A 144,179-nucleotide genomic window follows, 5' to 3' on the forward strand; every position below is an offset into this window, starting at 1 on the left:
GGGCATGTACTCAGAGATTGCGTGGACGAACTGGCAAGTGTCTTCACTGAGATTTTCAACCCTTTCCCTGACCTTGTCTTGTAATACCTACAGGTTTCAAGCAGACCACCATAGTCCTTGTGTCCAAGAAAGCAACGGTAACCTGTGGGAACTACGGCCTCGTAACACTCACACCATGAAATGGTTTGAAAGGTTGGTCATGGCTCACATCAACACCATCATCCCAGAAAACATAGACCCACTCCAATTTGCATACTGCCCTAACTGATCAACAGATGACACAATCTGAAGAGCACTCCACACTGCCCTTTCCCACCTGGACAAAAGGAACACCTCTATGTGAGAATGCTACTCATTGACTACAGCTCAGTGTTGAACACCATAGTGCCCACAAAGCTCATCACTAAGCTAAGTACCCTGGGACTAAACACCTCCCTCTGCAACTGGATCCTGGACTTGCTCACGAGCTGCCCCCAGGTGATCAGGGTAGACAGCAACACATCTGCCACGCTGATCCTCAATACGGGGGCCCCTCAGCGGTGCGTGCTTAGTCCCCTCCTGTACTCCCTGTTCACCCACAATTGCTTGGCCAAGCACGACTACAACACCATCATTAAGTTTGCTGACGACACAACAGTGGTAGGCCTGATCACCAACAACGATGAGACAGCCTATAGGGAGGAGGTCAGAGACCAGGCGGTGTGGTGCAAGGACAGTAACCTCTCCCTCAACATGAACAAGAAAAATGAGATGATCATGGACTACAGGAAAAGGAGGGCCGAACGTGCCCCCATTCACATCGACGAGTTTCAAGTTCCTTGGTTTCCACATCACCAACAAACTATCATGGTCCAAACACACCAAGAAAGTCGTGAAGAGGGCAACGCCTTTTTCTCCTCAGGAGGCTGAAAATATTTGGCATGGGTCCACAGATCCTCAAAGAGTTCTACAGCACCTTTGAGAGCATCCTGACCTGTCTTTCCGGAATGGCAACTGCTCGGCATCCAACCGTGAGGCACTACAGGGGGTAGTGCTTACAGCCCAGTACATCAGTGGAGGCAAGCTTCTTGCTATCCAAGACCTATATGAGGAAGGCCCCCAAAATTGTAAAAGACTCCAGTCGCCCAAGTCATATACTGTCCTTTCTGCTACCACACGGCAAGCTGTACCGGAGCGCCAAGTCTAAGTACAAAAGGCCCCTTAACAGCTTCTACACCCAAGCCATAAGACTTCTGAACAATTAATCAAATGGCCGCCCAGACTATTTGCATTGACACCCCCCCGCCCGCCCCCTTGGTTTTTACACTGCTGCCACTCACTGTTTATTATCTATGCATAGTCACCTTACCCCTACCTACATGTACAAATTACCTCGACTAATCTGTACCCCCCACACATTGACTCAGTACCGATACCCCCTGTATATAGCCTCATTATTGTTATTTTATTGTATTACTTTTAGTAAATATTTTCTTAACTCTATTTTCTTAAAACTGCATTGTTGGTTAAGGGCTTGTAAGTAAGCATTTCGTATTCGGCGCATGTGACAAATAAAATTTGATTTGAAATAGGATTCCAAACATGTAAATAACAAGTATTGCATATCCAGCAAGTTAGCTAGCTAAGTTTACTTGCAAACAGTGAGGAGAAACAATACTATAACAATTTACTGTCTAAATCTCTAAAATTAGAGGTATAAAATATTTGCTAGATAGACATCACTGTAGGTAGATACTGTCTGACTACCTATCTAGGCTCATTTGTATGGTCTGGTCACTGTGCAAAGGTTGATGGTTATGCCCTATTTAATTATATTAGGCTGACCACCAGTTCTCTTAGATACAGATTGTTACACCAGATAGTGTTATTTAACCAAAGATTTTTGGTATCCATTCCCAGGAGTTACAGGATAGTTACTGTTTGGTGTACCACAGAGAATTTTCAACCAACCTTAGCAATGCAGTCTTCGTCCTCGATTTTGGGAAACAGGAGTCTCATAAAATGTCCGTGTCCAGTTGCAGGGGCTCAGTTTAAATTTAGAAATGTATTAAAATATATATTTCTTTGCGCAATCATCGTGTCTATTTCAAGTCTGTGTCATCATGACATGCAGCACTTTGGGGTGGACACCCACCTGTCTCAAACAATGAGAGAAGGAAAAATCTGTAACTAGTTCCCTATAATTGTGTGTCTCTACCCCAGAGACCCACTCGGATACTGAACTAGCTAACATTCTTGTTGAATACCCAGTTGTCCTGAATTAGCGTTAAGTAGTGTACACTTTCCTGTATTTTAGAATTTGACAAATAAACAAACATATCTGAATGTCTAGTATCTGTTTGATGCTATAGAGCCCTGTACAGCTGATATAAATATCTTCTGTGTATCCATAAGGGCAGACACATTTCTACAATTGATACAAAAGATCCATATTTATTTCATGGTGGTTCTAAATCCAACCCTGTTCCTGGAGAGCTACCGTCCTGTAGGTTTTCATTCCAACCCTAATCTAGCACACCTGATTCTAATAAATAGCTGTTTGATAAACTAAACCAGGTTAATTACAACTGGGGTAGAAGCGAAAACCTACAAGAGGTTAGCTCCTCTTGCCCTGGAAATCCATGGTTGTGGTGTTAGCAGTTTACTATTTTTGTGTCAGGGTCTTAGGGCAACATGTGTTTGTTGGTAAAGGTATCAACCGAAAGGGACAGGCTGGTGTATTGTTTAGGGACAACAAGGGGACATTGGGATCTGCTATTCTTTTTTTATGAGGGGGCTAAAGAAGGTGTGAAAGGTCTTAGGAAGGCAACTCTTACACAGTTTGATTTGTTGTGTGTAGGATATTGAGGAGAAATGGCACTTCAATTGCTCTCATACAAAACAATACATTTACTGTCTAAGCACAACCCTGCACAACCAAAGAACTGTCTGTAAACCTCCCCCAGCCCATTGACTTTGACAGATCATTTTTGTCAATAGTACCCCTTTGCAGGGTAATTTTGTAGACATGTCTTTGTACTGTGTTTTGAGAATCTGCAGAGAAGAATGAGGTGGTAGTGTCATTAGTTGTAGTCTTGAGTGTATACCTTTTAGTGTCCCTTGCTGGTTTCTATCCCACAATCGTGTTGTGCTCCATAGCCGCAAGGTGTGTCCTCTCCCTCATGCTTGTGTACTCAAAATGCTCCCGCTTTGGGGTATTTTTCAGCAGGGCACTGTCTAATGACTCCAGATATCCAGAGTTGTACAAAAATAAAAGATAAGACTAAATTAATTACATGTTCTGGATGTTCTGGAAGGTACTCTGTGGTCCTCGGGCTTCCGCTAACCACCTGTAACTCCATAACACAAACCATACCCAATTGAGGTTTATACCATGCTTACTGTAAATGTAGCTATCTTTGCCGTCAACTTGGATTTTACCTTCACCAGAGCTAGGGGTTGGAAGAGCATGTTGGTGTAATCAGATTCTGTACCACGTACAACAAAATACAATTTAACCACTAATTGTATTGATCTCTATTACACCTGGTTATCTAAGCATACCTAATTTGGATATTTCGATATTGTCAGCTTGCTGTTAGCTAACTAGCATCACTAAATTGGGAGCAAGATTGCTAGCCAGCTGAGACTGGCTGAGAAACACCTACCCAACCATAGACGACTGATACACATTCATTATCGCTACCAACAGACAAACAGCTATATCGGCAATTATATTTTAGTAACAGAGTGTTTTCCAGACAAGGGTAGAATAGATGGCTATACCAAAAGATAGCTATACGAGCTGATGGCTTTCAGAGTTCAATACAGGACTGTAACGTTATCTAGCTGGCTAACTTTCCCAGATAGTTCAACTAGGCTAGCAAGCTAACTAACCTTAGGTTACCTTTAATTGACTATATTCTGTTTTGCTGTGAAGGAAGAAAATGGTATCGCATCACTTCTCAGCTGTTGTTGAAATGGATTTCACATAAATTTAGCCTGAAAATCCCTCTGATAAACTTTGGTCACCATATCATTCTTAATATCCTGGAAGGATATTGACCTCATCCCGTCAGTAGAGGATGCCTGGTTGCTTTTTAAAAGTGCTCTCCTCACTATCTTAAATAAGCATGCCCCATTCAAGATATACCCCTTGGTTCACCCCAGACTTGACTGCCCTTGACCAGCACAAAAATATCCTGCATTAGCATCAAATAGCCCCCGCAATATGCAACTTTTCAGGGAAGCCAGGAACCAATATACACAGTCAGTTAGGAAAACTAAGGCTAGCTTTTTAAAACAGAAATGTGCATCCTGTAGCACTAATTCCAAAAAGGTTCAGGGACACTGTAAAGTCCATGGAGAGAAGGAGCACCTCCTCCCAGCTGCCCAATGCACTGAGGCTAGGAAACACTGTCACCAACAATAAATCTACGATAATCGATCATTTCAAAAAGCATTTTTCTACGGCTGGCCATGCTTTCCATCTAGCGACCCATACCCCAGCCAACAGCTCTGCACCAATGCAGCAACTTGCCCAAGCCCCCCCTGCTCCTTCACCCAAATTCAGACAGCTGATGTTCTAAAAGAGCTACAAAATCTGGATCCCTACAAATCATCTGGGCTAGACAATCTGGACCCTCTCTTTCTTTCCCGATTGGTATAATGGCTACCTCTGTATTTTACACGAGAATCACTCTGAGAGCATCAGGTGACCACTTGCGCAATGTAGCCGCTTACGGGTATTCTTCAACATAAATGCGTAAAACTATGTCACAATGCTGTAGACACCTTGCGGAATATGGAGAAAAAGTAATCTGGTTGATAGCCTATTCACTGCTCAATAGGGACGTATTGGAACGCAGTGGTTTCAAAACATGAGGCACTTCCGGATTAGATTTTTCTCAGGATGTCGCCTGCAATATCAGTTCTGTTATACTCACAGACAATACATTGGCTAACCGGGCTATCTGCATTGTGTCCTGCCACCCACCACCCCCTCTTTTGCGCTACTGCTACTCTCTGTTCATCATATATGCACACTTTAACCATATCTACATGTACATACCTCCTCAATCAGCCTGACTAACTGGTGTCTGTATGTAGTCTCGCTACTTTTATAGGCTCGCTACTGTATACTTTTTACTGTTGTAAAAAGACAGGCTATATATATACTGTTGTTTTATTTTTGTACTTACCTATTGTTCACCTAGCACCCTTTTTGCACTATTGGTTAGAGCCTGTAAGTAAGCATTTCACTGTAAGGTCTACCTGTTACCTGTTGTATTTGGCGCACTCTGACTCCAACGAAGTGGCCATTAACTGTCAGGCTACTGTTGACCCCCCCATCTGGTGCTTTATCAAGACAAAGTTGCAGCTGTTCTTCATTCACACAGGTGCTGGGTGGGTGAAGTGGGCTCACATGCACTGCTGTTGCCACAGCTCCCACAGGCTGTTATGCCATCAGAGCAGACCGATGTCGATGTTCTGCCACACGACCTACTGATGAGTAAGCAGCGTGATGACAACGTGATCAGCAAAGTCATCTTCTTTGTGGAGAGTGGGAGAAGACCATCCCGGAGAGAGCGTGCCCATGAGAGTGTTGAGGTTTTGTGTCTTCTCAGAAGTTGGGACAAGTTGACCATGAAGATGGGTGTACTGTATCGTGTTTTGAAGAATGTGGTTACAAAGAGGAAAATGTATCTGTATGTGGTTCCAGCCTCCATGAAAGCAATGGTGTTGAAGGGTGTCCATGATGAAGCTGGCCACCAGGGCCAACAGAGAACAGTCTACCTGACAAGACAGAGGTTCTTCTGGCATGGCCTGGAGAGGGAGGTAAAAGCTTATGTGAAGTGCTGCAGGAGATGCGTGGTGAGCAAGACTCCTGAGCCGGAAGCAAGAGCTCCTCTTGAGAGCATAATAACAACTGAGCCTCTTGAACTAGTGTGCATAGACTTCTGGTCTGCAGAAGATTCTTCAAACAAGTCCTTGGATGTGCTCGTTGTTACTGACCACTTTAACAAATTGGCTCATGCCTTCTTGTGTCCGAACCAGTCTGCTAAGTCAGTAGCTCATCAGTTGTGGAACAACTATGTCTGTGTCTACGGGATGCCTCGCCGTATACACTCAGACCAGGGAGCCAACTTTGAGAGCGCTTTAATAGCCGAACTGTTGAGTGTTGCAGGCGTTCAGAAGTCTCACACCACGTCGTACCATCCGATGGGGAACGGGTCCTGCGAAAGGATGAATAGGACTTTGGGAAACATGATCCGGGCCCTGCCAACGAGAGCAAAGCACAGATGGCCTCAGGCGCTGAAGTCCCTTACGTTTGCATACAATTGTACAATCCACGAGACCACAGGCTTTGCCCCTTTCCTGCTAATGTTTGGGAGGACGCCAAGACTGCCTGTTGACATAGTCTTTGGCTCTGTCATAGAGAACCCAGAAGTTGTCGACTATGACCAGTTTGTTCAGTCTTTTAGGAGAGATCTGAAAGAAGCCATGAATGCAGCACAGGCATCTGCAGCGAAGCAGCTGAAGAGGCATGCTGACCTTTATGACAGAAGAGTCAGAGGAGCACCAGTGGAGATTGGGGATCTAGTATTGCTGGCTAACAAGGGGGAGAGGGGAAAGCGGAAGCTCGCTGACCGTTGGGAGGATACTGTCTACCTTGTCACTGGATTGAATGCTGACAGTCACACTTTTAACATTCAGAACAGCTCCACTGGACGGGAGAAGACGGTACATCGCAACCTGATAATGCCAGTCAACTTTCTTCCTCTTCCCCATGCTGCTGTTGAGGAGGGAACAGACATGTCTGGATTAACAGAGTCTGAGGACATGAATGACAGCCTTGTGGTCTCAGCTGCCATGGACACTGCAGTGGATGATGGTGCTGAGTACAGAACCAGAGTGTGGGTGTCAGAGTTGTCTTCTGAAGGAACAGGTGACACAAGCCTGGAGGGTGATGTGCGATCCTTGGATGCTCAGGATATTCCACCTTTGGATTCTGTGGATGATATATTGCAGCTGGAAGATCTGCCTCGATCAGAGAGTCTTCAAGAATCTGACCGAGACTGTAACAGTGTAGTGAGTGAGCTAATTGACCAGTCTGCTTACGATATCCGTACTGACCTACCAAAGGCGGACCATTCCTTACCTGATCAGTTACGTTCTGACTGTGTTGACGGACACACTACTGCAACAGTACACAACACTGTTACCCCTTATGCAGTTGAAGGTAGTCGGGGTCGTATTAGGTCAAGGGCAGGAAGGCTATTTAAACCAGTGTCAAGACTGATTGAGATTATGAATCAGCAGAAAGTTAGCTCTTGAAGGTTAAATATGTGAATAGAGGGTCAATGGTATTGACATCTTTTATTTGTTTTGCTTTTACATCATTGTGACCATGATTAGAGGTTGCAGGATGGTAATGTGACATATGATAAAGTCTCTTATGGTGGTTTATTTTATTACTTGGATGTTTTAAAGTCACTGAGTGTACTTAACATGTGACAGGCATGTTTACCTATGAGGGCTAAGGGGATTGATCAACCGCTTTTCACTCTAATTTTCAAGGAGAATAGTCTAATGACTGGAATATTTAGTGACTGATTTAAAGCAGGGTCTGCATCCTTGATATACACAGCTTTACCTTTTAGTTTTCTCTATTAGGTAGTATCTATATATTTTTTTTCTCTGGATTATTCTGTACATATGTCGAGTGTCTCTGTATCTGGTATGTTTGCACAGTGTCGTTTTGTATTTTTCTTGGCAAGTGGAATTCAGTAGGGGGGAGTGTAACAGGGTTATATTGGTGATTCCCCTTGCCACTTTATTGTTAAGCCAATGGGATTTTGGTTTGAGTTTGTCTTGCCTTCACCTACTCAACATGGCATCTTATTGGCTGGTTTGCGTAGCTTGCTTACGAGGGGGGATGTTCCAGTTAGAATCGTCCCAGTGAACAAGCACCAAACCAGCGGTAAGTTGTTGGTTGCAAAGCATTGTACATCAAAAGTGATTTTTATACTCTCAAGTGATGATTTAAATGTACAATTTATATAAAATTGTTTGTAAATGTTATTCGAACATCACACATAAGATGCAGCGGTTTTTGGAGAATATTTGTTGTGCATTTTGTTGTAAAGAATTCCCGCCAGTACTAGCCGGCAACTTACTGTGTCTGGTGGGGGGGTTCATATATTTTGTACAGTGCGTGAGTGCAGAGTTGGATGGTGAGCCGTGCATTGCATGACGTGCAATTTTGTGCTGTTCCTATCAGAATAAATCTACATGACTGGTGCTACATGTTGGAGTTCTGTGTCGATGACTGATTGTACACAACGCAAGAAGAGTACTGTTACACTGACCTGCTGCTTCCTGTGCACGAGCTGAACGCCTGCTGCTGACGTCACTCACAATGCACTTTCGCAGCCAGGCATGTGTGTTGTGACTGAGTGTGTGACCGAGAAAATCGTTTTTGTCATTTAGAGGGGAAATGCGTGCATTTTAGCGTTTGTGTCACTTTTCAAAAGTTGCTAAAAGTTCAAAATACATTTTTAAAAGTTGCTAAAAACGTTGCCAGGGTAGTCTGAAAAGTTTCTAAATCTAGCAACAAAATTGCTAAATTGGCATCACTGCTGAGAAGTCCTCACTGAGCTCTGTTCTCACTTGTATACGCACGCAAACACGCACAGAAAATGAAAGGACAAACATCATAGAAGTGTATATATAGTACCCAAATGTTCCTTAACGGCAACAAGGCCATTATGGTAAAATATTAATCTCAAGTAAATCTCACAATTGATTTTATATGTTTATTTCATACACAGAGGTATAATATAAATATAGATATATTGTGCTATTTATTTCAAAACTGGCAAGACATCATTTGTATTGAACAGTTCAGGTCGACCTTGACTGGTTAATGCAGTTTTAACAGACACAAAACAGTCAAGATTGGGGGCAATTACATTTTCAGTCAGTCCTTTTACTGAACACATCAAAGTGAAAAGTCCCTATCGTTTTCCATTGGGATATTTGAATTTGTGAATTTAATTTCAATTAATCTCCTGGACAGACCGGAAGTTAAATGGAATTGACCCCAACCATACATACAGTGGCCCCATAAATATGATACTGAAAAAAGAAAACACATCTGCACCAATGCAGAAATTGCATAATAGTCCATATCCAACATAATTATTGTTATTCAAACAAACAAAATAACAAACCGGACAGTTTCACAGTGTATGAATGAACAGAGAGTCATGGTGTGTTAATGTTATTATTTTTCACATGCTCTTGGGTGGGCTCCTTCAGTGAGAGTCAGAAAGTAAAGTATTGGGCGAACAAGCTCCTTTTGTTCCTCCGATTCGTTTGGTTCCATGGTTGCCTTGTCAGTCTCAGGAAGGCTGCATAAGAAGGTTGAAATGACAGCAGTTACACAATGCCAAACACAACAACAAAAGGTTTCAAAGAGCCAACACAGAGTTTAATGAACACACTCAACATACAGTACATTCCAGAATGCAAATGCAGCTACATAAAGAGGCTGCATATAGTCTTCATAACACTAAAAGTGCATTGCCTCAAACCCTTTAGCTCTCTTGATCCAAAAATCAGTTACTTCACCTTTCCACAATATTGTCCTTACATATTTTCAAAATGTAGTTTCTTATTTCTCAGTGATGGTGCAAATCAAAGCCAGACAGCATTCCCTCTTAACAATAGCTATTACAGTAGTGAGTGAATTCTAAATATGACGTGTGGCACTGCCTTTTCTTTGTGTCTGACATTTATTTCTATAAAAAATAAAAACATTTTAACAACCCAATATTCCCATCATGGACATTTTATTATTTGTTTCATTCTGTGTTGTTACAGGATTCAACCCACATAATGCATAGTACATTTAATAAAAATAATAATTGACCTCAAAAGGCACAAATCGCTCAGCACTAATTGAAGCTTTGGTTATGTACAGTGCCTTCAGAAAGTATTGAAACCCCTTGACTTTCTCCATATTTTAGTGTGTTACTGATTTAAAAAATGCATATAAAAAAAACAATACACACAATACACCAAAGTCAAAACATTTTTTTTTTTACTTTGCAACGTTACTGAAATTAAAATTCAGAAATATCTCATTTATATAAATATTCACACCTAGAATCACCTTTGGCAGCGATCACAGCTGTGAGTCTTTCTGGGTTAGTCTCTAGAGCTTTGCACAACTGGATTGTACAATTTTTTTATTTTTATTCTTCAAGCTCTGTCTAGTTGGTTGTTGCTAGACAGCCATTTTAAAGTCAAAACCGTAACTAGGCAACTCGGGAACATTCAATGCCATCTTGGTAAGCAATGCCATCCTTGTGTTTTAGATAATATTTCTGCTGAAAGATGAATTTGTCTCCCAGTGTCTGGTGGAAAGCAGACAACCTGGTTTTTCGCTAGAATTTTGCCTGCGCTAAGCTCTATTCAGTTTATTTTTATAAAAAAACTCCCTAGTTCTTGCCGATGACAAGTATACCCATAACATGATGCAGCCACCACCGTGCTTGAAAATATGGACAACGACCCAACACATCTTTGGACACTGTGTTAACTAACCTCCAGACGAGCTTCAATGCCATACAACTCTCCTTCCGTGGCCTCCAACTGCTCTTAAATGTAAGTAAAACTAAATGCATGCACTTCAACCGATCGCTGCCCACACCTGCCCACCCGTCCAGCATCACTACTCTGGACGGTTCTGACTTAGAATATGTGGACAACTACAGATACCTAGGTGTCTGGTTAGACTGTAAACTCTCCTTCCAGACTCACATTAAGCATCTCTAATCCAAAATTAAATCCAGAATCAGCTTCCTATTTCACAACAAAGCATTCTTCACTCATGCTGCCTAACATAACCTCGTAAAACGGACTATCCTACCGATCCTGGACTTCAGGGATGTCATTTACAAAATAGCCTCCAACACTCTACTCAGCAAATTGGATGCAGTCTACCACAGTGCCATCCATTTTGTCACCAAAGCCCCATATACTACCCACCACTGCGACCTGTATGCTCTCGTTGGCTGGTCCTCGCTTCATATTCGTCGCCAAACCCACTGGCTCCAGGTCATCTATAAGTCTGTGCTAGGTAAAGCCCCTCCTTATCTCAGCTCACTGGTCACCATAGCATCACCCACCCATAGCACGAGCTCCAGCAGGTATATTTCACTGGTCACCCCCAAAGCCAATTCCTCCTTTGGCCGCCTTTCCTTCCACTTCTCTACTGCCAATGACTGGAACGAACTGCATCACTGAAGCTGGAGACTCATATCTCCCTCACTAACTATAAACACTAGCTGTCAGAGCAGCTCACAGATCACTGCACCTGTACATAGCCCATCTGTAAATAGCCCATCCAACTACCTCATCCCCATATTTTTGCACATTCATCTTCTGCACATCTATCAGTCCAGTGTTTAATTGCTATATTGTATTTATTTCGCCATTATGGCCTATTTTATTGCCTTACCTCCCTTATCCTACCTCATTTGCACACACTGTATATATACTTTTCTATTGTATTACTTTTATTATTGTATTACTTTTATTATTGTATTATTGACTGTATGTTTGTTTATTCCATGTGTTGTTGTTTGTGACGTACTGCTTTGCTTCATCTTGGCCAGGTCGCAGTTGTAAATGAGAACTTCGTCTCAACTAGCCTACCTGGTTAAATAAAGGTGAAATATATATATTTTAAAAACACCTCCAGGCTGTAAGGGCTATGTAAGGGCTATTTGACCAATAAGGAGAGTGATGGAGTGCTAAATCAGATGACCTGGCCTCAATAATCTTCAACCCAATTGAGATGGTTTGGGATGAGTTGGACTGCAGATGAAGGAAAGGCCGCCAACAAGTGCTCAGCATATGTGGGAACTCCTTCAAAACGGATGGAAAAGCATTTGGTCGGTGCGCATATATATATATATATATATATATATATATATATATATATATATATATATACAGTGCCTTCGGAAAGTATTCAGATCCCTTGACTTTTTCCACATTTTGTTACGTTAGTCTTATTCTAAAATGGATTAAATAAATAAAAATCCTCAGCAATCTTGGCAATCTACACGCAAAACCCAATAAATACAAAGCGAAAAAAGGTTTTTAGAAATAAAAAACAGATTTATTTACACAAGTATTCAGAGACTCTAAATTGAGCTCAGGTACATCCTGTTTTCATTGATCATCCTGTTTCTAAAACTTTATTGGAGTCCAGCTGTGGTAAATTTGATTAATTGGACATGATTTGGAAAGGCACAAACCTGTCTATATAAGGTCCCACATTTGACAGGCCATGTCAGAGCAAAAACCAAGCCATGAGGTCGAAGGAATTGTCCGTAGAGCTCCTAGACAGGATTGTGTCGAGACACAAAAAATGTCTGCAGCATTGAAGTCAAAGAACGCAGTGGCCTCCATCATTCTTAAATGGAAGAAGTTTGGAACCACCAATACTCTTCCTAGAGCTGGCCGCCCAGCCGAACTGAGTAATCAGGGGAGAAGGGTCTTGGTCAGGGAGGTGACCAAGAACCCGATGGTCACTCTGACAGAGGTCATGAGTTCCTCTGTGGAGATGGGAGAAACTTTCAGAAGGACAACCATCTCTGCAGCACTCCACCAATCAGACCTTTATGGTACTTGGAGTTTGCAATCAGCCAACTTGGAGATTACCAAAGGCACCTAAAGACTCTAACCATGAGAAACAAGATTATCAGGTCTAATGACCAAAATTAAACTATTTTGACCTGGCACCATCTCTACCGTGAAGCATGGTGGTGGCAGTATCAAGCTGGTGGGGATGTTTTTCAGCAGCAGGGACTGGGAGACCAGTCAGGATTGAGGGAAAGATGAACGGAGCAAAGTACAGAGAGATCCCTGATTAAAACCTGATCCAGAGCGCTCAAGACCCAGACTGGGGTGACGGTTCACCTTCCAACAGGACAACGACCCTAAGCACACAGCCAAGACTATGCAGGAGAGGTTTCGGGACAACTCTGTCTACGTCATTGAGTGGCCCAGCCAGAGCCCGGATCCAACCTGACAGAGCTTGAAAGGATCTGCAAAGAAGAATGGGAGAAACCCAAATACAGGTGTGCCAAGCTTGTAGCATAATATCAAAGAAAACTCGAGGCTATAATTGTTGCCAAAGGTGCTTCAACAAAGTACTTAGTACTTAATAGTGAAGACATCAAGACTATGAAATAACACATTTGGAATAATGTAGAAACCAAAAAAGTGTTAAACGAATCAAAATATATTTTAGATTTTAGATTCTTCAAATTAGGCAGGCACCCTTTGCCTTGATGACAGCTTTGCACACTCTTGGCATTCTCTCAACCAGCTTCATGAGGTAGTCACCTGGTGTCACAGTCGTCATAAAGAGGAGACCAAGGCACAGCGTCGTAAGCGTACATTCTTCTTTAAGTAAAGAAAGAACACTGAACAAACTATCAAAACGAACCATGAAGCTAAGATGCGTAGTGCAAACAGGCAACTAAACATAGACCAAGAACCCACAAAATACTCAAGGAATATGGCTACCTAAATATGGTCCCCAATCAGAGACAACGATAAACAGCTGCCTCTGATTGGGAACCAATTCAGGCCACCATAGACCTATATATACCTAGACTTACAAAACCCCCTCGATATACAAAAACCCCTAGACAATACAAAAAACTAACATACCCACCCTAGTCACACCCTGACCTGACCAAAATAATAAAGAAAACAAAGATAACTAAGGTCAGGGCGTGACACCCGGAATGTAATTTCAATTAACAGGTGTGCCTTGTTAAGTTAATTTGTGGAATTTCTTAATGCGTTTGAGACAATCAGTTGTGTTGTGACAAGGTAGAGATGGTATACAGAAGATATCCCTATTTGGTAAAAGACCAAGTCCATATTATGGCAGGAACTTCTCAAATAAGCAAAGAGAAACGATAGTCCATAATTACTTTAAGACATGAAGGTCAGTCAATTCGCAAAAATTCAATAACTTTGAATGTTTCTTCAAGTGCAGTCGCAAAAACCATCAAGTGCTATGATGAAACTGGCTCTCATGAGGACCACCACAGGGAAGGAAGTCCCAGAGTTACCTCTGCTGCAGAGGATAAATTCATTAGAGTTACCAGACTCAAGCCCAAATTTGACTAGAAGACACGAGGTGGGAACGAAGAATCCCATCTATGACAACCGTTGGTACAGCTGAAGTATCTACCTAACAAACACTTCACTACCAGAGAAGCTCAACAACTAAGAGCGAAATTCTGACCTCTGGTGGACAACCAGAGCCTTACACCCATCCAGCCCTTCCTCATAGAAGGACTGATTGGTTTCAACAGAGAGACGACAAAGAAAGACATCTCCGCGTAAATATATATATTGCATTTCTTATCCGAATGAGCGGTGGTTCATGTGCGAAGTATTACTATTCCATTGAGCGTCGGTTCCAAATGTATCCAAGTGTTCTCGCTTTGTCTCTCCCTCTCTTTACCTACCCCTCCCTCTCCATATGTGTAACAAGCCGTCATATCTTGTCAGTCCACTTCGGACCTGTTTCATTGTATTACGTTTCTAATCAATAATCTATACCTGTGTGTGTTTATGTATTCTGTGTTATTATTTAGTTAGTTAGTAAATAAATAATTAAGCCAATTTGTGTATTGCTGATTCATCAATCAATCAAATTTATTCATAAAGCCCTTTTTACATCAGCCGATGTCACAAAGTGCTATATAGAAACCCAGCCTAAAACCCCAAACAGCAAGCAATGCGGCAAGGAAAAATTCCCAAGAAAGGCAGGAACCTAGGAAGACACCTGGGGAGGAACCAGGCTCTGAGGTGTGGCCAGTCCTTCTCTGGCTGTGCCTGGGTGGAGATTATAACATTACATGGCCAAGATGTTCAAACGTTCATAGATTACCAATAAGGTTAGAGTTCTTGCAGATATAAAGGAGTATGTGAAGTTCAAAATGAGACTGATATGAGGTCATAATAATTAATACGTGACTGTTATCGAGATATATATCTATATCTCTTCCAAGAGTTTAATTCGGGAGACGGTAACTCATTAAACAACTTTTCCCGTGCTGCCCCAAATTCCAAATGAGTTAGTTGTTACATGATTTGTTTAATCGAGTAACAATTAAACAGTTAATTGATTTGATAAATAACAGTCACATTAGCGATAGTCATGTCACGTGACATTAAAACTTGAAACAGCCAAGCCTCCTAACTCCTGATTGGTCAGTTCAGTGGAGCCAGATCCTTATCATTCCTTCTGGCTGTTGGAGAGGTCGGAGGAGTAGTTGAGTGAGCTGGGGCCTTTTATGGCAAAATGAAAATAAAGACTTTTCATTTTGGAGAGAATACTGGACACTAGGGGACACCTAGGCCTTGTTATGGATACAATTCTATAAAGATAGATTGGTATAAGATATCTGCTCCATTTTCAGAGCACATGTTGACAAGATGTTGGGGAATCACTTGGGGGAATTATTGACCCACCTCAGTGTACAGGTCAATAAATATACTAGTTGTTTTGTTATGTTTCAGTCTTCTGTGATGTATATAAAGTGTAATATTGTGATGCAAACTCAAAATCCAATACATTTTAACTCTCTTTAATATCTGATATGGTATAGGTGTCTTCTTTAATTAAGCCGGCTCTGTGTGACCCTGATTTAGCCCTCTGCAGTAAAAGGTTAATGGAAGGATGTTCCTTGTTACAATTGTTGTTACCAGGTACTAGCCTTTTTATCAACCCTGGCATTACATGTGGATTCAATGGTAGTGGCAGCTTGTGGTTACATATAACAAGGTCATATTTTGGTTTGATTTATTGACATGGTAATTCACAGGTGACTTTGAAATGTGTAATCACATTAGTTACCTAGTGGAACAGGATGTAATAATATCAGTAGTTACACATGTGGGATAACATTAAGCAAGTGAATGTGTAAGTACACAATCATAGTTCCAATTGTGCAATAACTGATTCCGCAACAACCCCATTACCATGTAGTTACATAGTAAAATCGATGTAACTACTATGTTGTTTACACAGTTATTACTGTGTTACTTACATAGTAATAGTGGCAACTTAATGTAAAGTGTTACCAAATATGGTGGTGTGTCTGATGTGATGGGGCTGTTTTGCTTCCACTGGTTCTGGGACCATGTTAAGGTCAATGGCATCATGAACTTTACCCAGTACCAGGACATTTAAAAAATATATTTTTTTACATTGGATAAAAGTAGAGACTTAGAGCTAGAAAACTGTATATAATACACTACAATTGAGGAACAATGGGAAAGTAATTTTTCATTGAAAGTCGATAAACTTGTAACTCCACTTTTGAGAAAATGGCACTTAAATGTTTCGGTGCATCTACTGGAGACCTCTTCTTTGTCTACACCCATTCAGCATTGTTCACACCCTCTTAAGCCTTAGCCCCACACATCTCTTTAAGGATTCATATGTGAGGCCATGTGCTAAACAGAGTGAGTACGTAGTGTACTAAACAACCAAAGATTTCAAGACTAAAGGCTGATTCATACTACATCTATCGACATGTCTATACTGTTGTAAAATATAGCTTACGGTTGTGTGACGAAATAAAAGCAGATCATTCTACCGGAAAATGTTAGAACTTGGACACTGTCTCATTGGCCAAACGTTATATCTTAATTTGACTTTGGTGCAGGTCATGTTGTTCATTACATTACACTATATCAATTAAAATCTAAGTTATATGTCACATGCACAAAATTACACAAGGTGTAAACGGTACAGTGAAATGGTTACTTGTATAGTGGAGTCTTTTGTTTAGACATGTAGTTAGCTGGCACAACAATTACCCATAATTCCAAATCATAACGTTACTACCCTGCATGAATCTACAGGTAGCTAACACTAACCAAGTAGGTTCAATGTTAGCTAGCTAGCTAACATTAGGCTATAACTAGCAGTGCAAATGGCTCTGAGATACGAACCATATTACTACACGGATCATACATGCAATGTCAGCTAGCGAGCCAGCCAGCCAGCTAACATTAGCTAGGTCGCTAACAGTACGCTTTAAGTTGCAAAGAAAACAACTTTGACAAAATTACAAATGTATATCAGAAAATGGAGCTAGCTAGACTCTCCTACCCGTACACATGGATGAACACTTCTCCCTCTCTGTCACATATTCCATGAATGCCCTTAGTTTGAAGATATCATCTGGATTTGGAATCAAACGCCTGAATTTTCTCCATCTCCTTAGCTATCATACTCATACGGTTTCCACCGGGCATTCCACTGATTTCAAAACTCGGTCCTCTAAAAAGTGGAGCACCTTTGCAACACTTTTGCAGTTCTTCGTGATATCTTTCAAAAAAAGCTGTGTTAGAAAGGATTGCCTACACATACTGAGCAGCTCATGTTATAGACAGAAGCGTGATACATGGCAGACCAATCCGAACTGATCTCTCGGTGTCCAGCCCAACCATTATCTCAGCCAATCATAGCTACGGAAGGTTCCCCCTTCTTTTTCCGTGGCTAAACCAAATTTAACAATTTCATTCATATTTACAGATGGCAGTTTGTTATTAAGGCACAATAAACTTCACCTGTTCCAGAAGGCATTTCTGCCAAAACAATATATATATATATATATATATATATATATATATATATATATATATATATATAGATATATAGATATATATACACACACACTGCTCAAAAAAATAAAGGGAACACTAAAATAACACATCCTAGATCTGAATGAATGAAATATTCTTATTAAATACTTTTTTCTTTACATAGTTGTATGTGCTGACAACAAAATCACACAAAAATGATCAATGGAAATCAAATTTATCAACCCATAGAGGTCTGGATTTGGAGTCACACTCAAAATTAAAGTGGAAAACCACACTACAGGCTGATCCAACTTTGATGTAATGTCCTTAAAACAAGTCAAAATGAGGCTCAGTAGTGTGTGTGGCCTCCACATGCCTGTATGACCTCCCTACAACGCCTGGGCATGCTCCTGATGAGGTGATGGATGGTCTCCTGAGGGATCTCTCCTCCCAGACGTGGACTAAAGCATCTGCCAACTCCTGGACAGTCTGTGGTGCAACGTGGCGTTGGAGGATGGAGCGAGACATGATGTCCCAGATGTGCTCAATTGGATTCAGGTCTGGGGAACGGGCGGACCAGTCCATAGCATCAATGCCTTCCTCTTGCAGGAACTGCTGACACACTCCAGCCACATGAGGTCTAGCATTGTCTTGCATTAGGAGGAACCCAGGGCCAACCGCACCATCATATGGTCTCACAAGGAGTCTGAGGATCTCATCTCGGTACCTAATGGCAGTCAGACTACCTCTGGCGAGCACATGGAGGGCTGTGCGGCCCCCCAAAGAAATGCCACCCCACACCATGACTGACTGACCCACTGCCAAACCGGTCATGCTGGAGGATGTTGCAGGCAGCAGAACGTTCTCCACGGTGTCTCCAGACTGTCACATGTGCTCAGTGTGAACCTGCTTTCATCTGTGAAGAGCACAGGGCGCCAGTGGCGAATTTGCCAATCTTGGTGTTCTCTGGCAAATGAAAAACGTCCTGCACGGTGTTGGGCTGTAAGCAAAACCCCCACCTGTGGACGTCGGGCCCTCATACCACCCTCATGGAGTCTGTTTCTGACCTTTTGAGCAGACACATGCACATTTGTGGCCTGCTGGAGGTCATTTTGCATGGCTCTGGCAGTGCTCCTCCTGCTCCTCCTTGCACAAAGGCGGAGGTAGCGGTCCTGCTGCTGGGTTGTTGCCCTCCTACGGCCTCCTCCACGTCTCCTGATGTACTGGCCTGTCTCCTGGTAGCGCCACCATGCTCTGGACACTACGCTGACAGACACAGCAAACCTTCTTGCCACAGCTCGCATTGATGTGCCATCCTGGATGAGCTGCCATACCTGAGACACTTGTGTGGGTTGTAGACTCAGTCTCATGCTACCACTAGAGTGAAAGCACCGCCAGCATTCAAAAGTGACCAAAACATCAGCCAGGAAGCATAGGAACTGAGAAGTGGTCTGTGGTCCCCACCTATAGAACCACTCCTTTATTGGGGGTGTCTTGCTAATTGCCTATAATTTCCACCTGTTGTCTATTCCATTTGCACAACAGCATGTGAAATTTATTGTCAATCAGTGTTGCTTCCTAAGTGGACAGTTTGATTTCACAGAAGTGTGATGACTTGGAGTTACATTGTGTTGTTTAAGTGTTCCCTTTATTTTTTGAGCAGTGTATATATATATATATATATATATATATATATATATATATATATATATATATATATATATATATATATATATATATATATATATATGATCAAATTACTCTTGTGAAGTAGTGACGGGAACCATCTGCTTAGGTTCCTGGAACAAGTTATAAAAAAAGATCAGTGCCGTTATCCTTGCAAGTGGAGGGTGCCGGATTACTGAAAAGGGGCGCCAATAATTTGGACCCCTATCTTTTTGAGAGAACAAAAATAAAAATTCTCTAAGCAATTGTATTAGTATAAAATAATATAATCTAACCCCCTTTTTTTATATACATACAATATAGGTATTTTTTGTTCATTTTTATCAAGGGTGCCAATAATTTTGGATATGACTGTATATTATGTACCTATGTACGTTATATTAAATATCAACCTTAAAGCAAAAAACGTATCCATACCAGATTCAATCAATATATTGTTGATCAGAATATAGGTGATTCTAATTGAATTAGTATAAACTGAGCAGGTGTTCAATGGATAACTAACCTTGATGAGAGGGTTAATGACTCCAACATTAGGACTGGTGTTAAACACTTTGTTGAAGCCAGTCTCTCTGTTGACCAGCTCCAGCTGATAGAACTTCTTGTCATCCTACAAAAAAAACAGGAAAGACTGGTCAGTTCATGTCTGTAACAGAAGGAACACTTTGGAAACAAGTGTTTAAATTACTGCTTTGAAGTAGGGAACCAATGGACATCTTGTTGTATTATTTCATACCCAAATAAATCAAATTCAACATGTGAGTCAGAGGACTGACATGGATAGAATGGGACCACACTAAGGTCCCAATTTAAGTCAATAAAATAAATGCCAACTGTAGGTTCACTTAAAATATTTCTGCTGTATTTTATGGTAAAGCTGTTCCTCTGGCACAGGATGTATTGGATCTTTACAGGAATCCATGCCATACCTATCATTCAAATACAGTGTTAACATTCTGAGTTAACCCTCAGGGAGGATTTCCTTTATCTGCAACTGATTGAATTGAGTTAGGGCCCTTAAGTGTTTGCATCAGTACAATGTGTTGTATCATTCACAGGGAATAAAACCTTGAAGTTGGAATGTTGGTAAAATCGTTAGAAGTTGTAAGATGGTAAAATAAAGTCCACTAAAAGGAGGAAATCTTAAGGTAAAAAAAAAGTATTTAGTCAGCCACCAATTGTGCAAGTACTCCCACTTAAAAAGATGAGAGAGGCCTGTAATTTTCATCATAGGTACACTTCAACTATGACAGACAAAATGAGAAGAAAAAAAATCCAGAAAATCACATTGTAGGATTTTTTATGAATTTATTTGCAAATGATGGTGGAAAATAAGTATTTGGTCACCTACAAAAAAGCAAGATTTCTGGCTCTCACAGACCTGTAACTTCTTCTTTAAGAGGCTCCTCTGTCCTCCACTCATTACCTGTATTAATGGCACCTGTTTGAACTTGTTATCAGTATAAAAGACACCTGTCCACAACCTCAAACAGTCACACTCCAAACTCCACTATGGCCAAGACCAAAGAGCTGTCAAAGGACACCAGAAACTAAATTGTAGACCTGCACCAGGCTGGGAAGGCTGAATCTGCAAAAGGTAAGCAGTTTGGTTTGAAGAAATCAACTGTGGGAGCAATTATTAGGAAATGGAAGACATACAAGACCACTGATAATCTCCCTCGATCTGGGGCTCCACGCAAGATCTCACCCCGTGGGGTCAAAATGATCACAAGAACGGTGAGCAAAAATCCCAGAACCACACGGGGGGACCTAGTGAATGACCTGCAGAGAGCTGGGACCAAAGTAACAAAGCCTACCATCAGTAACACACTACGCCGCCAGGGACTCAAATCCTGCAGTGCCAGACGTGTCCAGACATGTCCAGGCCCGTCTGAAGTTTGCTAGAGAGCATTTGGATGATCCAGAAGAAGATTGGGAGAATGTCATATGGTCAGATGAAACCAAAATATAACTTTTTGGTAAAAACTCAACTCGTCGTGTTTGGAGGACAAAGAATGCTGAGTTGCATCCAAAGAACACCATACCTACTGTGAAACATGGGGGTGGAAACATCATGCTTTGGGTCTGTTTTTCTGCAAAGGGACCAGGACAACTGATCCATGTAAAGGAAAGAATGAATGGGGCCATGTATCGTGAGATTTTGAGTGAAAACCTCCTTCCATCAGCAAGGGCATTGAAGATGGGTCTATCAGCATGATCCTAAACACACCGCCTGGGCAATGAAGGAGTGGCTTCGTAAGAAGCATTTCAAGGTCCTGGAGTGGCCTAGCCAGTCTCCAGATCTCAACCCCATAGAAACTCTTTGGAGGGAGTTGAAAGTCCATGTTGCCCAGCAACAGCCCCAAAACATCACTGCTCTAGAGGAGATCTGCATGGAGGAATGGGCCAAAATACCAGCAACAGTGTGTGAAAACCTTGTGAAGACTTACAGAAAACGTTTGACCTCTGTCATTGCCAACAAAGGGTATATAACAAAGTATTGAGATAAACTTTTGTTATTGACCAAATACTTATTTTCCACCATAACTTGCAAATAAATTCATAAAAAATCCTACATTGTGATTTTTCTCATTTTGTCTGTCATAGTTGAAGTGTACCTATGATGAAAATTACAGGCCTCTCATCTTTTTAAGTGGGAGAACTTGCACAATTGGTGGCTGACTAAATACTTTTTTGCCCCACTGTATATATAAACTTAAATAGAGTTTAATGATTTCAGTGTTCTTTTTTGTTTATTTTATTCCCTTATGACCATAGCAGGTGCAACCACTTAAAACAATACCCTCTGATTTGTAGCTAGATGGTAGATATTCAAATTCTAAAACTTTAGTCAAGAAATCCTATAGTCACATCTTGGCCACAAATTCTGAGTGGGTATTTTTCTATCTGTTTGATGTGTACTTGAAGCACGGAATTCAGACATTACATACATTGAAATAAATCACAAGGGTTAATAAAAATCAATGAATCATGGCATACAATCAAAGAATGTCAGTGCTTGTTCATGGTTTGAAGGTCTCATTGAGTGTCAGTGAGAGGGCATTTGTTTAGATAGTGATGGAGCTAGCTGGGGGGTTCATGTTGGAGCCTCTTAGGCTTTTGTGCTATCCGTAGTTGGTTCCCAAAATGATTCTGGTAGGTTCAGAAACTACAGCTGCAGTCCAATTCTCTCCCTTTCTCAATGAAGTGTGCACCCATTCACTCTCCCTCATGGATTCAATAGCATTGGATAGGTGTGTACATGGGCTTGATACAGTTGAAGTCAGAAGTTCACATATACCTTAGCCAAATCACAATTTTCACAATTCCTGACATTTAATCTGAGTAAAAATTCCCCGTCTTAGGTCAGTTAGCATCACAACTTTATTTGAAGAATGTGAAATGTCAGAATAAGAGTAGAGTGAATTAATTTCAGCTTTTTTTTCTCTCATCATATTTCCAGTGGGACAGAAGTTTACATACACTCAATTCGTATTTGGTAGCATTGTCATTAAATTGTTGAACTTCGGTCAAACATTTCAGGTAGCCTTCCACAAGCTTCCCACAATAAGTTGGGTAAATTTTGGCCCATACCTCCTGACAGAGCTGGTGTAACTGAGTCATGTTTCGAGGCCTCCTTGCTCACACATGCTTTTTCAGTTCTGCCCACAAATTTTCTATAGGATTGAGGTCAGGGCTTTGTGATGGCCACTCCAATACCTTGACTGTGTTGTCCTTAAGCCATTTTGCCACATCTTTGGAAGTATGCTTGGGGTCATTGTCCATTTGGAAGATCCATTTGCGACCAAGCTTTAACTTCCTGACTGATGTCTTGAGATGTTGCTTCAATACAACCACACAATTTTCCTACCTCATGAAGCCAACTATTTTGTGAAGTGCACCAGTCCCTCCTGCAGCAAAGCACCCCCACAACATGTTGCTGCCACCCCCGTGCTTCACGGTTGGGATGGTGTTCTTCGGCTTGCAAGACTCTCCCATTTTCCTCCAAACATAACGATGGTCATTATGGCCAAACAGTTCTATTTTTCTTATATCAGACCAGAGGACATTCCTCCAAAAAGTACGACCTTTGACCGATGTGCAGTTGCAAACTGTAGTCTGGCTTTTTCATGGCAGTTTTGGAGCAGTGGCCTCTTCCTTGCTAAGCATCCTTTCAGGTTATGTCGATATAGGACTCGTTTTACTGTGGATATAGATACTTTTGTACCTGTTTCTTCCAGAATCTTCACAAGGTCCTTTGCTGTTGTTCTGGGATTGATTTGCACATTTCGCACCAAAGTATGTCCATCTCTAGGAGACAGAACGCATCTCCTTCCTGAGCGGTATGACAGCTGTGTGTTCCATCATGTTTATACTTGCTTACTATTGTTTGTACAGATGAACGTGGTACCTTCAGGCGTTTAAAAATTGCTCCCAGGGATGAAACAGACTTGTGGAGGTCTTTTTTTCTGAGGTCTTTTTTTCTGATTTCTTTTGATTTTCCCATGATGTCAAGCAAAGAGGCACTGAGTTCGAAGGTAGGCCTTGAAATACATCCACAGGTACACCTCCAATTGACTCAAATGATGTCAATTAGCCTATCAGAAGCTTCTTAAGCCATGACATCATTTTCTGGAATTTTCCAAGCTGTTTAAAGGCACAGTCAACTTAGTGTATGTAAACTTCTGACCCACTGGAATTGTGATCCAGTGAATTATAAGTTAAATAATCTGTCTGTAAACACTTGTTGGATAAATTACTTGTGTCATGCACAAAGTAGATGTCCTAATTTACTTGCAAAAACTATAGTTTGTTTAACAAGAAATTTGTGGAGTGGTTGAAAAACTAGTTTTAATGACTCCAACCTAAGTGTATGTAAACATCTGACTTCAACTGTATGTCTTTCTTACACCATGCTTTAAATCCATGCGGGGGAGTGAACGAGGGTGAGAACTGCCAAGTAAAGATTTATAAAGATTCTGTCATATATGATTTCAGGACCATTCATGACAACGGACATTTGTTTTTCCAGACCATGTGATCTAACCAGGGACCTAGTTATTGTTATAGTTGACTATTTAAGCAATAAGGCATGAGGGGGTGTGGTATATGGCCAATATACCACGGCTAGGGGCTGTTCTTAATCACGACGCAACGCAGATTGCCTGGATACAGGCCTTAACAGTGGTATATTGGCCATATACCACACACCCCAAGGTGCCTTATTGCAATTATAAACTGGTTATCAACATAAGTAAAGCAGTAAAAATCTGTTTTGTCATACCCGTGGTATACGGTCTGACTTACCACGGCTGTCAGCCAATCAAATCAGCATTTAGGGTTCGAACCACCATGTTTATGAAACAGTATATACAACTTAGGGCCTATCAGGACGTATTTCATTGTGGACAATTAGGTCATATTTGGTTGAGATCTTGATCAATGAGATATCCACCCACTCAAGTAAACAGGGAAAAGTTTGTGCTTAATCCTATTCTTTAACTTCAATTTTTGGTTGAGTTAGAGATGAGAATCCAACACATTATTTGTTGACCTGTCGTCAAGTTAGTATTCACTGTATTGCAAAAGTTATACTGAATTGTTTGGTTGTCAACAAACCACATATCAACATTTGAAGGAGATGTACTGTATCTACTGATTGGATAGTTCAATCTATGCCACCCACGTGGTCCTATTATTTAACCTTCGAGTTTTGGTTGAGTTGGAGACATGAATCCAACATGTACATTTTTAACTGCTATTTAGGCCGGGACTCAATCTGATAGGCATTATAGCGCCCTTGACATTTAAAGGTAATTTCCATTGCATTTACTGTGAATGAGATCTCCATGAATGTCAGGGAAAATGCCTTTAAAATCCGAATTGTCGACTGTACAACACGCTGTGCTATAAATTAAATTGTGGCCTTACTGTATTGCAAAAGTGATATCGAATTGTTTTTGGTTATCAACAAAACCAAATATTAACATTTGAAGGAGATGTATCTACAACTTGGACAGTTTCATCTGTGCAACTGGTTTAGTGCTATTCTTTATCCGTTTCCAACTTCTAGGAATATTTTAATCCACTTAACCCCAATATTTCACCATCATTGTAAAGCCCTAGTTCTTTGTTGCTTTGGGAAAGTAAATTCTGAAGATTTTTACTTAATTTAATGTGATTCTTAATTGTCACTCAAGTTTAGATGTAATCCGTAGTAAGGGGAATCAGTGCCACTGGCCCGCCATAGTTGTTTTTGTTGCCGAGCTGAGGAGCATCACCCAGCATGGTAAAATTAATTGCAGTCCATATCTTCTCTTCTATCGCGGGGGATTCAATGATGTCCGTTGTAATATCGCAAACGGACGTGGCAATTTCACCATTAAGGGGAAGGGGATACCGAGTCAGTTCCATAACTGTATCCATTCAACTGAAATGTGTCTTCTGCATTTAACTCAACCCCTCTGAATTAGAGAAGTGCGGGGGGCTGCCTTAATCAACGTCCAGGTTATCGGTGTCTGGGGAGCAGTTTTTGTGGGGGTTAACTGCCTTGCTCAAGGGCAGAATGGCACGTTTTTCCACCTTGCCGGCTCAGGGATTCTAATAAGCAACCTTTTGGTTACTGTCACAGCGCTCTAACCGCTGGGATTCCAGCTTTAAGGTCAACCCTGTAACATGAACTCTCATATTCCTTTAAAAAAAATGTTTTTGTCGAAACAAACATTGATCATCTAATAGCTAAATCAAGATGTAAAAGCAGTTGAGCTGGTTCTAATCTTTTTGCCATTTTCTGGTGTTTTGTGGTGGAAAACTGGGCCCATCTAACACAACACGTGGGACAGAATGTTAAAATTAAGTGAAATTGTTATATTTTACAAAATTAAAGGACCCAAAAGTTACTCGTGGAATAACACAATAATGTAAAAATAATGTCCAGGGAACATACTTCCACAACAGCGCCCAACCAAATGGTAATTACTTTATGTTCCGTGAAGGTTTCTTGTTAGTTGACCAACCACCACCCATTCCCTGATAATTACTTTTCTACTGAATTCTACTGTGTCAGGGGCAAAAATGGAATTGGGTAATGGCATACAACTATAATAGGATTAATTGGATGGTAGAAATGTCAATGTATCCCCTCATCAAATGTATTTAAAGTCACCAGTGAATTTGCTGTTTATTTTCTTCCCAATGTTCAAGTGAAACCTACGCCCTTGAGTTGACCACCCACCACCAGTTTCTTGACAAGGGCCTCTCGCTCTGTCACCATGTCCTTGAGCTCAGCAATGACCTGTAGGTCCTCATGACGACTCTCTCTGTTCCGAAACTTATCTTCTGTCCCCTCCAATCTAGACCAGGGTGACACATCAAAACATAAAATATGCATTAGGTAACCATAAAAGTATCAAATTGCCAAGTAGACACCACACAGTACCTTGTATGCCATCTAGATGGCGCACACATTGAAAATGATCTAAATCAAATCAAATGTATTGATATAGTCCTTCTTACATCAGCTGATATCTCAAAGTGCTGTACAGAAACCCAGCCTAAAACCTCAAACAGCAAGCAATGCAGGTGTAGAAGCACTCAGGTGTGCAGGTGTAGAAGCATCTAAATTAGGTCACCATAGATGGCATTAAGTATGTAAGCAGAACAATGGGGGAGGATCTGTGTATCAACATTTCAACAGTGGCATAACATTCTAGCACACGTCATCGGATAAAAATAACATTTGAGGTGAGATCCCTGGCTTTTGATTGCTCTCTCACACACACACACACACACCGTGCCCTTACAGTATCTGGAGGGCAGAGATCTTGTCCTTCAGTAGCTCCTGGGCTTTGTTGAAGTCTGAGAGCATGATCTGAGTCTCTCTATGGTGAACAGCACTCAGCTCCCCCAGCTCTCTCTCATGTCTCTTTGTCAGGTCCTGTTCATGAGCCCTGAGGCACAGAGAGAGAGATACAGAGGTCAGTCACATATCCCCTTTGGCTGAATGTAAACTAAGTTTGCAGCCAAACTATGTTAAAATGAGTCTCTGTACACACAGTCAATAATGAGTAAATCATTAAAGCAAGCTAAAAATAACAATAATGCATTTATATAACAGGCTCCTGTGAGATTTTTACCTCTCTTCCCATATCTAATCATGGAATTTATCCAAACACAACACTACCTTTCCCCAAATCCAAACTGCAATACAGTCTCTGCATAACTGGTTGTGGATGTTGTAGAATTCAAGTGGAATAAAAGAGGGATGTGTATGTCAGTCACCTCCAAAAGATACACCTGCCATGTCCTGAGAAATGGGACTTTATTTATATCTTGACAGTCTCTGTAGGACACGCCATACTGTAGGATGGCCACAATCACGTCAATCATTCTAGCCACAGAGCATAGCATTATGCCAGAGATAGAGATCTTCAGTTATATCCGGGTACATACAGTGCATTCGGAAAGTATTCAATCCCTTTCCTTTTTCCACATTTTGTTACGTTACTAAAACAGGTTTTTAGAATGTTTAAAAACAATGTAACTGTATTGCCTAATGTGAAAACTGTGTAATCTACTGCAATTTACAGTACTGTAGCATAATTAAAGGAGGACTTTTAAGCCTTGAGACAATTGAGACATGGATTGTGTATGTGTGCCATTCAGAGGCTGAATGGGCAAGACAACACATTGAAGTGCCTTTGAACGGGGTATGGTAGTAGGTGCCAGGTGCACCGGTTTGAGTGTGTCTGAAGAACTGCAACACTGCTGGGTTTTTCACGCTCAACAGTTTCCCGTGTGTATCAACAATGGTCCACCACCCAAAGGACATCTAGCCAACTTGACACAACGGTAGGAAGCATTGGAGTCACCATGGGCCAGCATCCCTGTGGAATGCTTTCGACACCTTGTAGAGTCCATGTCTTACAAATTGAGACTGTTCTGAGTGCAAAAGGGGTGCAACTCAATATTAGGAAGGTGTTCCTAATGTTTTGTACACTGCGTGTGTGTTAACTAAGCACTAGAGAATTTTGGTTCAGTAGTTATCAGATTTGAGCAGTTTGATAAAGTCATAGTTAACAGTATTGTTGACAAATGACAAGAAAATCATATCAAAAGTAAAGTGAATATTGCATTTTGAAAAAAGCAGATTCAAATTGAAATAGTGATTTGGTACAGTGAACAAGTTACTTTGTGAATTTGTTTTTTTGTACTCACTCAATTGAAAATGTGCTTAGAATTGTGAATTATGAGCCGTTTTGATTATCTGTTTAGATTTGTGTGCTTAGAGTTTTAAAAATATACCACTTAAGCACCAAAGTGATTGGGGAAAAAAACTGTAAATCACAACCTGTTTAGATTTTAGTGCTTAGAGTTTTAAAAATATACCACTTAAGCACCAAAGTGATTGGGGAAAAAAACTGTAAATCACAACCTGTTTAGATTTTAGTGCTTAGAGTTTTAAAAATATACCACTTAAGCACCAAAGTGATTGGGGAAAAAAACTGTAAATCACACCTCATATGATAATGTGGGCTCTTGAAAAATATAATACTATTTTTCATGTCAATCTAGCATTTCTAAGACCATGAGGGTCCACATATAACTGAGAGATTTGGAAGACCTGGGTACTCCCTCGCTCCCTTAGGGGTCACTATAAATAGACGCCAGTTAATGGGTCCCAGTACCTGATCTGCTGGTTGGCCTCGCTGCGGACTCGGAGAACCTCTTTGCCCTTGAGCTCCAGCTCTCTGGTGAGGGTGCTGATGGTCTCATTGAGGGAGTGGATCTCGTGGTCCAGGTCTGTGATACGGAGGGTTCTGCAGGACACCTCCTGCTGCAGGTCTGATATACTACCCAGCAGGTCCTCCTCCTGGTTCGAAGTCATACAAGATAATGAAGACAATCATAATTGCTGAGGTGACAATTCCAATCTAATTCAGTCAATTCAGAACTAGAATTTAAATTCCAATTCAAGAATGAAAAAGCACACATTTTCAGGTACTTTTTTAGGATCCCAACTCTAGGGATAGCTATCAAAGCGAATTAATCCTATTGGTACAGAGCTTAGTACGCCTGCTCTAAAAACATAGGGGGGCTGGTTTGATTCCATCCATAAATAGTTCCACAACTTTGCTACAGCCAATTCAATAGTAATTGCCAGTGTGTAAATTTAGGGTTACACCAAGAAACAAACTTGTTTCCCCTCTTTCCCTCATTGATGTGAGTTTGTGACACCCAGGTATTATTCAAAACAATATGGATACAACAATACTTCAACATTTCTAAAGCGGTTTACAGACTGTGTGTCCAAATATAGAAATATTTGATTTGGGACCCTATATCTAATTAGTTTAATTTGTAAGAGATATTGTAGAAGCTGCTTGGAAGAGGCACGGGTAGATGTCAGCCCTAAGGTGCAGTCTACATTTTTAAGTGGGTCATGTTAAAAGATGTAGCACTGCAATTAACTGAAATGAGTTGTCATTGTATTTCTGAGAAATAAAAAGAGAGCAAGGGAAGGAAAGAGAGAGAGACAGGGAAAGAGAGAGTGTGGTCCAACATAGAAAAATTATGCAACCGAAGTGCTCAGAAATATATATAGAAATGTGTACACACACCTTTCAGATTCTTTGTTGTTCTTCACTTATGTATTATGATTCACCCTAAAGATTAAAGCACAGACTATGAGAAAATGGGTAATCTTGGACCTCTGGGCACTTTGCTTATCTATACGACTTAGTATCATCCTACCCTATTATGTTTGTGTTACTGCATACCCCAGTTTGCCAATGCAAAAAGCAACACCAAAAGCAGCATTTATTTTTCAAAACACTGTCTCAGCCTGTATATGAGATGCACATGATGTGATCGCAAGCTGTTCTATTTCAAATATAATTATAATATTGTTTTGGCTACATCACAGATGCTTGGCAAACAGTGAGCTTCAGCTCCCAAGGGATGAGTCCCAAATAGCAATTTATAAAATAAATAAATAAGCACAAACACACCCTAAAAGTCCTCCTCTGGTCCTTTCTAGCCACTGATAGCAAGTCAGGGGCCATGTGTATCAAGCATCTCAGACTAAGAGTACTAATCTAGGATCAGGCTAAACTTATCCTAGATCAGAACTCCTACTATGAGACGTGTAATACATACACCCCCAGATATAATTTCAACCCCCCCCAAAAAAATTGTTATGGGTATGATTAAGAGTGTGGTTAGGGGCAACTTCTACCTCAAGCAGCAAAAAGTGTCAACTACGGACTGACCTGTTGCTGACTCTGTTCCAGAGCACCCTGTAGCTCCAGTTTGGCAGCAGTGTTATCCTTCAGGTGGATCTGGCGCAGATGCTCTATGGCTGTTGCATGGAGGTGGTTCAGCTCAGAGCGCAGGGAGGCTACAGGGGAGGAAGAGGAGGAGGGGAACATTAAAGTCCCATGAGGCTCAATTGGTAGAGCATGGCTTTGAAAATACATATTTTACTTTGAAACAACATCTTTTTTTGGTAATCATTTCGATGGCTAAATTTAAAACGTACATACAGTTGAAGTCGGAAGTCTACATACACCTTATCCAAATACATTTAAACTCAGTTTTTCACAATTCCTGACATTTAATCAGAGGAAAAATTCCATGTGTTAGAGGTCAGTTAGGATCACCACTTTATTTAAAAAATGTCAGAATAATAGTAGAGAGAATGATTTATTTCAGCACATTCCCAGTAGGACAGAATTTTACATACACTCAATTAGTATTTGTAGCATTGCCATTAAATTGTTAAACTTCGGTCAAACATTTCGGGTAGCCTCCCACAATAAGTTGGGTGAATTTTGGCCCATTCCTCCTGACAGAGCTGGTGTAACTGAGTCAGGTTTGTAGGCCTCCTTGCTCTCACACGCTTTTTCAGTTCTGCCCACACATTTTCTATAGGGTTGAGGTCAGGGCTTTGTGATGGCCACTCCAATACCTTGACTTTGTTGTCCTTAAGCCATTTGAGAAGCATTTGATAGCCTTCAATAGTGGCTGTACTAGAGAATTTAAAACCTTTATTGTAAGAACATAGTACAGTCGTGGCCAAAAGTTTTGAGAATGACACAAATATTAATTTTCACAAAGTCTGCTGCCTCAGTTTGTATGATGGCAATTTGCATATACTCCAGAATGTTACGAAGAGTGATCAGATGAATTGCAATTAATTGCAAAGTTCCTCTTTGCCATGGAAATGAACTGAATCCCCCAAAAACATTTCCACTGCATTTCAGCCCTGCCACAAAAGGACCAGCTGACCAGCTGTCACGGCAGTGATTCTCTCATTAACACGTGTGTGAGTGTTGACGAGGACAAAGCTGGAGATAACTCTGTCATGCTGATTGACCAGCATGGTCAACCATGGTTACCAGCAAGGGAACACGTGCCGTCATCATTGCTTTGTACAAAAAGGGCTTCTTGCTGCCAGTAAGATTGCACCTAAATCAACCATTTATCGGATCATCAAGAACTTCAAGGAGAGTGGTTCAATTGTTGTGAAGAAGGCTTCAGGGCGCCCAAGAAAGTCCAGCAAGCCCCAGGACCGTCTCCTAAAGTTGATTCAGCTGCGGGATCGGGGCAACACCAGTACAGAGCTTACTCAGGAATGCCAGCAGGCAGGTGTGAGTGCATCTGCACGCAAACTTTTTTTAGGATGGCCTGGTGTCAAGAAGGGCAGCAAAGAAGCCACTTCTCTCCAGGAAAAACATCAGGGACAGACTGATATTCTGCAAAAGGTACAGGGATTGGACTGCTGAGGAACTGGGGAAAAGTAATTTTCTCTGATGAATCCCCTTTCCACATCCTCTGAGAGCAACTTCTCCCAACCATCCAGGAACAGTTTTGTGACGATCAATGCCATTTCCAGCATGATGGAGCACCTTGCCATAAGGCAAAAGTGGTAACTAAGTGGCTCGGGGTCCATGGCCAGGAAACTCCCCAGATCTTAATCCCATTGAGAACTTGTGGTCAATCCCCAAGAGGCGGGTGGACAAACAAAAACCCACAAATTCTGACAAACTCCAAGCATTGATTATGCAAGAATGGGCTGACATCAGTCAGGATGTGGCCCAGAAGTTAATTGACAGCATGCCAGGGCAGATTGCTTAGATCTTGAAAAAGAAGGGTCAACACTGCAAATATTGACTCTTTGCATCAACTTCATGTAACTGTCAATAAAAGCCTTTGACACTTATGAAATGCTTGTAATTTTACTTCAGTATTCCATAGTAACATCTTCCATAAAATATCTAAAGACACTGAAGCAGCAAACTTTGTGGAAATTAATATTTGTGTCACTCTCAAAACTTTTGGCCACGACTGTACATGGGACTGATTTTAAGACATTTTGCTTAATTGATTTGATTAATGTTATGGTGTTTCTATTCCAAGAAAATTGAAAAACCCTTTCCGTTAGGATGGGTCTAAGTTAGGATGGAATGGAAATTATGGCGCTGTAAAACGGGACGGTCGGGAGTAGGCTACAGTACTTGGCTATTTAGCTAAATAATCTCTGTGTTGTGCGGGCATGCAGGAGACCGGGGTTCAATTCACTGATGGGGAGGAAGGAGAAGGAAGAAGGCTGTCCTTGTAAATAAGAATTTGTTCTTAACTGACTTGCCTAGTTATATAAAGGTTACACTAAGAGCATAACATTTCTACACCATAATTATAGTCTAACCAATACCCAAACAGAGATTCAGTCAAAATGACAATCTCATTGATTTATCAAGACCAGTCCCCATGCTTATCTCAGAGCAGCGAGAAACGGTGCTAAAATAGTTGTTGGCTATTGCTTCAAATCCTATTGCTTTTCTAAATAAATAAGACCTACACCACTTAACAGCACATTACTCAACACTTTTGAGACTCATGTCGCCTACGGTACACCTACAGTATATCGAAAAATATGACGTGACTCTCCGCCAATAATTACATATTGGAGGATATTTCTGTAATTCAGTGATATTTATTCCCATAGTAATTCATTATGGATCCATAACTAAATAAACATTGGCATGTTGAAAGAGTATTTTTATCATTATTTTATTAACGAAAGCATAAAGACGCCATTATTAGTTACATTGTTTAAGTTTGAACGTGCAGACTGGCACTAAGAACAGCGGGAACGTTCCCCCTTAAAGTGTTGCTCTGTGCTACCCAGTGTGGCAGGGTGGGGGTCAACCCCCCCTCTCCCTTCCCCATGGGCTAGGTCCATCTTCTGTGCGCTGCTCTGCGGACTATCCCGTGCCCCATGCCCTCGTGCCTTGCACGAGGCTTTCAGTAGATACAGCTGGAGAACTGTAGTACTGTCCTGCTAATATAACAGGGTTAATTATATATCTGAGAATATCCAAGGGGCTTTTATATAATTCTAAATGAATAATAATCGCTTTGTTTATAAAATAACAACAATTTGAGTGAGAAAAAGACCCTTCTTGAACACGGACTGAGACCTTGTTGCTCATTTGTAAATAAAGCCTGCAATTTAGAATTATATATTTATGTTTTTAGACAGAGGGAAACCAAAAACCTACAGTCATCTCATGGGTCTCCCAGTCAAGGACAGCACAGGTATTGAACCAGCATCTGTAGCAACACAGCTTGCACTACTATGCAGTATCTTAGACCGTTGTGACAGCGCTGTACAACATGACCGGTCGGGAGTGGGCTACACTACTAGTCAGAGCAAAATAATCCTAACAAAATAAAATAATAAAAACCTTAGTGTAACAACAGTTTTAGTAAGTAGTTCAATACCTGTGCTGTCCTTGACTGGGAGACCCATACTGAAGTCGTGCAAAATTATCAGTTTCTATTTATGTTTATGTCGCCCATTCATTGTCAGAGAAACAGTAGGACCCAAAAGCATAATCAGTGCTCTAACTCCCCCTTGCTCTGGTCTGGAGCAATGAAGTGGTGACGCAGGGTACCGTACTAAACCACAAATTACCTCTAAGTACCGCAGCATGATCACAAAACTTTTAGTGGAGCAACCACTGTATGTTTGGGCCAAATCGATGCTGGTCCAGACATCTGTGGATATTGAAATCAAGGCTGGTCTGGACCAAATCTGAACCAAACATAGACCTATATTTGGTTCAGATTTGGTCCGGATACGATAATATATAACTTTATTTATTAAAGGAATTATTTGAGAAGAAATATCCTAAATTAAAGTCATTACTAGCTGCATTCCTAGCGTTTTTATTTGTCCAACATAAATTGTGCAAATAAAATCACATTTGAGCCAAATTGAGCCCCCTGTTGCTGACACCTGATTATTGATAGGTAGTACACCACCTACATTGATAATAAACTGTTAGAAATGTACAATTAGGCATCTCTCACTCGTCATTCATTATCACTTTGAAAATGATGCCTTGGTTCATTAAAAAGAGCTTTGGAGAGTGTGTGTGTGTGGGGGTGTGTGTGTGTGTGTGTTCTTTCAAAGGTGGCTTTTGTGATCGAATAGTCCAGCACGGTGGCTTAGGGTTGTCTTTCGGTTTAAGCTGTTGCCTCTGGATCACATATACCACTGCTGAATGGGTTCTACCGTTACCTCCATCCTATCCAATAAACAAAAAATATGTGGAGAGTGGTACTGCCCCACTTCTTTAAAAAATTGTCCAGTGTGTGAGGCTCTTACCCAGCATGGCCTTGCCTTCGTCCTCCAATTCAAAGCGCAACGTCTGCAGCTCCTGTTCTGACTGCTGTCTGAGGATGTCCAGTGTGCGTCTGTGGGCATCCTTCAGCGCCAGCACCTCCTCCCTCTGCTCCTGCTTCAAACGCTCCTCCAAAGCCTAGACCCACCCACCCACCCACCCACCCACCCACCCACACACACACACAGTGTTTAATCATTCAACAAATCATTGTACAAATGGTAGCAACATATACAGTACATCACCTAAAATGACATAATATATTTTCAAACATATGTAAATGCATATACGCGCACACACAGCAAGAATGTTTTCTAGAATGTGCATAATATCTAACAAGCAGAGCAAGGGGAGGAAAAACATGAAAAGCTTATGCGCGTTCTGACTGAGTGTCAGCAAACTCATCTGCCTGCAAGTTTTGAGAACAAACACACAAGTCCGCTGCTGCTGCTGATCTGCAGCTTCATCTGCAGAGAGATGATTATGTATTGCCATCCTCTATTTAGGCATTTTAAAACACTTCTGTTATTCTGATTATGAGTATTATCTGATCCGACTAATAACTGTCAATTTACGGATTCGATTATGAATATGGTCAGATGGGCACACTCCTAATAGGCACACATACACACTAGGGTTGGCCGATATTTGGGGAGTGTGGTGGAATCATTGTAATCAAAAGGAGACTTGTAGATGTCTTCAAAAAAATCTAACTTTATTATTGAATTACTGCAGTAATGGTGCTGGTTGGTAATCACCCCTGGAGATGATCACTGAGAACTCAACAAGCTGTTTTGAGCCACAGCATTTTATAGCAAAGTCCACCCTCCTTCAGTCTACATGACAAACAACAGATGTATGAAACAGGTCACAAGGTTAAGATTTCTATGAAAGATACTTCTAATTCACAGCAGACAGTATCTCATTGTGAAGAGACCAGGGTCTGGCCCTGGAGTCATCTCTCCCGGGTACCTTACAGAACAGAAACATTAACTCATGCTCTGGAATGCGGTATCACCCAAAGACATCGTAAATCTTCCAGCGGCCCATCCTCAGTAGAAGACACACAGATGAGCGTTCTAACAACCCCTCTGTTGCATAAAACAACCATTTGATGCAATAACAGCATTATAACATCTTGTAATTTCTGTTCTGACAGGAGACCTGTTCTATGATATGCTTCTCCAAATATTGTGATATCCAATATAATCCTTTTTGCGCCATTAAAGACTAGATCATCCAGATTGTGCCATTTTATGTGCTTGTTTATAATATTATAGTCACATTCTCATTAAATAATCTTAGCATGGCAAAAAAATAAGCCTGCCGGTACGGCAGGGTGGCCTAGTGGTTAGAGGGTTGGACTAGTACCCAAAAGGTTGCAAGTTCAAATCCTTGAGCTGACAAGGGACACATTTGTCGTTCTGCCCCTGAACAGGCACTTAAATGCGGCCTAGGGACAGTGGGTTAAAATAAGAATTTGTTCTTAACTGACTTGCCTAGTTAAAAAACATTTTTTGACTTAAATGTCAACATATTGAGTTCTCAGCCTAACTGAGAAAACTGCAGTCTCTCAAATTATAGTCTTGCACATCACAATGTTAAGTATCATCACACACTTGAAAATATATCATTGATATATCATTGATGTAAATATCACAATAAGATGTGACAAAGGCTGACATTACAGATGGATGAGCTGGTGGACAGAGTAGCCCACTACCATGAGATAAACAACTGTCCACCATTTTAGTGTCTCAAATTATACTGAACAAAAATATAAGCGCAACATGCAACAATTTCAAAGATTTAATGAGTTACAGTTCATATCAAATCAAATTTTGTTGGTCACACACATGGTTAGCAGATGTTAATGCTAGTGTAGCAAAATGCTTGTGCTTCTAGTTCTTACAGTGCAGTAATATCTAAGTAATCTAACAAATTCACAATGACTACCTTACCCACACAAATGTAAAGGGATGAATAAGAATATGTACATATAAATATATGGATGAGCGATGGCCGTGCGGCATAGGCAAGATGCAGTAGGTGGTATAGAATACAGTATATACATATGAGATGAGTAATGTAGGATCTGTATTATTAAAGTGTCGTTATTTAAAGTGACTAGTGATACATTTATTAAATAAATGTATTAAAGTGGCAAGAGATTTGAGTCTGTATATTGGCAGCAGCCTCTATGTTAGTGATGGCTGTTTAACAGTCTGATGGCCTTGAGATAGAAGCTGTTTTTCAGTCTCTCGGTCCCAGCTTTGATACACCTGTACTGACCTCGCCTCCCGGGTGATAAGCGGGGTGAACAGGCAATGGCTTGGGTGGTTGTTGTCCTTGATGATATTTTTGTCCTTCCTGTGACATCGGGTGCTGTAGGTGTCCTGGATGGCTGGTAGTTTGCCCCCGGTGATGCATTGTGCTCCCTCTGCTGTTTCCTGAAGTCGATGATCATCTCCTTTGTTTTGTTGAAGTTGAGTGAGAGGGTATTTCCTCCTCCCTATAGGCTATCTCGTTGTTGTTGCTAATCAAGCCTACCACTGTGGTGTCGTCTGAAAACTCGATGATTGAGTTGCATGGCCACGCAGTCATATAAGGAAATCAGTCAATTTAAATAAATTCATTAGGCCCTAATCTATGGATTTCACATGACTGGGAATACAGATGTGCATCTATTGGTCACAGAAACAGTACCTTTAAAAATAAGGTAGGGGTGTGGATCAGAAACCAGTTGGTACCTGGTGTGACAACCATTTGTCTCTTGCAGTGCAACACATCAGGCTGTTGATTGTGGCATGTGGAATGTTGTCCCATTCCTCTTCAATAACTGTGCGAAGTTTCTGGATATTGGCATGAACTGGAATACACTGTTGTACACGTTCTTCCAGAACATCCCAAACATGCTCAATAGGTGACTTCTGGTGAGTATGCAGGCCATGGAAGAAATGGGACATTTTCTGTTTTCAGGAATTGTGTAGATCCTTGTGACATGGGGGTGTGCATTATCATCCTGAAACATGAGGTGATGACGGTGGATGAATGGTATGACAATAAGCCTCAGGATCAATTCAAATTGCCATTGATAAAAATGCAATTGTGTTCGTTGTCCGTAGCTTAAACCTGCCCATACCATAACTTTCAACCGGTTTTCCCCATTAAGCAGCGGGTCGGAGTCAGAGGCCGATTCTTCTCTGGTCTCTACTCCTCCCGTTACGGGGTCTGAGACGCCGAAGCTTCCCGCCATTAGCTCTGACAAATTGAAAACTCTAGTCATTGGCGACTCCATTACCCGCAGTATTAGACTTAAAGCGAATCATCCAGCGATCATACACTGTTTACCCGGGGGCAGGGCTACCGACGTTAAGGCTAATCTGAAGATGGTGCTGGCTAAAGCTAAAACTGGCGAGTGTAGAGAGTATAGAGATATTGTTATCCACGTCGGCACCAACGATGTTAGGATGAAACAGTCAGAAATCACCAAGCGCAACATAGCTTCTGCGTGCATATCAGCTAGAAAGATGTGTCGGCATCGAGTAATTGTCTCTGGCCCCCTCCCAGTTAGGGGGAGTGATGAGCTCTACAGCAGAGTCTCACAACTCAATCGCTGGTTGAAAACTGTTTTCTGCCCCTCCCAAAAGTTAGAATTTGTAGATAATTGGCCCTCTTTCTGGGACTCACCCACAAACAGGACCAAGCCTGACCTGCTGAGGAGTGACGGACTCCATCCTAGCTGGAGGGGTGCTCTCATCTTATCTACCAACATAGACAGGGCTCTAACTCCTCTAGCTCCACAATGAAATAGGGTGCAGGCCAGGCAGCAGGCTGTTAGCCAGCCTGCCAGCATAGTGGAGTCTGCCATTAGCACAGTCAGTGTAGTCAGCTCAGCTATCACCATTGAGACCGTGTCTGTGCCTCGACCTAGGTTGGGCAAAACTAAACATGGCGGTGTTCGCCTTAGCAATCTCACTAGGATAAAGACCACCTCCATTCCTGTCATTACTGAAAGAGAGCATGATACCTCACATCTCAAAATAGGGCTACTTAATGTTAGATCCCTTACTTCAAAGGCAATTATAGTCAATGAACTAATCACTGATCATAATCTTGATGTGATTGGCCTGACTGAAACATGGCTTAAGCCTGATGAATTTACTGTTTTAAATGTGGCCTCACCTCCTGGCTACACTAGTGACCATATCCCCTGTGCATCCCGCAAAGGCGGAGGTGTTGCTAACATTTACGATAGCAAATTTCAATTTACAAAAAAAAAAGATGTTTTCGTCTTTTGAGCTTCTAGTCATGAAATCTATGCAGCCTACTCAATCACTTTTTATAGCTACTGTTTACAGGCCTCCTGGGCCATATACAGCGTTTCTCACTGAGTTCCCTGAATTCCTATCGGACCTTGTAGTCATAGCAGATAATATTCTAATCTTTGGTGACTTTAATATTCACATGGAAAAGTCCACAGACCCACTCCAAAAGGCTTTCGGAGCCATCATCGACTCAGTGGGTTTTGTCCAACATGTCTCTGGACCCACTCACTGTCACAGTCATACGCTGGACCTAGTTTTGTCCCATGGAATAAATGTGGTGGATCTTAATGTTTTTCCTCATAATCCTGGACTATCGGACCACCATTTTATTACGTTTGCAATTGCAACAAATAATCTGCTTAGACCCCAACCAAGGAACATCAAAAGTCGTGCTATAAATTCACAGACAACACAAAGATTCCTTGATGCCCTTCCAGACTCCCTCTGCCTACCCAAGGACGCCAGAGGACAAAAATCAGTTAACCACCTAACTGAGGATCTCAATCTAACCTTGTGCAATACCCTAGATGCAGTTGCACCCCTAAAAACAAAAAAAAATGTCTCATAAGAAACTAGCTCCCTGGTACACAGAAAATACCCGAGCTCTGAAGCAAGCTTCCAGAAAATTGGAACGGAAATGGCGCCACACCAAACTGGAAGTCTTCCGACTAGCTTGGAAGGACGGTACCGTGCAGTACCGTAGAGCCCTTACTGCTGCTCGATTATCCTATTTTTCTAACTTAATTGAGGAAAATAAGAACAATCCGAAATTCCTTTTTAATACTGTCGCAAAGCTAACTAAAAAGCAGCATTCCCCAAGAGAGGATGACTTTCACTTTAGCAGTGATAAATTCATGAACTTCTTTGAGGAAAAGATTATGATTATTAGAAAGCAAATTACGGACTCCTCTTTAAACCTGCGTATTCCTCCAAACCTCAGTTGTCCTGAGTCTGCACAACTCTGCCAGGACCTAGGATCAAGAGAGACGCTCAAGTGTTTTAGTACTATATCTCTTGACACAATGATGAAAATAATCATGGCCTCTAAACCTTCAAGCTGCATACTGGACCCTATTCCAACTAAACTACTGAAAGAGCTGCTTCCTGTGCTTGGCCCTCCTATGTTGAACATAATAAACGGCTCTCGAACCACTGGATGTGTACCAAACTCACTAAAAGTGGCAGTAATAAAGCCTCTCTTGAAAAAGCCAAACCTTGACCCAGAAAATATAAAAAACTATCGGCCTATATCGAATCTTGCATTCCTCTCAAAAATTTTTGAGAAGGCTGTTGCGCAGCAACTCACTGCCTTCCTGAAGACAAACAATGTATACGAAATGCTTCAGTCTGGTTTTAGACCCCATCATAGCACTGAGACGGCACTTGTGAAGGTGGTAAATGACATTTTAATGGCATCGGACCGAGGCTCTGCATCTGTCCTCGTGCTCCTAGACCTTAGTGCTACTTTTGATACCATCGATCAGCACATTCTTTTGGAGAGATTGGAAACCCAAATTGGTCTACACGGACATGTTCTGGCCTGGTTTAGATCTTATCTGTCGGAAAGATATCAGTTTGCCTCTGACAAATCAACTGTAAATTTCGGTGTTCCTCAAGGTTCCGTTTTAGGACCACTATTGTTTTCACTATATATTTTACCTCTTGGGGATGTTATTCGAAAACATAATGTAAACTTTCACTGCTATGCGGATGACACACAGCTGTACATTTCAATGAAACATGGTGAAGCCCCAAAATTGCCCTCGCTAGAAGCATGTGTTTCAGACATAAGGAAGTGGATGGCTGCAAACTTTCTACTATTAAACTCGGACAAAACAGAGATGCTTGTTCTAGGTCCCAAGAAACAAAGAGATCTTCTGTTGAATCTGACAATTAATCTTAATGGTTGTACAGTCGTCTCAAATAAAACTGTGAAGGACCTCGGCGTTACTCTGGACCCTGATCTCTCTTTTGAAGAACATATCAAGACCATTTCGAGGACAGCTTTTTTCCATCTACGTAACATTGCAAAAATCAGAAACTTTCTGTCCAAAAATGATGCAGAAAAATTAATCCATGCTTTTGTCACTTCTAGGTTAGACTACTGCAATGCTCTATTTTCCGGCTACCCGGATAAAGCACTAAATAAACTTCAGTTAGTGCTAAATACGGCTGCTAGAATCCTGACTAGAACCAAAAAATTTGATCATATTACTCCAGTGCTAGCCTCTCTACACTGGCTTCCTGTCAAAGCAAGGGCTGATTTCAAGGTTTTACTGCTAACCTACAAAGCATTACATGGGCTTGCTCCTACCTATCTCTCTGATTTGGTCCTGCCGTACATACCTACACGTACGCTACGGTCACAAGACGCAGGCCTCCTAATTGTCCCTAGAATTTCTAAGCAAACAGCTGGAGGCAGGGCTTTCTCCTATAGAGCTCCATTTTTATGGAACGGTCTGCCTACCCATGTCAGAGACGCAAACTCGGTCTCAACCTTTAAGTCTTTACTGAAGACTCATCTCTTCAGTGGGTCATATGATTGAGTGTAGTCTGGCCCAGGAGTGGGAAGGTGAACGGAAAGGCTCTGGAGCAACAAACCGCCCTTGCTGTCTCTGCCTGGCCGGTTCCCCTCTTTCCACTGGGATTCTCTGCCTCTAACCCTATTACAGGGGCTGAGTCACTGGCTTGCTGGGGCTCTCTCATGCCGTCCCTGGAGGGGGTGCGTCACCTGAGTGGGTTGATTCACTGTTGTGGTCATCCTGTCTGGGTTGGCACCCCCCCTTGGGTTGTGCCGTGGCGGAGATCTTTGTGGGCTATACTCAGCCTTGTCTCAGGATGGTAAGTTGGTGGTTGAAGATATCCCTCTAGTGGTGTGGGGGCTGTGCTTTGGCAAAGTGGGTGGGGTTATATCCTTCCTGTTTGGCCCTGTCCGGGGGTGTCCTCGGATGGGGCCACAGTGTCTCCTGACCCCTCCTGTCTCAGCCTCCAGTATTTATGCTGCAGTAGTTTATGTGTCGGGGGGCTGGGGTCAGTTTGTTATATCTGGAGTACTTCTCCTGTCCTATTCGGTGTCCTGTGTGAATCTAAGTGTGCGTTCTCTAATTCTCTCCTTCTCTCTTTCTTTCTCTCTCTCGGAGGACCTGAGCCCTAGGACCATGCCCCAGGACTACCTGACATGATGACTCCTTGCTGTCCCCAGTCCACCTGGCCATGCTGCTGTTCCAGTTTCAACTGACCTGAGCCCTAGGACCATGCCCCAGGACTACCTGACATGATGACTCCTTGCTGTCCCCAGTCCACCTGGCCATGCTGCTGCTCCAGTTTCAACTTCCACCTGACTGTGCTGCTGCTCCAGTTTCAACTGTTCTGCCTTATTATTATTCGACCATGCTGGTCATTTATGAACATTTGAACATCTTGGCCATGTTCTGTTATAATCTCCACCCGGCACAGCCAGAAGAGGACTGGCCACCCCACATAGCCTGGTTCCTCTCTAGGTTTCTTCCTAGGTATTGGCCTTTCTAGGGAGTTTTTCCTAGCCACCGTGCTTCTACACCTGCATTGCTTGCTGTTTGGGGTTTTAGGCTGGGTTTCTGTACAGCACTTTGAGATATCAGCTGATGTACGAAGGGCTATATAAATAAATTTGATTTGATTTGAACCCCACCGCCACCATGGGGCACTATTTTCACGACGTTGACATTAGCAAACCACTCGCCCACACGAGCCCATACTGTCTGCCATCTGCCCTCTACAGTTGAAACCGTGATTCATCCGTGAAGAGCTCACTTCTTCAGCGTGCCAGTGGCCATCGAAGGGGAGCATTTTTCGACTGAAGACGGTTACGACCCCGAACTGCAGTCAGGTCAAGACCCTGTTGAGGATAACGAGCAGAGCATGACGTAATGCAAAATTCTCTAAAATGACATTGGAAGCGGCTTATGGTAGAGAAACTAACATTACATTCTATGGCAACAGCTCTGGTGGACATACCTACAGTCAGCATGCCAACTGCACGCTCCCTCAAAACTTGAGATATCTGTGACAAAACTGCACATTTTAGAGTGGCCTATTATTGTCCCCAGCACACGATGCACCTATGCAATGATCACGCTGTTTAATCAGCTTGTTGATATGCCATACCTGGCATTGTGGATGGATTATCTTGGCAAAGAAGAAATGCTTACCAACAGGGATATTAACAAATTATTGCCCCAAAATAAGCTTTTTGTGCACATGGAAAATTTGTTGCGTTTATATTTTTGTTCAGTGCAATAGGTGCTGTTTTTTATGACCAAGCGCTGCACTGTGACTATGAAGAACAAACTTTTATTTTCTACAGATACATTTTAATATAAAAGCAGCTGCCTGTTGTTTAAAAAAAAAAATCTGTTAATTCTTATGGAATAGCAACTTAAGAGGTAAAGCTTTCAAGGCCCCAGCATGGGTGTGAGGCAAATATAGAGCCTGTTAGCCTCTGTATACCGCTTTTTCTACATCAAAGGTTTTCTACTGGGTTCAATCTAATTTAACTGGAGGTGAGTCCTGATAACACTGCTCTATTACAACAGCGACCTAACCTCTTTACAATTTAAACAAATTTGATCCTTCGGAAACAGGTGCTGGTCGATACGGTATATTGCACTGTATTCACAAATGAAATGGATTGATATGTTAGGTAAGAGGCCAGTAGATTTATTAAGGTCCCAATTCAATCAAAGTTAGTAACTGGGTTTCCGACAAAAACAATATCCTTACTGCGCAAACACAGAATATTATATAAATTATTACTGACTAACTTCCTTTTGTTTCACACTACAATATAAATACTGCTTTGATGCATACTTGAAATCCAATTACTATACCTGCAACTCCATGATTTTTCTTTAGAGCCTGAAGTCTTTCTTGAAGAAGCCCACATTCTTGTAACAGGCAACAATTCAGCAGTGGTTTTCAATTGGGATTAATTGCCATTACATCAGCAGGTCTGGTAGCAGCAGCACTGCAGTTTTTCCAACTCACTGCTCTGTGGTTTGGTGACTGAGGCTTAAGGTCAGAGTACATATCCAGATGGTGACATGGACACAACGGTGGGAATGGGAATGAATCCAACTGGACATGGACTAATGGAGAGTTGGAGTGAGGAAGGGGGCTGAGTGGAAGAAAGGAAAGGGAGCAGGGGTATAGATACATTAGGAGAAGAGAGGGGAAGAAAAAGAGAGAGAAGGAGCCAGCTGGAGGAAATGGAGAGGTATAAGAAAGAGAAGAGAAATACACTCAATGTTTCGGTTTATTAGGTACACCCATCTAGAACAGAGTTAGACCCCACTTTGCCTCCAGAACAGCCTGAATTCTCAGGGGCAAAGTTTCTACAAGGTGTGGCATTCAAACGTTGCTCAAATGGTATCAAGGGACCTAATATTCCCCACACCATTATACCACCGCCACCAGCCTGTACCGTTGACACCATGCAGGACAGGGCCTGTGGACTCCTGCTGCTTACTCCAAATGCTGACTCTTTCATCAAGCATGATGCAACAGGAACCGGGATTTTTCAGGCAATGTTTTTCCAGTCCTCAATTGTCCAGTGTTGGTGGCCACTGGACCTCTCTCATCAATGAGCTGTTTTCGCCCACAGGACAGCCGCTGACGGGATGTTTCTTTGTATACCCTAGACACTGTCATGCATGAAAAGCCCAGGAGGCCGGCCGTTTCTGAGATACTGAAACCGGTGCGCCTGGCACTCACGATCATACCAAGCTCAAAGTCCCTTAGGTCCCTCGTTTTGCCTATGCCAACGTTCAATCGAACAGTAACTGAATGCCTCGATGCCTGTCTGTCTGTTTTATATAGCGGTCCCGTGACTCACTGTCTGTAGGACCAAAGCATTTTCATGAACGGGGTGCTGTACCTAATAAACTGTCTAAAAGTGCATTTACTGTAGGTACTAGAGAGGCAGATAAAAGGGGAGGGGAGAGAGTGAGGGAGGGAGATAAATAGGGAGAGTGAGACACAGTGACCATTTCAGATGAGTGACACTGACAATGTATATCTCAGGTGTAGCTCAGTTGGTAGAGCATGGCGCTTGCAATGCCAGGGTTGTGGGTTTGATTCCCATGGGGGACCAGTACAACAAAAAAAGGATAAAAATGAACGCGCTCACTAATCTCTGGAGCGTCTGCTAAATGACTAAAATGTAAAACATTTAAGTATCTGATAGGATATGGAGACACAGAGTAGGGGATGGTTAACAGTACATGCTATCTTATACCACAAAAACTATTGGAGAAACAATGGTCAATGAGTGAGGTGTATGGAGCATGTGTATGGGTACAAAGTATTTACAATGCCTTCAGAAAGTATACACACCCCTTGACAAAAACATTTACCAATTAATTAAACATGAAAATCTGAAATGTCTTTTGTCAATAAGTATTCAACCCATTTGTTATGGAAAGCCTAAATTAGTTCTGGAGTAAAAATGTGCTTATGAAGTCATATATTAAGTTGCATGTACCCCAAACATACAAATGTCTTTAAGATCCCTAAATCGAGCAGTGAATTTCAAACACAGATTCCACCACAAAGACCAGGGAGGTTTTTCACTGCCTCTCAAAGAAGGGCACATACTGGTAGATGGGAAACAAATCTAAAAAGCTGACATTGAAATTCCCTTTGAGCATGGTGAAGTTATTAATTACACTTTGGATGGTGTATCAATACACCCAGTCACTAAAAAGATACAGATGCCGGAGAGGAAGGAAACCTATCTGGGAATACACCATGAGGCCAATAGTTTATTGTCTGTGATAGGAGAAAAGTGAGGATGGATCAACAACATTGTAGTTAGTCCACGATACTAACCTAAATGACAGACTGAAAAGAAGGAAGTCTGTATAGAATATAAATATTCCAAAACATGCATCCTGTTAGCAATAAGGAACTAAAGTAAAACTGCAAAAAATGTGGCAAAGAAATTAACTTATGTCCTAAATACAAATTGTTATGTTTGAGGCAAATCCAACACAACACATCACTGAGTACCACTTTTCATATTTTCAAGCATGGTGGTGGCTGCATCATGTCTACTTATTCAAGAACTCACAGCTGTATTCGCTGCCAAAGGTGATTCTAACATGTATTGACTCAGGGGTGTGAATACTTATGTAAATGAGATATTACTGTATTTCCTTTTCAATAAATAGCAACAAATTTTTTTATACGTGTTTTCATTTTGTCATGATGGTGTAATATGTTTAAAATGTTGAGATAAAATAAACATTTCATCAATTTTGAAATCAGGCTGTAACACAGTTTTTGTTGTAATAAGTCAAGGGGTATGAATACCTTCTGATTGCACAACATATATGAGGGGTGTGTGTGTGTATTATTCACTCACCCTGAGCTGGTGCTGGCGGGCGTCTTCCAGTGTGCCATGGGCGCAGCGTTGAGCCTCCTGCAGCCGGTGCTCTCTGCGCTGGTGCTCCAGCTGCAGCTCCTGGAGTTGCTGGCTCAGGTGCTCTCTCTCCTGGCTGAACTGGGCCTGCAGCTGCTGCAGCGCGCCCTGGGACTGGGAGAGCTGCAGCTCCAGACTCTGCTTCAGCAGGGAGATCTGGAAAGAAAGGGATAAGAGGGAGTGGTGTGTAATATGCTATGTGTCCCTAATGGCACGCTATTCCCTGTATTGCATTACTTTGGGCCCTGGTCAGACGGTGCACTATATAGGAAAGAGGGTGACATTTGGGGACACAACCATGAATGTGCAATTCGTCTTCATTTTTCCCCTGTAGTGTATTAATAAAAACAAAAAACACAAAAACAATATATACAATTATTATTATATTTGCATATAGCGCTTTTCATTACAAAGTCATCTTAACACTCTATCTAGGGGGGGAATAAAATATACAGTGCCATGCGAAAGTATTCGGCCCCCTTGAACTTTGCGACCTTTTACCACATTTCAGGCTTCAAACATAAAGATATAAAACTGTATTTTTTTTGTGAAGAATCAACAACAAGTGGGACACAATCATGAAGTGGAATGACATTTATTGGATATTTCAAACTTTTTTAACAAATCAAAAACAAAAAACAAAATCTTCCTTCCTCATGATTATGTCTATTTTGTGAAGTGCACCAGTCCCTCCTGCAGCAAAGCACCCCCACAACATGATGCTGCTAGCCCTGTGCTTCACGGTTGTTATGGTGTTCTTCAGCTTGCAAGACTCCCACTTTTCCCTCCAAACATAACAATGGTCATTATGGCCAAACAGTTCTGTTTTTGTTTCATCAGACCAGAGAACATTTCTCCAAAAATAATGATATTTTTCCTCATGTGCAGTTGCAAACCATACTCCGGCATATTTATGGCGGTTTTGGAGCAGTGGCTCTTTCCTTGCTGAGTGGCCTTTCAGGTTATGTCAATATAAGACTCGTTTAACTGTGGATATAGACAGTATAAACAGTATAAAAAGTACCCGTGTCCTCCAGCATCTTTACAAGGTCCTTTGCTGTTGTTCTGGGATTGATCTGCGCATTTCGCACAAAAGTACGTTCATCTCTAAGATGAGCGGTGTGACGGCTGCGTGGTCCCATGGTGTTTTTATACTTGCGTACTATTGTTTGTACAGATGAATGTGGTACCTTCAGGCGTTTGTAAATTGCTCCCAAGGATGAACCAGACTTGTGGAGGTCTACAATTGTTCTTCTGAGGTCTTGGCAGATTTCTTTTGATTTTCCCATTATGTCAAGCAAAGAGGCACTAAGTTTGATGGTATGCCTTGAAATACATCCACAGGTACACCTCCAATTGACTCAAATGCTGTCAATTAGCCTATCAGAAGCTTCTAAAGCCATGACATATTTTTTTTACAATTTTTACAAGTTGTTTAAAGGCACAGTCAACTTAGTGTATGTAAACTTCTGTAAACTGGAATTGTGATACAGTGAATGATAAGTGAAATAATCTCTCTGTAAACAATTGTTGGAAAAATTACTTGTGTCATGCATAAAGCAGATGTCCTAACCGACTTGCCAAAACTATAGTTTGTTAACAAGAAATTTGTGGAGTGGTTGTGAAATAAGTTTTAATGACTGTATGTAAAACTTCTGACTTCAACTGTCGATGCTAACAATTTCATTCAGATTGGGACTAGGCCTATGAGAAACTGTAGAAGTGGGTTTTAAGGCCCATTTTAAATGATTTGATTGATGGAAATGGCTCTCAGACGTTCAGAGAGAGCATTCCATAGGCGAGGGGCAAGGGAGCAGACGGCTCGGTCCCCCATAGTTCGGATACGTGTCTTGGGGACTTGAAGCGGTGGGGAGGGTAGGAGCTGAGAGTCCAAGGTGGCTTGCTGAATGAAATTAGGTCGTATGAGCCCAGTGGTTAGAGCGTTGGACTAGTAACCGAAACATTGCAAGTTCAAATCCCCGAGCTGACATGGTACACATCTGTTGTTCTGACCCTGAACAAGGCAGTTAACCCACTGTTCCTAGGCTGTCATTGAAAATAAGAGTTTGTTCTTAACTGACTTGCCTAGTTAAATAAAGGTAAAATAAAAATGTCGTATGTCACCCATACTTGTGGTGAAAGGGTGAGATCATTGTGGACAACACAGAGATTTTGTGTGTTTGATTCTGTTTTTATTACTGCAGCATGGCAGTTGGTATTCATAAACAAAGGTTTAAAAACCCTGAAGAATGCACTGTATTCTTCAGGGTATACCCAATAACATTGGTTATTGGGTATACCCATTAAATTAAGTGGATTTCCCAATAGTCATGCAAAGCTCCACCAAGTGCTATGGGGGATAATCCTCTAAAAACACAAAATCTGAGAAAAATGTTTTTTTTTTTCTGCAGGTTTGAGATTCTTTGGGACAAACATAATAGTCCACGGAATTTCAGATAAATCCTTCCTCTTTGAAGTCAACATAACATATTGGAATGATGAATTCTGAAACAGGTGCTTTCAAGGACTCCAATTTCATTACATTTCATAGGTTGAGTAGGCCTTAAAAAATGTAAGGCCATAGAGAGAAAGAGAAAGCACAATCGACAGAGCTCTAGTTTAAGGGATTTCAGAGGACCCATCATGCTACCTCGTAGATCAATGTTTGGCTACGCTAGAGTGTCTTTATCTCCAGACTCATATGAGCGCAGCAGACAGGATGATATGTGGGGGACTGGCGCAGACAGACGGGGATCTGAGAGTGAAGGATGAAAATAAGACAGTGACAAGGGACAGGCGCGTCGAGGAGCACTTCAATACTTTATCGTCCAGTGTGTTGGTTTACAGTGCCTACAGAAAGTATTCATACCCATTAACTTATTCCACATTTTGTTGTTACAGACTGTATTCAAAATGGATTCAAAATAAATACATCTCAACCATTGAAGCATAATGACAAAGTGAAAACATGTTTTTATAAATTTTTGCTAATTGAGAAATACAGAAATATCTAATACACATAAGTATTCACACCCCTGAGTCAATACTTTGTAGATGCACCTTTGGCAGCGATTACAGCTGAGCGAGTCTTACTAGGTAAGTCTCTAAGAGCATTCCACACCTGGATTGTGCAACATTTGCCCATTATTCTCTTCAAAAACCTTCAGGCTCTGTCAAATTGGTTGCTGATAATTGGTAGACAACCATTTTCAGGTCATGCCAAAGAAAACTGTAACTTGGCCACTCAGGAACATTCACTGTCTTCTTGGTAAGCACCTCCAGTGTAGATTTGGCCTTGAGTTTAAGGTTATTGTCCTGCTGAAAGGTGAACACATCTCCCAATCTCTGGTGGAAAGCATACTGAAGCAGGTTTTTCTCTAGGATTTTGCCTTTGCTTAACTCCGTTGCATTTCTTTTCTATCCTGAAACGCCCCCAGTCTTTAACAATTACAAGCATAACCATAACATGATGAAACCCCCACTATGCTTGAAAATATGGAGAGTGGTACTCAATAATGTGTTTTATTGGATTTCCCCCAAATGTAACATTTTGTATTCAGGACAAAAATTTCATTGCTTTGCCAATTATTTTGCAGTACTTTTTGCCTTGTTGCAAACAGGATGCATGTGTTGAAATATTTTTATTCTGTACAGGATTCCCCCCCCCCCCCCACTCAGTCAATTAAGTTAGTATTGTGGAGTAAATATAATGTTGTTGATCCATCCTCAGTTCTCTCCTATCACAGCCATTAAACTATGTAACTCTTTTAAAGTAACCATTGGCCTCAAGGTGAAATCCCTGAGCGGAAGGATGCCTGTATCTTTGTAGTGACTGGGTGTATTGATACATCATCCAAAGTGTAATTAATAACGTCACCATGCTCAAAGGGATATTCAACGTCTGCTTTCTTTTTTTTCTTCTTCTTTTTTTTACCAATCTACCAATAGGTAGTCTTTGTGGTTGAATCTGTGTTGGAAATTCATTGCTCGACTGAGGAACCTTACAGATAATTGTAGGTGTGGGGTACAGAGATGAGGCAGTCAATAAAAAAATATTGTCACAGAGTGAGTACATGCAACCTATTATGTGACTTGTTAAGCAAGTCTTTACTCCTGAACTTGTTTAAGCTTGCCATAACAAAGGGGTTGAATACTTATTGAATCAAGACATTTCAGCCTTTCATTTTTTATTCATTTGTAAATATTTAGAAAAACATAATTCCACTTTGATATTATGGCAGCCAGTGACAAAAAAATCTAAAATGAATCCATTTTAAATTCAGGATGTAACACAAGAAAATGCGGAGGCCAGCAACTAATGGAGGCTACAGACATACTGCGTTCAAATCTTTGCGATCCGGCAGAAGTCATACATTTTTAGTGGAGGCAGACTGTACTGCTGCTAGGCTGCGTAGCTTTGCCACAAGTCTGCATGTGTTGGATTTGTCCTACTTCTGTGTTGAGTTTCACCATTCCGCAACCACAGGACATTGATTTAAAGGCCCAGTGCAGTCAAACATTTTGGATTTTTCTGTATTTTATATACAGTGGGGCAAAAAAGTATTTAGTCAGCCACCAATTGTGCAAGTTCTCCCACTTAAAAAGATGAGGCCTGTAATTTTCATCATAGGTACACTTCAACTATGACAGACAAAATGAGAATTTTCTTCTCCAGAAAATCACATTTTAGGATTTTTAATGAATTTATTTGCAAATAAAGGCGTCTCATCTTTTTAAGTGGGAGAACTTGCACAATTGGTGGCTGACTAAATACTTTTTTGCCCCACTGTATATTTCCACACTGTGAGGATGAAATAATACTGTGAAATTGTGAAAACGATGATGGTGTCCTTTTAGCGTAAGACCGCCTGAAATTTCTGCCTATTTGGGATGGAGTTTTGGACTGCCTGGCAGACCAATAAGAAATAAAGTTCTGACCCACACTGCCAATAACAGATAGTTTTTCCATCCCCATTCAGACCACTCCCAGTCAGTCCTAGCAAAATGATTGCTTGAAAAATTGCTCTTTGATACGAAGCTATTTTGGCTTATTTTTGACCATTTTAAACAATCACAGTTAGGTACTTAATTGTTACCCAGAAATGATTTGATATTGAGTTAAAAACAGCTGCACTAGACATTCGTATTTATTATGGATCACATTTAGCTGCTGTCCGGCAAAATTAAGGCAGTTGTAAATTTTTTTAAACATTACAGTACATTCATTACAGAATTCACAACATACTAAGTGTGTGCCCTCAGGCCCATATTCCACTACCACATATCTCCTACGTAAAATCCATGTGTAAGTGTGTGTATAGTGCGTATGCTATCATGTGTTTGTTTGCATATGTCTGTGCCTGTTTGTGTTACTTCACAGTCCCCACTGGTCCATAAGGTGTACTTTTACCTGCTTTTTAAATCTAATTCTACTGCTTGCATCAGTTACCTGATGTGGAATTAGAGTTCCATGTAGTCATGGCTCTATGTAGTACTGTGCGCCTCCCATAGTCTGTTCTGGACTTGGGGACTGTGAAGAGACCTCTGGTGGCATGTGTTGTTGCGCATGTCTTGTGGGGTATGCATGGGTGTCCGATCTGTGTGCTAGTATTTTAAACAGACAGCTTGTCAACACCTCTTACAAAAACCAGTACTGAGGAAGTCAATCTCTCTTCCACTTTGAGCCATGAGAGATTGACATGCATGTCATTAATGTTAGCTCTCTGTGTACTTTTAAGGGCCAGCCGTGCTGCACCGTTTCTGAGCCAACTGCAATTTTCCCAAGTCCCTCTGTGCTGCACCTGACCACACAACTGAATAGTAGTCTAGTTGCGACAAAACCAGAGCCGGTAGTGTAGTATCTGGGATCTACATCTGTTTATATTAGTTACTGTGCTGTTACTAAGCAGTAATGCAGTACGGCAGTGTTACGTTACTACACCTAATAGGAAATGCACATGCGCACTGGGGTGCCGGGAACTGTAGAGCACGAGGGGTTTTGACTAAACGAAAACTAACTGTACTCCCGTCTCCTGCCTGGTCATTTCTCCACAACACAAATATAACAGTGGCGACGAGGTGATTAAACTACATAAACGGACATTGCTTGAAGGGAAGAATGTTGCGTGAGTAATGAAACTCAAAATAATTATGTAATTCGTCAGTTATTTTTTATTTTATTTCGCCAGTAGAGAAGGCTAAGCACTGCTAGCACTGCTAGTACAGTATTCAGGAGCTGCCAAGTAGCAAGACTATTGGAGTCCAGAATAGCGACACTGCCCTCTGGTGGTTAAATTTTAAAAAACTGTCTCATTGAACCCATTGAAATTAGGTGATCTCAGTGGAGAAATATTGTCAAGGGGGAAAAAAAGGAAGAAGGGACGTAACACGGTGTGTACATTAATACAAATGAGTGCAGTGAATGAAGTAATTGCAGAAACTTCTGAAGTGAAGAAGTAGATGAAAATTCAGAAAATTAAGGAATAAGGAAACTGAACAATTAACTGTGAAAATGGCAACCATTGGTCGAGTACCAGAGTTTGAAGCTACAAAGGAGGATTTTGATTCCTATTTGGAGCGTTTTGAGCGTTGGCTGGCTGCAAATGAAATCAAAGATGAAAAGAAAGCAGACGTATTTCTCAGTGTTTTGGGTCCAACTGAGTATGGATTGCTGAAAGGTCTCATTGAACCAATAAAAGCAGTGGAGTTGAACTATGCAGAACGGACTGAAACTCTTTCAAGGTATTTCAAGCCTAAGCCAATTCTCATTGCAGAACGTTTCAGATTTTACCAACGTCACCAGAGTCAAGGGGAAACCGTGGCTGACAACATCCTTGCTTTGAAAAGGCTGGCAAGTACATGTGAGTTTGCACGATTTCTTGATGATGCTCTCCGAGACAAGTTTGTATGTGGTCTCACAGGTGAAGCATAACAGAAGGCTTCTGTCAGAGAAGGACCTGACCTTTAAGAAAGCCTGTGATATAGCATTTGGACTCGAACTTGCCCACAGGGATACTATTGAGCTATCGGGACATGCAGAACGTCAGAAAGGTGTTCACAAGGTCAGTGATGCACGTGGTGAAAAAAGCTCACAAAAGTCACACTTTTCTCAGTCCCGTCCTCAAGGTTACACAAGAACAAAGCAGCCCACATCTCAAAGGTCTAAGCCAAGTTGCTACAGATGTGGGGGAGATAATCATCAGCACAGTGAATGTCGATTCCAAAAGGAAAAGTGCCAGAATTTTGGAAAGGTTGGACATTTACAGAGAGTGTGTAAAGCCTCGAAACGCACAGCAAGAGCGCACAAAGTGTCAGACGCAGCACAAGACGAGGAAGGTACAACTGAAACAGTATTGGAACTGTTCACAGTGTACACAGCTCAACAACTAAAAGATGGAATCTATCTCAACATGGAGTTAGCGGGAAAACCAGTAAAAATGCAGCTGGACACCGGAGCGTCTGTATCCCTGGTTCCAGAGAGACTCTACAAAGAAAAACTGAAAGAGTGCCCACTTCAGCCCGCGTCCATCTGCCTTTCTTCATACACTGGTGACACTATTCCTGTGTTAGGGCAGATCCAGGTACTAGTCTGGTATGAGGGGAAGGAGTGGACGCTACCGCTTGTCATTGTTAAAGGAGAAAAATCAGCCTTGCTAGGCAGAAACTGGCTACAAAAGATCAAGTTGAACTGGGGAGAAATCTTCAGTCTCAGAAATGACAAACCAGTGAGTCAGGCTACACTCACTAACATGCTGGAGACGCACAAAGAACTTTTCAAAGATAGCCGGAAACTTGTGTTACCTCCGGAGATCGCAACCACCACCCTAAGACCTGACATGGTGCTCTGGTCCCGTTCGCTCAAGAAGGTCTTCATCATTGAGCTCACAGTACCCTGGGAGGACTCAGATGAGGCTTATGAGCGAAAGCATCTGCGCTATGCCGATCTAGCTGCCGAAGCACGGCATCATGGCTGGAACACAGAAGTCCGACCAGTGGAAGTGGGCTGCAGAGGTTTTGTGGCAACATCTACAACCAGACTGCTTAGAGACCTTGGAATTAAGGGCCAGAGCCAGCGTTCGGCAATCAAAGCTGTATCGGAGGCGGCAGAAGGCAGCAGTCAGTGGCTCTGGATGAAGAGGAAAGACCCCAGCTGGGCCCCGAAGTGAGAGGACCAGGAGGTATGCGGTCAACAATGCTTGACTCAGGGAGGAGGACGCCCCTGCCATGCATAGTCCCATGGGATGTTGGCTATCATCAACAAGGCAACTCCTATGACTAATTGGGAATGGGATGCAAGCGTAGGATTGATCACCCTGTCGCTGGCCGCCTTTGGGGAGGGTGTATAGTGTGAAAGGCCGAAACACCCTAGGAACCAAAAGGTACACTACTGACGATGCGCTCCCCAAATTTCACCAGGCTCACTGTTCATTAACTCTTGGAAGTGCTTGCACAAAGGATAGTAACATCTCATCCTGTGTTCTTGGAATCATATGTGAAATACAAGACTTCACAGCAAAAGTCAGAGTGCAAGAAGGAACCAAGCCTATCTTTCACAAACCACGTCCGGTTCCCTATGCTCTTAAGGAAGCAGTAGAGAAGGAACTGGAACGCCTACAGAAGAATAACATAATCACGAAAGTAGCGAGGAGCGACTGGGCCGCACCGATTGTTGTAGTCCCAAAGAAAGACAAGACCGTTAGAATGTGCGGTGACTACAAGGTCACAGTAAATCGCTGCATACTACCAGAGGAATATCCACTACCAAACGCTGAAGATCTGTTTGCCACTCTAGCTGGTGGGAAGGTTTTCAGTAAGCTGGACCTGGCATTTACTTATCAGCAACTGAAGCTGGATCCAGAGTCAGAACAGTATCTGACCATCAATACACACAAGGGGCTATTCAGATTCAATCGCTTGGCCTATGGAATTTCGACAGCTCCAGCGATATTCCAACACACAATGGATCAGATCTGGGACTGTATAGACAATGTTGTGTGCTTCATGGACAACATCCTCGTGTCAGCACCAAACATTGCAGAGCACCTTGTAGTGCTGGACAAAGTGATGTCAAGACTGGAGAAATACGGAGTGAGAATGAAACGCAGCAAGTGTGAGTTCCTCCAGGACTCAGTGGAGTATCTCGGATACAAAATTGATGCACAAGGCCTGCACCCAACCAACAGCAAGGTGGAAGCAATCGTAAACGCACCAGCACCCACAAATATCTCAGAGCTGAGGCCATTTTTGGGGCTCCTGAACTATTACGGAAAGTTTGTGGCAAACTTGTCCACATTGTTGCATCCGCTTCACCAACTGCTGCAGGCCGATACAAAGTGGAATTGGTCCCCACAATGCGAAGAAGCATTCAAGACTTGCAAATAGCGTCTGCTAAAGAGCAAGTGGCTTGCCCACTATAACACAGAGATGAAGCTGAGACTCGCGTGTGATGCATCTCCATACGGAGTAGGAGCCGTCATCTCATATGTTCTACCGTCAGGTGAAGAACACCCTATTGCATTTGCATCACGGACTCTGTCACCAAGTGAGAAAAATTATGCTGAAATTGAGAAGGAAGCCCTGAGCATAATATTCGGAGTGAAGAATTTCACAAATACCTCTACGGAAGGAAGTTCCAACTGCTGACAGATCACAAGCCTCTGTTGGCCATCCTTGGACCAAAATCAGCTATACCAACCCTTGCTGCACTTTGAATGCAACGTTGGGCTCTGATATTGTTAGCCTAGGACTACGAGATTGAGTACAGACGATCCAGTGATCACGCAAATGCCGATGCACTATCAAGACTATCATGCAATAGTGACTCCGACAGTGAAGATGATAGAGCAGTCTTCCAGATCTCTCTCATTGATGAACTGCCCATATCTGCTTCTGACATAGCAGTGAAAACAAGGAAAGACCCAGTGCTTTCCAAAGTCTTGGACTTAACATTAGGCGGTTGGCCAACCTTCGTAAATGATGATAACCTTCGTCCATTCATCGACAAGAAAGACCAGTTGTCCACTGATCAAGGGTGTGTTCTGTGGGGATCAAGGGTGGTGGTACCTCACAAATTCCAGAGGAGATTGCTATCTGACTTGCATGAGGGACATCCAGGGATCACTCGAATGAAAGCACTCGCTCGCAGTTATCTGTGGTGGCCTGGACTGGATCAGGACATTCAACAGCATGTAGGCCATTGCTCACCTTGTGAAGCTGTTCGCAACAAGCCTGCTGCTGCGCCTCTTCATCCATGGTCCTGGGCTGCTACACCTTGGGAACGCATCCATGTGGATTACGCCGAAATTGACAAGCAACATTTCCTTGTTGTCGTTGATGTCCATTCCAAGTGGATGGAAGTGTTCCCTACTCAACTGACCACAGCTGAGAAGACCATCAATCTTCTCAGACACCTGTTTGCATCCTTTGGACTAGTCAAGGAGCTCGTATCGGACAATGGCCCTCCGTTCACGTCAAATGATTTTGAAATGTTTCTCAAGAACAATGGAGTAAGGCACATCCTGTCACCAACTTACCATCCGGCATCAAACGGAGCAGCGGAGAGAGCCGTGCAAACCTTTAAGAAGGCCTGGACTAGACTCGAGGTTCAGTCTGTGCCCACCCACCAAAGGCTTCCGCGGTTCCTGTTTACTTACCGTAACACACCACACACAGTAACGGAATGTACACCAGCTGAACTGTTTCTGAAACGCCAACCACGTACCCGCCTGACATTGTTGAAACCAGACTTGTCAAGCACTGTGGCAAAGCACCAGCTACAGCAGATGAAAGCTCATGACGTGTCCTTCCCTATATGCATGCTGAAAGTCCGTGGTCAATTTGTTTACTTTGAAATAACAATGTATCTGGTCAAACACTATTTTTTCCATAAGTTAACTAGGGGTTGGTAACAGACTGATCGGTCGGCTATTTGAGCCAGTAAAGGTGTTTTTAATATTCTTGGGTAGCCGAATAACTTTAGGTTCCCTCCAGGCCTGAGGGCACACACTTTCTAGTGGGCTTAAATTGAAGATGTGGCAAATAGGAGTGGCAATATCATCCGCTATTTTCCATCCATTTTCCATCCAGATTGTCAGACCCCGGTGGCTTGTCATTGTTGATCGACAACAATACTTTTTTCACCTCTTCCACACTGACTTTACGGAATTCAAAAGTTCCATTTCTTGTCTTTCATAATTTGGTCAAATATACTTGGATGTGTAGTGTCAGCGTTTGTTGCTGGCATGTCATCCCCTAAGTGTGTTTATCTTTCCAATGAAAAAGTAATTCAAGTAGTTGGCAATATCAGTGGGTTTTGTGATAAATGAGCCATCTGATTCAATGAATAATGGAGCCGAGTTGGCTTTTCCCCCCAAAATTTCATTTAAGGTGCTCCAAAGCTTTTTATTATCATGCTTTTATATAGTTTCTTTGTTTCATAGTGAAGTAAATTTTTATTTAGCTTAGTCACATGATTTTTTACTTTGCAGTACATTGCCAATCAGTTGGGCTGCCAGACTTAATTGCCATACCTTTTGCCTTATCCCTCTCAACCAAACAATTTCTCAATTACTCATCAAACCACAGGGATTTAACAGTTTTTACAGTCATTTTCTTAATGGGTGCGTGCTTATTAGTAACTGGAATAAGCAATTTCATAAATGTGTAAAGTGTCTGGTTGCTTCTCATTACGCACCTAAGACCAGCAAATATTCTTCACATCATCAAGATATGAATCACTACAAAACGTATTGTATGACCTCTTATAGACTATATTAGGCCCAGCCTTGGGAACTTTGGTTTTCCTAGATATGGCTATTATACTGTGATCACTACATCTTATGTATTTGGATACTGCTTTCAAACAAATGTATGCAGCATTAGTGAAGATGTGATCAATACATGTTGATGATTTCATTCATGTGCTGTTTGTAAATACCCTGGTAGGTTGACTGACAACCTGAACCAGTTTGCAGGCACTGGTTAAAGTTTGAAGCATTTTCTTGAGTGGGCAGCTTGATGAGAGCCAGTCAATATTTAAAATCACCCAGAAAATATACCTCTCTGTTGATATCACATACATTATCAAGCATTTCACACACATTATACAAATACTGACTGTTAGCACTTGGCGGTCTATAGCAGCTTCCCACAAGAATGTGCTTTAGGTGAGGCAGATGAACCTGTAGCCCGAAACGTTTGACCCAAGTTAAACTATTTAAAGGCAATGCTACCAAATACTAATTGAGTGTATGTAAACTTCTGACCAATTGGGGAAAGAAATCAAATCTGAAATAAATCACTCTACTATTATTCTGACATTTCACATTCTTAAAAAAAAGTGGTGATCCCAACTGACCTAAGACAGGGATTTTTTTTACCAGGATTAAATGTTAGGAATTGTGAAAAACAGAGTTTAAAAATATTAAGGCGTATGTATATACAGCACAAAACTACCTTCACACTTCTATTAGTAAAAAAAAAAACGGTACCAGTACCGTGACACTTGTGAGGGTCCTAGAGCAAAATGCACCCTTGAGAATCTCCCCTTTGCAAAGTGGGGTCCCATTAGTTTGTAACCAAAATGGTTTGTGCGCTACCAAACAGAAGTTGGCACATCGACAGTACTTCAGACAAGTCTTTCTGACACTTGTGGGGGTTGTGAGAGTCTCCCCTTTCCAAAGAGTGGTCACGGATTTTGCTGGGTATTTTTTTGTCATTTCCTAGTTGCTAAAACTCTAATAGTCAGCCTATTTTCAGTTTTATTTTAATTACACAACTTTCCTAGGCCTTTATATCCTATAACACAGAAAATTATATGTTTTGTGATAATTAAAATCACAGTGCAGTTAAGTGAAGAAAAAATATATATATACATTGTCTATTGGATATGGATTTTTCTTAACATTAAGGATCCCAACTTAGTTTAAACGTTTTAACATTTAAACGTTCACACCCCTACTCTAAATAATAATGTATGTTTTCTTGAATTTGTTCTGGATTTGAGGACTGTGAAATGTGGCATGTCTGGTGGGGTAAGTGTGTGTGTTATTGCATTGCTGTGTGTAAGTTGACTATGCAAACAATTTGGAATGAAGTGATGCATTCAGTCTCTCCTCTAGTTTTAGCCAAGAGAGACCGTCATGCATACTTTAGCCCTCTGAAGAGCAAGACTGTTCTGGGCCAGCTGAAGTGTTTCTATGTCCTTCTTTGCAGCACCAGACCATATGACTGGGCATCAAGATACGATAAAACTGGCATGTCTCAGGCTGGACACATTGCCATTCAGGTCTCCACAGAGTGTGGCTAACACCTCACGTTCCTTTTATCCTACAGTCGGTAGAGAAAGCAACTTGAGTGTTCTGAGATAAAACACAAGTTCTACCGACTGGCATGGAAGTGGCTAGAATATTATGAAGTGTAAGGATAATTAGGAGTCTGAAACTAGGGTATTTGGTGCAGTGTGAGTGTGTGACGTGTTCAACAGGCTGTAGTGTTGTTACAATCCCAGTATCCTGATGATATGATACTACATTTGCCAAGGCAAAAAAAGAAAACAAGACACAGACTAAACTCTATGGCCATTTACAAACCTGATTCAAGTAAAATGGTGAGCTATAGCTTGAAAAATTAACAAATGTGACAACATAAATCCACATTTTAAAATTAAAACCATTTTCCTCAGCAAATCCAGTCTGCTTCATGTTTTCTTTCCTTACTTACTCAAAAGTACTGTGATACTGAAAATCATGACAATGCGAAAGGGAGTGTGTTACACTACCTGTTCCAGCAGGTCCTCCACTTTCCTTTGCCAGCCTTCCCTGGCTGCCATCAACTCCAGCTCCTTCTGCTGAGACAGCTGGGACAAAGAGGCTTGTCTGTCAGCCTCATATTCCTCCGTCAATTCCTCCTTCAGCAACCTCAACTCCTCCCTATAGAGTGGGTAAGGGGAAGGAATGGGTAGAGAGAGAGAGAAAGAGAGACTTTGATGATCCTGAAGCCTGAAACACTACATCTCAGATTCTGGGTTGCACAGCCATACTGGGTAATCTCATTCACCAGACACTTCAGCCCAATGCTTGAAAGGTCTACTGGATCAACAAGTCAAACATAGCCTTTGTAAACCCAATAGAAATAGTGGGTAAAAGTCCTGATCCAGTAGAAAAAGAACCAATCTATAAATGTATTCCACCGAAATGTGTCTTGCACATTTAACCCAACCCCTCTGATGAAAGAGGTGCAGGGGGCTGCCTTAATCGATGCCATCATGCCTGGGGAGCAGTTGTTGTTGTGGGTAAACTGCATTGCAGGCTCGAGGATTCGAACCAGCGACCTTTCGGTTACTGGCCCAACGCTATGAACTGTGCTTCTACACCCGCATTGCTTGCTGTTTGGCGATTAAGGCCGGGTTTCTGTACAGCACTTTGTGACATCAGCTAATGTAAGAAGGGCATCATAAATACATTTGATTGATTTGATTGAACCGCTAGGCTACCTGCTGTAGCCATTACCATTATCTCTAATCAATCATCTCCCTCCCGCTTGGCTTTAACTCTAATAAATAATCTCCCTCCGAACCTCATAACCCATTCCCCCTATCTTGTGTACCTCTGATTCGGAGCCACGCCTTGCAGTCATGTGATTTGCTAAAATCAAATTCTGCCAAACAATTTAAATTTATTTAGTCACTACCACATAGGCCAAATTTGAGTTGTTATTCCAGGCTTATCTGCACTATCCACAATAGCTTAGGGACGATGTTACCTACTGGCTGACATAAAGGCCTACCTCAGAGCATAAGTCCATTTTTGGTCCAGGTCTTCAGCCATTTTGTCAATTTTCTGCTTCTCCTCTGTCCTTATGGACATTACCCTGGCTTCATGCTGCTGTTTCTGGGTCTCAATCTCCTCCTGGACAAACCAGAGACAAGTTCAGGGAAGTTGAGGCACGATACAATATAAGTTATGAGTACAGAAAAGGGCAATGTAGTTAAACATTTGGTTAAAAAAATATATATATACTATTTCCTTCTCAATGAGGAGAATCTGCAGTTTAGACTGACACCAAAAGCATGATTATAATGATAAATGTTCCACTTTGTTTCTCTTTTGATATACTCTGTAATTACACATCAACCCAAGCTATTAACCAGGGACAGGTTTGCCAAAAGCATCTTAAGGCTAAGTTCATCGTTAGAATCTCCGTAGAAGCATCGCAAAGTTTCAGAGCTGTTTCCCAAAACTATTGTAACTAATGTTGCACTTGAAAACACTTGTAAGCTAACGACTGCCTCAGACCACTCAGAACAACTAAGTGCGTCATTACTTTACACATAGCAGATCTCCACAAAAAAACAGAATCAAAATGTTTGTCCAAAAATGACTTTGTTGAATACAGGAACTCGCTCCGCCATTTCCTGTTTACTCAAATTTGAATAGTTTGCTGAACTCCAGTTTATAGGACAAAACAAGCAATGTATAGTGTAGAGAATCATTGCACCATTTAAACCGTTGTAAAATATATTTTTAATAATCCCCATAATTGTGTTTTTAGCTGTTTGAAACTGGTGTACAAAACCAAAAGTAAAAGATGCAAAAACAAAATTTATGAACGGGAGGCATAGAAAGAGCGAGCATAGAACAGATCTATCACTTCTTAGAATTGCTTTCAAAGGGAATGACAGGTCTATAACTCACATTTCTATGTGAAATAGGTTGGGTCTCCCAAAGAATGACATATTGCAGCGTTAATCAATTGAGTTATTTTGCCAACTGTAGGCTACTGTGATGTGTACAACATGTGCACAATGATGTACCGACTGTGATTTTTGTCAAATATTTTAAGCCAAACTGACTAAATAATTGAAGCCATATACTCTTTGAAAAATTAATTCCTAAAGGGTTATTTGCAGAGGGATAGGGTTTTACCATGAACTGTTTTCCTTTTAAGATAGTGGCCAAACCTCAAAAAGGTCTTCAGTTTTGGAGATACCCCTACCCGAGCTAGAACAAAACACAACCATGTCTCTTATGTATCCCATATTTTAAAAGTATGGTTTTGTAAAAATATTTTATGGCAAATTTAAATTTATAGATATTGTGACACGCCCCCTAAACTCAAAAAGTACAGAATATGCCTGGCTGGAGGGTGAATCGGCCACATAAGCTCATGTAACCCAATATTGCAAGCTTTGATATTTTTTACATTTGAAATACAAGTAGTCAGTTGTCTGCACCACATACACAAAGAAACAGCATTAGCGTATTTTAATACATCTTCGAAATATAGACCTGTAAACAACAGAGATACAATAGGTGGGAATATCAACAATTAATATTTATGATGAATGTAAGTTTAACTTTTTGGTAGCTTATTAGTCAACTTTCCAAGTCAAATTTGCTCTCATTCAATGCTGTATGGTCCTGCCTGACAGAAATACATAGTTACATTTTTGTTTTTTTTATGTTGTGGCTATTGTAATCTAAATCGGCTCTAAGGAAAACAAATGGGCTCAGACACTGAAAACAGTCATTTTTTTCAGTCAAAGGTTCCTCTGTGGATTAATTTGTTTAGCCCCTACACTTGCAATAACATTAGGGCCCCCCTAAACTATTGGCAAACTCTTATGTGTGAAAGTAGTTTCGGTATAGTGTAGATTCGATGGGCCGGATGTGTAGGCTGACTGGCATGGTTTGTTTCCCGCTAATCAAGTTGGATAGAGTCAATTATATGTTTTGCATTATTCTAAAGGCCTATTGCAACATGTAGCATGCTCCAACGAAAGGAAAGAGATTCGAATGCTGGACTCAGGCACCCTCTCCCTAGCTCTACAATTTTCCCCCACTCCAGGATTGGGCTTTTAAGTCACCTTATAATTTACTGTAGAAGTAGGCTTTTAATTCACGGATAGTCCAATATGGCTGCCTGAATCCAACATGACCGTACGCTGGCTCACTGCATTCGTGATGCACATTGGGACGTTCCGATGCACTCTTATGCCATTCAGGTTGAGATGGCACATTTCTTTTTCCAGAAAATCATGTCTACCATCCTGGTTTTCTGCCTTGGAGTTGCTGTATATGTTGACTTTATGGTGTATAGGGAGAATGCAACCACACAATATGTGACCGACTGCCTTGATTCAGTCTTATGTAGCAACAATTGCAATTGTGTTTTTTTACATTGGATTACATTTTACATTACAAAGCAGACACAAAGCTACAAAATGGTATATCATACACTGCATTTTAGGAACAATGAGAAAGTAATTATGCTTTAAAAGTTGATAAACTTGTAACCTCACTTTTGAGAACATTTCCTCTGGATGTTTTGGTACCTATTGGAGAGCCCTTCTTTGTCTACACCCATTCAGCATCATTCACACCATCTTAAGCTTTAGCACTACCCATCTCTTTAAGGGTCAATCAGAGTGTTCTGTCCTAACAACCACACCCAAGATAACTGGCCAACATTGGCTAGCTTGCTAGCTACATCCAGACACAAATGAGAGAACAGCTCAGTGACCCTTTTACTAACACTAACAGGGCTGGTTAGGCTGTTTTTATGTTATCCAGAGCATTGGTGACTGCAACTGTGCTGCTATCAACAATTTAATTTTTTTTTGCCAACGTTTACACCGGCCATATTCAACTGGTGTTGAGCGTTCGTAAATGCGTCAGTTATTCAGCACTATGGCACACAGACGAGAGTGCGCTGAAATCAGAGTAGATAGCCAGAGCAAATTTACCAGCTACGTCTATCGACAGTTGTTGCAGGGACATTCTATTGACATGGTTATTGCATAATAGTCTTTTGTTAAGACATGTAGCTAGCTAGGTAAACAATTGAACCATAATCCCAACTCATGACGTTACTACCCTGCAAAACTCTGCAGGTAGCTAACCAACCAGGTTCAATAAATAGCAAAGCAAATGGCTCTCAGATACGAATAATAAGATCATACACATAACTTTAGCTAGCGAGCCAGCCAGCTAACGTTAGCTAGCTAGCTTACAGTACATGTTAACTTGAAATGAAAACGACTGTCAAAATTAGAAATGTGTAATATCTGAAAATGTAGCTAGCTAGACTCTCTTACCCTTTTACCCTTATACATCATGGGTGGACGCCTGTCACGGATGCCATGGTTACCCTTAGATTGAAGATGTAATCCGGAAACAGGTGTTTTTTCCCCATCTCCTTAGCTATCGTACTCAAATTCCACTGATTCAAAACTCATTCCTCCAGAAAGTGGAGAGCAACACTTATGCACTTCTACTATGTGATATATATATAAAAGTTGAGTTAGACAGGATTACCTACACATACTGACCAGCTCTAATAGACAGAAGCATGCTATATGGCAGACCAATCCAAACTCATCTCTCAGCATGTCCCACCTACTCATTATCAGCCAATCATGGCTAGCGGTAAAGTTGGTGTATTTTTCTGTGGCTAAACCAACTAGGCCCGTAATTTAACCATTTTATTAGTATTTACAGATGGCATACAAGTTTATTATTAAGGCACATGAATGTTCACATGTTCCAGAAGGCATTTCTGCCAAAAAATGCATTTTGATAAAACATTTTAAAAAGTTCACATTCAAATGTGAAGTAGTGACCCGCAACATATGCCTAGTTTCCTGAAACGAGTCACAAGAACATAAGGCAGCTGTTCACTATAATGAACCAACACAACCTGACACTCATTGACAAGAAATTCCATCGACTTAGTGGGCCTTCACATGTGATAGGAATTGCAGCTCTCTAATGTCAATGCCATCCTGAATCTCAGTCTGAATGTATGATTTTTATTAGGATCCCCATTAGCTGACGCCGATGGCGACAGCTAGTCTTCCTGGGGTACCACGCAGCAAAAAGACATAAAAGACTAAAGACTTAATCATTGACATAGACATTAAAGACTGACAGTGCATTCACAAAGTATTCATACCCCTTGACTTATTCCACATTTTGTTATGTTACATCCTGGATTCATAATTGATTAAACAGATTTTTCTTCTCAGATTTCACCCATCTACACACAATACCCCATAATGAAAGTGAAAACATGTTTTTAGAAATGTTTGCATATTTATTGAAAATTAAATACAGAAATATTTAAATGTACCTAAATATTCACACCCCTGAGTCAATGCTTTGTAGGAGCACCTTTGGCAGCGATTACATCTGTTACTCTTTCTGGGTAAGTCTATACGAGCTTTGCACGCCTGGACTGTGCAATTCTTCAATCTCTGTCAAGTTGGTTGTTGATCATTGCTATAGCCATTTTCAAGTCTTGCCATAGATTTTCAAGCTGACTTAAGTCAAACCTGTAACTAGGCCACTCAGGAACATTCATTCAATGTCGTCTTGGTAAGCAACTCCCGTGTAGATTTGTCCTGGTGTTTTAGGATATTGTCCTGCTGATGAGTGAATTTGTCTCCCAGCATCTGTTGGAAAGCAGACTGAACCAACCAGGTTTTCCTCTAGGATTAAAATATTTGTTAACTCCTTTGCCAATGACATAATGAAGCCACTACCATGCTTGAAAATATAAAGTGGTACTCAGTGATGTGTTATGTTGGATTTGCTTTGTATTCAGGACAAAAAATATATTTCTCTGCCAAATTCTTTGCAGTACTACTTTAGTGCCTTGTTGCAAACAGGATGCATGTCTTGGAATATATCTGTACAGGATTCCTTATTTAACTCTGTCATTTAGGTTAGTATTGTTGAGTAACTACAATGTTGTTTATCCATCCTCCGTTCTCTCCCGATCACAGCCATTAAACTATGTAACTGGCCTCAGCAGTTTATGTTCACTCCTACAACTGACTTAAGAAGGACGCCAGTATCTTTGTATTGACTGGGTGTATTGTAATTAATAACTTCACCATGCTCAAAGAGATATTCAATGTCTGCTTTTTATTTTTTACACATCTACCAAAAGGTACCCTTTGTGAAGCACTGGAAAACCTCACTGGTCTTTGTGACTTAATCTGTGAAAACACATTTTTTTCCCAAAAGTTTGCTAAGAGCCGGCATCAAGCTGATTGGTCAACTGTTAGAATCAGTAAAGGGCGCTTTGCCATTCTTGGGTAGCGGAATTACTTAAGCTTACTTCCAGGTCTGAGGACAAACACTTTTCTCTAGGTAATATAGTCCGCTACCATCCTCAGTAGCTTTCCATCTAAATTGTCAATACCAGGTGGTTTCTCATTAAGTGATAATTCCCGAGAAGCCGGTGTTTGGAGGATATATTACCACAGGTTTTGTTAGGCCAGAGAAGAACAGTTCCAATATATCCTCCAAACACCAGCTTTGAGGGCATTATCACTTTTATACAACAGGTAGTCAACATATTCATTAAATGATTGACATATTTTCATTAAAAACATTATTTGGATGAATTTATTCATAGTAATTTCATCCTTCCACAAGATATAGTCCCGAAACAAATCTAGTGTTGCTACCCAAGCCAGCTGGTCCTTCATTCTATTTGTTCGGTTGCCAGAGACGCGACCAAGTAATTCAGTAATTTTGTTCTATCTATGGACGCAACCTCATTGTTCATTCTAAATGTTCCATTGCAATACTGGTAAGCAAAGCTTTTATCCATTGCTTGCTATCTAGCCAACTACGGCTAATTTACAGTCACGTCAAACAGTGCAGACAGAATAACAACAGTACCTGCATTTGTTTAAGCAGTTTTCTAGTGACATTTATTTGGATACATCCATATCAATGAGCTAATGAGGCACGATTTTGCATGGCATAGAAAATCTGCTCTCTCGTTAAAAAATCTGCTCTCTCGTCTGTTGTTCAGAGGAACTAGCCAACAACATAGCTAAAACAATATCTTCAAACTGAAGCTGGAAAGACTGCAAACTAGCTGCACTTCAATTAATATGACCTTTTTTCAGTTCACAATTCTTATATATATCCATAACAATTATGTCAGCTGATTCATGACTTTGACTGGCTGAGAAACGCTGCCTGCCTATGTCTCTCGTCATGACTCCCGGTTGCACTGTTTGTTTGTGGGTGATTGTCTATGTTGATGGCTTGTTTCAGCGCAGCTCGCATTAAGCTTCACGGTTGTTATTTTGTTTACTGTTTTTGTATAGTGTTTCAGTGTTCAGTGTTTTCTTTATTAAAATTCATGATGAACACATATCACGCCGCATTTTGGTCCTCCGATCCTTCTCGCCTCTCCTCTTCAGATGAAGAGGAGGACGACCGTGACAGTACCCTCATCATGTTCCTCCTCTGTTCCTCGGGTGATGTGGAGGTTAACCCAGGCCCTGCATGTCCCCAGGCGCTCTCATTTGTTGACTTCTGTAACCGTAAAAGCCTTGGTTTCATGCATGTTAACATCAGAAGCCTCCTCCCCAAGTTTGTTTTACCCACTGCTTTAGCACACTCCGCCAACCCTGATGTTCTTGCCGTGTCTGAATCGTGGCTTAGGAAGGCCACCAAAAATCTTGAGATTTCCATCCCCAAATACAATATTTTCCATCAAGATATAACTGCCAAAGGGGGAGAAATTGCAATCTACTGCAGAGATATCCTGCAAAGTTCTGTCATACATTCTAGGTCTATGCCCAAACAGTTCGAGCTACTTTTTAAAATGAATTTATCCAGAAAGAAGTCTCACTGTTGCCACCTGTTATAGACCCCCCTCAGCTTCCAGCTGTGCCCTGGACACCATATGTGAATTGATTGCCCCCCATCTATGTTCAGAGTTCGTTATGTTAGGTGACCTAAACTGGGATATGCTTAACACCCCGGCCATCCTACAATCTAAGCTAGATGCCCTCAATCTCACACAAATGATCAAGGAACACAACAGGTGCAACCCTAAATCCGTAAACATAGATATTATCCTGACCAACTTGCCCTACAAATACACCTCTGCTGTTTTCAATCAGGATCTCAGCGATCACTGCCTCATTGCCTGCATCCGCTATGGGTCCGCGGTCAAACGACCACCCCTCATCACTGTCAAACGCTCCCTAAAACACTTCTTCGAGCAGGCCTTTCTAAATCGACCTGGCCTGGGTATCCTGCAAGGATATTGACCTCACCCCGTCAGTTGAGGATGCCTGGTCGTTCTTTAAAAGTAATTTCCTCAACTTAAATAAGCACGCCCCTTTCAAAAAACATGTAGAACTAAGAACAGATATAGCCCTTGGTTCACTCCAGACCTGACTGTCCTCGACCAGCACAAAAACATCCTGTGGCGGACTGCACTAACATCGAATAGTCCCGGCGATATGCAACTTTTCAGGGAAGTCAGGAACCAATACACGCAGTCAGTTAGGGAAGCAAAGGCTAGCTTTTTCAAACAGAAATGTGCATCCTGTAGCTCCAAAAAGTTTTGGGACGCTAAAGTCCATGGAATATAAGAGCACCTCCTCCCAGCTGCCCACTGCACTGCGGCTAGGAAACACTGTCACCACCGATAAATCCACGATAATCGAGAATTTCAATAAGCATTCTCTACGGCTGGCCGTGCTTTCCTCCTGGCTACCCCAACCCCGGCCAACAGCTCCGCACCCCCACAGCTACTTTCCCATGCCTCCCCAGCTTCTCCTTCACCCAAATCCAGATAGCAGATGTTCTGAAAGAGCTGCAAAATCTGGACACGTACAAATCAGCTGGGCAAGACAATCCTAACCCTCTCTTTATAAAATTATCCACCGCCATTGTTGCAACCCCTATTACCAGTCCATGAAGTTTGGAAAGCTGCCGCGGTCATCCCCCTCTTCAAAGGGGGTATACACTGTGTATAAGACAGTAGTTTTTTTTGGAATTGTTAGTTAGATTACTTGTTCGTTATTACTGCATTGTTGGAACTAGAAGCACAAGCATTTCGCTACACTCGCATTAACATCTGCTAACCATGTGTATGTGACAAATAAATTTGATTTGATTTGATTTGATTTGATTTGACACTCTAGACCCAAACTGTTACAGACCTATATCCATCCTGCCCTACCATTCTAAAGTCCTCGAAAGCCAAGTTAATAAACAGATCACCGACCATTTCGAATCCCATCGTACCTTCTCCCCTGTGCAATCCGGTTTCCGAGCAGGTCACGGGTGCACCTCAGTCACGCTCAAGATACTAAACAATATTATTACCGCCATCAATAAAAGACAGTACTGTGCAGTCGTCTTCATCGACCTGGCCAAGGCTTTCGACTCCGTCAATCACAGCATTCTTATCGGCAGACTCAACAGCCTTGGTTTCTCAAATGACTGCTTTGCCTGGTTCACCAACTACTTATCAGAGAGTTCAGTGTGTCAAATCGGAGGGCCTGTTGTCCGGACCTCTGGCAGTCTCTATGGGGGTGCCACAGGGTTCACAGGGCTGACTCTTTTCTCTGTATATATTAACGATATCGCTCTTGCTGCGGGTGATTCCCAGATCCACCTCCACGCAGATGACACCATTCTGTATACATCTGGCACTTCTTTGGACACTGTTAACAAACCTCCAAACGAGCTTCAATGCCATACAACACTCTTTCCGTGGCCTCCAACTGCTCTTAAAACGCTAGTAAAACTAAATGCATGCTTTTCAACCGATCGCTGCCCGCACCCGCCCGCCCGACTAGCATCAGTTCTCTGGACGCTTCTGACTTAGAATATGTACACAACTACAAATACCTAGGTGTCTGGCTAGACTGTAAACTCTCCTTCCAGACTCATATTAAACATCCCCATCTCCACCTTCCAATTTCGCAAAAAAAGCTCCTTCACTCACGCCGCCAAACATACCCTCGTAAAACCCACTATCCTACCAATCCTCGACTTCGGCGTTGTCATTTACAAAATAGCCTCCAACACTCTACTCAGTAAAGTGGATGTAGTCTATCACATTGCCATCCGTTTTGTCACCAAAGCCAAATATACCACCAACCACTGCGACCTGTATGCTCTCGTCGGCTGGCCCTCGCTACATATTCGTCGCCAGACCCACTGGCTCCAGGTCATCTATAAGTCTTTGACAGGTAAAGCTCTTCTTATCTCAGCTCACTGGTCACGATAACAACACCCACCCGTAGCACGTGCTCCAGCAGGTATATCTCACTGGTCATCCCCAAAGTCAACACCTCTTTTGGCCGCCTTTTCTTCCAGTCCTCTGCTGCCAATGACTGGAATGAATTGCAAAAATCGCTGAAGTTGGAGACTTATATCTCCCTCACTAACTTTAAACATCAGCTATCTGAACAGCTTACAGATTGCTGCAGCTGTAAATAGCCCATCCAATCTACTTATCTCATCCCCAAATTGTTTTTTTTTGTTTTTTGCACACCAGTATTTCTACTTGCACATCATCATCTGCACATCTATCACTCCAGTGTTCATTTGCTAAATTGTAATTACTTCGCTACTATGGCCTATTTATTGCCTTACCACCTCACGCCATTTGCACACACTGTATATAGACTTTTTTCTGTTGTGTACATTTGTTTTTCCATGTGTAACTCTGTGTTGTTGTTTGTGTCACACTGCTTTGCTTTATTTTTGGCCAGGTCGCAGTTGTAAATGTTCTCAGCTGGCCTAAATGGTTAAATAAAGGTGAAATAAAACTAATTTAAAAAATCTTGAGCATCAGCCTTTGTGGGTTTGTTACAGGCTCAAAATGACCAGCAACAAAGACGTTTCTATTGAAACTCGTCAGTCTATTCTTGTTCTGAGAAATGAAGGCTATTCCATGCGAGAAATTGCCAATAAACTGAAGATCTCGTACAACGCTGTGTACTACTCCATTCACAGAACTGCGCAAACTGGCTCTAACCAGAATAGAAAGAGGAGTGGGAGGCCCCGGTGCCCAACTGAACAAGAGAACAAGTACATTAGTGTCCAGTTTGATAAACAGACACCTCACAAGTCCTCAACTGGCAGCTTCATTAAATAGTACCTGCAAAACACCAGTCTCAACGTCAACAGTGAAGAGGCAACTCCGGGATGCTGGCCTTCTAGGCAGAGTTCCTCTGTCCAGTGTCTGTGTTCTTTTGCCCATGTTAATCTTTTATTTTTATTGGACAGTCTGAGATATGGATTTTTCTTTGCAACTCTGCCTCTTCAGCATCCCGGAGTCGCCTCTTCACTGTTCATCTGTGGAGATGGGAGAACCTTCCAGAAGGAATACCATCTCTGCAGCAGTCCACCAAATCAGGCCTTTATGGTAGAGTGGCCAGGCGAAACCCTCTCTTTAGTAGAAGGCACATGACAGCCCGCTTGGAGTTTTCCTAAAGACACCTAAAGGACTCTCAGACCATGGGAAACAAGATTATCTGGTCTGATGAAACCAAGATTGAACTCTTTGGCTTGAATGCCAAGCATCACGTCTGGAGGAAACCAGCTTCTAAACAGCTTCTACTCCTGAACATCTAATCAAATGGCTACCCAGAATATTTGCATTGCGCCCCCCTCTTTTACACCACTCCTACTCTCTGTTGTTATCATCTATGCACTTTAATAACTCTACCTACATGTACATACTACCACAACTAACCAGTGCCCCCACACATCGACTCTGTACCAGTACCCCCTGCATATAGTCTCGCTATTGTTATTTTTCTGCTGCTCTTTAATTACTTGCTACTTTTATTTCTTATTCTTATCTGTATTTTTTTAAACTGCATTGTTGGTCAGGGGCTCGTAAGTAAGCATTTCACTGCATGTGACAAATACGATTTGATTAGATTTTTGATACAATTTTTTTCAGCGGCAGGGACTGGGAGACTAGTCAGCATCAAGGGAAAGATGAACGGAGCAAAGCACAGAGAGATCCTTGATGAAAACCTGCTCCAGAACATTCAGGACCTCAGGTCCTCAGACTGGGGTGAAAGTTGTCCTTCTAACGGGACAATAACCATGAGCACACAACCAAAACAACGCAGGAGTGGATTCGGGACAAGCCTCTGAATGTCCATGAGTGGCCCAACCAGAGCCCGGACATCTCTGGAGAGTCCTGAAAATAGCTGTGCAGCGATGCTCCCCATATAACCTGAAAGAGCTTGAGAGGATCTGCAGAGCAGAATAGGACAAACTCTCCAAATACAGGTGTGCCAAGCTTGTAGCGTCATAACCAAGAAGACGCAAGGCTGTAATCGCTGCCAAAGGTGCTTCATCAATAACTTAGCAAAAATGTCTAAAAACCTGGTTTTGCTTTGTCATTATGGGGTTTTGTGTGTAGATTGAGGAAAAACTTGAACATTTTGAAAAAATGTAGGGGTCTGAATATTTTCCAAATGGACTGTAAATATTAACACACATTGAAAAGCTACTTGGCTTCACGTATTCAAAAACAGAGGCATGGCAGTGCCACTCGTAGTCCGAAATACAGTGGGGCAAAAAAGTATTTAGTTAGCCACCAATTGTGCAAGTTCTCCCACATAAAAAGATGAGAGGCCTGACATTTTCATCGTAGGTACACTTCAGCTGTCCACAACCTGTCCACAACCTCAAACTCCACTATGGCCAAGACCAAAGAGCTGTCTAAGGACACCAGAAACAAAATTGTAGACCTGCACCAGGCTGGGAAGACTGAATCTGCAATAGGTAAGCAGCTTGGTTTGAAGAAATCAACTGTGGGAGCAATTATTAGGAAATGGAAGACATACAAGACCACTGATAATCTCCCTCGATCTGGGGCTCCACGCAAGATCTCACCCCGTGGGGTCAAAATGATCACAAGAACGGTGAGCAAAAATCCCAGAACCATACGGGGGGACCTAGTGAATTACCTGCAGAGAGCTGGGACCAAAGTAACAAAGCCTACCATCAGTAACACACTACGCCGCCAGGGACTCAAATCCTGCAGTGCCAGACGTGTCCCCCTGCTTAAGCCAGTACATGTTCAGGCCCGTCTGAAGTTTGCTAGAGAGCATTTGGATGATCCAGAAGAAGATTGGGAGAATGTCCTATGGTCAGATGAAACCAAAATAGAACTTTTTGTTAAAAACTCAAATCGTCGTGTTTGGAGGACAAAGAATGCCGAGTTGCATTCACCTACTGTGAAGCATGGGGGTGGAAACATCATGCTTTGGGGCTGTTTTTCTGCAAAGGGACCAGGACGACTGATCCGTGTAAAGGAAAGAATGAATAGGGCCATGTATCGTGAGATTTTGAGTGAAAACCTCCTTCCATCAGCAAGGGCATTGAAGATGAAACGTGGCTGGGTCTTTCAGCATGACAATGATCCCAAACACACCGCCCGGGCAACGAAGGAGTGGCTTCGTAAGAAGCATTTCAAGGTCCTGGAGTGGCCTAGCCAGTATCCAGATCTCAACCCCATAGAAAATCTTTGGAGGGAGTTGAAAGTGTGTTGCCCCAAAACATCACTGCTCTTGAGGAGATCTGCATGGAGGAATGGCCCAAAATACCAGCAACAGTGTGTGAAAACCTCGTGAAGACTTACAGAAAACGTTTGACCTCTGTTATATACCCTTTGTTGGCAATGACAAAGTATTGAGATAAACTTTTGTTATTGACCAAATACTTATTTTCCACCATAATTTGCAAATAAATTCATAAAAAATCCTACAATGTGATTTTCAGGATTTTTTTTCTCATTTTGTCTGTCATAGTTGAAGTGTACCTATCATGAAAATTACAGGCCTCTATAGTCTTTTTAAGTGGGAGAAATTGCACAATTGTTGGCTGACTAAATACTTTTTTGCCCCACTGTATGTGTTATGTGTTATTTCAATCGTTGTGATGTCTTCACTATTATTCTACAATGTAAAGAATAGTAAAGAAATAAAGAAAAATCCAGGAATGAGTAGGTGTCCAAACTTTTGACTGGTACTGTATATAGGAATATCTGTATGTATCTGGTATTCCCTTAATCATTTTACATATACAGTAGTGACATATTTGAGATCTTGCCAGATTTCTGTATTTCAATTATTTATTTTTAGAGCAGAGAATAAGAGAACCTAGTGTACCTAGTGTTTATTTTCAGTGTACTAGGGTTGATTTAGGAATTAAATTAACTGGAAGTAAATTAAATCAGACATTTTGTAATATAATTGTAAATATAATATAAATATAATATAATTGTAAATATAATATAATGCACAAAATAGTGTGTGAGGATTTGGTGAGGCAAGCTGATCCTAGATCTGATCATAAAGCACATCTTCTCAAAAGTCTTACCTGCAGATCAGTGAGCAGGTTGCTGGTTTCTCTCACTCTGGCTCTGGTGGTGTCCAGTTCAATGCATAGTTTCTCCTGGGTGTCCTTCAGACTGGAGATGTGGCTGTGTGCAGAGCCAAGGTTTTGCTCCCCTTCCTTCACCAACTCCTGAAGGTGAGACACCTGCAGTGGATGGGAAATGAGGTCAGATGTCATGCAACTCAAGGACCAAATCAGGTAGTAGTGGCAGAGAGGAATGGCCATGCCTAAGGTTGCAAAAGGGAAGAGTATATTACTGTAATGGTTCTAAGTTTACCAGAAAACTACCAGAATGTTGGTATCTTTTAAAGATTTTATGTAATCTATCAAAGGACATTTAGTGGCTGTTTTGGGTACTTCAGATTATCACAGTTCAAATAATTCAAACAATAAGTTGTAATTCAAATCAAATGTTATTTGTCACATGAGCCGAATACAACAGCTGTAGACCTTACCGTGAAATGCTTACTAGCAAGCCCTTAACCAACAACGCAGTTCAATAAATAGAGGTGAAAGTATTTTTAAATGAAATGTAACAATAAAATAACAATAACGAGGCTATATACAGGGGGTACCGAGTCAATGTCCGGGGGTACAGGTTAGTCGAGGTAATTTGTACATGTAGGTAAGGATAAAGTGACTATGCATAGATAATAAACAGTGAGTAGCAGCAGTATGAAAGCTACAAATCTTTTCAGTCTCCTGAGGGGGAAAAGGCATTGTTATGCCCTCTTCACAACTTTCTTGGTGTGTTTGGAGCATGAAAGTTTGCTGGTGATGTGGACAGCAAGGAACTTGAAACTCTTGAACTGCTCCACTACAGCCCCATCGATGTGAATGGGAGCGTGGTCGGCCCTCCTTTTTCCTGTAGTCCACGATCAGCTCCTTAGTCTTGATCAATTTGAGGGAGAGGTTGTTGTCCTGGCACCACGCTGCCAGGTCTCTGACCGCCTCCCTATAGGCTGTCTCATCATTGTCGGTGATCAGGCCTACCACCGTCGTGTCGTCAGCAAACTTAATGACGGTTTTGTAGTCGTACTTGGCCACGCAGTCGTGGGTGAACAGGGAGTACAGGAGAGGATGAAGCACGCAACCCTGAGGGGATCCCGTGTTGAGGATCAGCGTGGCGGATGTGTTGTTACCTACCCTTACCACCTGGGGGCGGACCGTCAATGAAATCCAGGATCCAGTTGCAGAGGGAGGTGTTTAGTCCCAGGGTCCTTAGCTTAGGGATGACCTTTGAGGGCACTATGGTGTTGAACGCTGAGCTGTAGTCAATGAACACCATTCTCACATAGGTGTTCCTTTTGAACAGGTGGGAAAGGGCAGTGTGGAGTGCGATTGAAATCTGTTGGAACGGTATGCAAATTGAAGTGGTTCTAGGTGTTTCCGGGATGATGGTGTTGACGTGAGCCATGACCAGCCTTTCAAAGCACTTCATATGGTTACCGACGTGAGTGCTATGGGGCGGTAGTCATTTTGGCAGGTTACCATCGCTTTCATGGGCACAGGGGCAATGGTGGTCTGCTTGAAACATGTTGGCATTACAGACTCGGTCAGCGAGAATTTTAAAATGTCCATGAAGACACTAGCCAGTTGGTCCGCGCATGCTCCGAGTACACGTCCTGGTAATCTGTCTGGCCCCACAGCCTTGTGAATGTTGACCTGTTTAAAAGGTCTTGCTCACATCGGCTACGGAGAGCGTGATCAACAGCGTAATTATCTCTGGCCCCCTGTGTGGCCTCATCACAAAATATATTACATTATTAAATAAGATGACTTAAAAACAAAAATAAATAGAATGACAAAGCTGTAAAACATTATCCAAAATATAAACCATCAACTAACTTTGTGAATACCATTGGTGTTTAATGAGGGTTTCATATTAAACATATGAACTTTTCTAACTATACCAACTGTAACGATTCTCATCCTCGTCTGATGAGGAATATGAAGGATCGGACCAAAATGCAGCGTGGTACATGTCCATGTTAACTTAATTAAATCTGAACACAAAATAACAAAGGTGAAACAACGAAAAAACGAAACAGTCCTATCAGGTGACAAAACAGGAAACAACTACCCACACACACACAGGTGGGAACAGGCTACCTAAGTACGGTTCTCAATCAGAGACAACGATAGACAGCTGCCTCTGATTGGGAACCATACCAGGCCAAACACAGAAATACAAAACATAGAATGCCCACCCCAACTTAAGCCCTGACCAAACCAAAATAGAGACGAAGAGGAACTAAGGTCAGGACGTGACACCTGCATGTACATATTACCTCGACTAACCGGTGCCCTAGCACACGGACTCTGTACCGGTACCCCCTGTATATAGCCTCGCTATTGTTATTTTACCGCTGCTCTTTAATTATTTGTAACTTTTATTTCTTATTTTTTATGTTTTAGTTTTAAACTGCATTGATGGTTAGGGCTTGGAAGTAAGCATTTCACTGTAAGGTCTACGCCGGTTGTATTCGGAGCATGTGACAAATTAGATTTCATTTAATGTATTTTTCTATGTCAATATATATTTGTTGTCAATGTTTTTGTGTCAAACTAGTGGCAGTTGTGAAAAAAGTCAATACTTGGGACGAGCTGCAGAGGTAATTAAAAATAATGGCATTGTTGTTTTGAAGCTTTTTTCATTAATTAGGCTATTTTCTCTTGAACCATATGGTCTATCTACTAGAAACTCATGGACACAGATATAAATAATTAATATTATATATGTACATGTTTTAAAAGTTATTAAAAAGTATAAGTTACCAACGTTCCAATAATTAACAGAAAACCTATGGCAATCTACCAAAATTCCATTAACTTGGGGTGGCAGGGTAGCCTAGTGGTTAGAGTGTTGGACTAGTAACTGAAAGGTTGCAAGTTCAAATCCCCGAGGTACAAATCTGTAGTTCTGACCCTGAACAGGCAGTTAACCCACTGTTCCTAGGCCATCGTTGAAAATAAGAATTTGTTCCTAACTGACTTATAAAATAAAAAATAAAAAACTTTGGTCAATTACTGGTAGCTTTGCAACCCATGCCATTGGTGTTGTATTTGACAGAAGCAGGTAAAATTTAGCATTAAGCTAGTTTCCAATCCATGTACTACGGCTGCACTGAGTACAGTAACAGAGAACACAATGGGATACGATACCATGAATCAGTTAAGTTTGCTGTAATGAAGATAAACATGAATTAAACTGCTAATAAGGACTTTTAAAGAAATCAGCCATCAATTTGTGGAACGATTTTCAAGATTTTAGTTAATATTAATATGCACATTTGTATGCACAAATGCAGCAGTGCATTTCCATCAAACTGGCTTCTTGTAAATCAAAGGCTGCGCACACAAAAATCACTTTGTCATATAACTTTTCATTCACAGAATAAAAAAACTGAAATTCTATGCGTTTCCATCCCACTTTTAACTCTATTGATGGTTTTGGTGCAAAAAGTCTGTGATAATGCAACAAATTGCAGTAGGAACTATTTCAAACGTGCTGACTCTGGTCTTGACATGCGCTTTAGCCAACAGCTCGAAGATACAGGGCAGAGGGAGGCCTACATAAGAACGAGATAATTCGTATTTGTCAATTGGCAGGCAAGCATCGATCATAATGTCACCAGCTTACCAATTAACACTCGATCTACTGGTGCACTTTCACCACCCTGTGTAGTTCATCATAACTGATTTTATCTGAAGCCTACTAAACTGTGCATGCTTCTTCAAGTCGAGGTAGTGGGAGGACCACATAACATAGCATCGTATGACTGCAAATTTAACTCAATATGGTGGTAATTATATCAGCAATTGCCCAAGAAATAGTTCCCACTGCAATTTGTCGCATTATCTAACCACTGACAAAAAAATGATTGGCCTTTCTCTAGCCAATTTTGTTTTGTCGACGTTTAGGAAATGTACTGCCAATTTGAGAGTTGTAATCTGGCCTGTCATGAGTTTTTTTTATCTGACAGGTACGTTATTTGCATAATTGGATGGAAACCTGGTTTATGCCAAAGACTTTCCTTACCTCTTGATTGGCTATATTGAGCTTGGCAGAAAGCTCCTTCTTCAGGTTGTCCAGTTGCTGTTGGAGACAGTTCTTCTGCTCCTCCAATGAGAGTCGCCGAATCTCAAACTCCTGCCCCATTTCCTAAAGAGACGGTCAATACCCAGATGAGTTTGAGATGCAACAAAGAAGCTGAAATTCGCATGGTGCACTGGTTTTCTTAAAAGGATACTGGAGGGAGATTAAATGCATCATCGTGCTAAAATAAACTTGATTGCAATGCAAAACCCACAAGAACAAACCAGTGATTTAGCTGATCTCACATTGATAACGGACAGCTGCAACTTTCTTCGTCTAGGTTTTATATTCCCGCCCCCAATGAAATAACGACCTACCAAGAGCACTGGAAATCATAATGCTGATGAATGTAAAATAATTCAAGAATATAGGACTAGTAGGTCTATATTTCATTAAAACCTTTCATAAAAAATAACAAATTAATATAATATGTGCAATTTTAAATAACTTTATTAGACTACATTTTCATTTAATGAAAATGCTAGATTATATAATTCAATCACGCACTGAGACTGCTGTTTAAAGAAAACTTAAAATTTGCCTGACAGTCATTGACATTTCTGTGCTTAACTTGAGGGACAGGTCGCAGTGGTGGGTAGTATATGGGGCTTTGGTGACAACACGGATGGCACTGTGATAGACAGCATCCAATTTGTTGAGTAGAGTGTTGGAGGCTATTTTGTAAATGACATCACAGAAGTCGAGGATCGGTAGGATGGTCAGTTTTACGAGGGAAGGATGCTTTGTTGCGAAATAGGAAGCCAATTCTAGATTTACTTTTGGATTGGAGATGCTTAATGTGAGTCTGGAAGGAGAGTTTACAGTCTCACCAGACACCTAGGTATTTGTAGTTGTCCACATATTTTAAGTCAAAACCGTCCAGAGTAGTTGTTGTGCAGGTTCTCCCACTTAAAGAGATGGGGCCTGTAGTTTTCATCGTGGGTGCACTTCAACTATGTAAACTGAAGTTTTTAGATCTCCTATATGCCATTACAATGGAATTTCCTTATGGCTTGGAGCAATAACAATAATTATAATAAAAATAATGCATAGATTGAAATGATCTTGCATGCTCCTCACTCAATACTCAAAAACATCTAATACTCAGTTCCCACTTGGAACACAAGTATTCCACTAGGATTTTGCTTGTGCTTAGCTCCATTATCCAGAAAAACTTCCCAGTAATAAATGATTACAAGCATACCCATAACATGATGCAGCCACCACTATGCTTGAAAATATGGAGAGTGGTACTCAGTAATATGTTGTATTGGATTTGCCCCAATCAAAACACTTTGTATTCAGGAAAAAAAGTGAATTGCTTTGCCACATTTTTTGCAGTATTACTTTAGTGCTTTGTTGCAAATAGGATGCATGTCTTGGAAGATTTATATTCTGAACAGGCTTCCTTAATTTCACTCTGTCAATTAGGCTAGTATTTGGAGTAACGTAATGTTTTTACTATAATTACTGTTCCCTGAAGGAGGGAATCGAGGTACAAGATACAATGGGGAATCGCACTCTCGCGACTTCGGGTTGAAGGACCTCAACCATGACAAAGCCAATAAAATCTACCCCTCGCTGGATGCCCCTGCCTTCCACAGGTGATAAGCGTGAGGCTTGGATTCATTCCTTAAATGAAATACCCCTCTTCACCGAGCCCAGGAACCTGTGGGGCCAAATGTTACATTCGCTTTCAGTCAGTCAACAAGCCGACCCCAACAGATACTAAATGAAATGGCCCATGGCAGACCACCCAGACCTGACCACTCCAGATGCGGTAGTCTGGATATTGCACACACAGTGCACTGCCTAGTGACTTACTTCTGTCCCAGCTGTAAGAATACTGTGTGCTATACTGGGAGCAGTGTCATCCAAATGATTAACCTCACAAAAGTGTGTGTGGTGATGCCCAAATCTCCGCAGCGCAAATATCTCCTGTAGTAAATCCTTTAAACAATGCCCAAGATGCTGCCAGACCCCTGGTGGAGTGGGCGCGAACACTGCTAGGTAACCCTTGCTGCTAAATGTCAGAGAGAGAGCCTCCACAATCCAGGGGGAAAGACGCTGCTTAAAGAGTGCCCTGCCGTGAGCTGGATTAGCAAAACAGGCAAAAAGTTGGTCACATAAACAGATATCCCGGCTCCGCTCAATGTACGTGTGAAAAGCTTGCACCGGAACGAGGGCATGTTCTCTCTGTTGCTTTTCAGAAGCAAAAGGAGGAGACGAAAAGGGAAATTGCTCAAAAGCTAAGGACCTGTAGGACATACCCATGACTTTCGGGGCAAAGGCCACATTTGAACACAACGCCGCCTTATAGTTGCCCGGGTCAAACTGAGAACAGGAAGCAGAGGCCAAAGCCATGAGCAGGGAGGTTTTGTAGGAGAAGATCTTCAGATCTACTGACTCCAGAGGCTTAAAGGGAGCTGCACACAGTGCCTCCAAAACCAGCACCAAGTCCCATGTGGGTGCAATAGGTTTATGACCGCCGGGGTGAGGTTCCGTCAATTCCCACCAGACAGCGGCAATGTACACTTTTAAAATGAAGAACACTTGAAAAGCTCCTGTAGGAACACAGAGCACTGAAAAGGATGTGTTACAGTATGTGCCAAGGTTTGCCTAAAGCAGAGAAGTAGCCCGATTGGCCTTGCCACTTGGGGATACTATCGTCACCAGAAGCCCCACTCAGTTTAGTGGTAAGATGAGTTCTGGTAACCAGCTGGCACCCAGCGCTGGACCGCACCCATTAAAAATAGACTCAAGGAAGAAAAAGAGGTTACCCTACCGATCAGTCATAGGCAATGTCGGCAAAGTGCCTTGTAATCTAGCTGGAAATGGGACAGAAAAATGAACCTGTTCTGTTGTACTAGACAGGAGATTTGTAATTGAATCTAATTCCTAGGAATGAAAAGCGTTGAGCTGGAGACAAACATTTGGGGGCTCATATGAATCACAGAGATTGTATGGGATGGTGGTCGTGTCCAACCCTGATCATTCCCTCGACTCTGCTACCAACAACTAATCGCCTAGAGAGCCCATAACCTGTATCACTAGACACCTCATTAGGGAATAGTGAGCTACAGGTAGGAATGAGACACCTATGGGGGAGGAGCGCCACCTTGTGGACAGTGACCCAATTTGTCACTCTGACCCTGGGGAGATTGATATACCCCTTTGAACTCGGTGGAACACGGGGTAACAGAGGGGGCAAGCTTGGACAAGCTTCCAACTTACACTGAGTGTACAAACAGGAACACATTCCTAATATTGAGTTGCACCCCCTTTCGCCCTTAGAACAGCCTCAATTCGTCAGGGAGTCTTATGGCTTGGGGGTAGAAGGTAATAAGAAGCCTTTTGGACCTGGCACTCCGGTACTGCTTGCCATGCGGTCTCAGAAAGAACAGTCTATGACTAGGGTTGCTGGAGTCTTTGACAATTTTTAGGGCCTTCCTCTGACATAGAGGTCCTGGATGGCAGGAAGCTTGGGCCCAGTGATGTACTGGGCCGTACGCACTACCCTCTGTAGTGCCTTGCGGCCTCGCCAGTGCTCGCGATCGTGCAGCTGTAGAACTTTTTGAGGATTTGAGGACCCATGCCAAATCTTTTCAGTCTCCTGAGGGGGAATAGGATTTGTTGTGCCCTCTTCATGACTGTCTTGGTGTGTTTGGACCATGATAATTTGTTGGTGATGTGGAAACCAAGGAACTTGAAGCTCTCAACCTGCTCCACAACAGCCCCGTCAATGAGAATGAGCGTGCTCCGTCCTCCTTTTCCTGTAGTCCACAATCATCTCCTTTGTCTTGATCACATTGAGGGAGAGTTTGTTATCCTGGCACCACATGGCCAGAACTCTGACCTCCTCCCTATAGGCTGTCTCATCATTGTTGGTGATCAGGCCCACCACTGTTGTGTCATCGTAAAACTGATTGATGGTGTTGGGAGTCGTGCCTGGCCATGCAGTCATGAGTGAACCGGGAGTACAGGAGGAGACTGAGTACGCACCCGTGTTGGGGGCCCCGTGTTGAGGATCGGCGTGGTAGATGTGTAGTTACCTACCCTTACCACCTGTGGGCAGCCAATCAGGAAGTCCAGGATCCAGTTGCAGAGGGAGGTATTTAGTCCCAGGGTCCTTAGCTTAGTGATGAGCTTTGAGGGCACTATGGTGTTGAACGCTGAGCTATAGTCAATGAAAAGCATTCTCACATAGGTGTTCCTTTTGTCCAGGTGGGAAAAGGAAGTGTGGAGTGCAATAGAGATTGTAATATCTGTGGATCTGTTTGGGCAGTATGCAAACTGGAGTGGGTCTAGGGTTTCTGGGATAATGGTGTTGATGTAGTCATTTAGGCTGGTTACCTTAGTGTTCTTGGGCACAGGGACTATGGTGGTCTGCTAGAAACATGTTAGTATTACAGTATTCACCTGGTCAGTCCATGTCATGGAAAGAGCAGGTGTTCCCTAATGGTTTTTACACTCAGGGTACGTTGTGCTTCCATGAGACTGCATAGCCTTCATGAAGCCCGGGCACAGGGGGCTCTAGCAATGGCTGACGTAGTACCCATACCAAAACCCCTTGATCCTGGGTCACAGTTAGGATCCCTTCTAACTCTTTTCCTAACCTTAACCTAATTCTCCTAACCTGCTATGTTAATTCTCCTAACCTGCTCCGTAAGTTCTCCTAACCTGCTATGAAACCTCAAAATCTTATGTAAATTTGACAAAAGCTGGATCCCTTCTGCATGATCTCACTGCAAGTGCTCGATGGGCTGCTTCTTCAACGGAGGTGGACGCGACCCCGTTTCCTTAACTCCCTCCAACTCCCGGAACTGAAAATAGGAATAGGGTTGCCATAACGCTGGGGAAATGCGAGTAAGTTCCACTCGCTGGAAGTTACGCATGCTAACCAATGTTAGCTAGGAGGCTTTTTAGCATAAGATATACTAGCTAGCCTCTTTGACCGCAGCACAGTCCATTTAGAAAAACCAAGTGACATTTATACTACATATACTTAACAAGGAGGGCTACCTCACCATGGAGAGTCAGGAATAGCTAGTAATTGCTAGCTCGCCACGCTAAGCAGAGCTCGTGTAGCTAGCCCAGTCTCGAAAGTCCACATAGGACTGGATCACTAGGTTAGGACCAGACTCTTCATAAACAAGTCTGGGAAGAGAGGCAAGCGATACTTGACCGACACAGACACGGGTGGCAGGGGGAACCCACCAAACCTGGCCACCCTCTACGAGAAGCATCCCGTAAAAGTCAACAGAGCGCACAGGAGTGGGTTGAGCGCAGGCAGCTACCGCATACCCTACGACCAGGCAGACAAGATATTTCCTCCGACCACACAATCCATCTCCACTTCCTGCACCTCGGTCCCAGCCGAGGTACCGACATCCAGGAAAGGAAAGTCGCCATCGGTAATTCCAAGCATACTCAATTATGCTACACGTCTTTCCAGGGAGTTTGTACGCTGTACGTGGCAATGTACAAATGCACTGGTTCGAGTGTGCTCCAAGCTGAGACAAACTACACATAGATTCTATCTTTCAGAGAAATGCTACAGTTGAAGTCGGTAGTTTACATACACTTAGTTTTGGAGTCATTAAAACTCGTTTATCAACCTCTCCACAAATTTCTTGTTAACAAACTATAGTTTTGGCAAGTCAGTTAGGACATCTACTTTGTGCATGACAAGTAATTTTTCCAACAATTGTTCAGAGATTATTTCACTTATAATTCCCTGTATCACAATTCCAGTGGGTCAGAAATTGACATACACTGCTTCATGCCAGGTGAAATAAGAAACATTTTAAAATAGCTTAATAGTTATTTGGGGAGATCGAGATCAAGTTAACCAACGCACAACCTTTTTATTCACCCACAGAATCAAGTTGACTGTGCCTTTAAACAGCTTGGACAATTCCCGAAAATTATGTCATGGCTTTAGAAGCTTCTGACTGGCTAATTGGCATCATTTGAGTCAATTGCAGGTGTACCTGTGGATGTACTTAAAGGCATACCTTCAAACTCAGTGCCTTTTTGCTTGACATCATGGGAAAATAAAAAGAAATCAGCCATGATAAAAAATTGTAGACCTCAACCAGTCTGGTTCATCCCTGGGAGCAATTTCCAAACGCCTGAAGGTACCACGTTCATCTGTACAAACAATAGTACGCAAGTATAAACACCATGGGACCACTCAGCCGTCATACCGCTCAGGAAGGAGACGCATTCTGTCTCCTAGAGACTAACGTACTTTGGTGTAAAGAGTGCAACTCAATCCCAGAACAACAGCAAAGGACCTTGTAAAGATGCTGGAGGAAACAGGTACAAAAGTATGTATATCCACAGTAAAACAAGTCCTATTTCGACATAACCTGAAAGGCCACTCAGCAAGGAAGAAGCCACTGCTCAAAAACCACCATAAAAATGCAACATCTCAAGACATCAGTCAGGAAGTTAAAGCTTGGTCGCAAATGGGTCTTCCAAGTGGACAATGACCCCAAACATACTTCCAAAGTTGTGGCAAAATGGCTTCAGGACAACAAAGTCAAGGTATTGGAGTGGCCATCACAAAGCCCTGACCTCAATCCTATAGAAAATGTGTGGGCAGAACTGAAAAATCGTGTGCAAGCAAGGAGGCCTACAAACCTGACACGGTTACACCAGCTCTGTCAGGAGGAATGGGCCAAAATTCACCCAACTTATTGTGGGAAGCTTGTGGAAGGCTACTCTAAACATTTGACCCAAGTTAAACAATTTAAAGGCAATGCTACCAAATACTAATTTAGTGTACGTAAACTTCTGACCCATTGGGAATGTGATGAAAGAAATAAAAGCTGAAATAAATCATTCTCTCTACTATTATTCCGACATTTCACATTAAAAAAAATCCTAGCTGACCTAAGACAGGGAATTTTTACTCTGATTAAACGTCAGGAACTGTGAAAAACTGAGTTTACATGTATTTGGCAAAGGTGAATGTAAACTTCCGACTTCAACTGTATATCCGCATGACAGGGGGCATGATAAGAAATCTTATGAGAACAAGTACAACCTTTAGCACAAATGTTCATGGGGTGAGCAGGCTCTACCACTATGGGGGAATTTAGTTGGAGCAACGTACGACAGTCTCGTTTTCCAATTGTTTGTTTTAGTACCGTGAATCGTTCCCGTTCACATCAAGGTAAAGAGGGGAATAATTGAAGGAATGAATCCATGCCTCATGCCTATCACCTGTGGAAGGTGGGGTTTCCAGCGAGGTGCGGATTTCATTGGCCTTGTCATTAGTGATTGTAGATCCTTCAACCAAAGAGTGTGTTGTACAGAATTTGACTGACTGAAAGTGAACTACAAAGTCATTGATCCATCCTCAGCTCTCTTCTACTATAGCCATTTAACTGTTTCTAAGTCACCATTTGTCTCATGTTGAGATCCCTAAGTGGTTTCCTTCCTGTCCGGCAACTGAGTTAGGAAAGACGCCTGTATCTTTGTAATGACTGGGTGTATTGATACACATCCAAAGTGTATTAATAACTTCACCATGCTCAAAGGGATATTCAATGTCTACTTTTTTTTTTTACCCATCTACCAGTAAGGGCATCTTATATGCGAGGCATTGGAAAACCTCCCTGGTCTTTGTGGTCGAATCTGTTTTGGAAATTCACTGCTCGACTGAGAGACGACCTTACAGATAATTGTATGTGTGGTGTACAGACATGAGGTAGTCATTCAAAAATGATGTTAAACACTATTATTGCACACAGAATGAATCCATGCAACTTATGTGACTTGTTTAGCAAGTTTTTGCTCCTGAACTTATTTAGGCTTGCCATAACAAACGGGTTGACTACTTAAGACTCAAAGCATTTCAGCTTTTCATTTTGAATATATTTGTAAACATTTTGAAAAACATAATTTCACTTTGACATTATGGGGTATTGTGTGTAGGCCAGTGACAAAAAACCCTCAATTTAATCCATTTTAAATTCAGACTAACACAACAAAATTTGGAAAAAGTAAAGGTTTGTGAATACTTTCTGAAGGCACTGTATGTAGGCTTGGGGTGTATTTAATACACTCTATTTATGCTACACTCTGTGCACACACACACACACTCTGTGCACACACATTGTATATGAATATATGTATAGATACTGGGCTTGAGTGTGGCTGTGTGTGTGTGCAGAGTGTAGCATAAATAGAGTGTATTAAATAGTGTGTAAACAACAGTGTGTAGGGCAGTGTGTGTGCATGATACTCACAGCCATCAATAGATTATTCTCCTTCTCTGCAGCGTTCTGTGCACTCTCCTGCGTCGCCCTGTGTTTCTCCGACAGCTCCTCTAGTGCCTGTACCTGGGCCTCTTTGAATCTCACACCCTCCTCTTCGTATTTGCCCCTCAGCCTCGCTAGCTCCTTCTCATAGCCCTGCCTCTCCTCGCGAAGGGACTTGGGAAGGGGGGGGGGGAATAGCCAAGATTTATTTCACACCCTGGCAGATCCGAAGGGCCATAGATACATTAAACATTTACACGTGATGGCTGTAATGAAACAAACCACAGCTGAAATCTAATAGATCAATGTACCCTCCCCATAGAGAGCAGATGGGCTACTTTCATCTTAGCACAGCAGTTTCTGCAGTGTTACTAATGGAACCCAATGGTTCTTAAAATAATATGTTGATCTTTTAAAATCCGCTAAAGAAATGATAAACTATGTATACTACATGACCAAAAGTATGTGGACACCTGCACTAGGCAGTCCCCTTCTGTAAGCTTGTGTGGCCTACCACTTCGCGGCTGAGCCATTGTTTCTCCTTGCACTTACAGTTGACCGGGAAGTTCTAGAAGGGTAGAAATTTGACAAACTGACTTGTTGCCATGTTGAAAGTCACTGAGCTCTTCAGTAAGGCCTTTCTACTGCCAATGTTTGTCTATGGAGTTGGCATGGCTGTGTGCTTTATTTTATACACCTGTCAGCAACGGCTGTGGTGTAGCCGAAATAGCGGAATCCACTCATTTGAAGGGTGTCCACATACATTTGTATATATACTAAGCTATATGGAAGGTTATAAGGTTATACCAAGGATCATTTTATATAACATTTTAGCTATTTGGTTTTCCATTTTAAGACCCCTTGAAGTATAAAAAAAATACCAAAAACAAATTTAGATTTGGTCTTACTGCTATAAGCCCATACAAACGCATTGAATAACAGATTCACTACATGGTACAACTGATCGTCACCAAAACAATCTAAAGGAAGTTTGTTCTGAAGAGTCTGTCCAATATCAGAGATATAAGAAAGATCAGGAAACATTTATTTGTATTGAATGTACAGTATTTAACTGCTTAGTTTTTGACAGCAAACAGTCTCCATACACAGTATACGTTACTTCCATTCATTTTTTCAACTGGTACAGGGGGGACGAGTCTCACCTTTCCATATTAGTGTGTAGCCAAACTATTCGGACACTACAGACAGAAGTTGGCAGATCGGCTGTACCAACTTCAGACCATGCTTGTGGTGGTCATACAGCAAAACAGAAAACATGATCGTGTTTGTGAGAGTCTCATCTTTCCATATAGGGGTCATAATAGGCCAAACCGTTCAGACACGACAAACGATTTTGTGAGAAGACCGATATTCAGGATGTCTGATGGTCTGACTAATAACACTGCTCTAGCTCTGTCACCTTTAAACGCAGATGCGTAAGTGTGGCATCGGTGGATGCAGAGGATTGAGACACATCCAACGCAAAACTGATATCTCTAGCTTAAACTGAAAAAAGTGTATTATGTTAATTAGATTTCCATGGGGCCGCGGAAATCGACTATGGGGATTTAAACACAAGATAGAAGGGCTAAGCTTCTTCACTAAACTTCCCCCGTTGTTTGGATCTACTGTGAAGCTTGAGCTGTTTCAGTGTATTTGGCACAGCATCAATATCTACAATGAGTATTACATAATAAGAGAAGGGTTGAGATATAGAACTCTTCTGTTTTGTACCAGCTCCCTGGCGGGTACCTGCCTGAGGGAACAGCTAACCTAGAAAGCATGCATACGTTCTGAAAACATTGGCATCATCGAAAACAGAATTGCACAGTTATATAAATATGGGCAGCTAACAACCTTTTCCAATGCCATGCCAATCAATATACAGTACCAGTCAAAATTTTGGACACAAAAACTCATTCAAGGGTTTTTCCTTATTTTTACTATTTTCTACATTGTAGAATATTAGTGAAGACATCAACACTAGGAAATAACACATTTGGAATCATGTAGTGACCAAAGAAAGTGTTAAACAAATCAAAATATATTTTATATTTGAGATTCTTCAATGTAGCCACCCTTTGCCTTGATGACAGCTTTGCACACTCTTGGCATGGCCCTCAACCAGCTTCATGAGTTAGTCACCTGGAATGCATTTCAATTAACAGGTGTGCCTTGTTAAAAGTTCATTTGTGGAATTTATTTCCTTCTTAATGCGTTTCAGCCAATAAATTGTGTTGTGACAAGGTATGGGTCGTATACAGAAGATAGCCCTATTTGGTAAAAGACCAAGTCCATATTATGGCAAGAACCGCTCAAATAAGCAAAGAGAAACAGTTCATCATTACTTTAAAACATGAAGATCAGTCAATCCATTAAATATCAAGAACTTTTCAAGTTCAAGTTTTGACTGGTACTGTACATAATGTTTTTTGCCAAATATGTTGGCCAAACAAATGCTTGCTATCTGTGAAACTTCCCACTGTTTTCCCAGTGTCTGGATCTACTAAACACTGAGACACTAGGAGAAGCGAAATATAATATTCAGCACATCTTACAAGAAGTTGAATACCTGCTCCAGTGAGAGGACCTGATGTTTGTGCTGCTCGTCGGTGGCCTGGCTCTGGTTGAGCACCCTCTCCCTCTCCTCCTCCAGCCTGAGGATCTTCTCCCTCAGGCGGCTCTGCTCCAAGTCCAGGTCCCTGATAGTGGCCTCGTGGCTCATATGGGTGGCCTGTAGAGAGCCTATCTGACCTGGAGGCACACATGCAAAACAAGCAGATGGCGGGGTGTGAAGGGTAATGGCAGAAAGGCAAGTTAAATGGGCAATGCTTTCATATCAGACACTGAACATCTGTTCTGTCAGAATCAGCCAGCACTCAAAAGTCCATGAAGTGCCCTTACGGTTAAAATATCACTGTAAAGTGAAAGTAAAATAAAACAATACATTTTTTCCAACAATATCTTACTTCTTTTAATGTATGAGTTATTCATAGAACTGCAAAGGGAAGTACAAAATGAGAAAGGACTTGGCACTGAGGGAGAATATAAAAGGATGATGAAACTAGCCTCGAATAACCCTCATCAATCTGTAAAACAAATTTTTCTCAAAAGGTACAAGCATATAGCCCTACTTCAATAACAAAACAAAAAAATTATTTAAAAAACATACATAGGCCTACTTCTCTTTGGTGAAAAAATATATATGTTCTCTTATCTGAACAGACAAGCTTAGCCCTATTCGCAGCAGGAGATTAGTTTAATGGGTAGATGGGCTTAGGTAATTATGTACACCAGCACAAATCACCACATCTGTAACTTAAGTCCCATCTGAATCTGCCATGTTGGTAATTTTTACATAGCAGGAGAGTAATAATTCCAGATGAAAAAAACAACTCCAAGGTCCTCTAAAATTTATTAAATTGTTTTTCCCCCTCACCAATCTCCACACAATACCCCATCAAGAAAAAAAAGCACATTTACATAAGTATGCAGAACGTTTATTCAGTACTTTTTGGGTTTCTCCCATTCTTCTCTGCAGATCCTCTGAAGCTCTATCAGGTTGGATGGGGAGCGTCGCTGCAAAGCTATTTCACGGTCTCTCAAAAGATGTTCTATCGGGTTCAAGCCTGGGCTCTGGCTGGGCCATTCAAGGATATTTAGAGACTTGTCCCAAAGCCACTCCTGCATTGTCTTGGCTGTGTGCTTAGGGTCGTTGTCCTGTTGGAAGGTGAACCATTGCCCCAGTCTGAGGTCCTGAGCGCTCTGGAGCAGGTTTTCATCAAGGATCTCTCTGTACTTTGCTCCATTCATCTTTCCCTCGATCCTGACTAGTCACCCAGTCCCTGAAAACATCCCCACAGCATAATTCTGCCACCACCTTGCTTCACTGTAGGGATGGTTCCAGGTTTCCTCCAGACGTGACGCTTGGCATTCAGGCCTAAAAGTTCAAACTTGGTTTCATCAGACTAGACATTCTTGTTTCACATGGTCTGACAGTGCTTTAGGTGCCTTTTGGCAAACTCCAAGCGGGCTGTCATGTGCCTTTTACTGAGGAGTGGCTTCCGTCTGGCCACTACCATAAAAACCTGATTGATGGAGGGCTGCAGAGAAGGGAGAACCTTCCAGAAGGGCAACCATCTCCACAGAGGAACTCTGGTCACTCTGATAGAGCTCAATCGGGTTCTTGGTCACCTCCCTGACCAAGGCCCTTCTCCCCAGATTGCTCAGTTTGGCCGGGTGGCCAGCTCAAGAAAGAGTCTTGCTGGTTCCAAACTTCTTCCATTTAAGAATGATGGAGGCCACTGTGTTCTTGGTGTCCTTCAATACTACAGACTTTTTTTGGTACCCTACCGCAGAATCTGTGCCTCCACACAATCCACAAAAACACATCTTCAGTGACCCAAGTTATATACTGTTCTCTCTGCTACCGCACGGCAAGTGGTACCGGAGCGCCAAGTCTAGGTCCAAAAGGATCCTTAACAGCTTCTACCCCCAAGTCATAAGACTGCTGAACAATTCATCAAATGGCCATCGGATTATTTATATTGACACCCCCCCCCCCCCCCTCTTTTTGTTTTTACACTGCTGCTACTCGCTGTTTATTATCTATGCATAGTCACATTACATGCACTTTACATGCATAGCCACCTACATGTACAAATTACCTTGACTAACCCGTACCCTCGCACATTGACTCGGTACCGGTACCCCCTGTACATAGCCTCATTATTGTTATTATTATGTTACTTTTTATTTTAAAAATTACTTTCATTTATTTGGTAAATATTTTCTTAACTCTTCTTGAACTGCACTGTTGGTTAAGAGCTTGTAAACGGTAAGGTTGTATTGTATTTGGCGCATGTGACAAATACAATTTGATTTGAAGTGCAAGTGCTCTGTTTAGCTCACATCTGCAGGTTGTGGGTCAATTAGGATGTCTACCTCGGATCGCTGAAATAATGATTATGATCACACTTCCTCAATTCAAATAGACAAAGATGGTTTTGTATGGTTTAGAAACTTGGAAGCCAAGCTTGAGTTATCAGTGTAGACTGTTATTGCCAGGACATGTTGAAATATCTTCACACCTGGAATAAAAAAAACTCCAGGCAATTTATTGAAAAAAATATAGAATTACAAAGGCAGTTTGGAAAAAATGAATCCCATACGAATCGTCCTATGGAATAACAGACATTCTGGCGTAATAATTACGTAACCAATGTTCTCTAGTAATACTATTCCTGTGCGAATATGGAAGAAAATAAGCACAGAAATAAACGGTGCGTTTTTTTGTTTAATTAGGCCTAACCTTCTTTCATCAAAAAAGAACATGTTTTCTTATCTGGTCAGACAACCTTATATTTCACTCTCCCCCCATATACCAGTAAAACGTACAGTTACAAACCTACAGGGAGTATCCCGCCAATTACCAATACATATTGAACATATTTAAAACAATTCAAAATACCAGAGATTAGTATTCTCTATCCAAACTCTCAAGCTAAATGGCGGTTTAATATCTCACTGGCTTTGTGGAGGATCTCAGTAGCCTGCTGCTGCACTCGATCTCGGCTCCCCTCCAGCTCATACTCCGTGTCCTTCAACTGCATCACCCAGATCTCCCCATCTTGGATGGCTTCCTCCAGCTGCTTGTGCAAGTTCTGAGATATCAGGTCAAGGAACAGAAACAAGAACGCATTAAAACTGTAGTTTAGTTTGTAGTACTGTAGTTTAGTTTGTAGACCCTTTTTTAAAATCTCAACTTTGAGGTCAAAAGTATTGCTGATTTTCATCCTTCCCATATAAACCAGTGATTATTTCACAGCTGGTAAATTGAAGATCTGGCCAATCAGTGACATGAATCAATCAACAAACTACCAGGGATAAAAGAGAACCATCAGTCATCATTGCGGCACAATCTGCATTTTTCATGCTGCAGGCAGGAGTTGATGGTCAGACCGATCTAAACTCATTATTCGATGCTTGAAGTTCAGTACCCTACTCTCCTCTCCTAGTTGGGCATGCGAGATAAAGTGTGCCTATATGTGTGGTCTCAATTAAATAGAGTAGACTATATGCATGGGCGGAGAAGCACAGGGCAGTTTAGTTCATTCCAAGGAAATTAACCTCTTAAATATGATTTGGCTATAGTTTATTACATTGTCTGCAAATAAATATTGATAACCCATTTATTTGTCTCTGCCTGCAAATCCTGCCGCTTCTACGTGTAGGCATTTATATACATGTACAATGAAACATACTGGAAACATACACAAACAGGGTTGCAGACATAAAACGGAATTTTACCTTAATGGTGCCCTCTGCATTGGTGAGGGAAGCCTGCAGCCTGTTGGTCTTGTCCCTGCTTTCTCTCGCCTCCTCCTGCGCCCTCTGCAGCTCAGCCCGGAGCTTTCCCAGTGTCCTCTGCAGCACTGCCTCCTGCACCTGGAACTCCTTCCTCAGCTCCACCTCCGTCCTCTTCCAGGCCAACAGTTTCTCGGCGGTCAGCTGCTGTGTGCGCCTCATGGCTTCCAGTTCGCGTTCGTAGTAGCCCTGAGCCTTGGTGAGCTTGGCTTCGTATTCCTCCACCAGATGTACTTTGCCCTTGGTCAGCTCCTCCACTCGCTCCATGAGGGCCTCCACCTCAGCCCTGTGCAGCTCAGCCAGCTTCTCCTGATCCACGGTGGAGTTGGCGCTCTGGTTCTGCTGGCTGTGGAGCAGCTCCTGGACCTCTTGCCGGTGGGTGGTGCGTAGTTCGTCAATTGCCCTCCGCTTGTCCTGCTCGAACTGGGCCTGTGCCTGGCCAAAGGAGCGCAGCTTCTCCTCAAAGTCGCGGCGCATCTCCTCCACCTCGCGTGACATGGAGACCACGCGCTGCGTGTGTTGTGCCTCAGTACACAACTGCGAGTCCTCCATGCGCTGGCGGTACATCTCAAATTCAGCCAGTGCCTGCCGCTTCATGTGCTCGTGCAGCTCCACAGACTCCTCCAACGATTGCAGATGGCGCTTCAGGTCAACCTCGTCGACCATCTTGCTCTTATACTGCATGATCTTGTCATGTGTCTCTGTCACAATGTGCTGCACTTCGTCCTCGTGGGCCTCCCGCAGTGACTCCATCTCGTCCTCATGCTCGTCGTTCTTCGTGTTGAGGGCGTAGATAACCTAGAGCAAAAAGACAAGGAAGAAGAAAATGATGAGGATTGAGAAGAAGGATCCTCACAGCATCAAAAAGATTATAATGAATATCTACTCAGTTAGTAAATCATAGATGACACATAACTAACACATTAGGAAATTGTTCATTAAAAACAAAAGCTTTAGATACATTAGGTAGTTGTGGAATTTGAATTGTTAGATTACATGTTTGATATTGCTGCACTGTTGGAACAAGAAGCACAAGCATTTCGCTACACTCGCAATAACATCTGCATGTGACCAATAAAATTTGATTTACAACAATAAACACACCCTTGTCTCTGCCTGTTTACCTCGTCTAAGATGTTGCTGGTGTGTGCAACATTCCACACATGCACAGAAAAACTTGACACTAGTTTTACCAGACATACACTACATGACCAAAAGTATTTCGACACCTGATCGTCGAACATCTCATTCCAAAATCATGGGCATGAATAGGCAGTTGGTCACCCCTTTGCTGATATACCGGCCTCCAATATTCTGTGAAGGCTTTCCACTAGATGTTGGAACATTGCTGTGGGGACTTGCTTCCATTCAGCCACTAAATGTTGGGTGATTAGGCCTGGCTCTCAGTCGACATTCCAATCCATCCCAAAGGTGTTCGATTGGGTTGAGGAACCCAACCTCACCAACATCAGTACCCAACCTCACTAATGCTCTTGTGGCTGAATGGAAGCAAGTCCCCACAGCAATGTTCCAACATCTAGTGGAAAGCCTTCCCAGAATATTGGAGGCCGGTATAGCAGCAAAGGGGTGACCAACTGCCTATTAATGCCCATGATTTTGGAATGAGATGTTGGACGAGCAGGTGTCCAAATAATTTAGTGTATGTAGTGTGTCTGGTAAAACTAGTGTCAAGTTTTTGAATACAAGCCAAATATGGAAAGACTAGGAAAAGATTATTCCCCTTTTTCAGCAGCTAAAGCAGTTGGAGTGGAGGGTTTCCACAATAATCAAACCCAAGCTCTCTATTATGTAAGATCTTAATGGTCAGTACTAACAAGGAAGCATGATTTTTGCCATTTGTATTCTTTTTGGAGAACGGTAAGGGATATAATTATCTGTATTGATTACCGACACCCGGGTGGTATTTACAACACACCAAACAAAATAAAATGTACGGAAAATGGGAGGGACTACATGAACTTGTTCTTATTTCGAAACGTTTTCTGTTACAAAATGGTTTGTTGTGCACTAATGAATATGACCATGCCCTTCATCTATACAACCACAGGATGTCATGTAACGTGTACCCCACTGGCACTGGTTGAATGGCATCAGAACAATTGTCCTAATGATGCATTTAGAGAATTTGATCAGTAAAGATTTGGAGGATATGAAATTATATATTGTTACATAAATGTTTGCTTTAGTTGAATGCTTAGTCAAAGGCTACACAACATTATCTTAACAATGAAACAACAGAAAACAGCCATGATAGCTGGTGTCAACTTGCCAAAGTCAGTCATCGGCTGTCATGACATATGGCTATGAGGATGTGCGAAGGAGGATACACCTCTTAATCCTTTCTACGCTGGCTCAGGACATTCCCACTAGCCAAGCAAGCAGCTTGTTGGTGGGTGCTGCATTACAAGAACACTGTAAAGGGGTTACCAGGAATTTGACAGTAGTTTACAGGCAGCCCAGAGGCAGTTAAAGTCTGTATTTCATATTACAGTACACTTACTGTAATATAAATACAGTATCAAAGCAAGTACTGTGTAATGACACCAAGTAGAATACTGTAAAATGTACTGTATTATACTGTAGAAAAAAAAGTTTATACTTTCGGAATGAACTAATGAAAAAATGGATGTTTTGAGAGGAGGGGTTTATATTTCATAGTATTTTACTGTAATTAAAAGGGATTGGTGCAAGTAGTTTGGTTGGCTGCTAGGTAAAGTATTAACAAACATTACAGAATATTAGGAGTTTTATGTCACTTGCACTTCTAGAGGCCTTAACAAAGGCTTCCAAACTGGCAGAAACTACTGGGCAAAACAGACCAAAGGGACATGGCAAAATGCTAAACCATTTAAGGTTTAAGTCTTGCTGCCACTCCAATCTGTCCCCTAAGCATTTTAAATTGATGGAGAACTATAATCACATAGGAGTTAAATTGGTATAGCATTCTCACTCACAGGAGTAACAAATATAGCCTCTTACAAGGCACACCCTAAAATATTTTTATGTGCCAGAAACAACAATACCATGCAGCCACTAGTGGCACTCCAAAAAATACAGTAAAGTACTGTATTCTGTGGGGTGGAATTACAGTACCATTCCAAATACAGCAAGTATTTTCCCACCCACAAAATTTTCCAATACACCATCATTTACAGTATGCTGCAGTAAAACGTTTGAGTATTTTACTTTTGATAATACAAAAAATGACTGTATAATTCACAATATGTCATTACACTGAAGATGCCAATAACGACCAATATTTACACCAAATATTCTCCTGTTTTTACAATACTTCAAGTAATTTATTAGACTCAAAAGTTCTGTATATATGATGGAATTCCCCTTACTAATATATCGGTGTGTAGTATGTGAACATCTTTACAGTCTTCAGAAAGTATTTACACCTCTTGACTTTTTACACATTTTGTTATACAAAGTGGGATTAAACTTTATTTAATTGTCTTTTTTTTTTCAATGATCCACACACAATACTCAAATGCCAAACTGGAAAAGAAATTATATGGATTTAAAAAGTAAATAATGACAAATCAAGCCCGATTCAATACATCTTAAAATCAGCAATTACAGCTACAGTGACTGTGAGTGTTTTGGGGTACTGTAAGTATCTAAGAGCTTTGCATACCTGATTGTACAATATTTGCCCATTATTTTATTTTTTTCTTCAAGCTCTTTCAACTTGGTTGTTGATCATTGCTAGATAGCCATTTTCAAGTCTTGCCATAGATTTTCAAGCAGATTTAAGTCAAAACTGTAACTAGGCTACTCAGGAACATTCAATGTAATTTTGGTAAGCAACTCCAGTGTATATGTGGCCTTGTGTTTTAGGTTATTGTCCTGCTGAAAGGTGAATTTGTCTCCCAGTGTCTGTTGGAAAGGGGTTACCAGGAATTTGACAGTAGTTTACAGGCAGCCAGGTTTTCCTCTATGATTCTGCCTGTGCTTAGCTGTATTACATTTATTTTTATCCTAAATAACTCCCTAGTCCTTGCCGATGACAAGCATACTCATAACATGATGCAGCCACCACTATGCTTGACAATATGAAGAGTGGTACTCAGTGATGTGTTGTGTTTGCTTGAAATGTTTTTAAAACACTCAGTTTTCTCCTATCACAGCCATTAAACTCTGCAACTGTTTTAAAATCAACATTAGCCTCATGGTGAAATCCCTGAGCGGTTTCCTCCCTTTCCAGCAACTAGGTTAGGAAGGACTCAAGTAAATTTAGCTTTTCATTTTTAATTAATTAGTTACAAATTGTCACTTTAACATTATGGGGTAGTGTATAGATAGATCAGATACACAAAATCTCCATTTAATCAATTTTACATTCAGGCTATAATACAACACATTTTGAAAAGTGTAAATACTTTGAAGGCTAGTAACAGAAAATCACAATTCAAAAGTAATATCCTGTCAGTGAAATGTTTTTTAGGGCCTACTGTAGCTGACATTGAATGACTATATAAACCATACAGTATATAACAGACGATCTTTCAGGAATTATGTAAGACAATACATTTCCTGCTGTTCACAAATGTATCAGGCCTCAACAGAATTGGTGTTCCTAGGTGGCACAATAACATTGAATTGTATATTTCCTTAGCGATGAGTGACCACTCCAACAGGGGCATTTAAATGCTTTTCTTCAGCATCAGAGAGTGGCATTTTCACTATAACAACGTAGCCTTTTTTTCACTATAAAACAACGTATCCTTTAGTAAATTATTCTAATCATATCACAAAGACACTGTAGCCTAGGTGAATTTATAATGAATTACATCATTTCCATTGCCAGCAGGACAAATAAATGCATTGGCCTGGACTGTGACAGTTTTGCAAAACAACGTGCGCATCAACAAACCTTTGTCAGCTGTGCTATTTTCTTACTCATTTTCAGGTGCAGGTCTTGAGTATATTCCATCGTTAAACCTGCTTCGTAAAACATGTTCGATGAATTATATTTCCCTGTACTAGTAATAATACATGGATTGCCAGACGCGGAATTGTACAGTTGCTGCCAACCCGTTCCAGTCGCCATCTTCAGACACACGCTACTGTCACGACGGTCCAGCCAGAAAACGGTTCATGTGAACCAGGTTAACTAATGTTTTGTAGTGGTTGTAGCATTCTCTTTTGTTGTTTACCGGTGCGATATGAGTCGCAATCGCAGAATAGTGGTATACCTAGCGCAGACTGCAAAGAGCGCCAGATGGTCGTCGCTGCAGACCGCGGAACGGGGCGGGGTTAAATGTGGGCCGGGTTAACATTTAGCCCGGCCCGTCACAGATGTTGTCATTGGTCAAACGATCGACTTCATCAGCATAACGGAATAACGCAACGGAATGCCCCGCAAGGTTGAATGAATGTACACGGGCGTTGACGGAGGGTGTTCACTAGCAAACCGTGCCCGGAGGGTGTTCACGAGCAAACGGTGCCCGAGGTTGTTCATGAGCAAGCGGTGGCGCGCGGTGTTGTTCAATGGAAGGATGGAAAGCGGAGAGGGCGGGGACCTTTGTATGGTGCGTGGGAGGCGGTGAAAAATATACACTTTTCCCAACTTTATGTAAATCAGCATCGGCAACCGCATATAAAGTTCCCATGACGAATTTGACGCTATGCTACCCAACCCAAGGCTGGAGACTTTCTTCAGCAAAGATGACTGACAAAAATACTAGGATGGAAGCAAATGTAAGTGACTATGACGTCATAGCGAATCATGCAAAAAATGAAACGGTAATGCATCTTCTTTTACAAAAAATCACGATTTAGCAAGCTAGCTGACTAGCTAACATTAGCCTGCTAGCTTTATGGGTGTTGTGACATGAGTATGTATGTAAATGAAAAATTATAATTGAGTATGAAATTGTAATAATGGTTGTTTTATGGACTCCTGAAACAACCAGCAAACCAGACTGTCGTCTTGTTTAACAGTGGATTTAAAGAATCTAGCTAGCTAAAGCATTTACTGCAAAATGAATGTACAATTTTGTAAATTTGCCTTGCTTATATTTGCCATTCAATGCAGATAGATGAAGTAACGTAGCTAGCTAACTATTTCTTGCTTATTGTGCAGTGGAGGATAAAAATAACTGTATGCCTATGGATGTGTAGCTAGCTATGTAGCCGATCTGTGTATAGACTCTAAAACATTTGGTATACATATTAGTTCAGAACCTAGCTATGAACCTCAGCTATCATAGCCAGTTGTTTCAATTTCAAAACTGTTTGAATTACATTAATGAAGCCAATGGATTGAGTAGAATATAATAACTGTGTGCCAAGGATGCAAGTCATATATGCATGTAGTTTTTACCATGCATAAGATCCCCACATTGTAGCCTGTACATTTAATATATTCACTGATCATGTACTCTACCTTGTCAAATAAATGTGCAGTTCAGGTATGAATGTCTGAGATTCTTTTTCAATCATATCCAATATCAGGAGTTTCAAATTCCAGTCTTTGAATGATCCTGTGTCTGCATTGTATGTATTACAATTATACACTTGAACAGTGTTTACCAATATTGACCCTGGGACATCAATGGTTACACATTGTAACTATACAATAGACTATAAACATGATTTAACTAGTTAAAGGCTGATCTGTAATTCATATATTCAGAAATATAATTTTTTTAAACGGTACACTACACTTCCTATGCATCATGTAAATACTCTAAAACCGGTTCCTCTCAATATCTAATTTCTTTCATCTGGATTGATCTGATAAACACAGGATAGGTTTAGTATTTCAAATAAAGACTTTGTTTTTGTATTTATTTAACCTTTATTTAACTAGGCAAGTCAGTTAAGAAATTCTTATTTACAAGTTGGGTGAATTTTGGCCCATTCCTCCTGACAGAGCTGTTGCAACCGAGTCAGGTTTGTAGGCCTCTTTGCTCGCACACGCTTTTTCAGTTCTGCCCACAAATGTTCTATAGGATTGAGGTCAGGGCTTTGTGATAGCCACTCCAATACCTTGACTTTGTTGTCATTATGCCATTTTGCCACAACTTTGGAAGTATGCTTGGGGTCATTGTCCATTTGGAAGACCCATTTGCGACCAAGCTTTAACTTCCTGACTGATGTCTTGATGTTGCTTCAATATATCCACATCATTTTCCTTCTCATGATGCCATCAATTTTGTGAAGTGCACCAGTCCCTCCTGCAGCAAAGCACCCCCACAACATGCTGCCACCCCCGTGCTTCACGGTTGGGATGGTGTTCTTCAGCTTGCAAGCCTCCCCCTTTTCCTCCAAAAATAACAAGGGTCATTATGGCCAAACAGTTCTATTTTTGTTTCATCAGACCAGAGGACATTTCTCCAAAAAGTACCATCTTTGTCCCCATGTGCAGTTGCAAACCGTAGTCTGGCTTTTTTACGGCGGTTTTGGAGTAATGGCTTCTTCCTTGCTGAGCGGCCTTTCGGGTTATGTCGATATAGGACTCGTTTTACTGTGGATAAAGATACTTTTGTACCTGTTTCCTCCAGCATCTTCACAAGGTCATTTGCTGTTGTTCTGGGATTGATTTGCACTTCTCACACCAAAGTACGTTAATCTCTAGGAGACAGAATGCGTCTCCTTCCTGAGCGGCATGATGGCTGCGTGGTCCCATGGTGTTTATACTTGCGTACTATTGTTTGTACAGATAAACGTGGTACCTTCAGGCATTTAGAAATTGTGGAGGTCTACAATTTTTTTCCTGAGGTCTTGGCTGATTTCTTTTCATTTTCCCATGCAAAGAGGCACTGAGTTTGAAGGTAGGCCTTGAAATACATGCACAAGTACACCTCCAATTGACTCAAATTATGTCAATTAGCCTATCAGAAGCTTCTAAAGCCATGACATCATATTTTTTAATTTTACAAGTTGTTTAAAGGCACAGGCAACTTAGTGTATGTAAACTTCTGACCCACTGGAGTTGTGATACAGTGAATTATATGTGAAATAATCTGTCTGTAAACAATTGTTGGAAAGATTGCTTGTGTCATGCACAAAGTAGATATCCTAACCGACTTGCCAAAACTGTAGATTGTTAACAAGAAATTTATGGAGTGATTGAAAAACAAGTTTTAATGACTCCAACCTAAGTGTATGTAAACTTCCGACTTCAACTGTGACTACAAGTTCAATCTGTACTTTAATGCACATGTGGTGTGCACTATAAAAACAGAGGAAGAAAGAGGTGGCTCCTGAATGGTGTCATTGCATCTCAGCGCAAGAGACTGAGATGCAGTACCTGGTTCAAATCCAGGCTGCATCACATCCGGATTTGATTGGGAGTCCCATAGGGATGTGAAACAATTGGCCCAGCGTCGTCCGGGTTTGGTCGTCATTATAAATAAGAATTTGTTCTTTACTGACTTAACTGGTTAAATCATTATTAAAGACAACGGGAGAGAGGTAAGAGCAGGGAAGGCATCTCTCAGTTCATCGCAATTCAATTCACATAATGGTGTCTCCAAACCAGACTTGGGCTCCCAGTCGGCCTGAAGGTTATTGTCACGTCCTGACCTTAGTTCCTTTTGTATGTCTCTATTTTAGTTTGGTCAGGGCGTGAGTAGGGGTGGGCATTCTATGTTTTGTTCAGTGTGTTAGATTTCTATGTGTTTGGCCTGGTATGGTTCCCAATCAGAGGCAGCTGTCAATTGTTGTCTGATTGAGAACCATACTTTGGCAGCCTGTTTTCCCACTATGGGTTGTGGGTAGTTGTTTTCTGTTTTGTGTGTATTGCACCTTGCAGAACTGTTCGTTTTGTCGTGTTGTTTTTTGTTCAAGTATTTGTATTTATTAAAAGTATTATGAGTACTTACCACGCTGCACCTTGGTCCTCTTCTCCTTCTCCCGACGACAATCGTTACAGTTATCTTAAGAGCAGGTGACAGGACTGGGGGATGGCATCCTCTCACTTCAAAACATACCTGCAGACGAGATATAATTATTTTTAAACACAAAGCTTAAATATGCTAACATGTTTAAGCAGTCATAATCAGGAGGTGGACTACTGCATCTCTATCTGTATTTCAAAGTATATCATTAATAATATTAATAATATTTCCTGTTGACCCAACCAAGTGACCTCTCACCTCTGATCATGCTGTGCCCTCTATGTAGCCAGTTCAGATGCGGCAGGAGTTCACCGACACAGCTGATATAACCTAGATGATTTAGGGAGAAGGGGAGAGAGGGATGAAGTGAAGGAGAGAGACTTATTGAGAAAATAAGGTAGTTAAAGAGAATCTGTGTGTGGACTCACATGGTGTCTCACCTATTTGTTTTATATACATTTTCTTATTCATTCCTTTACACTTGTGTGTATAAGGTAATTGTTGTGAAATTGTTAGGTTAGATTACTCGTTGGATATTACTGCATTGCCGCATTTCGCTACACTCGCATTAACATCTGCTAACCATGTGTATGTGACAAATAAAATTTGATTTGATTTATAGCGTAGTTATACAAATCATGAAGTCTCTCTCCTTCATTCTCCATGGTTGGCCCTCTTGCCTATTCTTTGAAGGTGGAAGGAGCCACAGTTATACACCTGAGTCTGCTTACTTCACAACACAATCCATCAATCAGATTGATACATGAGTGTGTAGGTGTGGATTATAGGGTGTCTAATTGTTCAAAAAAAAATCTATATGGGTGGCTTAAAACAGCCTGTTTTGTTTTTGTACAGACATCACACCCTTACCTGAGAAGTAGAAATCAAAAGGGGAGAAACTGGGAATTTAATAAATGCAGTTGACGTAGCTAAGTCAATGGAAGAATACAATTGCAATGTGGATGGCTCTTTAAAGAGTCTTTGGTTGTGCATAGTGTAGTCTATGGTGTTGCCAGGGAACAGCACTCTCCTCGAAGAAGTAGAAGGTGCAGATCTCACATTTTCCCATAATTTTCACCCTAATTATTAATTTACATAATAATAACAACTGGCGTCGACAGACACGGTTGCCCTGTTGCTAACTCCTTGCCAGCTTTGCAGTATTTTGTTTGTTGAGTGTTATTTCTTGCATTATTTGCTCAGAACGTTTCTAGTATTATTACCTACAGCTGAAAACTTTTGGATATTATATCGATGATCACTTACCAGAATTGTGTTTTAGAAGTTCAACTTCCCTGACCTGGATCCTTTGTTAAACTTCCTGAGGCAGCCCCATTAATTCCCGGTGCTACACCAAAATGTCGAAGAGGTAGGAGAAGTTAGGTTCTTGTCAGACTCAGGCAGCGAGCAAACCATCCACCGCTTCTGAGTATATTACTCGCTAAAGTTCAGTCCTTGGACAATAAAGTAGACAAGCTCAGGGCGAGGATCTCCTTCCAGAGAGACATAAGGGACTGTAACATATTCTGTTTTATGTAATTATAGCTCTCTCTGGATATATTGTCCCCATCTCCGTTCATCGCATGGACAGAAATAAGGAACCTCCGGGAAACACAGAGGTGGAGGGGTATGTCTCATCTTTAAATAATGGTGTGATTATGGTAACGTACAGGAAATTAAGTAATTCTGTTCTCCCGATCTGGAATACCTCACCATCAAATGCCGATCGAATTACCCCTGAGAGAATTTTCCTTGGTTATTGTCACTGCCGTGTATATTCCATCCCAAGCCGACACCATGACGGCGAACTACACTGGACTTTGTGCGAACTGGAAACCGCATATCCTGAGGTAACATTTATTGTAGCTGGGGACATTAATAAAGGAAATCTGAAGAAAACACTCCCTGAAATTCTATCATGTCTTGTAATACACGCAGAGAGAACACCCGTAATCATTGTTACTCTAATTTCCAGGATGGGTACAAAGTCCTCCCTTCGGCAAGTCAGATCACGCCTCCCCCTGCTCCTCCATGCCTATAGACAGAAACGTAAGCAGGAAGCACCCGTGGTAAGGACTGTTCAACATTGGTCTGACCAATTGTAATCTGTGCATCAAGATTTATTTGTAACCCTTTTAACCCTTATTTTACCAGGTAAGTTGACTAAGAACACATCATTTACAGCAGCGGCCTGGGGAATAGTTACAGGAGGGAGGAGAGGGGATGAATAATCTAATTGGAAGCTGTGGATGTTTAGGTGGCCATGACTGGACACTGGTGTCACGTTCTGACCTTAGTTCCTTTGTTATAGTTTGGTCAGGGCGTGAGTTGGGGTGGGTAGTCTATGTTCTTTTCTCTACGTTGTGTTTATGTGTTTGGCCTGGTATGGTTCTCAATCAGGCAGGTGTCGTTCGTTGTCTCTGATTGAGAATCATACTTAGGTAGCCTTTTCTCACCTGTGTTTTGTGGGTGATTTATTTTCTGTCTAGTGTTTTCTGCACCTTTCAGGACTGTTTCGGTTTCGTTTATTTCACCTTGTTATTTTGTATTTGGTTGTTCAGTTAATAAACATCATGAACACATACCACGCTGTGCATTGGTCCGACATTTCATACTCCTCGTCAGAGGAGGAGGAATAATTCCGTTACAGAATCACCCACCAAACAAGGACCAAGCAGCGTGGTATCGGGCAGCAGCGATCTCCGGACTGGGAGGTGGGGGGTGGGGGACCGCGTCCGCACTCTCCCTTGATCTTCTGTGTTAAAGGAATGGAAGGACAGGAACTGGAGTAAAAGCAGGGAGGAGGCTGATCTCTTCGGTCACCCTCCCACAGCAGCATCACACATGAGCATTGTGTGTCCACACTGTGGCGCTGTGGAATAATGGCATTGGGCCCTCCACAGAAAGGAGTGCCTAGCAAAACGATGAGGCTTTATTTGAATATTATTTCAGAGCTTTAGCTGGAGTACCAGTGGGGCTCCAGTGGCCCCTGCTGGAGAAAGGGAGAACAACAGAGAGAAAAAGATTACAGCACCTGGTATACCCAGGCAGTCTCTGATCCAAGTACTAACCAGGCCTGACCCTGCTTAGCATCCGAGATCAAATAAGAATGGCCGTGTTGTGGGTAGTATGGGCATAAGCAACGGCACTCGTGGAAAAGAAGCCACTTGTGGCTGGTGTCAGCCCCCTCCTTCAAAGCACTGTCACCTTTTTAATGTTAAATCTTTTTTCCAGTCACAACATCACAATTAAAACATAAAACTCAGAGGAAATTTGGCACAACAGAGAGAAACAGCTTAAAGCATCTGGTATTCCCAGGCACACTCCCATCCAAGTACTAAGTATGCCCGACCCTGCTTAGCTTCCAATATCAGTTTAGATACATTTCCGTCCATATCCGCTTATGCCAACCGATGCTTGTATCTGTGCGGACGTGTCTGTCTGAGCATTGTTAATGTTGGTGACACCCCTCTGCCTAGGGAGAACACGACATGTCTCATATTGTGGGTTTGTTCATGTTAGGACAGTGGTGTTCACTTGCGTGAGGACAATGGAATTCCTGAGAGAGTGTTGGGAGGGATTTTCTGTGTGAGTTCAAAGGTAAAGGAAACCCATTATGCCCATGCTCCATTAAAGCAGACATTGTTTTAACCCCCACCACTTGTCTGCAAAGAGTGTAAACAGTGCCTGGCCGATTGCCACCCAGTTTCCCTGCCGGCCCTCCCTCTCTCGCCGGTCCCCACCAGGGGGTGTCCAAAAGTTTCCGCTCCGGAAGGCCGGTCACAGAAACTCAGCAAACAGTTAGTCTCATGGTGGGCATTCTGCCTGTAGCCCAGACCTTTTTTCTACTAACCCGCAGGTTGAGGGTGTTGTTGACAGGGATGTGAGCTGGTATTTTCCAGGGTCAATGCGGATACAGTTTCTTGACCAAGGTACACAAGGGTGTAGGCACTGCTATGCCTGGAGGTTTATTAATACCCACATTAGCAAGTTGTTGTCCTAGTGCAGCTAGTGGCCCTTGAGCAGGGATTAAAATGATAATTTTACTCTATCTTTACCAACCACTGTTTTTATCAGATAACTGTCCTACTCTAGTTAGACCCCTATGGTACTGTGACGTGAAAAATAAATATTGCCACGTGATTCTATTATTGATTGATCAGAGTTCAACATCAAATGTCAGACCATTGGACTAAGTGGAATAACAATCCATGATTTACGAGAATGAGCCACATCAGACTATTAGATTATCGTCATCTCATTTGTTTTGGTTGGGGGACTGTTTGAAATGGATAGAAATTCTTATCAACCTGTAACATAACATTTTATATTTCGGCCATATATTACAGCCTAGTGATGTGTTGTTCTCACGTGGAGATATACTTTTCAACCCACATTTCAAGTTTGTTAATTTGCTTGTCAAATTAGATTACATGTTTTATTCCATTTAACCTTTATTTTACCGTTAAGTCTATTGACGCTTGTTCCTGCTTTTCAAAAATAGATCTAGACAACTGATCTGTTCAATGAATTGAGGATATACCAACCATGCCAGATCACAGGAGGTTTATGGCACCTTAATTGGGGAGGACGAGCTCCAAAAGGTATTTCCCCTACAAACACAGACACACAAATAATCTAACAAAGCTAACCTCACCATTATGATGAATCTCCACAGCAAATTGCTAGATGATATATGTTAGCTTTGGCTACTGCTCATTGCCTGTGATTTCTCATTCTACTTATTAATGTCAGACTTCCACTGTCCATCACACCTGAGCTTAATTTTCCTGTCCACTATACACGAGTCAAGGTTGTAATTTGTGGGGTGGAACGGGGGAGACATAAATATTTAAACAGTTACATTTGTCACCCCCACATTCAAGTACATTTTTTAAAGATATATGTAACAGGGTTAAGTTCAATTAGAATAAAGTCACTCAATTTAGAAAGTGATTTTTATTTGATAATCAAAAATGTTTATATAATCGCTTGTCCTTTCAGTTTATAGCGAAATCATTGAACATGAGGGTGCATAAAGATGTTGCAATACAGAAAAGTATCGAAATGTAGTTACAACTACAATTATTTGAAGTGGCTTCCTCTTCTCGTCTCTTCACGTCTCTAGGCGTATGTCACACATCACAACTTCACAGGAGAGGCATTTGAGCAGCACCTAATGCCTTCTGGAACATGTGAACTTTCACGTGCCTTAATAAAAAAACGTGTATGCCGTCTATAAATAGAACAACATTGTTCATTTACGAGCCTAGTTCATTTAGCCACGGAAAAAGACAGGAACCTTCTCATTAGCCAGAATTAACTGCGATAATGGATAGAAAGGACATGCCGAGAGATGAGTTCGGATTGGTCTACCATGTAGCATGCTTCTGTCTATAACATGAGCTTCTCAGTATGTGTAGATAATCCTTGCTCCCACATCTTTTTTTTTTAAGTTATGGAGAACTGCAAAAGTGTTGCTACTGCTTTCAACAATATTGCTACCCTGAATTTAGTAGGTGTTATCAACAAAGTTCAGTGGGAAAAAGTTTGTTCTTAACTGACTTGCCTAGTTAAATAAAGGTTGATTAAAAATACAATAAAAGCAGAGTATGATAGCTAAGGAGATGGAGATAATTCTGGCATTTGATTGCAAATGTGAAGGGTGTCTAAAAAAGAGAACACAGAAGGCTGTTGAATAAAACACCTGACTCCGGATTACATCTTAAAACTAAGGGCAACCATGGCATCTGTGACACACAGGGAGAAGCGTTCATCCAGGGTAAGATTCTAGCCAGCTACATTTTCAGATATTATACATTTCTAATTGTGTCAGAAAGTTGTTTTCATTGCAAGTTAAAGCGTACTGTTAGCTAGCTAGCTAACGTTAGCTGGCTGGCACGCTAGCAAACGTTACTTGTATGATCTGTGTAGTTATATTATTTGTATCTCAGAAACCCATTTGCATTGCTAGTTATAGCCTAATGATAGCTAGGTGCTAACATTGAACCTAGTTGGTTAGCTTTAGCTACTTCCCAGGTTGAGCAAACATCTAGCCTGATTCCGGCATGCCAGATCTAAAACTTCTGGCCCGGGTCTGGCAGCTGGACCCGTCCCGAGTTCAAAATGAATGATGGTACAGACTAGGCCCGAATCATTTGGCGGCCAGATCGGACATCCTGAACTGAGCCAAAGCTGCCATTTTAGGGCCATAAACGTCCCAGCAATGGCCCAAATCCACTCGATTCTACTGTATCCCCTGCCCAGTAGCTCTCAGATGATAAACATATGGTCCGTGCTACTTAGAATACTTTGGACACCCCTACCCCATTGAAGTTGACACATAAAATGGTTAAGGGATTTGGTTATGTGTAAGGTTTGGGAATTTCCAAGGATCCCAGATAACCCTCACCATAAACATATAGGAGCTATGTAGGCAAGGACTGGCCATCCATTATATACAAATTATAGTTTAAACCATGTTTTGAGGCTATACAGTGTTTGTTTTCAGTTAAACAGGCCTATGTTTGGATCTGATGGGGAAGAACAGTTCAACTAAGCTCAACAACCATTCCTAACTTATTTTCTTCAAGAATCAATGGGTATACAATGCCTAGTGAAAGCCTACACACCCTTGAAAAGTTTTCACATTTGAGATTGACTCCTTTACTGTCCAGCCACACCAGCTCAGGCTCAGGAAGTCAGCCTTCAGATTCACATGTTGAGTATTTGGTGCACGGTGGTGGAAGGTGGAGACAGTCCATCAGAGAGACAAACAAGAAGGCATGTATTGTAGAGCACATCACTGTACATGTGGTTCAAGTGAGGAAGGGGGTAAACTAGAAACACTCATCATTCAACCTATAGAATGTTGTTTTACATTATACTTATAGTTATTATTAGTGGAAAGTTAAAAAGTATTGTAGACCAGAATCGATGGACTGTAATTGTTGTTCAACAAATTATATGTTAATTATGAGTGAACTGCTGTGTCACACATATGCTTCTAGTTGTGAACAGTCTGAGTATTTTGCACATTGTGGTTGAAGGTGGAGACCAGTGGCGACCTGTCATTCAGTGCAGGTGGGGCAGAGCCTTACCTGTTTTGAGCCCCACCTGTTTATTTATTTGAGCCTGTTTTGCATTTTATTTTGGCATTAATACGTGTCACATATCAGTTTGCAAACAATGTAAAAAAAACATGATAATTTAGTTATTAATAAAGCTGCACAGAAACATAGTCTCTTTTTTTCTTTCTTGGGTAAGGCAGCGCCACAATGCAGATGTTTCAGCCTAGCTCAATGCTTTCTTTCTAGTTGCGCCGTGAATTGCCTCAGTGTTCTGTCACTCATGGGGACATTACTTCACTGCAAAATCTACGGGGAGAGCTTGAAAATTCAAGCCCATGCATGCTGTCATAGAGTTACATTAGAAGTGCCCATCCTAGAAGGCTCAAAGTCCTTGGCCACAGATAAAATGACGTCAAATCACGTTATATCTACCGTGGCTTTGATTGGACTGATCATGTCAATATCATATTTTCAAAATCTTAGCTAGCAATCGAGACAAGCAGTCATCATGAATCAAGTTGACAATCTACTGGCAAATCCTTTTCAATCCTTGTCTTATGACATTATAGAAAAATGTGTCAGTGCTCATCGCCCATTGGACATGAACATTACACAACAAGTTGGAAATCGCAAATTCAACAATGAGTGCTTTGGTAGTGATCAGTGGCTAACCGCAAAGCAATCACTAGCCTGTTATTCAGTGGAGTGGGTGTGTGGTCTGGGTTTAAGTGTCTCTTTTCCAAGCTTAAAAGGATAAACATTCACATGCCATGGGCCTGAAAAGGTTGAATACTTTGGCAATGCTGTCAATCCAGCATGACTTTTGCATCGTTCAAAACAACTGGCAACTCGGAACTGGGAAATCTCAGACTTCAGTGAGTTCAAGACAACTGGGAAACTAGCTACGACTGGGAAAATACGTTTTGAGCGGTCATCCAACTCGGAATTCCAAGTCGGGAACTCGGGTCATTTTCTAGAGCTCCGACCTGAAGATCACTGACTTTATGATTCGACCTTGTTTTTTCCAAATTTCCAGTTGTTTTGAAAGCACCATAAATCTAGAGAATGCCAGACTTTGATGACAAAACATCCCCACAAGAAGGACCGACTGTAACGTGGGAGTCGGGAAGCAAGTACAGGGAATGCAAATGTAATAATTAATAGAACATAGTACAAAACAAGAAATACGAAAAGCGTACAGACATGAAACAGAAACAGTGTCAATAATGCCTGAGGAAAGAACCAAGGGGAATGACAGAAATAGGGGAGGAAATCAGGAAGGTGATGGAGTCCATGAGTTTCATGAGGCACAGATGGTGGCAGGTTTGCGTAATGATGAGACAACTGGCGACTTCGAGCGCCAGAAATGGGGAGTAAACGTGACACCGACGAGCCACCTTTCTGTTCAAGTGAGCACATCACAACAAGGTGAGTCCAAAAATGTCTTGTATGCTGCTGCATAAATGAAGTAATATGCCAGGGAGATATGTATACTGTAGCTAAAAAAGTAATACTAAATGTATGTTGTATAGTAAGCTGTTAGTTGCCCATGTGCCTCACCCTAATAATTTGGTCTATTTACCACTCTTAATTTCGCCTAATGTTCTGATGGTGCACATGTAACCTGTTTTAGAGAAATGTAATTATCGAATTTTGTAAGAGCTTTCATTGTCTGCTCATATGCCCCCTTTATTTAACATACGGTTCTGACTTGGTGTACAGGGAGTATACTGTAAGAATGGCCCATGTTCTGAATTCTGTCGCTGTACATTTCAAAGCGCTGAACAAATAGGTATTCTGACTACGTCCATCCTAGCTCGCTCATTGTCTTAATCGAAATTATGATCATAGTTTGTAGATCTCAATTGTCAGTAGTAACCACATTATTTTAAGCAAGTCAGCCATATCAACTATGCTTTTTAAAAAGGCAGTAAATGAGACTGAATTTACTTTTTCGTTGCCAGACAAGGCTCCGCTGATAGCCAGGTGTAGCGGCGGTAAGGATTCACTCCGTGGTGCTGAAAAGAAAGCTATGCTGTTGGGACAGCTTTCTGTAGGGCCTAACAGTTTGTGGGCACCGTTTGTAACCGTTATAGTGCAATTAATGTATTGTTTAGTGTTGTGTTGTGTAGTGGCTTTTTTGGGGAGTTTGCCCCAACAAGATTTACATGTTAAAATTGCCACTGGTGGAGACTGTCTGTCAGATAGGCTGAGAGTGGAGAGACCGAGTCTGCTGGCAGGAAGGATGTATTGTGGAGCACATGGCTTTACATGGCATCCAACTGAGGAATGGGATCAGCTGGAAACGCTAATCAGTCAACCTATAGAATGTTGTTTTACATTATACTTATAATTTATTTTCCTTTTTTTATAGATTTGCTTTTCAATGAATGAAGACAGCATCTGATTGACCCCTTGATTGTACAGGGTCAACAATGAATATAATAATAATATATTTATTGTTTTGTGGTCAACCACGAGCTAGATCCAAATCCTTCAGGTAGGCAACGTAACACAGAACTACCGGGACCATATACAAAAATAAATGTTGTATGTGTTACAGTAATTCAGTGTTTAGCTTCCATAGTACACATGAAAATAAATAAACTATTATCATCAGTTTAATCCAAATCCACAGTATGCATGCATTCATTTTTCATTCGTGGCCCCGGGAATTGAACCCACAATCATGACGTTTCAAGCGCCATGATTTTTTCCATTGACTGTCATGGTGGTTATTTATCTAGCCTGTTTTTCAATGGTAGGCCTATGACACTGTCGTGGATCATGTATGCCAAGTCGTCCTATAATTAATGTGGCCACCAGCAAATGCCTAAAAATCCCAAATGCCATTATATTAAGTGAGGATTGGCCGAATGACTGCTATAGAATTAGTGTGAGTGGGGCTCTAAAAACAAATCTGTAGTAAAATCTAATTCATTTATAGCATAGATTCTCTAGGATCCTTCTCTATCGAATTGTCACACCCTGATCTGTTTCACCTGTCTTTGTGCTTGTCTCCACCCCCCTCCAGGTGTCGCCCATTTGGCCCCATTATCCCCTGTGTATGTATGCCTGTGTTCTCTGTTCGTCTGTTGCCAGTTCGTCTTGTCTCATCAAGCGGATCCTCTACCAGCGTTTTCCTATACTCCTGTTGTTCCGGTTTTGACCATTCTGCCTGCCTTGACCCTGAGCCTGCCTGCCGTTCTGTACCTTTCGGACTCTGCTCTGGATGACCTATCGTTTTCCTGCCCCCTGTTTTTGTAATAAACTTTTATTACTTCGAACTGTCTGCATCTGGGTCTTATCCTGAGGTCTGATACTAAGAGCCTAATAGGCCAAATCTTTCCTTGCAAATGACCTCGCAAATTCGAGGTGAAATTATTACATTCATTTGTTTTTTTATTCTTCCATCACCTGCCAAATAAAAACCTCATATGGCCCTACTTCTGAAAAAGTGAATCGGAACAGATATGCTGAAGTGGACTCGGTCCGAGTACCATTAGCCGGAACCCATAGTAATATGATTTTGCCAGACTTAGGTGTCACGCCTTGGTCTTAGTATTTTGTGTTTTCTTTAATTATTTGTTCAGGCCAGGGTGTGACATGGGTTTGTGTGTTGTGTTTCGTATTGGGGTTTGTAGTATTTGGGATCGCGGCTGATTAGGGGTGTTGTATAGGCTTGGCTGCCTGAGGCGGTTCTCAATCAGCAGTCAGGTGCTTCTCGTTGTCTCTGATTGGGAACCGTATTTAGGTAGCCTGAGTTCGCTTTGTCTTTCGTGGGTGATTGTTCCTGTCTCTGTGTAGTTTCACCAGATAGGCTGTAATTAGGTTTCACATTTCGTTTGTTGTTTTTGTATTTATAAGTTATTTAATGTATCGTCACTTTGTTCATTAAAGACATGAGTAACCACCACGCTGCATTTCGGTCCGACTCTCTCTCAACAAACGAAGAACGCCGTTACATTAGGAAAAGCTCGGCCCATATGAAGCCCCCCGAGTCGATGCCGAGTCGATACCGAGTACCCAGAGACTCAAACGGAATAGACACAAACCCACCGTTTTGACTGGGCTTCAGATTTATATTACTGCATTTCATGCATCGTGGTTAGCTACGACAATTGGTTTGTTATGCTAGTACTGCATGACTTGGGATTATGGTGCATTGTATAGATAGCTAACTAATTTACATGTCTAAATTCATATTTATGTGTATTTTCTGTAATTTATATAATTCAGGGCTCATCTGTGAAAGAGACCTTGGTCTCAGTACGACACACGTTTTTCACTGACCTGTGTAAAGACCGACTGACAGGGATGCGTAGAATTCATTTTAATTTCTCTTTTCTCTTCTAATTTTGTCAGAAAGTTGTTTTCATTTCAAGTTAAAGCGTACTGTTAGCCAGCTACATGTATGATCTGTGTAGTAATGTTATTCGTATCTCAGAAATCCATTTACATTGCTAGTTATAGCCAAATGTTAGCTAGCTAGATAACATTGAACCTAGTTGGTTCGCTTTAGCTACCTGCAGATTCATACTGCAGCATTTTATGCATGGTGGCTCGATATGACAATCTGTTTGTATTGCTAGAATATTATTGGTTGGTATTATGGACCCAGGCACATGTCTTTCACTGACCTGTGTAAGAAAGACTGACAGGGATGTGACAAATCATTTTCATTTCTCTGTTATTTTTGTTGTTGTTTACAGATGCACTATCCTTTTGACCCTATGCAGCCTGGTCTCATCTACTTTTTAACAAGAACCAGATTGTGCTCTGGTATTGTGCCTGGCGGACCATGCACACGCTCCACCACAGTCTTGACCAGTCTGGACCAAGTTTGCCTGACTGGTTCTTCGGCCTCATCAAGCAGTGCTTCCGAAAGACCAGAGTGAACACTTTGTCTGAGATTGCTGGTGTTGTGAAGGACAGCACTATGACAGGGGTCAACATCCCACAGCTGGTTGGACTGGAGGATGGTATGGTACTGGTGGAAATATGGCTGGCAACAACACCCGACTCCGTACCTCAGGCCACTGCCACAGATCAAGCAGTACCAGCACTTCAGGTGAATATCATTTTCATTGCATTGTATGAGGTTATTCTTATTATCTAAACTTGGGAGGTGAATTGATGTTATGCAAGGTTGTAATGTCTTCCACATTTGTTTAGTCTATTTTCCTGTTTTACAGCTTCAATGCTCTGTAGCCTGGTGTTGATGTTGCCAAGGAGTGTTCAAATCATAGAAAATGTTATTTGTCATCTACATGTGTTTAGCAGATGTTATTGCTGGTATAGTGAAATGCTTGTGTTTCTAGCTCAAACAGTTCAGTAATATCTAACAAGAAATATCTAAAAATGTCCCAACAATACACACAAATCTAAAGTAAAGGAATGGAATTAAGAATATATAAATACTTGGACAAGCAATATCATAGGCTAAGATAGGATAGAATACAGTATATGAGATGAGTAATGCAAAATATGTAAACATTATTAAAGTGACTAGTGTTCCATCATTAAAGTGGCCAGTGATTTCAAGTCTATATAGGGCAGCAGCCTCTAATGTGCTGGTGATAGCTATTTAACAGTCTGATGGCCTTGACTCAGTCGGGACCAGGTTTCAGCTGCCTCGCAACGCTGCCTCGCAACGCTGACGTGCTTTCTCCCATAAATGGACTGACTGAACAAGCACCACCTGGACTGGACACAACTAGACATACATTTATTTTTGAGAAGATCTGGGAGTTTTGAGAAAAAGAGGGCATGGACGTCACATGCCCTGCACCAAAGTCAAGGGCAGGACAGAAACAAGCTATCTGAATACAGATTCCCTTGTTCATGCATAGGGCGGACGGACCAGCCCATCACTGGGGGCGCGTTCCCAGTCATCCGGATTATCTCCAATGCCTCTATACACATTCACATGACTCTCTGCTAACACACACACACACACACACACCATAACTGTATGCTACAAATAATGTTTTTATCCTGCTGCTCAGCCACTTTACCCCGAATTGTATGCATATACCTACCTCATCTATCACCACTATCACTGATATCATTATTGATATTGTTTGTTCTCTCCTCCTGTAACTATTCCCCAGGTCTTTGCTGTAAATATGAATGTGTTCTCAGTCAACTTACCTGGTAAAATAAGGGTTAAATAAAAAAGTAATAAATACAAGCTCTACTGGTATTGATATTTTTTAATATATATATACACTTTCTATTTTTGATATTGCTACTATACAAGTAACCATTTCACTTTGCAGTTTACACCTTCTGCAGAGACCCGTCCACTTAGCTCGACCTGAATGTGGGGTGATTATAGCCTCTCTTTCACATGACCCATCAAGTTAGCCAGGTGTGTCTGGGGGTGATTACGGCCATCTATTGGATATCATGAACAAGTGTACATGTTTAGACATTAGTGACCCATCCACCTCGCTACAGTGCCTTGCAAAAGTATTCATCCCCCCGATTTTGTTGCATTACAACCTGTCATTTAAATCTATTTGGATTTCATGTAATGGACATACACAAAACAGTCCAAATTGGTGAAGTGAAATTAAATAAGTTGTTTCAATAAATGCAAAAAAAAAAAAAAAATAAGTGGTGCATGCATATGTATTCACCCCCTTTGCTATGAAGCCCCTAAATAAAATCTGGTGCAACCAATTACCTTCAGAAGTCACATAATTCGTTTTTAAAAAGTCCACTTAAGTGTCACATGATCTGTTACATGATCTCAGTATATATACACCTGTTCTGAAAGGCCCCAGAGTCTGCAACACCACTAAGCATGGGGCACCACCAAGCAAGCAGCACCATGAAGACCAAGGAGCTCTCCAAACAAGTTAGGGACAAAGTTGTGGAGAAGTACAGATTAGGGTTGGGTTATAAAAAAATATCAGAAACTTTGAACATCCCAAGGAGCACAATTAAATCCATTATTAAAAAATGGAAAGTATATGGCACCACAACAAACCTGCCAAGAGAGGGCTGCCCACCAAAACTCACGGACCAGTCATGGAGGGCATTAATCATAGAGGCAACAAAGAGACCAAAGATAACCCTGAAGAAGCTGCAAAGCGCCACAGCGGAGATTGGAGTATCTTTACCATAGGACCACTTTAAGCCATACACTCCACAGAGCTGGGCTTTACAGAAGAGTGGCCAGAAAAAAGCCATTGCTTAAAGAAGAAAATAAGCAAACACATTTGGTGTTCGCCAAATGGCATGTGGGAGACTTCCCAAACATATGGAAGAAGGTACTCCAGTCAAATGAGACTCAAATTTATATTTTTGGCCATCAAGGAAAACGTTATGTCTGGCTCAAACCCAACACCTCTCATCACCCCGAGAACACCATTCACACAGTGAAGCATGGTGGTGGCAGCATCATGCTGTCGGGATGTTTTCATCAGCAGGGACTGGGAAACTGGTCAGAATTGAAGGAATGATGGATGGCTCTAAATACAGGGAAATTCTTAAGGGAAACCTGTTTCAGTCTTCCAGAGATTTGTGACTTGGACGGAGGTTCACCTTCCAGCAGGACAATGACCCTAAGCATACTGCTAAAGCAACACTCGAGTGGTTTAAGGGGACAGAGATGGCCACTTTGCTTCTCGTTCCTAGGAAACTATGCAGTATTTTGTTTTTTTATGTGGTATTTCTTACATTGTTACTCCAGGTAATCTTAGGTTTTATTACATACAGTCGGGATGAACTATTGGATATAAGAGCAACGTCAACTCACCAACATTACGACCAGAAATACAACTTTCCCGAAGCGGATCCTCTGTTTTCCCCACCACCCAGGACAATGGATCGGATCCCAGCCGGCGACCCAAAACAATGATGCTGAAAAAGGGGCAGACGGAGCAGTCTACTGGTCAGGCTCCGTAGACGGGCACATGTAACATGTTATTTGTATCACGGAAACATGGCTCACTTGAGACACGCTATCGGAGTCGCTACAGCCAGCTGGTTTCTTCACGCATCGCACCGACAGAAACAAGCATCTTTCTGGTACGAAGAAGGGCGGGGGTGTATGCCTTATGATTAACGAGACGTAGTGTGATCATAACAACATACAGGAACTCAAGTCCTTCTGAATTATAATTCCTCACAATCAAAAGCCGACCACATTATCTACCTAGAGAATTCTCTTCGATTATAATCACAGCCGCATATATCCCCCCGGGGCAGACACATCGATGGCCCTGAATGAACTTCATTTGACTCTATGTAAACTGGAAAGGCTGCAATTATTGTAGCTGGGGATTTTAACAAGGCTAATCTGAAAACAAGGCTCCCTAAATTCTATCAGCAAATCGATTGTGCAACCAGGACTGGCAAAACCCTAGAGTATTGTTATTCTAACTTCCACAATGCATATAAGGCCCTCCCTCGCCCTCCTTTCGGAAAAACTGACCACGACTCCATTTTGTTGCTCCCTGCCTATAGACAGAAACTAAAACAAGAAGCTCCCGCGTTCAGGTCTGTTCAACGCTGGTCCGACCAATCGGATTCCACGCTTCAAGGTTGCTTCGATCACGTGGACTGAGATATGTTCCACATTGCAGTGAACAACAACATTGATGTATACGCTGATTCGGGTTTATTAGCAAGTGCCTCGGCGATGTCGTACCCACAGCGTCTATTAAAACATTCCCAAACCAGAAACCATGGATTGATGGCAGCATTCGCGCGAAACTGAAAGCGCGAACCACTGCTTTTAATCAGGGCAAGGTGACCGGAAACATGACCGAATACAAACAGTGTAGCTATTCCCTCCGCAAGGCATTCAAACAAGCTAAGCGTCCGCTGTACCCACACCCCACCATACCCCTGTCTGCGCATTATGCCCTGAATATATTCTACCATGCCCAGAAACCTGCTCCTCTTAGTCTCTGTCCCCAACGCTCTAGGCGACCAGTTTTGATAGCCTTTAGCCGCACCCTCATACTACTCCTTCTCTGTTCCGCGGGTGATGTGGAGGTAAACCCAGGCCCTGCATGTCCCCAGGCACCCTCATTTGTTGACTTCTGTGTTCGAAAAAGCCTTGGTTTCATGCATGTCAACATCAGAAGCCTCCTCCCTAAGTTTGTCTTACTCACTGCTTTAGCACACTCTGCTAACCCTGATGTCCTTGCTGTGTCTGAATCCTGGCTCAGGAAGGCCACCAAAAATTCAGAGATTTCCATACCCAACTATAACATCTTCCGTCAAGATAGAACTGCCAAAGGGGGAGGAGTTGCAGTTTACTGCAGAGATGGCCTGCAAAGTAATGTCATACTTTCCAGGTCCATACCCAAACAGTTCGAACTACTAATTTTGAAATTTACTCTCTCCAGAAATAAGTCTCTCACGGTTGCCGCCTGCTACCGACCCCCCTCAGCTCCCAGCTGTGCCCTGGACACCATTTGTGAATTGATCGCCCCCCATCTAGCTTCAGAGTTTGTTCTGTTAGGTGACCTAAACTGGGATATGCTTAACACCCCGCCAGTCCTACAATCTAAGCTAGATGCCCTCAATCTCACACAAATCATCAAGGAACCCACCAGGTACAACCCCAACTCTGTAAACAAGGGCACCCTCATAGACGTCATCCTGACCAACTGGCCCTCCAAATACACCTCCGCTGTCTTCAACCAGGATCTCAGCGATCACTGCCTCATTGCCTGTATCCGCTACGGAGCCGCAGTCAAACGACCACCCCTCATCACTGTCAAACGCTCCCTAAAACACTTCTGTGAGCAGGCCTTTCTAATCGACCTGGCCCGGGTATCCTGGAAGGACATTGACCTCATCCCGTCAGTTGAGGATGCCTGGTCATTCTTTAAAAGTAACTTCCTCACCATTTTAGATAAGCATGCTCCGTTCAAAAAATGCAGAACTAAGAACAGATACAGCCCTTGGTTCACCCCAGACCTGACTGCCCTCGACCAGCACAAAAACATCCTGTGGCGGACTGCAATAGCATCGAATAGTCCCCGTGATATGCAACTGTTCAGGGAAGTCCGGAACCAATACACGCAGTCAGTCAGGAAAGCTAAGGCCAGCTTCTTCAGGCAGAAGTTTGCATCCTGTAGCTCCAACTCCAAAAAGTTCTGGGACACTGTGAAGTCCATGGAGAACAAGAGCACCTCCTCCCAGCTGCCCACTGCACTGAGGCTAGGTAACACGGTCACCACTGATAAATCCATGATTATCGAAAACTTCAATAAGCATTTCTCAACGGCTGGCCATGCCTTCCGCCTGGCTACTTCAACCTCGGCCAACAGCTCCGCCCCCCCCACAGCTCCTCGCCCAAGCCTCTCCAGGTTCTCCTTTACCCAAATCCAGATAGCAGATGTTCTGAAAGAGCTGCAAAACCTGGACCCGTACAAATCAGCTGGGCTTGACAATCTGGACCCTCTATTTCTGAAACTATCTGCCACCATTGTCGCAACCCCTATTACCAGCCTGTTCAACCTCTCTTTCATCTCGTCTGAGATCCCCAAGGATTGGAAAGCTGCCGCAGTCATCCCCCTCTTCAAAGGGGGAGACACCCTGGACCCAAACTGTTACAGACCTATATCCATCCTGCCCTGCCTATCTAAGGTCTTCGAAAGCCAAGTCAACAAACAGGTCACTGACCATCTCGAATCCCACCGTACCTTCTCCGCTGTGCAATCTGGTTTCCGAGCCGGTCATGGGTGCACCTCAGCCACACTCAAGGTACTAAACGACATCATAACCGCCATCGATAAAAGACAGTACTGTGCAGCCGTCTTCATCGACCTTGCCAAGGCTTTCGACTCTGTCAATCACCATATTCTTATCGGCAGACTCAGTAGCCTCGGTTTTTCGGATGACTGCCTTGCCTGGTTCACCAATTACTTTGCAGACAGAGTTCAGTGTGTCAAATCGGAGGGCATGCTGTCCGGTCCTCTGGCAGTCTCTATGGGGGTGCCACAGGGTTCAATTCTCGGGCCGACTCTTTTCTCTGTGTATATCAATGATGTTGCTCTTGCTGCGGGCGATTCCCTGATCCACCTCTACGCAGACGACACCATTCTATATACTTTCGGCCCGTCTTTGGACACTGTGCTATCTAACCTCCAAACAAGCTTCAATGCCATACAACACTCCTTCCGTGGCCTCCAACTGCTCTTAAACGCTAGTAAAACCAAATGCATGCTTTTCAACCGGTCGCTGCCTGCACCTGCATGCCCGACTAGCATCACCACCCTGGATGGTTCCGACCTAGAATATGTGGACGTCTATAAGTACCTAGGTGTCTGGCTAGACTGCAAACTCTCCTTCCAGACTCATATCAAACATCTCCAATCGAAAATCAAATCAAGAGTCGGCTTTCTATTCCGCAACAAAGCCTCCTTCACTCAAGCCGCCAAGCTTACCCTAGTAAAACTGACTATCCTACCGATCCTCGACTTCGGCGATGTCATCTACAAAATGGCTTCCAACACTCTACTCAGCAAACTGGATGCAGTCTATCACAGTGCCATCCGTTTTGTCACTAAAGCACCTTATACTACCCACCACTGCGACTTGTATGCTCTAGTCGGCTGGCCCTCGCTACATATTCGTCGCCAGACCCACTGGCTCCAGGTCATCTACAAGTCTATGCTAGGTAAAGCTCCGCCTTATCTCAGCTCACTGGTCACGATGGCAACACCCATCCGTAGCACGCGCTCCAGCAGGTGTATCTCACTGATCATCCCTAAAGCCAACACCTCATTTGGCCGCCTTTCGTTCCAGTACTCTGCTGCCTGTGACTGGAACGAATTGCAAAAATCGCTGAAGTTGGAGACTTTTATCTCCCTCACCAACTTCAAACATCAGCTATCTGAGCAGCTAACCGATCGCTGCAGCTGTACATAGTCTATTGGTAAATAGCCCACCCTTTTCACCTACCTCATCCCTTTACTGTTTTTATTTATTTACTTTTCTGCTCTTCTGCACACCAATATCTCTACCTGTACATGACCATCTGATCTTTTATCACTCCAGTGTTAATCTGCAAAATTGTAATTATTTGCCTACCTCCTCATGCCTTTTGCACACATTGTATATAGACCCCCCCTTCGTTTTCTACTGTGTTATTGACTTGTTAATTGTTTACTCCATGTGTAACTCTTTGTTGTATGCTCACACTGCTATGCTTTATCTTGGCCAGGTCGCAGTTGCAAATGAGAACTTGTTCTCAACTAGCCTACCTGGTTAAATAAAGGTGAAATAAAAAAAATAAAATAAAAATAAAAATAGAGACAAAGTAGAGTCGCAATTCAACGGCTCAGACACGAGAGGTATGTGGCAGGGTCTACAGTCAATCACGGACTATAAAAGGAAAACCAGCGCAGTCGTTGCCAGACAGACTAAACAACTTCTTTGCTCGCTTTGAGGACACCACAGTGCCACTGACACTGCCCGCTACCAAAACCTGTGGGCTCTCCTTTACTGCAGCCAACGCAAGCAAAACTATTAAACGTGTCAACCCTCGCAAGGCTGTAGGCCCAGACGGCATCCCCAGCCACGTCCTCAGAGCATGCGCAGACCAGCTGGCTGGTGTGTTTACGGACATATTCAATCAATCCTTATCCCAGTCTGCTGTCCCCACATGCTTCAAGAGGGCCACCATTGTTCCTGTTCCCAAGAAAGCTAAGGTAACTGAGCTAAACGACTACCGCCCCGTAGCACTCACTTCCATCATCATGAAGTGCTTTGAGAGACTAGTCAAGGACCATATCACCTCCACCCTACCTGACACCCTAGACCAACTCCAAAGTGCTTACCGCCCCAACAGGTTCACAGACGACGCAATCGCAATCCCATTGCCCTAACCCACCTGGACAAGAGGAATACCTATGTGAAAATGCTGTTCATCGACTACAGCTCAGCATTTAACACCATAGTACCCTCCAAACTCGTCATCAAGCTCGAGACCCTGGGTCTCGACCCCGCCCTGTGCAACTGGGTCCTGGACTTCCCCCCCAGGTGGTGAGGGTAGGTAACAACATCTCCACCCCGCTGATCCTCAACACTGGGGCCCCACAAGGGTGCGTTCTCAGCCCTCTCCTGTACTCCCAGTTCACCCATGACTGCGTGGCCATGCACGCCTCCAACTCAATCATCAAGTTTACAGACGACACTACTGTGGTAGGCTTGATTACCAACAAAGACGAGACGGCCTTCAGGGAGGAGGTGAGGGCCCTTGGAGTGTGGTGTCAGGAAAATAACCTCACACTCAACAAAACAAAGGAGATGATCGTGGACATCAGGAAACAGCAAAGGGAGCACCCCCCTATCCACATCGATGGGACAGTAGTGGAGAGGGTAGAAAGTTTTAAGTTCCTCTGGGGTACACATCACGGACAAACTGAAATGGTCCACCCACACAGACAGCGTGGTGAAGAAGGCGCAGCAGCATCTCTTCAACCTCAGGAGGTTGAAGAAATTCGGCTTGTCACCAAAAACACTCACAAACCTTTACAGATGCACAATCAAGAGCATCCTGTCGGGCTGTATCGCCACCTAGTACGGCAACTGCTCCGCCCATAACCGCAAGGCTCTCCAGAGGGTAGTGAGGTCTGCACAACGCATCACCGGGTATAAACTACCTGTCCTCCAGGACACCTACACCACCCGATGTCACAGGAAGGCCAAAAAATAAAATCAAGGACAACAACCACCCCTCGAGCCACTGCCTGTTCACCCCGCTATCATTCAGAATGCGAGGTCAGTACAGGTGCATCAAAGCAGGGACCGAGAGACTGAAAAACAGCTTCAATCTCAAGGCCATCAGACTGTTAAACAGCCATCACTAATATTGAGTGGTTGCTGCCAACATACTGACTCAACTCCAGCCACTTCAATAATAGATCAAATTGATGCAATACATGTATCACTAGCCACTTTAAACAATGCCACTTCATATAATGTTTACATATCCTACATTGCTCATCTCATATGTACAGTGCCTTGCGAAAGTATTCGGCCCCCTTGAACTTTGCGACCTTTTGCCACATTTCAGGCTTCAAACAAAGATATAAAACTGTATTTTTTGTGAAGAATCAACAACAAGTGGGACACAATCATGAAGTGGAATGACATTTGTTGGATATTTCAAACTTTTTTAACAAATCAAAAACTGAACAATTGGGCGTGCAAAATTATTCAGCCCCCTTAAGTTAATACTTTGTAGCGCCACCTTTTGCTGCGATTACAGCTGTAAGTCGCTTGGGGTATGTCTCTATCAGTTTTGCACATCGAGAGACCGAAATTTTTTCCCATTCCTCCTTGCAAAACAGCTCGAGCTCAGTGAGGTTGGATGGAGAGCATTTGTGAACAGCAGTTTTCAGTTCTTTCCACAGATTCTCGATTGGATTCAGGTCTGGACTTTGACTTGGCCATTCTAACACCTGGATATGTTTATTTTTGAACCATTCCATTGTAGATTTTGCTTTATGTTTTGGATCATTGTCTTGTTGGAAGACAAATCTCCGTCCCAGTCTCAGGTCTTTTGCAGACTCCATCAGGTTTTCTTCCAGAATGGTCCTGTATTTGGCTCCATCCATCTTCCCATCAATTTTAACCATCTTCCCTGTCCCTGCTGAAGAAAAGCAGGCCCAAACCATGATGCTGCCACCACCATGTTTGACAGTGGGGATGGTGTGTTCAGGGTGATAAGCTGTGTTGCTTTTACGCCAAACATAACGTTTTGCATTGTTGCATTGTTTCATCTGACCAGAGCACCTTCTTCCACATGTTTGGTGTGTCTCCCAGGTGGCTTGTGGCAAACTTTAAACGACACTTTTTATGGATATGTTTAAGAAATGGCTTTCTTCTTGCCACTCTCTCATAAAGGCCAGATTTGTGCAATATACGACTGATTGTTGTCCTATGGACAGAGTCTCCCACCTCAGCTGTAGATCTCTGCAGTTCATCCAGAGTGATCATGGGCCTCTTGGCTGCATCTCTGATCAGTCTTCTCCTTGTATGAGCTGAAAGTTTAGAGGGACGGCCAGGTCTTGGTAGATTTGCAGTGGTCTGATACTCCTTCCATTTCAATATTATCGCTTGCACAGTGCTCCTTGGGATGTTTAAAGCTTGGGAAATCTTTTTGTATCCAAATCCGGCTTTAAACTTCTTCACAACAGTATCTCGATCCTGCCTGGTGTGTTCCTTGTTCTTCATGATGCTCTCTGCGCTTTTAACGGACCTCTGAGACTATCACAGTGCAGGTGCATTTATACGGAGACTTGATTACACACAGGTGGATTGTATTTATCATCATTAGTCATTTAGGTCAACATTGGATCATTCAGAGATCCTCACTGAACTTCTGGAGAGAGTTTGCTGCACTGAAAGTAAAGGGGCTGAATAATTTTGCACGCCCAATTTTTTAGTTTTTGATTTGTTAAAAAAGTTTGAAATATCCAATAAATGTCGTTCCACTTCATGATTGTGTCCCACTTGTTGTTGATTCTTCACAAAAAAAATACAGTTTTATATCTTTATGTTTGCTGAAATGTGGCAAAAGGTCGTAAAGTTCAAGGGTGCCGAATACTTTCGCAAGGCACTGCATATACTGTACTCTATACCATCCACTGCATCTTGCCTATGCCGTGCTATACCATCACTCATTCATGGATTTTTTTTAATGTAAATATTCTTATTCATTCCTTTACACGTATGTATAAGGTAGTTGTTGTGAAATTGTTAGGTTATATTACTCTGATATTTATTTTATTTTATTTTTATTTCACCTTTATTTAACCAGGTAGGCAAGTTGAGAACAAGATCTCATTTACAATTGCGACCTGGCCAAGATAAAGCAAAGCAGTTTGACACATACAACAACACAGAGTTACACATGGAGTAAAACAAACATACAGTCAATAATACATTAGAACAATAAGTCTATAAGCAATGTGAGCAAGTGAGGTGAGATAAGGGAGGTAAAGGCAAAAAAGTCCATGGTGGCGAAGTAAATACAATATAGCAAGTAAAACACTGGAATGATTTGCAGTGGAACAATGTGCAAAGTAGAGATAGAAATAATGGGGTGCAAAGGGCTAAATTATAGATGGGCTATGTACAGGTGCAGTAATCTGTGAGCTGCTCTGACAGCTGGTGCTTAAAGCTAGTGAGGAAGATAAGTGTTTCCAGTTTCAGAGATTTTTGTAGTTCGTTCCAGTCATTGGCAGCAGAGAACTGGAAGGAGAGGCGGAAACCAAAGGAAGAACCAAAACCAAAGGAAGAATTGGTTTTGGGCGTGACCTGAGAGATATACCTGCTGGAGAGCATGCTACAGATGGGTGCTATGGTGACCAGAAATGAGATAAGGGGGGACCTTACCTAGCAGGGTATTGTAGACGACCTGGAGCCAGTGGGTTTGGCGATGGGTATGAAGCGAGGGCCAGCCAACGAGAGCGTACAGGTCGCAGTTGTGGGTAGTATATGGGGCTTTGGTGACAGAATGGATGGCACTGTGATAGACTGCATCCAATTTATTGAGTAGGGTATTGGAGGCTATTTTGTAAATGACATCGCCGAAGTCAAGGATTCGTAGGATGGTCAGTTTTACAAGGGTATGTTTGGCAGCATGAGTGAAGGATGCTTTGTTGCGAATTAGGAAGCCGATTCTAGATTTAACTTTGGATTGGAGATGTTTGATGTGAGTCTGGAAGGAGAGTTTACAGTCTAAACAGACACCTAGGTATTTGTAGTTGTCCACATATTCTAAGTCAGAGCCGTCCAGAGTAGTGATGTTGGACAGGCGGGCAGGTGCAGGTAGTGATCGGTTGAAGAACATGCATTTAGTTTTACTTGTAGGCCACGGAAGGAGAGTTGTATGGCATTGAAGCTTGCCTGGAGGGTTGTTAACACAGTGTCCAAAGAAGGGCCAGAATTATACAGAATGGTGTCGTCTGCGTAGAGGTGAATCAGAGACTCACTTGCAGCAAGAGCGACATCATTGATGTATACAGAGAAGAGAGTCGGTCCAAGAATTGAACCCTGTGGCACCCCCATAGAGACTGTCTGAGGCATATTACTGCATTGTCGGAACTAGAAGCACAAGCATTTCTCTACGCTCGCATTAACATCTGCTAACCATGTGTATGTGACAAATAACATTTGATTTGAACATTTAAATGTATTGGCATGGCCTAGTCAAAGCCCAGACCTCAGTCCAATTGAGAATCTGTGGTAATGACTTAAAGATTGCTGTACACTAGTGGAACCCATCCAACTTGAAGAAGCTGGAGCAGTTTTGCCTTGAAGAATGGGCAAAATCCCAGTGGCTTGGTGTGCCAAGCTTATAGAGACATACCCCAAGACACACGCAGCTGTAATTGCTGCAAAAGGTGGCTCTACAAAGTATTGATTTTGGGGAGGTGAATAGTCATGCATCCTCAATTTTTTTTTCTTCTCTTATTTATTGTTTGTTTCACAATAAAAAATATTTTGTATCTTCAAAGCGGTAGGCATGTTGTGTAAATCAAATGATACAAACCCTCCAAAAATCTATTTTATTACAGGTTGTAAAGGCAACAAAATAGGAAAAATGCCAAGGGGGGTGAATACTTTCACAAGCCACTGTATATGTGGCTGGGGGTGGTTATAGCGTTTATTTCATGTCCCATCAATTAAGACAAATGTGTCAGGGTAAGCATCATCTAATAATTGCAAAACATTTATACAATATTGTTATCTGGACAATTTCTTTTTTTGATATTGTTACTATGCAAGTAGCCATTTCACTGTACTGTTTACACCTTCTGCATCCTGTGCATGTGACAAACAACCGTTTTATTTGATGTGGTGTGTGTTTACCAGATATGGTAATGTGAAGAACATTATGACCTGCACCAAAGTCAGATTAGGATGTAGGCCAAGCACTAGATAGTGTATTTTTACCTGGAGCTTTTCCTTTATTGAAGGCTACTACTTTCACCATTTTTAGTCTTGAAATCTTTGGTTGTTTACTACACTACCTTACTCACTGTCACATCTACTCCCGCTCCACCTCTCCGGCGCTCAACGTTGCCAGTTTACTAATCACTGGCTCTGACTACTATCATTAAACACACACCTGGCACTTTCGTTACGCGCACCTGCACCTCATGAGACACACCTGGACTCCATCACTTCACTGAACTCCCCTAGTCCTGCCTGGGGAAGGGAACTGACTGTGTTTCATGTCTCAACACTACTCTTGTCTTGTATCTTTCCATGTTCATTATATTATTAAACTAACCACCTGCACCTGCTTCTCGACTCCCAGAGTCTACATTACACTCACTCTGTTTAACATATGGCCTCATGTGAATCCTTAAAAAGATAGGTGAGGCTAATGCTTAAGAGGGTGTGAACAATGCTGAATGAGTGTAGACAAAGAAGAGCTCTCCAGTAGGTGTACCAAAACATTTTCTCAAAAGTGGGGTTACAAGTTTATCAACTATCAAAGCAAAATTACTTTCCCATTGTTCCTCAACTGCAGTGTATAATATTGCATTTTGTAGCTCTGAGTCTATTCTTTTAAAAACACAATTCCAAATTTTGCTACGTTACACTGAATTGAGGAAGTCGGTCACATTTGTACTTCCCAAATACATTTTTACACCTTGTGACTTAGAAAGGCATCTTGTGAGCCGCATTGAAAACAGGGAGACCTAAGGTCAGTGTTTGAAAACGCAACAGGACCACACAAAGTGTATTTGACGGCATGCACACTGTGAGCCATATGTCTCCCTCCTTAAGGAGTGTGATCGACAACATTGAGTCTTTGAGTTGGCACAGCGTTACCCATTTCAATCACACGGCTGGGAAGTGTGAATAATTGGGAATGTCTATTAAAAGATCAATGGCAAGCCTGCTAGTGCCACATTTATGGTGTTCCGAGGAGTTTGTTGAACTTGTGATGAGGAGGGGGGAATCTGTCTCGTGGTTTACCAGTAACACTGCACTCTGTGTCAGCCTCAGCGCAATCAATGGATGTATTGTCAAATACTTATCAAGGTCCCCAGATAGCACCTCCTTTCTCTTTGAAACAGATAAAATGACGGTAGTGGGAAATGTGCTCTCCTGAGCATCTTAAATATCCACCATGTAAATGAAGAGATGCAGAGTATACTTAAGGATTTGGACATGGATAATAGATGGACATGGACATGGATAAAGGACACTCTTGTTAAGTTGTGTGGCATTTTGGTGTCTTTGAATGTTGTGTTAACAACTTGATCTTAAGGAATTACGCTCCAATATTTGTTATAGACTAATAATATAATATGTGAGTTTGTGACCCCATACTGAGCCACACATGACTTCTATTCTACAGAAACTGCTGTTTACCATGGACACATTACTGTACATTTTTACTACAGAATTTTTACTACAAAATTCATGCATATATTTTACTTGAATGGCACAAAGGACAAACCTTTCCCTGCTACTTAAATTAACTCTTGGTTGGGGCCTCTGGCATCCCACTTTGAAATACCTTATCCACTTTCTGTAAAGGAGATAGACACACACATTTCATGAGATAGTCGTGAGAAGTTGTTACAAGAAGATGTACTGAGTAAGATGGTAGGAATGTGAGGGAATGGAGAACGAAGTCAAAATGTGGAGGATGAAGAGGAGGAGGATGAAAGATATCTGGGGATACCAGGGTATTTGATCTGGAGTCTAGGATCATGTTCAATATGTCTAGGGCAGTGGTCATTCACCTTTTCTGAGTCAACATTGCTTTATGAATCAAAATACAAGCCAAGATCTCCCACTCAGAATTTTATTCAAAACAACACGTAATAATGTTACCTTTTAAAACTGTAGGAATGAGGTTTGTGCAATAGGTCTAATCCATTATCACAGCATATTGACTATGCTTGTCAATGCTGTTCTTCTCATACCACAATTACATTTCAAAACTCGATGATACTGTATATGATAATACGGGTAATATATCAGTTGTTGTATTACTTGAGGCACAGCTGAGAATACATTGAAATAATGAGCTTTTGGACTGAAGGTACCTGTAGCTGTTTGTCAGTCTCAGTGGAGGGCTTTTCAAAACAGAGTCCACAAGACACAGAACTCTGTGGCTTTTCGGAAAACAGTAAATGCCTTTTCAAAATGTAGATGCCTTCTCAAAACAGAAATACATTAATCAAAACTATATTATAGTGTCGAAATTGCAAATACATTCATCAAAAGAACACGACTGCCTGCAAAAAAATGTATCCAACAATACTTATCTCGAGTCCAAGCAGACAAAACATGGTCACCGTTTTTAAAATCCCAGTAGATCAATACATTTTTTTTGCAGTCACTAAATCATGATGATTACAACTATCCAAAAGTACAGAATTATGGGCAATTACTCATCTTTTATGCATACAGTATTTCACTGAACAATTTCATACACATCAAATCAAATATTAATCATGATAAAAAATTCAATACAAAAAAAGCACAGTGTGCAGGTATCATCACAATCCAATTCAATGTATTCAATATAAAGGTTTGTTTAGACTTTCAATTGGTGCAAAGAAACACAATCCACAATAGAATAAAGGAAAGGTGAATACAATGGAGGAACATACAGTGGGCAAAAAAGTATTTAGTCAGCCACCAATTGTGTAAGTTCTCCCACTTAAAAAGAGAGAGAGAGGCCTGTAATTTCTCATAGGTACACTTCAACTATGACTGACAAAATTAGAAAAATCCAATTAGAAATCCAGAAAATCACATTGTAGGATTTTTTATGAATTTATTTGCAAATTATGGTGGAAAATAAGTATTTGGTCACCTACAAACAAGCAAGATTTCTGGCTCTCACAGACTTCTTCTTTAAGAGGCTCCTCTGTCCTCCACTCGTTACCTGTATTAATGGCACCTGTTTGAACTTGTTATCAGTATAAAAGACACCTGTCCACAACCTCAAACAGTCACACTCCAAACTCCACTATGGCCAAGACCAAAGAGCTGTCAAAGGACACCAGAAACAAAATTGTAGACCTGCACCAGGCTGGGAAGACTGAATCTGCAATAGGTAAGCAGCTTGGTTTGAAGAAATCAACTGTGGGAGCAATTATTAGGAAATGGAAGGCATACAAGACCACTGATAATCTCCCTCGATCTGGGGCTCCACGCAAGATCTCACCCCGTGGGGTCAAAATGATCACAAGAACTTTGAGCAAAAATCCCAGAACAACACGGGGGGACCTAGTGAATGACCTGCAGAGAGCTGGAACCAAAGTAACAAAGCCTACCATCAGTAACACACTACGCCGCCAGGGACTCAAGTCCTGCAGTGCCAGACGTGTCCCCCTGCTTAAGCCAGTACATGTCTAGGCCTGTCTGAAGTTTGCTAGAGAGCATTTGGATGATCCAGAAGCCACCATTGTTCCTGTTCCCAAGAAAGCTAAGGTAACTGAGCTAAACGACTACCTCCCCGTAGCACTCACTTCCGTCATCATGAAGTGCTTTGAGAGACTAGTCAAGACCATATCACCTCCACCCTACCTGACACCCTAGACCCACTCCAATTTGCTTACCGCCCAAATAGGTCCACAGACGATGCAATCTCAACCACACTGCACCCTGCCCTAACCCATCTGGACAAGAGGAATACCTATGTGAGAATGCTGTTCATCGACTACAGCTCGGCATTCAACACCATAGTACCCCTCCAAGCTCGTCATCAAGCTCGAGACCCTGGGTCTCGACCCTGCCCTGTGCAACTGGGTACTGGACTTCCTGACGGGCCGCCCCTAGGTGGTGAGGGTAGGCAACAACATCTCCTCCCCGCTGATCCTCAGCACTGGGGCCCCACAAGGGTGCGTTCTGAGCCCTCTCCTGTACTCCCTGTTCACCCACGACTGCGTGGCCACGCACGCCTCCAACTCAATCATCAAGTTTGCGGACGACACAACAGTGGTAGGCTTGATTACCAACAACGACGAGATGGCCTACAGGGAGGAGGTGAGGGCCCTCGGAGTGTGGTGTCAGGAAAATAACCTCCCACTCAACGTCAACAAAACTCAGGAGATGATTGTGGACTTCAGGAAACAGCAGAGGGAACACCCCCCTATCCACATCGATGGAACAGTAGTGGAGAGGGTAGCAAGTTTGAAGTTCCTCGGCATACACATCACAGACAAACTGAATTGGTCCACTCACACAGACAGCATCGTGAAGAAGGCGCAGCAGCGCCTCTTCAACCTCAGGAGGCTGAAGAAATTCGGCTTGTCACCAAAAGCACTCACAAACTTCTACAGATGCACAATCGAGAGCATCCTGGCGGGCTGTATCACCGCCTGGTACGGCAACTGCTCCGCCCTCAACCATAAGGCTCTACAGAGGGTAGTGAGGTCTGCACAACGCATCACCGGGGGCAAACTACCTGCCCTCCAGGACACCTACACCACCCGATGTTACAGGAAGGCCATAAAGATCATCAAGGACATCAACCACCCGAGCCACTGCCTGTTCACCCCGCTATCATCCAGAAGGCGAGGTCAGTACAGGTGCATCAAAGCTGGGACCGAGAGACTGAAAAACAGCTTCTATCTCAAGGCCATCAGACTGTTAAACAGCCACCACTAACATTGAGTGGCTGCTGCCAACACACTGACACAACTCCAGCCACTTTAATAATGGGAATTGATGGGAAATGATGTAAATAGATCACTAGCCACTTTAAACAATGCTACCTTATATAATGTTACTTACCCTACATTATTCATCTCATATGCATACGTATATACTGTACTCTATATCATCGACTGCATCCTTATGTAATACATGTATCACTAGCCACTTTAACTATGCCACTTTGTTTACATACTCATCTCATATGTATATACTGTACTCGATACCATCTACTGTATCTTGCCTATGCTGCTCTGTACCATCACTCATTCATATATCCTTATGTACATATTCTTATCCCCTTACACTGTGTATAAGACAGTAGTTTTGGAATTGTTAGTTAGATTACTTGTTGGTTATTACTGCATTGTCGGACCTAGAAGCACAAGCATTTCGCTACACTCGCATTAACATCTGCTAACCATGTGTATGTGACAATTTTTTTTGAATTTATTTGATTTGAAGAAGATTGGGAGAATGTCATATGGTCAGATGAAACCAAAATATAACTTTTTGGTAAAAACTCAACTCGTCGTGTTTGGAGGACAAAGAATGCCGAGTTGCATCCAAAGAACACCATGCCTACTGTGAAGCATGGGGTGGAAACATCATGCTTTGGGGCTGTTTTCTGCAAGGGACCAGGACGACTGATCCGTGTAAAGGAAAGAATGAATGGGGCCATGTATCGTGAGATTTTGAATGAATACCTCCTTCCATCAGCAAGGGCATTGAAGGTGAAACGTGGCTGTGTCTTTCAGCATGACAATGATCCCAAACACACTGCCCGGGCAATGAAGGAGTGGCTTCGTTAGAAGCATTTCAAGGTCCTGGAGTGGACTAGCCAGTCTCCAGATCTCAACCCCATAGAAAATCTTTGGAGGGAGTTGAAAGTCTGTGTTGCCCAGCAACAGTCCCAAAACATCACTGCTCTAGAGGAGATCTGCATGGAGGAATGGGCCGAAATACCAGCAACAGTGTGTGAAAAACTTGTGAAGACTTACAGAAAACGTTTGACCTCGGTCATTGCCAACAAAGGGTATATAACAAAGTATTGAGATAAACTTTTGTTATGGACCAAATACTTATTTTCCACCATAATTTGCAAATTAAATTCATAAAAAATCCTACAATGTGATTTTCTGGATTTTTTTAACCTCAATTTGTCTGTCATAGTTGAAGTGTACCTATGATGAAAATTACTGGCCTCTCTCATCTTTTTAAGTGGGAGAACTTGCACAATTGGTGGCTGACTAAATACTTTTTTGCCCCACTGTAACTGATATGAATGTACTGTATATGTCTAAATCCACACCAAAGCAAAGCTCTATAATGGAAGGTCACAATGTTGGAGATGATAATTTAGGAGTAACCCAAAGTTAGGTAGGAGTAACCCAACTTTATTCTCTGCATCTACGCAATAATGCAAAAAATATATTTTTATAACAATTAGACCAGGGCTTTCCAATCCTGTTCCTGGAGTGCTACCATCCTGTAGGCATTTGCACACCTGATTCTAATAATTAGCTGGTTGATAAACTGCATCAGGTAGATTACAACTTGGGTTTGAGTGAAAATCTACACTAGGGTAGCTCTCCAGGAACAGGGTTGGAGCACCCTGAATTATTAGACAGTCCCAATTTCCTAGACATTTCCATACATCCTTATTTCAATGCCAAACTCATAACTGCTGGGCATCGCAAAAGTGTCATCTGACCATAGCACTGGTTCCAATCCAAGTGCCAATGCCGTTTAGAAAACGGTTGTTGGATGACATGAAAACAGAGCTCTTTGGCCAAGTGCACGAGCGGTGGGTTTGGTGTCGAAAAAAGGATGCATAAGCAGAAAAGTACCCTATACCTACTGTAAAATATGGTGGTGGATCTTTGACTTTGGGCTATTTTGCTTCCACTGGTCCTGGGCCCGTTGTTAATGTCAACGGGGTATCAGGACATTTTTGCAAAAAACCTGTTTGCATCTGCCAGGAGGCTGCTGCAAGTGTATCTTCCAGCAAGACAATATCCCCAAGCTCACAGCAAAATCCACAAAGAAATGGTTAATTGACCACAAAATCAGGCTCTAAACCCCATTGGAATCTTTGGTTTGAATTGAAGATGGCAGTCCATAGGCACAGTTGAAGGATATCATGGAACTGGAAATATTCTGTAAGGAGGAATGGTCTAAGATCACTCCCAAGTTGTGATCACTCCCAAACTCCAATCTCAAAAAAAGGCTCAGTTTGTGTCAGCTATTTTGTCGGCTAGCTCCTCTGAACAACAGTGTCCTGACCAGCGAGCACATTTTCTATGCCAGGATAAATTACGCATTATTAGCTAATTCTTATGGATGTATCCAAATAAATGTCACAAGAAAACACCTTAAACAAACTTAAATGCAGCAATTTTGCTGATATTCTGGCTGCACTGTTTGACGTAACTGTAAATTAGCCGTAGTTGGCTAGGTAGCAAGCAAGGGATAAGAACATTGCCAGCCAGCATGGCAATGGAACATTTAGAACGAACGATGAGGTCGCGTCCATAGGTACAGAACAAAAAGACTGGGGGACTGTGTCGCGTCCCTGGCAACCGAACCGATAGAATGAACGACCGCCCGGCTTGGGTAGCAACCCTAGATTTTTGTCAAGACTATATATTGTGGAAGGATGAAATAGTATGAATAAATTAATCAAAATAATGTTTTTAATGAAAATATGTCAATCATTATTTGAATATGTTGGTAACCCATTGTATAAAAGTGATAATGCCCTTGAAGCCGGTGTTTGGAGGATATGCAGTATTGGCACAGTTTACAACACGCGTGCCAACATATCCTCCCAACACCGGCTTCTTGGGCAATATCACTTAATTTTTCCTTTCATTTGAGAAAAAAAAATGTGTTAAACATTACTTGCTAAGCTTTATCTGGGCAATTTGTATTAGTATAAAAAATATAAACAAAAATGCATGCAATATTGCATGCAGTATTTGAATTATTTTATACAGTATTTTTTGCTCATTTTTATCAAGGGTACCAATAATTTTGGATCTGTCTGTAGATTGTACATTGTACATTATGACAGCCCATAAGCCGGCAGATTGCAATATTGATGGTTTCATCTTACCCTCCAAACACATTGTAAGCAGCTGGCAATACACTCGTATACCACGTGGACTGGTTCGTATCTAAAACATTCTTCATTCAGGTTGCAAATGTGGCAAATTCCTCCTTAACTAGATTTAATGGCGAGAAGGCGGAAAAACATCTTTATAGCAGAACAGCAATGACCAAATGCTCAAATACATGTACAGAACTTCTGATGATTTTTGTTTGCCTTAGTACCTGACTTGAACGCATTCTCTCATATAAATCTGCAGCACCTATATTACCTATAATGTAATAAAATAATATTAAATTGATTGATTTAATGGTTATAATGTATTATTACAGTATAGGTATATAAGTGCTGCAGATTTTTACAAGGGTATGCGTCAGTTACTAAGGCAAGAAAATGGTCAGATGTTCTGTACATATATTTGAGCATTTGATCATTGCAGTTCTGTTATGTTTGTCTTGATGACAGCATTGCACACTCTTGCCATTCTCTGAACCACCTTCACCTGGAATGCTTTTTCAACAGTCTTGAAGGAGTTCCTACATATGCTGAGCACTTGTTGGCTGATTTTCCTTCACTCTGAGGTCCGACTCATCCCAAACCATCTCAAGTTATTCTACAATGTAAACGTTTAACACACACACACACACACACACACACACACACACACACACACACACACACACACACACACACACACACACACATATATAGACGGAATCTAAAACAAAAATCCAGAAAATCACATTGTATGATTTTTAAGTAATTAATTTGCATTTTATTGCATGACATTAGTATTTGATCACCTACCAACCAGTAAAAATTCAGGTTCTCACAGACCTGTTAGTTTTTCTTTAAGAAGCCCTCCTGTTCTCCACTCATTACCTGTATTAACTGCACCTGTTTGAACTCGTTACCTGTATAAAAGACACCTGTCCACACACTCAATCAAACAGACTCCAACCTCTCCACAATGGCCAAGACTAGAGAGCTGGGTAAGTCCATCAGGGTTAAATTGTATACCTGCACAAGGCTGGGATGGGCTACAGTACAATAGGCAAGCAGCTTGGTGAGAAGGCAGCAACTGTTGGCGCAATTATTAGAAAATGGAAGAAGTTCAAGATGATGGTCAATCACCCTCGGTCTGGGTCACCATGCCAGATCTCACCTCGTGGGGAATCAATGGTCATGAGGAAGGTGAGGGATCAGCCCAGAACTACACGGCAGGACCTGGTCAGTGACCTGAAGAGAGCTGGGACCACACTCTCAAAGAAAATCATTAGTAACACTACGCCATCATGGATTAAAATCCTGCAGCGCACGCAAGGTCCCCCTGCTCAAGCCAGCGCATGTCCAGGCCCGTCTGAAGTTTGCCAATGACCATCTGGATGATCCAAAGGAGGAATGGGAGAAGGTCATGTGGTCTGATGAGACACAAATAGAGCTTTTTGGTCTAAATTCCACTCGCCGTGTTTCGAGGAAGAAGAAGGAAGAGTACAACCCCAAGAACACCATCCCAACCGTGAAGCATGAAGGTGGAAACATCATTCTTTGGGGATGCTTTTCTGCAAAGGGTACAGGACGACTGCACCGTATTGAGGGGAGGATGGATGGGGCCATGTATCGCGAGATCTTGGCCAACAACCTCCTTCCCTCAGTAAGAGCATTGAAGATGGGTCGTGGCTGGGTCTTTCAGCATGACAACGACCCGAAACACACAGTCAGGGCAACTAAGGAGTGGCTGCGTAAGAAGCATCTCAAGGTCCTGGAGTGGCCTATCCAGTCTCCAGACCTGAACACAATAGAAACTCTTTGGAGGGAGCTGAAAGTCTGTATTGCCCAGCGACAGCCCCAAAACCTGAAGGATCTGGAGAAGGTCTGTATGGAGGAGTGGGCCAAAATCCCTGCTGCAGTGTGTGCAAACCTGGTCAAGAACTACAGGAAACGTATGATCTCTGTAATTGCAAAAAAAGGTTTCTGTACCAAATATTAAGTTCTGCTTTTCTGATGTATCAAACACTTATGTCATGCAATAAAATGCAAATTAATTACTTAAAAATCATACAATGTGATTTTCTGGATTTTTGTCTCTCACAGTTGAAGTGTACCTATGATACAAATGACAGACCTCTACATGCTTTGTAAGTAGGAAAACCTGCAATATCGTCAGTGTATCAAATACTTATTCCCCCACTGTATGTATGTATGTACAGTGCCTTGCGAAAGTATTCGGCCCCCTTGAACTTTGCGACCTTTTGCCACATTTCAGGCTTCAAACATAAAGATATAAAACTGTATTTTTTGTGAAGAATCAACAACAAGTGGGACACAATCATGAAGTGGAACGACATTTATTGGATATTTCAAACTTTTTTTACAAATCAAAAACTGAAAAATTGGGAGTGCAAAATGATTCAGCCCCTTTACTTTCAGTGCAGCAAACTCTCTCCAGAAGTTCAGTGAGGATCTCTGAATGATCCAATGTTGACCTAAATGACTAATGATGATAAATACAATCCACCTGTGTGTAATCAAGTCTCCGTATAAATGCACCTGCACTGTGATAGTCTCAGAGGTCCGTTAAAAGCGCAGAGAGCATCATGAAGAACAAGGAACACACCAGGCAGGTCCGAGATACTGTTGTGAAGAAGTTTAAAGCTGGATTTGGATACAAAAAGATTTCCCAAGCTTTAAACATCCCAAGGAGCACTGTGCAAGCGATAATATTGAAATGGAAGGAGTATCAGACCACTGCAAATCTACCAAGGCCTGGCCGTCCCTCTAAACTTTCAGCTCATACAAGGAGAAGACTGATCAGAGATGCAGTCAAGAGGCCCATGATCACTCTGGATGAACTGCAGAGATCTACAGCTGAGGTGGGAGACTCTGTCCATAGGACAACAATCAGTCGTATATTGCACAAATCTGGCCTTTATGGAAGAGTGGCAAGAAGAAAGCCATTTCTTAAACATATCCATAAAAAGTGTCGTTTAAATTTTGCCACAAGCCACCTGGGAGACACACCAAACATATGGAAGAAGGGGCTCTGGTCAGATGAAACCAAAATTGAACTTTTTGGCAACAATGCAAAACGTTATGTTTGGCGTAAAAGCAACACAGCGCATCACCCTGAACACACCATCCCCACTGTCAAACATGGTGGTGGCAGCATCATGGTTTGGGCCTGCTTTTCTTCAGCAGGGACAGGGAAGATGGTTAAAATTGATGGGAAGGTGGATGGAGCCAAATACAGGACCATTCTGGAAGAAAACCTGATGGAGTCTGCAAAAGACCTGAGACTGGGACGGAGATTTGTCTTCCAACAAGACAATGGTCCAAAACATAAAGCAACATCTACAATGGAATGGTTCAAAAATAAACATATCCAGGTGTTAGAATGGCCAAGTCAAAGTCCAGACCTGAATCCAATCGAGAATCTGTGGAAAGAACTGAAAACTGCTGTTCACAAATGCTCTCCATCCAACCTCACTGAGCTCGAGCTGTTTTGCAAGGAGGAATGGGAAGAAATGTCAGTCTCTCGATGTGCAAAACTGATAGAGACATACAGCTGTAATCGCAGCAAAAGGTGGCGCTACAAAGTATTAACTTAAGGGGGCTGAATAATTTTGCACACCCAATTTTTCTGTTTTTGATTTGTTATAAAAGTTTGAAATATCCAATAAATGTCGTTCCACTTCATGATTGTGTCCCACTTGTTGTTGATTCTTCACAAAAAATACAGTTTTATATCTTTATGTTTGAAGCCTGAAATGGGGCAAAAGGTCGCAAAGTTCAAGGGGGCCGAATACTTTCGCAAGGCACTGTATATATATATAAATAAAAGTTTGGGGTCACTTAGAATTGTCCTTATTTTTGAAAGAAAAGCCTTTTTTTCCCGATTAAAATAACATCAAATTGATCAGAAATCCAGTGTAGACATTGATAATTTTGTAAATGACTCTTGTAGCTGGGTGTACAGAGGCCCATTATCAGTAACCATCACTCCTGTTCCAATGGCACGTTGTGTTCGCTAATCAAAGTTTATCATTTAAAAGGTTAATTGATCATTAGAAAACTCTTTTGCAATTATGTTAGCACAGCTGAAAACTGTTGTCCTGATTAAAGAAGCAATAAAACTGGCCTTCTTTAGACTAGTTGAGTATCTGGAGCATCAACATTTGTGGGTTCGATTACAGGCTAAAAATGGCCAGAAACAAAGTCCTTTCCTCTGAAACTCGTCAGTTTATTCTTCTGAAATGAAGGCTATTCCATGCCAGAAATTGCCAAGAAACGGAAGATCTCACACAACACTTTGTACTGCTCCCTTCACAGAACAGCACAAACTGGCTCAAACCAGAATAGAATAGTACCCGCAAAACACCAGTCTCAACATCAACAGTGAACAGGCGACTCTGGGATGCTGGCCTTCTAGGCAGAGTTCCTCTGTCCATTGTTTGTGTTCTTTTGCCCATCTTAATATTTTTATTGGACAGTCTGAGATATGGCTTTGTCTTTGCAACTCTCTTGGGGTATGTCTCTATAAACTTTGCACATCTAGCCACTGGGAGTTTTGCCCGATTTTCATTCTTCAGGGCAAAACTGCTCCAGCTCCTTCAAGTTGGATGGGTACCGCTGGTGTTCAGCAATCTTTAAGTCATACCACAGATTCTCATATGGATTGAGGTCTGGGCTTTGACTAGGCCATGCCAATACATTTAAATGTTTCCCCTTAAACCACTCAAGTTGCTTTAGCAGTATGCTTAGGATCATTGTCCTGCTGGAAGATGAACCTCCGTCCAAGTCACAAATCTCTGGAGGACTGAAACAGGTTTCCCTCAAAAATGTCCCTGTATTTAGCGCCATCCATCATTCCTTCATTCTGACCAATTTCCCAGTCCCTGCTGATAAAAACATCCCCACAGCATGATGCTGCCACCACCATGCTTCACTGTGTTCTCGGGGTGATGAGAGGTGTTGGATTTGCGCCAGACATAGTGTTTTCCTTGATGGCCAAAATGTAAATTTGAGTCTCATCTGACCAGAGTACCTTCTTCCATATGTTTGGGGAGTCTCCCACATGCCTTTTGGCGAACACCAAATGTGTTTGCTTATTTTTTCTTTACGCAATGGCTTTTTTCTGGCCACTCTTCCGTAAAGCCCAGCTCTGTGGAGTGTACGGCTTAAAGTGGTCCTATGGTCAGATACTCCAATCTCCGCTGTGGAGCTTTGCAGCTTCTTCAGGGTTATCTTTGGTCTCTTTGTTGCTTCTCTGATTAATGCCATAAGTGCCTGTTCCGTGAGATTTGGTGGGCGGCCTTTCTTGGCAGGTTTGTCGTGGTGCCATATTCTTTCCATTTTTTAATAATGGATTTAATGATGCTCCTTGGGATGTTCAAAGTTTCGGGTGTTTTTTTTATAACCCAACCCTGATCTGTACTTCTCCACAACTTTGTCCCTGACCTGTTTGGAGAGCTCCTTGGTCTTCATGGTGCTGCTTGCTTGGTGGTGCCCCATGCTTAGTGGTGTTGCAGACTCTGGGGCCTTTCAGAACAGGTGTATATATACTGAGATCATGTAACAGATCATGTGACACTTAGATGGACTTTATTTAACTAATTATGTGACTTCTGAAGGTAATTAGTTGCACCAGATCTTATTTAGGGACTTCATAGCAAAGGGGGTGAATACATATGCACGCATCACTTTTTCATTTGAATTTTTTTTGCATTTATTGAAACAAGTAAACATTCTTTTTTCTAATTTGGACTATTTTGTGTATGTCCATTACATGATATCCAAATAAAAATCAATTTAAATTACATGTTGTAATGCAATACAATAGAAAAACGCCAAGGGGGATGAATACTTTTGCAAGGCCCTGTACACACTGAGCAAAAATATAAACGTAACATGTCAATTGTTTTATGAGCAAATTGATGGGGGAGTATTTATGTCTATTATAAAGCATTTTTGTGAGGAAAAACTCATTCTAATTGGCTGGGCCTGGCTGCCAAGTGGGTGGACCTCCAAGACCCACCCATTGCTGCACATGATCCCAGTTATGTGAAATCCATGGATTAGGACCTAATTCATTTATTTCAATTGACCGATTTCTTTCTATGAACTGTAACTGAATAAAATCTTTGAATTTTGTTGCATGTTGCGTTTATATTTTTGTTCAGTATATTTATATTCCGACTCGTTCTTATATTTCTTAATTCCTTTATTTTATTTTGGGGATTTGTATGTATTGTTTTCAATTGCTAGGTATTACTGCACTATTGGAGCTAGAAACTTAAGCATTTTGCTGCACCTGTGAAAACATGTGCAAAATACATTGAGTATACCAAACATTTTAAAAAACGTCCTAACATGGAGTTGCACCACCTTCGCCCCTTTCTCCTCAGAACAGATTCAATTTGTCAGACATGGACTCTACAAGTTGTTGAAAACATTCCACAGGGATGCATGTTGACTCCAATGCTTCCCACCGTTGTGTCAAGTTGGCTGGTGAACCATTCTTGACACACAGATTCCAGATTCATCACAAGGAGCTGATCAAAAGCAGGGGACGGTAGCTTAAAGGGGTCAAATTCGGTCTCAAAGACCAATTTCCAAGGGAGATAAACAAATGCTGTAAGAGAAAAAGACGTGCCTTTATCGTTATGGACGAACTCTTTATCGATGGACAGCTATTCCGAGACAACTCCATAACACCGTGGCTGTACTAAATTCTACAGGGACTTCAGGTTATAAAAAAAGGTATGGGAACTGTAAAAATATCTGTACATTATGACGTGGATATGAACACACACGTACTCAATTACATGCTTTCTTACACATACAGACTTATACACACACACACACCTGATCTCACTTTTCTCTATATTGTCGAGAACTGTTTTATAATTGAATGTGTTTATTGTTTGTCTATCTTTTTTTTATGTATTTGTCTACAAGTTTATATATGTTTACAACAAGCAAGGGGAAGATATCAGAATAGGAGCATTGGGGAATAATAACATATTGTACGGAATACATTTGTACTGAAGTGAAGCCGTCTCCAGAGAAATGCAAGGTCTCTTTCATGATCATGTGAAACATCAATTGCTATGGAAATGCTGGGATCTGTTTTTCAATTATGTTAAAGTCAATTATGATGCAACTATGATGGTAATACGATATGGATTACAATTATCATCATGAATATTATGGCTAAACGCACTACATGTTACACACATAGACACTCTACCACCCAGTCCTGGCACCGTGGCATTAGAGTCAGACTGAGGCTCCTGCGGTGGAGGAGTGGGTGCATCGCTCTAAGGAGACCTGGAGGGCCGTCCAGGAATCCCTCAAGCAAGGTGGCCGGCAGAAGAGGAGCGCTGACCGCCACTGCAGTGAGGCCCCTGGCTCTCGACCCAAAACCTGCCCCTCGTCCTGCCCTGCCGGAAGCTGGGGCCGCAGTGTGTGAGGAGGATAAACGAGGTATCATATTAACCTCTCGTTTCATGTGTCTCTCCTCAGGAAGGTGGTAGCTGGTCCCCTGCAGGAAGGTGAGGTGCCGGAGGTCCCTCCGCCCCCTCTGGACATTGAGCGGTCCCTAGCGTACACAGTACGTGCTGTTCTGGACTCTAGGCGCCGTGTGAGGGGCCTGCAGTACCTTGTCGACTGGGAGGGGTACGGTCTGGCGGAGAGGTGCTGGGTACCGGTGGGGGACATCTTGGATCCGTCACTGTTGGGGGATTTCCATCGCCTCCATCCGGATCGCCCTGCGCCTCGCCCTCCGGGTCGCCTTCGAGGCCGGTGTCGGCGCGCGTCGGGTGGGGGGGGTTTACTGTCACGACTCCCCCCGAAGGTGGCTCCTCTTCCTGTTTGGGCAGCGCTCGACGGTTGTTGTCACCGGTCTACTAGCTGCCACCGATCCCTTTTCCCTTTTGTTGGTTTTGTCTTATTGGTTACACCTGTTTCGTGTTTAGGTTTTATTTGCTCTATTTAAGCCGGTAATGCCCGCCTGCTCTTTGTGTAGGCTTATTTTTCCTCTGTTCATGTTTGTGGTTGTGCGATTTACTTATTTTTTCTCCAGACTGGTTGGGTCCTGGTCTTATTATTGTGCCTGGTGTTTGGCGTGACCATTTTCCCTGTGCCGGAATAAAACATTGTTCTTTACCCTCTGCTTCCTGCACCTGACTCCGCACCCACTACGCATAGAGTGCATTACAAACGGCCACTCATTTGAAAGAATTGCAATGTACATATTTAAGTGTGTACGTCTTAGTTGTTGAAATCGGCAGTCCGTCTGGGGAGTAATTCGACAGAGATCAGAGACTACCAGAGATCAGTCTTTCGTAGTTGTAGCTCTGTTATAATGGATGTCAGATATACCAATGGTCGTTTGATAGGTAAATGGATCTTTCATAGTACCACCCGGTATTTCTTGGTCAAATAAAGTACTTAAACAGCTGCAGACTGAATGTTCCTGTGTAGTCTTCATCTTCTTCACTCAAGAAAGTTTCAGAGATTCTAACCAGTTTGTAGCTTTCAGCTCAAGTTGTCCGTGTCCTGGTCTTGTAGAGTCTAACCATTCGTGATGTCCGGTTCACACCATCCGCCTGCTTGGTCTGATGTAAATTGTCTTAACCATTTGTACCGTATGTAGCTGGCAC

The 144,179-nt window shown here is 42.0% G+C and overlaps 1 protein-coding gene across 2 annotated transcripts; it reads right to left on the bottom strand.

The window, feature by feature from the left end:
* Positions 1-8,784: 8,784 nt before the first annotated feature.
* fam184aa (family with sequence similarity 184 member Aa) lies at positions 8,785-99,090 on the bottom strand. 2 transcript variants are annotated; one of them, XM_031830534.1, is made up of 17 exons: positions 98,685-99,090; positions 93,725-94,579; positions 92,943-93,078; positions 89,988-90,169; positions 87,404-87,589; positions 79,086-79,208; positions 75,026-75,187; positions 61,632-61,753; positions 60,625-60,775; positions 46,791-47,003; positions 35,045-35,198; positions 30,639-30,766; positions 29,055-29,239; positions 27,171-27,317; positions 26,582-26,720; positions 19,874-19,978; positions 8,785-9,395 (listed from the first exon to the last, which is right to left on the bottom strand). In XM_031830534.1, exons 1-17 carry the CDS (start codon positions 98,859-98,861, stop codon positions 9,387-9,389), a joined length of 3,174 nt encoding a protein of 1,057 aa, XP_031686394.1. In that variant the 5' UTR covers positions 98,862-99,090; the 3' UTR covers positions 8,785-9,386. The 2 variants fall into 2 exon arrangements, with proteins under 2 accessions (XP_031686394.1, XP_031686395.1); XM_031830535.1 differs by having other exon boundaries at positions 26,603-26,720; positions 98,685-99,044.
* Between the last annotated feature and the right edge of the window lie 45,089 nt (positions 99,091-144,179).

This window comes from Oncorhynchus kisutch, linkage group LG8 (genome assembly GCF_002021735.2).
Source record: "Oncorhynchus kisutch isolate 150728-3 linkage group LG8, Okis_V2, whole genome shotgun sequence".
NCBI classification, from domain to species: domain Eukaryota; kingdom Metazoa; phylum Chordata; class Actinopteri; order Salmoniformes; family Salmonidae; genus Oncorhynchus; species Oncorhynchus kisutch.

Coding starts and splice junctions, on each gene's coding strand:
- fam184aa (XM_031830534.1), bottom strand. CDS start 98,861: ATGGCGACTGGAACGGGTTGGCAGCAACTGTACAATTCCGCGTCTGGC. Junction 47,004..60,624: donor TGGAGGACCTGCTGGAACAG/GTAGTGTAACAC, acceptor CTTTCTTTCCAG/ATCTCCCTGCTGAAGCAGAG. Junction 30,767..35,044: donor CGAAGGCAAGGCCATGCTGG/GTAAGAGCCTCA, acceptor CCTCCCCTGTAG/CCTCCCTGCGCTCTGAGCTG.